Source organism: Anopheles merus, chromosome X, assembly GCF_017562075.2.
Source record: "Anopheles merus strain MAF chromosome X, AmerM5.1, whole genome shotgun sequence".
NCBI lineage: Eukaryota > Metazoa > Arthropoda > Insecta > Diptera > Culicidae > Anopheles > Anopheles merus.
Genome location: NC_054081.1, coordinates 12,943,258 through 13,087,436, shown reverse-complemented (window position 1 = coordinate 13,087,436; position 144,179 = coordinate 12,943,258). Strand labels below are relative to the sequence as shown.

The 144,179-nt window shown below is 44.6% G+C and overlaps 2 protein-coding genes and 2 non-coding genes across 13 annotated transcripts; 1 reads left to right on the top strand and 3 right to left on the bottom strand.

Moving 5' to 3' along the window:
• Window positions 1-6,195: 6,195 nt before the first annotated feature.
• Window positions 6,196-6,267, bottom strand: Trnae-cuc. The gene has a single exon. It is a non-coding gene; the product is annotated as a tRNA-Glu (tRNA).
• Window positions 6,268-6,572: 305 nt separating this feature from the next.
• On the top strand, window positions 6,573-6,645 carry Trnam-cau. The gene has a single exon. It is a non-coding gene; the product is annotated as a tRNA-Met (tRNA).
• Window positions 6,646-64,722: 58,077 nt separating this feature from the next.
• LOC121593071 (tumor necrosis factor receptor superfamily member wengen) lies at window positions 64,723-78,674 on the bottom strand. 3 transcript variants are annotated; one of them, XM_041915141.1, is made up of 5 exons: window positions 77,647-78,674; window positions 71,489-71,926; window positions 71,196-71,397; window positions 68,263-68,421; window positions 64,723-66,051 (listed from the first exon to the last, which is right to left on the bottom strand). In XM_041915141.1, the coding sequence occupies exons 2-5, from the start codon at window positions 71,903-71,905 to the stop codon at window positions 65,852-65,854; spliced, it is 978 nt and encodes a 325-aa protein (XP_041771075.1). In that variant the 5' UTR covers window positions 71,906-71,926; window positions 77,647-78,674; the 3' UTR covers window positions 64,723-65,851. The 3 variants fall into 3 exon arrangements, with proteins under 3 accessions (XP_041771075.1, XP_041771065.1, XP_041771056.1); XM_041915131.1 differs by having other exon boundaries at window positions 77,654-78,673; XM_041915122.1 differs by having other exon boundaries at window positions 78,201-78,672.
• A 3,710-nt stretch (window positions 78,675-82,384) lies between these two features.
• On the bottom strand, window positions 82,385-140,506 carry LOC121590606 (Ca(2+)/calmodulin-responsive adenylate cyclase). 8 transcript variants are annotated; one of them, XM_041910531.1, is made up of 16 exons: window positions 140,151-140,506; window positions 133,988-134,792; window positions 133,668-133,848; window positions 99,782-100,173; window positions 96,617-96,970; window positions 95,724-96,536; window positions 95,360-95,653; window positions 94,632-94,637; window positions 92,656-92,838; window positions 89,961-90,227; window positions 89,693-89,890; window positions 89,277-89,539; window positions 88,826-89,180; window positions 84,664-87,488; window positions 83,864-84,579; window positions 82,385-83,776 (listed from the first exon to the last, which is right to left on the bottom strand). In XM_041910531.1, exons 4-16 carry the CDS (start codon window positions 99,980-99,982, stop codon window positions 83,490-83,492), a joined length of 6,762 nt encoding a protein of 2,253 aa, XP_041766465.1. In that variant the 5' UTR covers window positions 99,983-100,173; window positions 133,668-133,848; window positions 133,988-134,792; window positions 140,151-140,506; the 3' UTR covers window positions 82,385-83,489. The 8 variants fall into 8 exon arrangements, with proteins under 8 accessions (XP_041766465.1, XP_041766386.1, XP_041766903.1 ...); XM_041910452.1 differs by having other exon boundaries at window positions 133,668-134,792; XM_041910969.1 differs by having other exon boundaries at window positions 84,664-87,473; window positions 133,668-134,792.
• Window positions 140,507-144,179: the final 3,673 nt, after the last annotated feature.

Below are 144,179 nucleotides of genomic sequence, written 5' to 3'. Positions count from 1 at the left end.
AGAATAGGACCAACTAAAAAAATGTTCGGAAAGTTGAGAAAAACAAAACAAGCGCAATCAAAATAAACCTCTCTATTCCCAGTCTGTTTGGGGCGTGTTGTCGGTTTCACGAATGATAGGGAGTAACAGCAAGGACAGTGGAGTGTCAATTGTCATATTTTGCGGTATCAATATTACATAAGAGGAGGTAATTGAATGTCCCTTCCTTGCGTGAGATAGGTAGCCGAGGTACGTAGCGTCTGGCACGGGACGTTTGTGAGTGCCCGTCCCGGGGACGGTCCGTTTAGCATCCGGTTTCTTGTTTTTATTTCTCTTTCTCTATCTCTCTCTCTCTGCTCCGATTTTGTTTCCCGAAGCACGTTGAAATTAGTCGTTGACTGTGTAGGCAGAACTCTATTTGCTCCATTTTCTCCGATACCGTCACTCGAGCTTGTTTTGGCAGGCTAGTAGAGGGACGAGTAGCAATAAAAAAAAACAAGACCCATCAGCTCCATCATTTCAGCGACCGATGATGGTACCAAGAACAAGACGATAAAGTACCATCATTTCCGGCAGGAACCGGCGTGTACGATCTTGTTGTCTTTTTTGTTTTGATTTTTGCTCTCCTCTTGTCAGAGGAAAAACAAAAATTACGGAGCAACCGGAAATCGTTCGCAACCGTGCCGGCAAAAGGAAATGAGTCGCGGCGAAGCAGAACCGAGCTGGCGGTGCTTTCCCGCAGGCAAGACCCGGGGCCAAACGCCAACAGGTTTTAGGTCAGCCTGCGTCCAATTCCGGGCCGAAGCAACAACCAAAACAAAAAAAGGCCCGACGAGTGCAGCAAATAGAAGTGAAAGTGTGTTGTGTTTGTGTCCCAGCCGACGGAAGTAGAAATGACAGCGCGCAGACTACCTGTCACTTTGCTGGCATCCATAGTTGTGTATGTGTTTGTGCTTGAAGACATATAAAGAAGAGAAAAAAAATCTCTAAAGAGTAGTAGTAGTCGTAGTGCGGGGCAAGATGACAACACCTGGCACACACAGTTGACAGCGTGCTCTATCGGTCGCTTGCGGGACGCAGCGCGTTACTCTCGCCAGTTCGTCCAGTCGTTCGGCTTCGTTGCATTGTTGTTTTTTTCTACTGGCAGGGATGTCATTCGCTCGCTCACTCCTTTCAGGTTTTACTAATGATTTAATAGGCACTTTCGCTATCTGTAGCATTGTCGGTTGTGCTTTTTTTGCTGGTTTGAGCTCTCAAACTGAGCCGATGTAGGAATCGGTTTGAAGCAGAAGCCGCACAGATAGTGGACGTGAACAACGGTGTGGGTAATTATATGGTTCTGAGGTTTTGAGTTCTGTGAATTTTAAATCCTACTCCAAGCGGGTTGTGATACAAGTCTTTAGGTTGGTAGGATTCAAACTCCATTGTAGCCTTAAAGTGCGAATCATTTGGTCGCCACATTCTTAGTGCGGATATTCGTTACAGGTTCAAACACGTGCAACAGTTTGAGCGTAAAGGAAAAGCAGTTGTTCGGACAATTTAAAGATGCGCTTTCTTCCGTTTCGACAGGTCTCCCTGACTGTTGTCCAGTAGTGATTGAGGTAACGTCAATACCCAAATAGCCAGCTCAAACTTTATAGCTGATTTGAGGCTTTTTAACGAAAAGTCGTTCGACATCTACTGACATACTTTGTGGGTGATTAAGAGATGAAGCGGTACTTTGCGGAACTATAGAGCTTTTTAAGAAGCACGCCGTACTTTCTGGAACCTTGCAGCTGTTTAGCCTGATTGTATAGTTAACGATGGATCTTGAAGGCTTGTTAAGAAAATGTGCCGAACTTGGAGGAACTTTATAGCTTTTTAATGTATGACATCGGTACGAGGTGGCCCTGGTCCAAGTGTCCAAGACTTGTGCCTTGACGCCTTGTTTGAAAATAAAACGCATAGAAAAATAATCCCAGGCACCGTGGCATAAGGAAGCTGCTTAGGCGCTATTTGAAAGACCTACCTGGAACTTAGATCCTGTTTATCTATTGCAAAAGGCAAATTAAAGCAGCGATCTTTAGCTTGCCGAAATTAGCTACTTTACCAATTTTGGCTGTTTGGGTATATCCATGGAACTGGGAATCTCGCATTAAGCACGACACGACCTAATATTGAGGATCGTTTTTGAAACATCTCGCAATGGGATGTTTGGATTTTTTATCAATTTCCTAACCTCTCCACTTTATTCTTGTTCAACGTTACCGGAGCTTCAAAAAGTGTCACAAAACTTGCACCTCCATGAGCTGTCCCCGAGGGATTGGCAAGCAAATCTCGGCAGCTCTCGAAAACTGTGCGTAACGTCTAGTTTTGAAATCAACTCCTACGAGGTAACCCCTCGCGTTTAGCGTTCGGTTGGCCCGGTTCGCTAATGCCAGCTGTGACAACCTACCCCTTTACTAATGTGCTCCACAAATGGAAACGTCATTGCGCCAGTGATAAGGGTTATTTGATGAGCTCTCGGTGCCTCGTTTGTCCCTTCTGTGACACACACACACACACACTCTCTCTCTCTCCAGAGCACAAGAACAGAAATAAAACAAATTCATCGCTTTAAAACTTCATCTTCGCAAAACAAATCCCCTTTCGCACTCCCGATGGCGCAGGGTGGAATGGGCAAGGGTTTAAGTGGTACTTTCACCCTGCATGCCAATGTTTTTGAAATGGAGATTGTGTCTCTCCCACACACACACACGCGCGCGCAGTGATTGCTCGCTACCGTGTTTTTGTGGCCCGTTTAGCTTCTTTAGCATTTTTACCGCCTCTTTCCTCTCGCGAACGTTACCCCTTTTTTTCTTCCTCCCAAAAGCAATGAAGCGAGCCTGGGGAGGAAATGGAAAACACAATTACAACAAAACAAAAAACACACACAAACCTCATGCCCCCGAAGCGCAGCCTTCGCGACGCAGCGCCGAGCGAAACGAAGCGACACAAGTGCGAACGACTCCCTTCGCAGCTATAAAATATAATTAAAATTACAACTAGATAATTTGAATTCAAAACGAGCGCCAGGAAAATTTTCGGCCCGGCCCCCGCCTCCACCCGTTATCGTTTTGTCCTCGGCGGGGCTGCTGCCGAGCGTGCTGCTTTCCCGGTTTTGACTTTTTTTTATATCAATGCCCATTCTGCTGGAGGAAAGGCGATTGCGGGGGAAGGAAACAACAACATTCTTTCATTGGAGAATGTTTGGCCTGGAATCACGGAATGGGTGTTATCTTTTCTTGGAAGCGGGCGGGTTTTAGCGTTTTTCCGTTCACTGTTCCACGCTGGTAGCTAATCCTTTCGCAGCCCGGTGGGTGACATTGCACTATAGGTGGGATGGCTCTTTTTAAAAAGTGTTTTTGTAATAATTTAAAATGAACATTCCATAATCCAAATATTACAGTGACATTTAAAAAAGATTAAATATCGTTGGTGAAAATTTTTTGGTCCACTTCGTTAACCCAATCTGCCCACAGTGCGTCCACAGCTCAATGGAGACACTGCGGTGGGCGGCGCAGTCTTTTTCCGTTGCGTCCTACTCAATTTAATCTTCCCGCTACGAACGCCTGCCAGCGATGAGCGAGCGATCGCGAACGAACAACTTTCTTCCTGGTTCTACCCATGCGGAACAGCAACTTACAAGCCACTCATCAGACACCATAAATGAGAGGAAAAAGGGAGAAGAAATTAACCAGAAAAAAGGGACGAATGGGAAGCGGGAAGCTGGTGATGAGGGGAAGAAATAAAATAAAAATTAAATAGATTAAGATAATATTGTGTGATTGCGTCTTTGCGCGGCACGCTGCGGGGAAAAATTCAACCCGCCGTCGCTCATCTCCATTTGGAATCCTGGTCACGGCACCAACCATGCTCGCTGCTTGTTGTCTTCTTGCAGCACGAGAGCGCACCCGCTCAAAAGCGATGCAGCCGGCCATAATTAGGTTCGGTGGCTTTGTTTTTTGTTGTTGTTGTGTTCACTGTGAGTCAAATTGAAGATTGTTCCACCCCATTCCCGCTGCTTGCTGGGGTAGAGAGCAAGCGTGGCAGCGATGGGACAAGGGTGCGAAAAGTTTCTCCGTTTTTTAAGACACCCGTCTTCGTTGCTGTCGTCGTGCTGGGTGGGAAGGGTGATTTTAAAATCCAACCGAGGCCCACGGCATTGTCTTCTGGAACTGGAAGCATCAACCCCCCCACTGAGAGCTAGAAGGGGTAGCTTTTTTAGCAAATTAACCAAAATAAAGGTAAACATTCTTCTTTCGGCGGAAAAAGTCTCCACGCTTCCCCAATCGCCTGTATTGCTGTAAAATCCTCGAGCACGAACGAACGGGCCTGTTTGCTGGACGCGGATGGCAATGGCGGGCAGGAAAATCGCAATAATGAAGATAACCGCCAACCGAACATCTTTAATTGACTTGTTTTGGGGGCGACACTCCTTCCGAAAGCACCGCTTGGGCCGGAAATTAGTGCCAGAGTTGCTTTTGGACTTTGTTGAGCCAAAGAGGCAGGGGATAAGTGGGACTTGATACCGGTCTTCCGGGCGCGACTGCGACGGATTTGCTAAGGAAGGTAATCAAATCAGATGCACAACAATGGTTAAGTGCTTCAATCGGTATCTCGCCAGGTCGTGTCTTTCAGTGTCTGCCGATAAGGGTCATTTGCTTGTTAATCCCTGGCTTAAACAATGGTAAGTGTTCTGGAAGGATAATAAAAACTTGTAAAATGAGGTGCTTTAAAAGAAAAGATTCAGCATGCAATTCATAAACTAGATGGAAAAAATGTCACTTTTAAAGGTAGAATATCCATTACTTTCTATAACGTACTCAACACTAAGAACTTGCACTATTTAATATCACTTCCCAGAAAAACATTCCAAATACAAATATTAGTACAAAAATGTCAAATTGACACGTGACAGTCCACTAGCCAGTACATTTAAAGTACGCTCAGTTTTAGTACATGCACACGAAGGCTTAATAAGCTGGTTGAAATTGTTGAATGTTATGATCTATAAAAACCAATCCAAGCTAAGAACACAAACCTGAAATTGCCAGATAACAGTCAATTTAACACATTTTTTAAAGGCGAATCAATTCAACACATTAATGTAGGTCGATTGGAAGATTTTGAAACGTACGGCTGATTATCCTGCCATGGGCACACCAATAAGTCACAGTTAGCCAAGCTATTAGTGGCTAAGGCAGACCGATACCAAAAACGTTTTTAACGCTTTTGCGTCATCCGCACCGCAACAACCGCCAAAGTCATACAAGAATTTCGACCATATATGACCATTAACTGAACGTCTCATACGAAGAGATTATAAGGGGGTTATGAGACCTAAATGGGCTTTTAGGGAAATTATACGATTCCCTATCACAGGCACTGGGGCTTCGGATGAGCTTCAGAAAGGCGTCTTACTAGGTGGAAGTTCAGAATACAAGAGAGCGTTTATTCATTTTTGTCACATCGAGGCGCATAAGGACAAGTTTCTTATGCGCCTTGTTTACGCCAACGAGCTGGGCGATTATATTCCAATGCTGCTAACGAGCAGTTTCCTTACAATGTCATCGAGCAGTTTGCTAGCATAGCTTCCTTCAGGCCTAATTTCTAAAATGTAGTCTGATATTACTAGATATTAACTTTTATCCAAAACTCTGAGTGACATTACCCAGTAGGACCCAGGACTGACTATCCAGTCCTTTGCTACTAACAAGTATAGAGAACTTGTGTAATGGAAGCCAGTAGAATAAGAAAATAATGAACAATTAGGACTGTCAGCATGTTTGTAGACATGACCCGGAACTCATACACAAAGCCATCAATAAATAACAGGTATCAATAATCATCTATTATTTGGTATGGTATATAAAAAACAAGTTCTACTGCGTAAAATATAGAGGCTATAACCGAATCTAAGACTAAAAAAATGGCTAAATTATTAGACATTATTTGAAATTTTATACAAAAGGAAAGCCCAACGAAAAAAATGCTTGTGTCATATTTAGTAAGCTATGTTACATAGTTAAGGTCTGGAGAAACAAAAATAAATAACAAAATGAGAAAGTATTTACGGATTGCTCTATGTATATATTTACATTCACCTTGCCCTTTCTTCCACGTGTTGTACATTTTAAATCCTCATCCTGTTGATAAATTTAATTCTTCCTAAATTCTTCTTAAAAAAAGTAATGTTTCCCGTACCGGGAATCGAACCCGGGCCTTCCGGGTGAGAGCCGGATATCCTAACCACTAGACAATACGGGATGTTGCTGATGATATTAATAGAACTTATGTGAATCGTTTAATTTAACGTCTCTAGAAGCTATTATTAAATCAGAACAGTGAGTAGAAAGTATAGCCTACAGATTCTTTAGACTTTAGCTATATGCATATGAAATATTGGTCGACGAGTACGAGATCTTGATCACCATCATGTAACGCATTCTATTTATACAAACGAACTGTTAAACATACCACCTTGTGCGTTTTAAAGTTAATTAGCGCAGTGGAAATGATGCGTGACGTATAGTTTTGCGACTCGATGTAACGTAGCATCATAATCAGACATCGCCTCGATAGCGCAGTAGGTAGCGCGTAAGTCTCATAATCTTAAGGTCGTGAGTTCGATCCTCACTCGGGGCAAATGTGTATGTAAAGTACTCATATGATGATTTGTATTTTAATTCCATGTATTACGCTCCGCTACTTTTCGATACTTGAATGAAGTATTAGCTTTATTAAATTTAAAACGTAGTGAGGCAAAAACGTATACAACATAACATGAACAAATATGCTCTTTAATTCTAGTAAGATAAAACAATGAGAAGGGGATAGCGCTAATCGAGGAGTTTTGACAACTACCAGTAATACTATCCTCCCCATCTGTCAAATATCTAATTGACAGGAGCAAAACCTGTATGCGTTTTTTCTACCATATAATTAGACAGTTACAAATTTACTCAAAAATAATGTTTATATAAAAAATAATCGCTGTGAATCCACCAATACCAGCAATTTCGTGTAACAAAAACCATTTTATTGGTTGGACTAACGTGGTATACTAATATTAACACACACAAAAAAACAGACAAACAAACAAATGCCAACATGACAGATGAAAACTGCAGCTTCCTTGCATCTTTGCCAATAAATTCATTGCAAGTGTTTTCCTTTTTTTTAATAACTCTGATCAATTTGAAGCCATTTAAATTTAAGAATAAGAAGAAAAAGAAGAAGAAAAAGAGGAAGAAAAAAGTCCCCAAAAGCAAACAAACTACAAACGAAGCAGCAACAACATCCACAAACACAAACAGAAAGCCGCACAGGGCGGCGTGGACGAACCACGGGCTGTTGTATGTGCCGAGATTGCTAATCTGGAGATTTTTAATTACAACGTTAATCCTTTTCACGAGCTAACCCTGCGGGCGTTCCCCGGCCTGGACGGAATGGCTCACACCAACGCCACCAGCCTCGTCCTTATCGGCAAACGGCAAACCTCGCACCAGGACCCATCCGTTAGAACATTATCGCGGTACGGTTGCTTCGGTACGGTTCGCTCGTCGCACCGTTTTCCCATTTTTTTCTTGCTCACCTCCGTTAACGTATGTGTGACTCGTTTTTCCCTTTTTATTCCCTCTGTACCCCTGTACGTTTCATCTCTCACTCGCCGCCCGCTTGCTGTTTGTTTATCTCCCTTCGGTCTCGGTGTTGCTCGCTGTCCGGCAAAACGGGCATATATCATCCCAGCCGGTCACTTGTACCCGCATCCGTGTGCGGGTACCCGACCGGAACCCTATTTGATTCAATTTTTACCGTAAATTTGTTGTCAATTTCGATTACACAACATTCCCCCCCCGTGTGCCTGCCAGCCGGACGAATGGGGCGAGCAGGGGGAGAGGCGGACCAGCCGGTCATATATCTTCACCGGGCGCTGTGGCCACCGGTCATTTTACGTATCCGCGTCTGCCTGGGCTCGGTGGATGGTGGGTGCGCGCGGGTGCTTTAATTTATTTTCGCTACCGGGCAATGGCCACGCTTCGGCTAGGGAAAAGTATATTTAAAATTTAAATGATCCGTTCCGGAGCTTCCTGGCGGTGCCGTGTGCACCTGAGAATCATGTCCTGCAGGTTCGCCGCTCGGAGGATTGAATTTCCCAACCTTGCGCTGAACGCCCGAACACTGGCCCCGGCCCCGGTCAGCGCTAATGACTTTACGCCACTGGTCGGTGATTTTTGCCACTCTTTATTACGCCGGTTCACTCCTCTCCCCTGTCATGCCGGTTTGTCGTGTTTTTTTTTTTTTTGTAAGTGGTTACTTTTATTTTATTTTCCCTTGAATTGCAGCTTGGAACTGAGTTTGGTAGAGGAAGCAAAAGGTGCAACGATTGGTAGACATTTGCTGATGGTAGCAAGTTAAGCGTTGCGGTTTTTTTTTGCCCTGCCTGGTTGTGTTGCGCTGCGAAATGTTCTGCCGGGGATTTTCGTTTTTTAGTTTTAGCACTCAATTAAATTTGCATGTGCATAATGCAATTATGCGTGATTCGTGTGTCGTCGAAAACTCATCACATAAATTCCGCAAGAGACTATCAAACAACGTTCGGACCGTGAAAAAGTGGGAAGGCAATCTGTCAGTACAACGACATTTAGCATATCAGAGTTTGTCAATTCAACTGACTCAAAAAGTCCTAAGTTTCTTATTTTTAATCTAAAGATATGTGTATTTGATTCTAAAACGACTAAAAACTATGCAATTTACAGGACACAAATTTGATACACCTGATTTTATTATAAGAGCTAAGGGCTTTTCTTCTTCTTCTTCTTCTTCTTTGAGTGCTGGAGTTGGTCCGCCTATGGTGTTGTGAGACACCATAATCAGAGGTTGACGATCCTGGTTGGTAGAGAGACCTCGCAGTCTATTTCTCTTTATTTGTTCTTGTTTTTTTTTTCTTCTTTCAGTCTTTGGCTGTCACATCGTTTGTATCACAGGGTTTAATACTAAGATTGTTTTTGTGTTTTTTGTGCTAAGGCCTTTTAACACGTTTTGTTTTAATTCGCTTTTGACGTTTTGGATATAAAAATGTAATGCTCGGCCTATCGTCGCATTTGGAGAGCAACTCTTTTTTATCCAGTTTACGCTCTCCCATGTTGCTTTTTGTTGCTAGGATGAATCGTGGCTTCGTTCTATAGTGCTGTTTGTCTTTTTCTCTCCGCGTTGGCTTTGGCGCTATGTTCTCAAAATGATCCAAGTAAGCATGTTCAGGACACCCTTAATGGCCCCTTTTATATGTTAAGCCAGAAAGATGACATTTTCTGCCTGTCAGTGGAACAGTATTCATCATTCGGGTTGCATCCATGTTACGGTCCGCCATGTTGAATTTCATGGAAATGTTGACAAACATGGATGCACGAAGTTTAAGTGATTGCAGTAGAACATATCATAAATGTAGAACATACAAAAACATCACTGCTAGAACTTCCAACAGAAAGCGCTAAAGAGCTTGTACTAGTGTTGCTCGGGTCATCTCAAACCTACCGTACCGCAGCCATCTGTAAGCGACCCGCAGTCGTACCGGCCGACCTGAAAAGTACAAGTAGGTTCAGTTGGTGCAATGATTCCGGTAGGTACAAGACACCATAAACGACTCCAACCCGTTGGCGAGTTCGAATCGGGTCGGGCCAAGGTAGGATCAGTCCGACCTGTGGTTGTAGCGAGATCTGGTCGATCCGAATGATCAGCAGATGTGAGAAAGCGAGTTATGGTAGGGTCGGGTCAAAGTAGGTACAATACTTGACCCGAACTCGCACCAACTGGTCGGAATCACGTATGCTTTCTCGCACCTCCTTATGAACGTCGGGTTGTGAAATGAATTGTATGCAGAGGCGGATTTATCCATCTCGAGGCCCTAAACTGGGAAGAGCATTGAGGCTCCTAGTTTCCTTAAAAGTCTAAAAAACTATATCGCATTTTCTACGAATATATTTTTACAAATACCAAATACACTATCCCCAATACGCTAGGGATTAATTTTATTCTGTCGTGGTATATGGCAGTTAGTGCATTATTTTAATAGCAGCTATAGTCTTCGTTTTATCAAGCTTACATATTTTGCATTTTAAGATGCTTATTTTAGGTAAAAAAATCTAATCTATACTCATTTATACTTTAGTATTTTTACAGCAGTGTTTGCAATACATTTGTGTTAATAGTTGTCTATTCCTTTTTTACAGCTATGTAAAGTATAAACTGGATTATGTCTTTTTTATCAAACCTAGTTGTCTACCTTCTATTAGATGTACTTTGGAGGATGCCAAATGTACAGGCTAAAACGTTATGATTTATCTCATTTCAACTTATTGTTAAAAATTGTTCTTCATTAGAAGAAAACATATTTTCTCTTGTTGATGGAGTTGTTAAAATCTGTAAGAAGTATCAGATCATCCTTTTGAAACCATTGAACAAATCGTTTACAAACCAAGAGATATGTACACGTGCTAGACAAACACACGGTTTCAAGCGAGCCCGGAGTCATGTTCAAACCGGCGAAGATCGCGAACGGAACCTCCACGTGCGGTGTCATATTGATGGGATAGACCGTCCAGTATGCAGACGACACCATGCGGACGGGATGAAAATGATCACATCAGGGGGTTGGCAACGTGTCCGGCAGACGGAACAACACCTACTAGCACTGAGACTCCAATCTAGCAAATTAGTTTTAGTGCAGGCTTTCATCAATAAAGATCCCCAGTTTAGTTTATCTTTTTTTAACAACTTACTCTGGGCAACCATGCACATAATTCAAGATCTAATTGCAGCACATCTTCAATGGAACAAAGATGTTGAATGATAGTAGCGAAAGAAATGGCATAACATTACTTACATATTTAGATAAAGAGACCATGTATTTTTCATAAACTGCAATAATATGGTCTATTTAAGTCTTTTTATATAAACTTTGGAGAAATATTTCTATTATAAGTGATAAAAAGCGCTAAAAATTCCACTTGGGTAAAAACAAAAAAGGTAAAATTCCAATCAAAAACCCAAAAACTAAATACCGTGTGAAATGGTATTTACCCCACCAAACAACACTGCTGCTTATACGTGTAGTAGGATGAGCCTGGATTAACGAAATTTCAAACATTTTATAAAAAAAAATAATAAATCAAACAAGTTTTTATTGCACTTCAAACAAAAAACCCTTTAAAACGTTACTCACATTTTTGTGGTTATTTCGAGATGAGGAAAAAGGCTCCCGTAAAATAAATTACCGATAAAATGGTTTTACTTGCAACATTATCTACCTTTCATAACGTTTGGAGGAGATATTAAGCATTCAACTATATTATTCAAAGTGGTGCAGCTGCTAAAAAATAAAGAAATAAAAACAACACATTTATTAAGCACATGTTAGAGACACCGCTAGTTCCCACATGGCACGAGGCTTGCCTACATTTAGGCTCTAAACAACATTATCAATGTAACGGAAAGGAAAAAAGGAACATCACGTAACGCAAACAAATATAAAAACATACACGGATTTGCCCGGAGGCTTTCGGTAAACCCTTTATCTAGGTTGTTCTTTCCCAGCATTCCTTGTTTTTTTTTTTTTGTCAGCAATTGTTGGCCACACATCCCCGACTCCCAGTCCTCCTCTAGTTGCCAAATTCCTCTGTCGTCGGATGTCAGTTTTACTTTGCCTTTCCCTATCTGCTGTTGCTGCTGCGTTCCGCGCGCTACGTGACACTCACGATCGCATGACGTGTATTAAGCAATTGCTCATTTTTCCACCCGGACAAACATATACACACACATATCTTCTCACCCGTTTGATGTGACGCTCGACGGGTAGCCGTGTAGTTTTATTTTCACTCGCTTTGCTCCCCCGCTCCGCTGCTTTGGTTGGGAAAGGTGAAGAGGACGTAATTAAATCACGCCACTGCAAAATCCTGCAGCTTCACTCCACATGAAAGCGAAACGAGTGCGCGTGTGTGTGTGTGTTTGCAGGCACGAAATGGAGGAATGTTTGAGCACCGAAAGGAATGTCACCCTGTGCGCTATCGCCGTACCCTGTACGTTTGCCACCAAGGAAACCCTTTCCCTTCGCAAAACGGTGGAAAGCTGGAGAAATTCCTCTGAACCCGAGCGTTGGGTTGTTGAAGGGAGGAGGGGAGATGGGTGGAGAGGGTGTCCAGAGGTCATCCAAAATCGTCTCACGAGCAGAAACACACACACACACACAAACACTCGGATACTAAACGCTTTCAGTCCAACAAGGCCGTGGTGCGCTAGGTTTGACCGGAAGGCGCGCTGGCGGCTAGGATAGCGGAGGGCGTGCGGGGCGCTGCCTGCTTAAGCACACAACATAAATTACACTAATTACGGTGATAAATTTCCACCACAAAGCAGGACCGACGCTCTCTTCCGTCGCAGCGCATCCACCCGAGCGAAAAGGTGTGCAGGGAAAAAGAACGTGCTTGTGGCTTGGGGCGCAGGGCGTAGGGAGTGCGGAGTGTCGGAAAATCTAGCTATCGCTTATCCGCACTGGCCCGTGCACGGTTTTGCACCCGGCAGCAAAGTAAACACATGCACACACAGAGAGAAAGAGAGAGAGAGAGAGAGGGAGAGCGCTTTGCTGCGGAAAAGCGGATGGGTCATCATTTTCCCAATTTGTACTACCCCGTTGCACGACTTTCCCGCATCGCTCAAGATCGCTCGTGTGAGTGGGAGAGAGGGAGAGAGAAAGAGAGAGAGAGAGAGAGAGAGAGAGAGAGAAAGGAGAGAGATCGGATTCTAAGCCTATAAATTCCACACCATCGAAGGCAATTTTACAGCCTCGCCCGTTTAAACCCCGTTGTAACGATGCCGTTGCAATTGCCTAACTCTAGGCGCAACATGGGCCATTTCGAGTGCCACCGTTGCTGCTGCTACTGTGAGAAGATTTCGTTTGCGATAATTAAAGATAATCGATTGCACGATTTACTGCCACCCCTTTTCTCGCCCGCTTGCCGCACCCTTTGCCATCCCTTCGGTCTTAGAAGCGAGGCGGTAAATTCATTGCCCAAACGCATTGCACAATTTCGAAACATACACACCGTGTGTGTGTGTGTGTGTGCATAAAACGATGTATGTGTGCCGTTCGATACCATGTTGCACTGGTTGCGGCAGATTGTGAGTTCCGAATTGGTAATGCGAAGCTTCGCTCTCGGTGGGAAAGTGGCCGGGCCGGGTTGCCGCCGTTCGCAAAATACAATTTGATTTCATTGAAACAGTTTAAACGCATCGGACTGCCGGTTGCGGCACGGAGAGAGAGAGAGAGAGGGGGGGGGGTGGTTGCGGAGCGGAGTGATGAGTAAATATTTGTCCAGCGAACCGGGCCACAACACTGGTTCGGGGCCAGTAAGTGCCCATTTGCATCGGCACTAGCGCTGCGTGCTGCAATGCTGGATGCTGACATTTAGGCGCGCATTATTTTACTGCCGCTCGGGAAAGGGACACACACAGTGTGCAGCGGGAGGTAGGATTTATTTTCCGGTAAAAGGCTTCAGCAAATCGATCGCAAATCAGGGACAACAGGGTGCTTTTTTGTGTGTGTATGTGTGTGTGTGTGCATTCCTTCCCTCCATCATGTCCTCCTTGGCAACGAGCAGTTCGAGCGAGGGTGTTTAAGAGCCGGCTAGGTAAGATGGCTCGGCTAATACGATAGGCAATAGTGTAAGGGATCTGGTCCATTTTATAACACGTGAGCGTCACCCGCAACACAGCTACCCCGCTCCTCTGCGAGTGGGCTGAAACTTAGCCAGCAAGAAGGAAACCTCTGAGGGCGCCCCGGCCAAGCGACGAACTTCGGTAGAGGTGAAATTTACGATTTTAATTAAAAAACTTTCCGAAAACCCCTTTTTCACGTGGCCCTGCTTGGAAAGGTGTGCTCCGGTAAGGTTTGTGTGTGTATGTGTGTGTGTGTGTGTTTTATGCCCAGTGAGGTGCATCGGTTTCTTATCCTTCCCTCACCGCCGTTGCTATGGGCTGCACAAGAGAGAATTTCACCAACAATTTGAACTTTTCCCAAAGAACTTGCCCCTGTGTGAGGGAGGGGAGAAGGGGGATGAAGTGATTCAGGTAAATCTTTCATCGTGACCGGCCATGGTCAGAACGGGCACGGGGAGGATTGGAATGGTTTAAGCTGGCATTCTTGGAATGATTTCTTCAAGATGAAGAAAAAAGAAGCTGTTGCTTGTTGTGCACGTCTTGGAGTTTTGCGTTTGAAGGACAGATATTGAGTGGAAATGGACACACACACACACACACGATGCCACACGCCTTTCTTGACCATAGTGACACCAATGTAATCGAGCGTATAGACATACACATGCAGCGAGACACGTGTCCCTTGCGTCCCTGCTAGCAATGCGAGAACGTCTTTGCCATATCCGCCCTCCGGCCGCCCGAATGGAATGGGACAATGGCAACGGAATTATGTATGTTTATTGTCCCGGTGACAGCCCGAAATGGACTCAATCAAATTAAATATTAACCGTCCTCAATTTGTCGCTTCCTGTGCCCGCCCCACACGCGCACTCACTCCCCCCGACCGGACATTGGGATTTAGACATTTTGGGATTTTATTTTCCGTAACCCACACCCCGTAGGCCCTGGGGAGAGGAGACGGAGGCTGGCATCTTGTTTTTTTTATCTCGCTTCCGACACTGGGCTCTGACCGGAAAACGGATCATGCGGATCCGAGTGGCATGTCTTGCAATTTTATTACACATTCAAATATTGTCATCCCGGTTTGAGGGGAGGGGGAAGGAGGAGAAGAGGAAGAATGATACATATTTTATTCCATTCCGGTAGGCGGACACATACACGGAAGTTATTAGTTTTACCCGATGGTGCAGCAAAAAAAAAAGGGAAATTGGTTTCTAAGCGGGCGCCTAAAGGTATGCAATGTGCGATGCGGAGCAAGCGTCTTAAGTCGCATAAAAGGTCCGCCTGCTGAAGGGCATTGGGTGGCTGTGAGAAGATGCTTCTCCAAAAACAAGGATGTATATTTGGGTGCCTGTATGTATGTGTGTGTGAGTGTGTGTTTTTAAAGTGATACGCACCCGCGGTTGGTATTCGCTGCAATTAGCAATGCAAATTAGTTTGTAAGCCACGATTAATAGTACCTCTTTTGCTATCTCGCACGCCTTTTCCTGTGGGGGTCGTTTACCCGACCTCCGAAATTGGTGTTTGCCATTAAAAACAGCCTAAAACATGCCGCTCGGCTCATATCTTCATCGCGCTCCGTACGCAATACTTCGCCGCCAGTGAAAAAATAATCCCCTGAGCAGTTGGAAAAAGAAAATTTCCATCAGCTTCTTTTGCTCCCGGTTTTTTGCTTCTACAAAAGCACGCGCTGCTAGTCGCACGCGTAAAGCGTTCAGGCAAAAGAAAAAGGGTTTAACCGACCCGCAACGCCCGCAGAACGCTGGAAAGCGCATTATCATAATTTTATAATTGGAAGCCAGCAAAGGAATGGGGTGGTGCAAAACGCTCCCCTCCTTGCCATGCTGTGCACGCTGCTTGGGCTTGGGAAAACTGCCGCAATTCGATGTGCTTTGGTGCTGCACATCTTGATCGTTCGAAGCAAGCAAGCAATAAATCAAGATTAGGGAAGTTATCGCGAAGGAAAGGTGGTGCAAGAAGGTAGGCATTTTGATTCGAACCATCTTTGTGACCGACCCCAGGATACTGACAGAAAACGAGGGGGAGGGAAGTGTGAAACCTGTTCCATCAGTAACATATGAATGTAAATCGCATTTTTCCCGGATGGTAAAGGGTACAAAGCAGTGCTGCAAAATATCTGTCAATGTCTCCACTGTCAAAGTCATAAAAAAATCTGACTGAAACAAAATCCATATCTGCGTCACGTACTCAATTGTGATAATCAGAGGTGATACTAAAAACAATTGGTGTGATCGATGCATGCTTCGTAACATTTTTGCAACGATCGCTTAGTCAGTCACTATGTCATGACTTTTTTACTGTGATCAGTTCTGCAAAATTTCATTGACACAGTTAAGAGAAATTGCGGCTGGAACAAAATTCTTCAATTTAATTTAATTTCATTTTATTTCAATTGTTTGCCAGCACAGGCTATACAATATTGATTAAACTTAAACATTAAACTATCCTACTAACTAACTTTACTAATCTGCGGGTTGGTGCGGAACTTATACAATATAACTCATTGGAAAGGAAACAAAAGTGTAGGTAAAAGTACTGGAAGGATTCGAAAAGGATAACAGAGAAGAAGCAGATAGGAAAGAGGAAAGAGAGAGGTTAAAATCAAACGAGTCATGACATACATTAAAACAACGCAAACAGCTTACCAAAGGATCATTGTGGGCATAGCGCGTACGTCGGAAGGTGGCAACAATAGGATTACGAGTGCGAAGGGTGCGGACAGGGATATAAAAGGTAATGCAGGACAGTAATGATGGCGCATCGATGCTGTCCAACAGTAAACCAGCAATGAATGTTGCCTGTGCACTATAACGACGTTGTTCAAGAGTTTGTAAATTTAGTACCTGACAACGTTCCAGATAACTCGGAAGTGATGCAGTAGTGTACCCAAAAGAGTGCAAAAAATTTACACACGTTCCAGAATGGATATCCACACTCTCTGAGATGGACACCAAACTATGCATCCAAATTCCAGGATAGGACCGACCAGACTACAATAGAGAGACTTAATATAAGAAACATCTCTACACACCCGTAGATCTCTACACATTCTGCGTATGAGACCAACAGTCATCATCAAGATCTCGTACAACAGTGACGCGATTGATCACACATGAATCGAAATGATAATTGAACGAGAGCGAGTAAACGAAATCAGTGAACATTTATCAGGACATAGTTCTAAAAAGTTACAATTACACCATATACGGAAAGCACTGAGAAAATTCTGCAGGATCAGACAGTCGGCCATACTGGTGACAGGAAGAAAAATCTTCATATCGTTAGCATACAGTTGATGTCCTTCCAGGGGAATTAACAGATTAGAAACATCATTAACAAACATTGTAAATAGCAATGGACTGAGCACGCTACCTTGAGGTACTCCCGACGAGCTAACAAAATCATTCGGCAAACAAGAATCTAATTTGACCTGATACAGGGTTTTCCAAGAGTTCTCATAGCTGTGGGACACTTTATTGACTTTTTCTTAAGTGAAATGAACATAATGCAACGGGAATTGGACTTTATAGCACCCTTGTTGGACAAATCCAACAGGAATTTACAAGAAGCCTGTTTAAAAAGGGTGCCATAGAGTCCAATTTCCATCATATGAAGTTCACTTCCCATTACAAAGAGTTGAGGAAGTGTCTCAAAACTATGAGAACCCCTGGGAAACCCTATAACAGCGACCAACTAAATACGATTCGAGCCATTTAGTGAGATCAGAAGATAATCCCAATTTTCTTAGTTTAGCGAGATGAAGGGAAAAAACATGTCAGCGTCACTGTGATGATCAGAGATGAGACTCAAATAGCTCGTGGATCAATCACATACTTGGTGACATTGTGTGCAACCAATACTTGGTCAGTCACTAGGTCGCGACAATTTCAGTTGGTGATCATCGCGAAGGTCATGGGAGATATACAGTGCTTGCGAGTGGTTCCAAGCAACATAATGAGCATGTTTTCTCGCCCTGTTTGACCCGGCAGATAATCAAAATAGAGGAAGAAAGCATGCTCATTTTGTTGCTTGAGCCCAGTACGCCAAGTACATTCCAAGAATGTTGTGACAAAAAAGTTGTGACCAAGTGACTGATCAAGAGTTGGGTGCTGATCAAAATGTCACCAAGCATGTGATTGAGCTTCCCACTGTTTGAGTCTCATCACTGTCGTCATTTCAGTTGTGCACGTGAGTTGATTTAAGCTTCGTTTCAGTCATGAGTGTTGGTGGGTGAAACAGTGGCATTTGTCAACACTGTTCACAGCATGTCATGACGCACTTTTATTGAGTATCAGCAATGAGCATCAAGCTACCACGGATGTGTTCATTGTTTTCGTTGGTGAATTTCTCGTGATGCTCATGACATTTTGCAGCACTGGTACAAAGTCTTTTCGTTTGCAGTAAGAATATGTGATTAGTTTAGAGGCGAGTGAATAATACCACAGCATTTTCCCCGTGAAAAATGAGCAAAATTAAATGTATGGTTTGCATCCTCACTTGGACGGGGCACTCAGCCCACTCGGTGGTGTGGGAATAGAAATGTATCAACCTTTTCAATCCACGTTGGAGAAATAAACGTAAACCATATTTTTTTTCCAACTGAAAAGACACTCACAATAAAAGCAAACACCTCTCCTGAATGTGGAAGCACTTCCTCCTCGCCCACCCATCTCCTTCCCTCCTCTCGATGACCTTTTGATGCGCGAAGGAAATAAACGATATTACGGTTCGGTAGAATAGGAAATTAGTGTGTAGCCATTTTTGCGCGCTCCTGCATTCCCCTGAGCCACCGTGTTTCCCACAGGTTCACGGTGCGTTTTCGGTTACTGTGTGTGTGTGTGTGTTTGTTCCCCGCGAGATGTAGCCAACCCGCCACGGCGGAGGCAATGATGAAGTGTCGATATGGGAAAAATCGCGAAAGGAAATTATGGCCCTCCGGTTGCGGCTTCTTTTGCGTTAATGTTTTCCAGATAAGGCGAAAATAAAAATGAAAAAAAAACCGCCACCGGCAACTAATGTTGCCATATTTTTTGCTGTTTACCTCTCTTTCACCCTTGCCAGGTACCTTGCCTTGTCTTGCTAACCACAACCAAACTCTCCCTCTCACCCACACGCACACACACTTACAGTTTGATGTTCTGCTTCCGGTTGGTGCTGCTTTTTTTCCTTCTTCGATTTTTCCGTACTGCGCTCATTTGAGGTAAACGGTTGCCCATTTTTTTATACACATTTTCTTGCACCATTAGCGCGCACCCCCGGCGGTAGATAAGTTGATAGAAAAATAAACAACTCCTTCTCCGGCGCCCTGTTCCCGTCTGGCTTGTGTCAAGTGTGCCCCGTGCTAATGTTTGTGGCGGGAATGATGATGACACTGGCAAGCCCCCCCCCCCCCTCCCGATTGGGAGGTAGTGCTTTCTTCCTTTTCCCACCCCATTTACTTGCTAGCAAAAGGGAAGAGAAAAGAGAAGGCACGGGATAAAAATTGATGAGGCTGCTGTACCCGCAAACTCTCCATCGCGATCGAAAACCTCGACAAACATTTTAATCCAGCCAGGGCGAGATAACTAAAATAAGATCACAAAAGGAAAAGGAAAACAAGGGTTTATACAGCGTGTGTGTGTGTGTGTGTGTGTGTGTGTGTGTGTCTGTGTGGAGTTTGTTTAGTTTTATGTTTTTTAATGTCTCCTCCCCCTCCACTGATCGCTGATTATTTATTGATTATCACATTAGCATATTTTACACCAGCACCACAGTCTCCGGGAGTCGTTAGTGTGTTTCTCTTTTTATATTTTTTTTCTCTCTTCCCCGCATCCTTCATAGTGGCATACGCTTCAAAGCTGCCTCGGGACGAACGGTACAGCGAAGCCTCGTCAGCCTATGCTTATTTTTACGGGCATCATTATTTTGAAATTCAATCGATTAAATCATTATCAAAACGGTATGTTTATTTTCCATCCTTGCGACACACATTGGTTTAAGTGTTGGCGAGGGGAGGGTGGGGTGGGGGGTAGGGTAGAGTAGGAAAAGGATGCCGCAAGATTAAAGGACACGCTCAAGCACTCACACACACACACACTAATCACTAGTGTTGGAAGGGTTTGAGGTTGTCCCCCCAGTAGGGAAGCAACAGCAAGGCGTGTTCATTGCAGCTCGAGTGCAACTTGACACTCCTGCTTTCGTACGCCAGAGAGAAAGAGACAAGAGAAACGAAACGAATCACTACCCAGCTGATGGTGCTTGTTAACAAGGGGTGTATTAAGCCGTTAGAGAGCTGCTTTTGTAATGCAGATTGCATAGTATTTTGAGAGAGTATTTGCTATGTTTGTTTTGATTCAAGAAAGCTTATGAACTTGTTTTTGTAGAAGAATATAAAATAATGTTGAATGATTTCTCGTTTAGCTTTCAAAGCCTAAAGGTATGAGTATTTTTTGAATTCTTTTAATAGAAGCTTAACTCGAATAAACACATACAACAAACAATTTATTTTGCATACTTTTAGGCGAGTCAAGATGCCGTTTGAAACTTACAGTCGATGCCGCCAAACTTCGACTCTAAGGCATACCTTTTTGCCCATAAAATTTTACCTTATTTGACATTTTAAAAACAAAACAAAAAACTTGCCATTTGATTGTTTCTTTTTGTGAAAAACCAATCGAATTTAAAAAAATTATCAAGACATTGTTCACACCTGGAAATAATACATGCCAACTGTTTTCGTTGCTTTAAAACATTCAAAACTGTTATTTTGTCAATTATTTGAGTGATTTTTTTTATTAATTCCATAACTTAAATTCAAAATTTTTGAAACACACTTTCAGACATTATGTTAAATTTTGTAAATCAGCCGAAAATTGAAGCTAACTGTCAAAATTTGATGCCTTAGAGCTGAAAATTGTGACACAGTGTCAAATATTGGTGCCTTGGAGACAAAAATAGGTGAGTTAGGGCCAAAATTTATTGACAACGTTTGCAATATTGGTTCAAGGCAAGAATGGACCGTCTCTCCGTAGCAAAGTCTGTCTTTAAGTAATCGGCTCCGCGTAGGTTTTACGGCCAATAAAACAAATCTGCTGAAAGCCACATACCAAAAATCACTACACAAATTATGTAACTGTTTTCGAAATTGAAACAATAAACCAAAAAAAAAAAATTAAATAGCGCCTAAATGCATGCTACATGCCAAACAGGACATACCTTTTAGCCCACTCGATGGTACGTTTTTTTTTCCATCCACCCCGGAAAACCACTCCAGTGCGTTGTCGGTTGGGTTAATCTTTTGTTAATTCTACTCCTTTCCTTTTTTCCTCTCACTCTCTCCTTCCCTCTTTCCTTCCCCTCCAAGCCGTTTCATCTTAATGGGTGAATGAAATTTATCTGCATGAAATCCTGCATCCTGCACGCACGCAAAGCGTTACCGCCGCGCTTCGTTCGACCGGGCGTCGCGCCAGTGCCGGAAACGGAGTGGGGGAGGGGGGGGGGGGGGTGCAGGGGTACACCATGTTTTCACTCCATTTAATTTCCAACATCTCAACCTGGCCCAAGCCCTGGGCTGCCAGCGCCAGCCAACGGTGGCGGCCCTTCGCAACGATGACGAAAGGCGTTGCCACTGAAGGCTAACTTCAAACTCATTACGGCGGTGGAGTGGATTTCAAGGCGAAGGGTGTGTGTGTGTGTGTGTGTGTGAAGAGTGGTATGCCACATGCAGTAGAGGAAGGATGTGGGCTCTCGTTAAGGGTCCCGTCCTTTTCTTCCACTGCGCATAGACACACTCCATCGCAGCTCGGAGAGCGGGCGAACCGAACCACGGATGGCTAAGTAAGTTAAGCCTTTCGCTTTGATATTATTGAATTATGAACGTGCGAGTGATCACAGTGTGTGGGCGTGTGTGTGTGTGTGTGTTTCTTCTTCTTCTTGCTGTATATTTTGTAGCCAGGCCAGTGGTGTACCGTCTGGGCCACACCATGGGTCGGCCAGAAAATTGGGCAGAAAAGGCGAAAAGCCCACCCGTACACCCGAGCCATCGGAAAAAGCCGACGCAAACGGACATCCTTTCGGTAAGGACGACCGTGCGATGCCTGGACGGGCAGTGCACGTTGCACACGAGAAGCAAGGGAACCGGGCCGGCCTGGGTGCATCTCTTCGAATGCACCGATGCACTTGGCTGCAATCGAATGCATGGGGCCTTGTGTGTCAACCCGTCTACATTGTGCAAGTGACCGGCACTTGTGTCGATGCGTATGTGTTGTTTGTAGTCTGGAAAATAGCGGAAAGGCGAGGTGAAAATGAAAGCTTCACGCTCGATTAGCGCTCAATAGACTGGCCGCCGGTGTTTAAACGTCCACTAACTAGTTGATTTGCTCCGCTCGTGCATGATGCCGCTGCAACCAAGACGTATAATTTAATAAATAAACGACCCTGTGTGTGTGCGTGTAGAAAGGGGCTAATTTTCCATTTTCCCTCCACTCGGCAGCAGCAGCAGCGTAACATTTGCGTAAGATCAAAAGCGGATCGCCGGATAACGCGGGCTGCGCCCGTTACGGTTGCGTTACGCTCTGCGTTACGGTCGCTCTGTCTTGAACAGTTACCGGGTAGACATGGGGATGAAATTAGCATGCTTCACAGTGAATCAACAAGCGCACAGATTCGCGCAATCCTCGTTGGTAAAGTGTAAAATACACACAGACACACGCAAACACAAAATAGGAAAACTAAATCGCAGTAAAAACTTCGCCTGTGTGCTTGTCGCTCAACTCGCGAGGGCGAGGCTGTCTTTTTACTCCTTGGAAACTGCACTTGCACTGCACGAAACCCCCTCCGCATTTTGCAGCAGCAGCAGCCATTGCGATTGTTAGCGGGTTTCGCTGTTTGCGGAAGGTTCCATACCGATCCAGACTTTTCCAACCCATTTCCACCGTTTAACAGTTTGCATGCGGAGAATAGGAGGAGGGAGAGAGAGAGAGAGTTTTCGAGAGTTTGTACGATTGAAATCAAACAATCGGCACCGGCGGTTGTCTCGATTGTGTTGCGTTGTTTGCTGACTTTGCCTGTTCATTCATTCCGCCTCCCAAACCCCACCCTTACTCAGCCATTTGCAGTAGTGTGTGGGGATGTTTGCTTTTGACTTTTTTTTGTTTTTGCTCCTTTTCTATTTCATGTCTTTTTCTCCTCCGTGGCTCTATTCAATCTCAAACCCGTGGTAAGGTTTCGAGCAGTTGGTTTTATTTTTTGTTTGAGAAATTTACAGTTTTTCTTCCAGCTAGCCAGCCCCCCCCCCCCCCCCCTGCACGGTGTACGGTGAAAAGCTGGTGGAAAATCGTTACTTCCTCTGTGCCGGGATTGGAACAATGCGGCAATACCACACAATACCAAAGCAAAAACAAACAAACACAAAAAACCTAACCACAAAAGCAGCACTTGGGCAATCTCGAACCGAGCGCGCAGCAAGCGGAACGAACCGGTTTGGCAAATTCTCGCACACTCCTCACGGACCTGTGTGCGCTTTAAGGCAAGCATATTGGGGTTTTGTGCCGGAATGTGCCCAGCACTGTGGGCCCAGCTACTTGAGCAAACTTTCGGCACTTTAAACTGCACTGCCAGCGCCAAACCACCGGCCAAAGTTTGGCGTAGTTTGGTTTTTACATTTTTGCTTTTGTTTAACTCTTTTTGCAGCCCCCGCTCCCGGGTGGTTTGCATATTTTGTTAGGCGGAGTGCTTAACATTGAGGGGCCACTTTTCTTTCCACCCAAAGGGTAGGATGCTGCGCCTGTTTGGTGGGGGAAATTGTGATAATACAATCGATTGTGATATTTCAGTAAAAGTTATTTCTTTGGTTTGGTTGTTTATACATAAAAAAGAAACGTGTTTTTTTCTCTCGTACGCCTTCTATTACCACATTCAGGTGATTAATTTACGTGCGTAATTCATTTGCATTAAAATTGCTTGTTGTTACTTCATTACCGCTGCCAGTTGGAGCGAAGAATCATCCACTTTAATGACCGTAGAAATTAAGGATGTGTTTTTTTTTTTTTTTGTTTAGGGTTCATTCTCATCAATTTCTAACTTTTTCTTCGTTAGCCACCAAAGAGGCGGGTAAAGTAAAGAAGCATATTCCCACAATTTTCTTAACGGCACTATCCGGTTGACCCGCGGCTTCATTTGCTGTGTCGAATATTTAAATTAATGGCATTTTTAACCCCTTTTTTGTCGCTTCTTTCCAAGGGACGATGAAATAAATTTAAGAAGAATAAAAAAAAAACCTAACGCAATGCTGCACCTCTTTTTTGGGTGGACATTTTTGGGTAAGAAAAGTACCCCAGTACCTCGGGGAGAGATTATGAAGAATGATGAGCATGGGATTATGGGTAAGAAATGAGGATTTTTTTTGGTCATGTTTCTCGGCTATTCGTACGGCTTATTTTTAAAATGGACTTCACTTGTTCATTAATTAGTTTGCTGAAAAGGCACCAACGAATACTTACATTGAGATTGGAAAAAAACTATTTCCAAAGATATCAGTTAGCTTCGTAGTAATTGAAGAGGCATCAAACAGGCTAAACTGTATTAAATAATCACGTTCATCGTTTTGTGCAACTCAAGAGCCTTCTATTGCATTTAAATTCGGAACATAACAAGCAATACGGCCTTTTTGGACCGTTCCTCTTGATTACAAAAAATCGAAACATAAGCATTATGATCGAAGCCATAGCTTTTTCATAAAATAAAATTGGAAATTGGGACATATTTGTTTTTTAAATTTTGATAAAGTAAAGTGTAAAAGTATAAAAAATATGTTTTCTAAAATATTGGACACTTCTTTTGGGGGGTTGTTATACACTATCAAATACGGTACTATGAAACTTGTTTCTGTCCCATGTTAACGAGATAACTGGAGACGAAACGATGGCATATTTCAGCAGATTTGATATTAGCCATAAGATTTAGTACGCAAATATAATGACAACAACTGAAAGTGACTATTTAAGTGGGTTGGTTTATTCATGACAGAATATTCAATTTAATGATGATATTGGTGTGATCTTGATTATCAATATGATTTATCTGGTATTGATTGTGAACAGCATTTACGTAGCCATTTCCTTGTTATGGCAACCAAAGTCACAGCTATCAGCACACCTGTAGTCTAGTATCTAGTAACCTTGGTGCTGTCTGATGGATGATTGTGCTCGCGTGATCACGTAATTGTGCTGACATCTGATTTCCGCTGATTTCTAACCGTTTTGCAGAAGTATAATGTTCTAAGCTGCAACCTTGCCTAAAGAGGTGTTCGACCTTTCCCAAAAAATAGGCAAAAAAGTAATAAGCTAGTAGCGTTTTTAATTCCTGTTGGTTGAGTAATTTTGTTAATTTTCCCAAGACTTTTGCTTTTGCTGCTTTTTTTGTTTGATCACCAAGTACCCTTTTTGATTGTTTAAAATGTTCTTTTATGTGTCTCTAATATTCCACATAAAGATGGGTAAGATACTTCCTGGCATACACAATGTTGTATGAGTTTTGTAAAGCCAAAAAGCGAGTTGTTTCTATAACGAATTATTTTTCGAATATTTGCTACTAACAACTAACTTATAACAACTACTAACAACTTATTCATTGAAAGGGGTAAAATAGAATTGTCATTATTTTTTTCACCATTTTACTAATGCTTGAATGCTCATCTCCCTATACAAAATTAAGTGAGAAGTGACACTCATATTTTATACTCACCTCACCTGAACCGATATGACGCTGTCTAAGACACTAATCGGGTTGGACATCCATGACCTGGCCATCCATCCAGACTTGCACAAAGTGGGACTCGGATCAATAGCAATCCATGACAGACCAGTAGATGGCAGACTCGGACCCATATATTATACGTCATGAAATTTAATAGAAGCTTTTCCAAAACTTCAGAACGACCAAATTTAAATTTCGTACGTCGTAAGTGTTTTTTTAAACGATCCATGAATGCGAAATAGCCAAACATACTCGAGAAAGAAATTGGACCACGATTGATAATTTTATGGAAACATTTACAATATTGATGAATTATCTTTTTCTTCTGTGGCACAACAACCGTGGCCGGTCAAGGCCTGCCTGTACCACTAGTGGGCTCGGCTTTCAGTGACTTAGTTATTACCATAGCAGGATATTCAGTCATACGTATGGGGGCACGTTCCATTCGGGGCTTAAATCCATTACGGGAATGTGGTTAAGTCGTACGAGTTGAAGACTGTACCACCGGACCGGCTCCAATTTAATAAATATACATACTGATAACATGATAATATAATATACATGATAATATAGAAATATGATTGATAAATGGTACTAAGACAAAACGATGGAGAGGCTATGAAGCGAGATAAGAATTTGATAGAATCCTGTACCAAGATAGCAACACGGTCATATAGGATAATAGTAAAAGGACATCAAAAGAGAGCAGAATTGCTTATCTACATGTTTGCATGAAAATCTTTAAATGTGCCATGCAGTCAGTATAGACATCTGAGGTTCTGTTGCGAACCTTTGTAACCAGGCCAAATTAGCTAGTTTTGATCAAAATAAATGTGTTTGGTTTTTCTTCTTTAACTCGTACAGTTTTTGGAATTCTGATCTTTTTTGTGCATACATGCATAGAGAGAAAATAGAGAATAACATTGAGATGGTATTATGACTGGTCTGACTGGTCTGCAACTTGCATGATCTGACTACTACTAAGACACCTTCAAAACTACTAGGACACCTCTTTATACATTCAATGATCGTCTTCTATCCTGTATCAGGTTGTTTAGTCACTTTTACTATCTCTTTGATTTCGACTCCGCTCTTAACTCTTTCCGTAACAGTCTTCTTTCTTCTAATTTTCTTTAATGCTTCTTCTTAGTTTTCTTTTACTCATTTTTTTATCTAAGTTTATGATAGTCTCTACCTGTGTTTTTTCTTCTTTTTTTGTAGGCCAGGACTAGTTTAGTAAGGCTTAGTTTATCCTGAATGATTATGTTTGTTTGTTATTTATAAATTAGTTTTAAGTCTGCGTTAATAGTGGATATTGAATTTAATAAATGAAATAAATATATAAATGAAATTTTAGAATATCTTCATTTTCCAGGTATCCGGAACTGACAGACATATACTGTAGAAACAGAAATGTTTCTACAAATAAATAAACAATTGAAATTTTGAAATAAATTGTTTCAAACAAATAAATTTTGGCTCTAGCAGCCGCAGGCCACATTGAAAGACCACGCGGGCCACCAGTTTAACATCTCTGCTGTATACGCTTAACATACATCCTGAGCGGCAAAGAAGTTCATAGACGAGCATCGAAATTAATAGTAACAGATCTGTAAAAATACAACTGTTGCAGAAACTGAATAGCTAAACTTGTTTTTGTATTTTGTTTGTTACGTGAAAATTAAAGTTGAAAGTAATTTAAAACAAATAAAAAATATAAGTTTGTCCATTGTAACAACCACAAAATCTATCTTAAAAATTGTAGTAAATTTATTTTATTTTTCTGAGTAAAAGCGCACTTTTACAACAGGCATCAATAAATATACTATAGCTCGTTCACTTGATGTATAATTCCTACATGATACAAATATGCATTTAAATTATAATTTCAACAATAATTTCAGGAATATGTCTACAAAATAGTTTGAATCGGTCGGTGATGCTATACATAAAAGCCATATTCTTTAATAATGCATCAACAAAGTATGAAATAAGTATGGCTAAAGCTTGAACAGCAAGAAAAGCTCGCCCAACATTACCGAAGCCTCTTAAACTAGCCAGAGGGCGTTACAGACCTTATCCGGCTCGTTTCGGCACTGTATGCCAACGTTAGCTCCAACCCAAAAAACGATGAACCTAAAGCAATGACATCGTCCATTTTTTCGTACATCCCACCACTCGCCACTGCACACACACCAACCCAATAAACGGTACCGCGCGTGCTGCATTTCAAGACCTTCCGAGCAGGACCACGAACCCAACCGAGGCTCCTCCTTTTGCGAGTTCAAATATTTGTTGTTGTGCTTTTTTTTTTGTTGTTAGTTGTTTTGTTCCATCCTTTCCAAGCCCGAAAGCCACTGTCTTGGACGACGATGCGTGGCATTTTTTCCGCCCTTTTCGGCGAACCTGCGGTGGGACTGTGGCCGGAGGTTCGGCCGAAGAAGATCGGAAGCAGTTGTTGGTGTGCCTTTTCTTTCCGTCGGTGCTGCCGGTCCGTTCCGCGAAAGAGCAAACAGCATTGCGCCGGGACGATTCGCTCCAACACAGCCCAATGGTGGAGATGCTCGAACGATTTCCCTCCCACGGGCAGAAGCAAGCCGTCGGAACGAGGGAGCGGGGTTAATGTTTTGGTTGCTGTGGGGCACTTTGTTGCCACAGCTGCCCATCGGGTTGGCCGTAGAGCAGCGCACACCGCACCGAACTGCAGTGTACTCGCTCACGCCAAAACCGAAAAGCCACCGAATTTCCCCTCCATCAAAAAGTGGACACGAGCGGGAGGGAGAGAAGTGGGTGGCTACTATTGGGAAAAAGTGAAAAACACGCGTTTGCGCACGCGAACATTCCATGCCGAACATCGGATTGCCAGTATTGCTAGCAACACAACACGACACGATGTTTCGAATTCTGCACTGCACAGGCTCGGATGTCAATGTTTTGACATTTGCTAGTGCACGTGTTCGAATAAGAGGACAGGGGCTGATGGGCTGGTGGAGAGTGTGAGGAGGCCAGAAATGTGAACCAGTGACATTTGAAAAACGATTTCCACTTGAGGCTGTTTAAGTTAAACGGAACAGTTGCACCTTTCCCGCCACCGTCCACGGCTCTGCGCTGAGCACGCTGTTTGGTCCTTCGAGCCGGATTTACCTTACACTGCTCTGACAGCTCCGGTACGTGCTTGAGCGAACATTGTTCGGCTAGCGGGACGTCATGCTTTTTTGCCTGCACTGCCCGACTCGTCCCGGCTTCCTATTGTTTGAAAAGGTGAGCTGCCGTGTCTTAAAATGAAGTGAAGTGAAGCATAAATGTCAAAACTAATGATGCTCAGCGACCGAACAGAGTACCGCCCGGGTCCTGAGCTACGATAACTGTTGCTGCGCCAGTGCTGGCCGAAATGTGTTATGGTTTTGACTTGCGAACCTTCACAGCTTACAAAGTGTCCAAACAAGGCACGACGGTCGGCTCGGTGCAACAGACCGCAAAAACCAATCAACACAGACATCAACCGCAGGCAACGCACGCTAGCAGGAGCACAGCAGAGGGCACTGGCGTAGCCGGCACATCATCGCACCGTAGTGTCAAGATCAAACGCCTTCGGTGCATCTCGAGTTGGGTTTGAAGCGATGTGCGAGGGCATGCGAGGGGCGAGTGAAGATGCTACATACCTTAAGAAGATTCCACTCCGGAATGTAGACACCGGTCTTATGCACACCGACTCCTGGTACAATAGGAAAGCACTAGCTGCCGCATTCCGATGCAATCGTAGCGTATGGCCGAACGGCATAATTAACCTACTTCGAGATGTTGAAATCCTCTCTGAATGTGTTTGAGTTGTACTGGAAGCTCAACGTTAAGCCGTTACCTTCAGAGCCATTACGAATAGAGTTAATGACGTTACATTACGCATATTATCAATAAGCTTTTATAAAATGGCATTAAGTTAATTTGGACCCGTAAGTTGCATACATTTAGGCGTTTAGATATGTATATTTTATCATTTATTTACTCCCAATTTATTATGGAGATTATTACCATTTTTGGTTTGCTTTTTAGACCTAAATGAAAAAATGCATTAAATTTGCATAACTTCAGGCGCTTATTTTCAAGACAAAGCAAAATTGTGACGAAAATGATGAAATCAATTCCATCAATCTGGGTGTACAACAAACGCCAAAAATTGCTTCATCACACCGGGTGTGGTCCTCGTTCTGCTAGTGTGACCGTGTCAATTGCAAAGCCGGCTTGATTTACGATTGCATCAACAAGCCAACATGCGGGTAAACAAACATAACCCGATCGCAAACAAAACCAGGAATCGAAACCGTTTCGACACATTTGAACGTGGAGTTTTTTTTATTCTCGTTCAAGTTGCAACGACAACTTGCGATGCATTCCCAATCCATCTCATAAATATTTGGTTGTGCTCTTTCCCGACTCGGCGGCTTGGAAAAATGGGGTCTTTTTTTCGCATCTCACTCGACTCGACACACACCCAGGGACACACAGGACAAACATACTGTTCGAGCATGACACTGTTTGCCAACTGGCTTCCGTTTGTTTTACGTACAGTGTACAGTGAAAAAAGGGATTTCGGTTGTTTTTTATTACTTCTTTTGTCTTATCTCCACACTCGAAAGAATGCAAAAAAAACCTTTTGGTCTGGACATAACAGAGCTCCTTCCATTGTTTGGCTGTGTGTGAGTGTTGCGCTTGTTAAAGGGATAAAAAGGACGGGATGGGATGTTTTCCCCGTTTTACAGGACGGTTTGAAATACACAGAACGTCAAAAGAAGAAGCCAAAAGTTAATATTGATACCGGTGCGGCTTATAGACGACACAAAAAATCCCTAATGAGTGAGTTTTGCTACGAACATTGCATATCTCTCAGGCACTTTCGTCGAACTATTTACAGAACGATGTGTGCAAAATAACGTTCAGATGTAAAAATTAAACTCTTTTTTCTTCCTGCTCCAATCGAGCTTGGCCTGTGCACTGGTGATGGTGTGTGAAACAATTTATGACCCTTCAGCTGATCCTTGATCCTCAAAGGACAGTTCAATCGGGAGCATGGCTACCCGAACTGCCAGCGTCAACCACCTCCGCTGTCCACCGACTCACCGACAACACGCCATATCCTTTCTGGCATGTTTCGCTCGTGTTCTCGGGTCTGAAGAAATTTACCCGCCCAGCCAACGCGCTCGAAGTGCAGTCGTTTTTCACCGGATTTGTCACGGATGGAGCGCGGGCCATGGTACGCCGGGCTAAAGCAAACAAGTGAAGCGATGTCCGGTGATCATATCGTCCGCTCGCTTCCAGCCAGAACAAACAACAAATCAACACACACGCACAGGCACCGGACAGAAGGGGTGGTCGCCAGGAGCGGCCAGCCCGGCTAATGCGTCCCCGTAGACGTATCACTATTAGCATTTGTGTTTCCCATCCTTCCAGCCTTGCTGGGAGTTTCCATCGGGAGCAAAAAAGGAGTCAACAACCGATGCGAAGGATCCCGGGATATGCTCGGTGCACAATCAATGATCAACGGTTAATTTGTGCTTACAATAGTGGTCGGGAGAGGGGTAAAGAAAACAAGTTGTGATGTTACGATTCCAGCGAGCTGCATAGAGTATGAAGGGGCAAATGTGTGACAAGTTTGATTTGGGATGTATGAAGTTTGATTGATGTGGCATTAAAGTAAAACAATGGGTCTGGGATTATCGGAAGAATCTAAAGCATATAAGTTTTTTTTGTACTGCTCGAAATCTGCACGAAAACTACTCGATTTACACAGAGAAGCAGAAAAACTAGAATTGCATCTGCTTACAATGTCTTCAAATTTTAGCCGACATTAAACATACAAATTTAAAAACTGCCCGAAAACTACTCGGTTTTTGCGAAGGTTGCAAAATAACCAAAGTCGTGAGTGTCTACAATGATTTTAATGTTTGTCCATGTTATAAAACAATGTTGATACTGCTCGAAAACTGCTCGAAACTTCTTGTCTTCTCGAATACATTATAATAGCCTAATTTAATACTTTACCATATATGCCTCGTGATGAAACTCCTACCAGGATTTCATTGGACTATACAATTCAACTTAACTTAATAAATCGGGATAAATAATTTCTTAGCCAAATAAAAGGCATTGGCGTAGCTCTCATTTTAATGTCAGTTGAAATTCTATTGACTATTGATTTAAAGTTTACTGTTGGCGTAATTTCGCCCCAACCTACTTACTGTTCAGTGTTGATGGAAGCAGGACGAATTTCGCACAGATCCCTTCGATCCCCACTCTCAAAAAGCCTTGGAGATAGGAAACAGTCTCGCATGTAAATGACCGACCATTCAACATTACCTCAACTTCACAAACAAACTGACCGTTTCCCAGCCTCGGGAGTCTTTTTTGCTCTCCATATCTCAATCTCTCCTTCTCGCTCTCTCGACAGAGAGATAGTTTCCGTCCGTCCCTGTGCCAAACCACCTTCATCGTTACCGAGGGCACCGAAGAGGGAATATTGAAGAGTGTGAGGGTGAATCTGAGTGAGAGAGCGTTTGTCACCATATGGTGTAACAGAGTTTTAAGTATTAAGTGATGATTTATTTCCCGTTTTGCATCCCCTCGCTGCACTTACTCTGCCAGCCGATCTTCTGCGGTGCTTACATTGCTCACTCCCCTTTCCAACTCCCAATTCCGCTCCTCTCAAGAGGATATGGAGCAGCACACCCGACCTTCAGCACGCTTGGGTGGCAAAGCTTAGCCCACCCAAACCGAAAGCCCCAAAAAGGTCCTCTCGCCCAACCGGAACCGGAAATCAATGAGCCAACGCGTTCTACTTCGGCTCCTGTGCTCATTCGGCACCTTGTTATGCATAAAGACAGGACATAAGGTTCCGTCCGGAACGGATTGGTAATTAGTTTCCACGCGACTTTCCAAACACGCTCACACACTCGGAGGAGACTCTAAGTATGGGTACGGGTATGGGAAGTGCATCCGTGCCGAGAGCATGCTTCAGCTGTCATGCAACATAAAAGACCGGGAGGAGGGTGGTGCGGCACGAAAGCAAACGGGAAGTGCAAAAAGGAAGCGCATGCATTCGACACCAATTTATTGTCAACATGTTGCTCATTAATCATATTAAAATTAGTGTTTTCAAGCCCGTCAACCTGCCTTCTTCAGTTTGCGCCCCCCCCTTTTGCCAGGCATGCGTGCCCACTGCATACGTGCCAGCAACCGTTGGAAGCGGCGTCATCATAAACTCGGCGGAAAGGCGAACCGCGATGATGGCGCACCGGCCGTCAGATGGAATTTACGTTCAACTCTATCCATTTCCCCCCGCCAGCCTATCTACCGCCGAAGCCGTTGCGGAAGTGTTATTATCCACGCGGAAAAGCCGCTTTACCATACAGACTCACTCACACACACACACGTATACGGTGCGGGAAAATAAAGCGCAATTAAAACCATAAGCGACACCGATTTATTATCATTCTCGGCGCGTTCCGCACGGGCTTTAGGCGAAATTGGTGCACTAACACATATACACTGCAGCACACAACCCCTTTAACTTACTCACATACAAACAAACACACACGCACGCGCTCCGCTGCAGTGGTGCAATTGGGCCGTAATGCAGCGGAAACGTAAATGGAGTGCAAATGCAAGTCCGCGAAAAGAGGAAAAACACAACACATGGCGGGAGTAAAACGATACCGCACACGAAAACAGGCAATCGGGCGCGAGGGATGCAGAAATAATGGGCGCTTCATCATCATCATCATCATTATCATCATCATCGTTGCTATCAAACGTCGAAAAAAGGGCGAAAAAGACACCCCGAAAGTGGGGAAAAGGATTGTTTTTAAAAAAGAAAAAAGGAGAGCAGGCATTTGTGCACCTCATTTCAAAAAAAGTTTCCGGGATTTAGCGTTGTCTATTATTCTTCGGCGTACTGTGCACAAATTTCTGCTTGACACAGGATCTACAACCAGCTACAAAACATGTTTGTGTTGAGGTAAGGAAAAAGCTGTGTAATGACTCATAAGCGCTTACGGCATTTTTTATTTTATTGTCCGCACTGAAACTGAACTTCCTAGAAGCAATTTTATTCGAGACGTGTTAAGACGACTGCACACGTGATGCGATAAACTTACTACTGATTTAGTGTTATCTCACAATTCGATCCGTGCGCGTCCTATAACTTAGAGCATCCAAAAGTAAAGGAAATATTGTTGGGGGGAGGGGGGGGGGGGTTGTTACTTGTTACAGGATATTAAAAGGCGTTTCTTCAATCTGAAATCATATCTGACACCAAATCTAGATTGGTTCAACCTATATCCAGTAAGCTGTACCAGCTGTGCTAATATAAAGCATGCATTTATTATCTAGCATTTTTTAAACTTTTTAGATGCGACGACCATTTTCGGTCAAAGCCTTCCTGTACCACTAATAGGCTTGGCTATCAGTAACTTATTAATTGCCCATAGCGGGATAATCATCCCAGCGTATGGGGGCACGATCCATTCGAGGCTTTTACCCATGCCGATGTTATTGAGTGGTTGACGATTGTATCACGAGATTGACTAATTATTTGAATTTCACTTACTATTTAAAACAAATAGTTTTTTTTTTCACATAAATCGTTTACAACATCACGGCACTCAAATGGTTGTCGAATGGAACAGAATGCTTCGAATCGAATGGCCAAATATTGGAATCATGCTGAGTGCCAAGATCAAGTGGATATCGTGGCATAAAAAATAAATACATTTTATTTTTCGTTGTTCATACAGGCGTCCCCCGAGTTACGACCCCCTCGAGTTGCGACGATTCGCAGATACGACGATTTTGATTTTGACAGTGAAAAGTTGTCATCGAGAAGAAATTGATGTATATTTTTGAATTTCTGAGCTGATAACCGATACACACACATTTCCAAAGATTCCACTACTACCCGTCATTGAATATCTATATCGTGTAAACGACTTTTTGTGTAAAATTAATACATTATCGAACATTGTTTCAAATAAAAAACATGATATGATAGATTTCGACTATTCAACTTCGGTTATAAACTTTACATTGACAGATATTCGACATACGACTTTTTCGACTTACGCCTTGCGTTGGGACTTTTTTCCGTCCCAAATACAGTCGTATCTCGGGGGACACCTATACTCACATATTATAATACATCTTTTCCAACCCGTTCTGTCATATGAGTACAGATTTAAATTTTATAATAATTATTTGTCTAGTTGAGATAAGCTAAATTATAACAAAAAGTATAATAGATGTTACAAATTGCACCATAATACCAAATGCAGCACCATTTTTGGTTTCGCTTATCACGATTTTGATAAACGATACGCGACGAAGTGCGATGAATATTCCTGTGAGCATGGGAGAGTGCACAGTAGTGTTGGCCGTTCCGGTCCGAACCTAGTAAAAAAGTTCCGTTCTTTATATAGGCCGTTCCGTTCCGATCCTTTATACAACATCGTTCCGTTCCGTTCATTCCGTTCATTCCGTTCTTTCCGTTCATTCCGTTCCGTTCATTCCGTTCATTCCGTTCATCCCGTTCCGTTCCGTTCATTTCGTTCTTTCCGTTCATTCCGTTCCGTTCAATTCGTTCTTTCCGTTCACTCCGTTCCGTTCCAGTCTTTGCCGCTTCAATATTGTTAGCAAGGTGCTATCGTTCGTGCGTTCTGTTCTTTGAAAAAACCCGGTTTTGTCCGGCTGTTGCTTGCCGCGTGCAAGATAACTGTTCACTTTTTCTCGCACACAGTATGTGTTGCCTGTGCACTCTCCCATGCTCACAGGAATATTCATCGCACTTCGTCGCGTATCGTTTATAAAAATCGTGATAAGCGAAACCAAAAATGGTGCTGCATTTGGTATTATGGTGCAATTCGTAACATCTATTATACTTTTTGTTATAATTTAGCTTATCTCAACTAGACAAATAATTATTATAAAATTTAAATCTGTACTCATATGACAGAACGGGTTGGAAAAGATGTATTATAATATGTGAGTATGAGCAACGAAAAATAAAATGTATTAATTTTTTATGCCACGATATCCACTTGATCTTGGCACTCGGCATGATTCCAATATTTGGCCATTCGATTCGATGCATTCTGTTCCATTCGACAACCGTTGGAGTGCCGTGATTTTGTAAACGATTTATGTGAAGAAAAAAACTATTTGTTTTAAATAGTAAGTGAAATTCAAATAATAAGTCAATCTCGTTATACAATCTTCAACTCGTACCACTCAATAACATCGGCATGGGTAAAAGCCTCGAATGGATCGTGCCCCCATACGCTGGGATGATTATCCTGCTATGGGCATTTAATAAGTTACTGACAGCCAAGCCTATTAGTGGTACGGGAAGGCTTTGATGCTTTATATTAGCACAGCTGGTACAGCTTATTGGGCATAGGTTGAACCCATCTAGATTTGGTGTCAGATATGATTTCAGATTGAAGAAACGCCTTTTCATATCTTGTAACAAGTAACAAAATCTCCCCCACCCCCCTCTGGATGACAGTTTGGCTTCTAAGCTCTGGGTCGGTTCTTTTGCACCCCAGGTTCACGTTCCGTTCTTTTTGAAAAATGAACTAGTTCCGTTCCGTTCCTTTTTTTAACAAAATTCCCAACACTAGTGCACAGGCAACACATATTGTGTGCGAGAAAGAGTGAACAGTTATCTTGCATGCAGCAAGCAACAGCCGGACAAAGCCGGTTTTTTCAAAGAACGGAACGCACGAACGATAGCACCTTGCTAACAATATTGAAGCGGCAAAGACCGGAACGGAGTGAACGGAAAGAACGAATTGAACGGAACGGAATGAACGGAAAGAACGAAATGAACGGAACGGAACGGAATGAACGGAATGAACGGAATGAACGGAACGGAAAGAACGGAAAGAACGGAATGAACGGAATGAACGGAACGGAACGATTTTGTATAAAGGATCGGAACGGAACGGCCTACATAAAGAACGGAACTTTTTTACTAGGTTCGGACCGGAACGGCCAGCACTAGTCAAAACACAAAGCTCAACAAAATTGGGTGCATGTAAATAGAATGTGTACTAACTAACGAGATGTTGAGTGTTAAAATAGTCATGTGCTAGCGGAATCTACTTTTGCATGAAGTATATTGTTTGACAACGGATAATTTTTATACGTCTCCTAGGCTTGCTAATATCGTGATAGGTACTGAATCTAAGGATCAACAAAAAATGGAATTACTAACAAAGAAAACTGAAACGCAGCGAAACTGTTCACATTATGCAAATGGAATGGAAAAATATGCATTATGAAACCGACAGAAGAAATGTCCTGAATGAAAGACGATTCCTGAATTAGTAAAAGAATATAATGGTTCAATGAGCAGAGTAGACTCAGTGGCCCAGATAGCTTCTGTTGTTATAAAAACAAGCAGAATTCAATATGATTTGAAATTATTTTGCCACATGTTAGAAATAATATGGAATTCTTTGTAATTTACACAATAAAATCAAGAGTTAATTAGTATCTTAGTATCTTAGTATCTGGTATCGTATTTAGAAGGGAATTAGCGAACAAATTCTAAATAATTATGCAAGGTGCCAAACACAATTAACATGAACGACGATTATACGAAACGAAACAATTAAGGTGGAAAAAAATTGAAGCGAAACTACACTCTACTGTCCAGATTTTAACGTCGGATTATGTATTGGATGTTTTGAAGTTTACCATACAAAAGCGAATCACTCTAATCTCTATGTAATCTAGCTTAACAATTCTTAATACATGAAGATGTTTTTTTTTTATATTCTGAATAAACATCTTATGACATGCTCCTTAATTTTACAAACTATGGTATATAAAAAGTCCGGGATAACGGACAGGCAGACGAAGGCGCGACCCCGTGAGCGGTTTAGGACACTCCTGAGGCAGGCCAAGACCGTAAAGCGGTTGTAGTGCCGGATAAGTAAGTAAGTATATAAAAAAGTAGTTTGTCCTTCGTTCGATGAAATTGTGAATATTACTGCGTTTAAGGTTGGTATGGGGAAGGGGTGGCAGCAGAGATGCGATGGTAATGTGTTATTAAAATATGGAAAGCAAAATTTAAAATATATTCAGGTACATAAACATTCACAGCGCTACTGAAAGCTTTTTAAACAAACCTATACCCACATAATAATCATAATAGTGAACTAAATAGGACGACATTTTTGGAAGCTGCCCGCCTGTATAAAATTATCAATCGACGAGCTTGCGCCAACCATGTTAGGAAGATCAAAAACAGATTTAAAAAAAATCCTAAGATTTTTTTGAGTTTTGTTGAACACAAACGCAATAGCAATAGCTTGCCTTCAACAATGTTTTTGAACGATAAATCTTACTCTGACAACGACGAAGTTAGTCAAGCTTTCGCAGAATATTTTTCGTCCATTTACTTACAAAATTTACCCTCAGATAATAACTTCATAACAGTGATTGACCCAATACCTGTTCCTGTCCTATGCGAGGAGGATATTGCATCTGCTATAAACGAGCTGAAACTTTCCCATGCGGCTAGGCGTGACGAAATTCCTAGCGCAATTTTTAAACGTTGCCGTTGTTACGCTTGATAACAATCTGTTTATTTGAGTAGCATTTTAGATCTTCTTAGAACTGGCGCTCGCGTATTATAAGTTTTCGCCGCACAGTTTACAAATTGGTCTGTTTTCTCTCGTAGATAATTCGCAACTAACTTCCTCAATGGCGCCTATTCTTCGTCAGCTGATCAGTCTAGACCCCGTTTGACCCTGTTTTGTGACCGCTGCCGAACTTGTTTCTAATTGGCCCTATTTTTGGATCTGCTAGTTGTTTTGCCTGGGGCCGGTCTGGTAGTACAGTCGTCAACTCGTACGACGTAACAACATGCCCGTCATGGGTTCAAGTCCCGAATAGATCGTGCTCCCATACGTAGGACTGACTATCCTGCTACGGTAACAAAAAGTCACTGAAAGCCAAGCTCACTTCACTAGTGGGTACAGGCAGGCCTTGACCTGACCGACAGCGGTTGTTGTGCCAAAGAAGAAGTTGTTTTGCCTTAAGGGTTATCTTTTCATCCTTTTCTCCTTTCCTAGTGCCATCTGGTGTTATTTGCTACATCTATTCGAGCAGTCCTTGACAGCTCGTTGTTTTGATAATGATTGGTGCATCTAATATGCACGAGGATGATATAGTGCCAACAGTAGCAACGATGCTTTAATACCAATTTTAACAGTACTATTCAACAAACCTTTGCAACAGAAAAGCTTCCATGTAGCCTGGAAATCCTCTTTCATGTTCCTAGTGTAAAAAACAGCGGACAAAAATTATGCGAGGAACTATCGTGGCATATTTATGCTCTGTGCCGCAAGCAAAATCTTTGACATTATTATTTCACGTCATCTATTGAATGGATTCAAACATGTAATCTCAAATGAACAACATAGTTAAAAAACCCATCTAACCCAACCGGGGTAAAAACCCAACCGATCAATTAAGACAAATCTTCTGTCGTTGCTGAGCATCTGTTATACTTCAATGGACAAAGGAAAACAGGTCGATGTAGTTTATACGAATTTCTGTGCTTTTTTCGACTCCGTACATCATCCATTGCTAGCTGCCAAATTGAAAAAAAAAATGGAGTCAATGGGTTGTTGGTTGATTGGCTCTCTAGTTATTTATGTGACATACACATCATTGTGAACAAATCTTCATCTTTATCGGCTCCGTTCAAAAACGTTGCAGGTGTACCACAAGGCAGCATCCTAGGCCCTATGTTGTTCACTATCTTCATCAACAACATTATTTACTCAATCCCAGATTGTCGTGAACTATTTTATGCAGACGACCTGAAGATTTTTGTTCCAGTTTCTGATCCTATGTATTGTCAAAGGCTTCACTCCTGTATGTACCAGTTTAACTCGTGGCGTACTTCAAACTTCGTGCGTGTTAACATTAACAAATGCTCCATTATTTCTTTCCCGAAAAAAGCTCCTATTATATTACACTATAAAATCGCGGACTCCTCAGTACCTCGAACTAAATTAGTTAAAGACCTATCCGTTCTATTAGATAGCAGGTTAACTTTTAACGACCACCTAGAAAATACCCTATCAAAACCACTCCATATGCTAGGCTTTATTTTACGTGTTGCTAATGACTCTGGAGATCCGTATAGTGTGAAATCCTTGTACTGTGCAATTGTTCGTCCAATTTTTGAGTTGATCAAAATGTTGTGGAATCCTTCGCAACAATATAAAATAAACAGGATTGAATCAGTTCAGCGTAAGCTTAGCGTTCTTTGTTTTATCGTCTCTCATGGTCCTATGTCTCTGAAGGCCTTTAAGGCCGGGCTACATTGATCGTACTCCATAGTGTAATTTCGATTTTCACTAGCGCATCTGGCGGCGGCTGACCGAAGCATTTTGCCAAACAATTTGGGACTGCTCGAGAAAATATGTTATTTTTTCCATGTTTTTCACTTTAACTAGACTGGGAAACCGTTGTAATTGATACATAAATATGTTGTGCAAGTATTTCGCATCAAAAAACGGTTAAAAACTACTTAAATTTGAGATCCGGCACGACCATTCTCCCGACAACCAAAAAAGCTTCCACCAGCCGCCGCCAGATGCGCTAGTGAAAATCGAAATTACACTTGCGAGTACGATCAATGTAGCCCGGCTTTTAGAGTCAAAAATGACTGAAAATACATTAACGCCTAAAATGTATGAAATTTGCATGATTCCCAATTACGAAAAAAATCAGTGTCATCGAGAGGAGGTGAGTAAAAGAGGTAAGAGGTGTGAAATAAAAATTAACATGCAGCATAACGAGCACTTTTATCACGATTTGACACCTGTTCTTCAATGAACATAAACAAAAAATGGAAAATTTTTGATGATTGAGGATGAGCGTTTGCTAGAGTGGCCACTTCAGCCGCCCGGAAAGGTTGCTTGTTATGCCTTTCTCTCACAACCACATAACAATTAATGAAGCGAATATTTCCTTCCATGTTGCTTCCGCACGGTGTGATACTTGTCGCCTCTGGCAAAGACGGTTAATTGCTTACGATATGATAATTTGTGCGAATAAAATGTTTATTCAGCCAAACTACTAGACTTCATTTAAAATATGAAGATTTGGAGCCGGTTTGTTATGTACTGTTCATCATTTATTCGTTCTTCACACAATTATTTATTTATTCGTAATGGATTTGGCCTGAAAAAAATACAAAATCATATTGCATATCTTTAGGCGCTGATGTTATATTTGCTATTACAGAAACAAAACAAACCAACAATGATCATGCGTATGTGTGCGTGTGATAAAAATAACTCTTCCATAGCTAGCAGCTCGCTGGCGGCAGCGGTAGCGGTGTATTGCTACCAGTGGGAAGTTTCGAGCAGAAAAAAAAAGTTTCCCCCATAAATCAGTTGCGACTACTGGCAAACGGTACGATGGTACGAAAGCATCTATTATTTTCTTGCCGTTTCTATTTGCCGCCTTCCTCGACGAGTTCCGGTGAGCGGCGATGATTTAGGCGTGCGCGTAACATTTGTTTGTAATTTCCTTTCGCTGACTCGCGATTCAACTGCTCGCTCCCACCCATGCACCCACCACCAGCACTCAAAGGGAGGGGGAAGAAATGGAAAGAAACAGACACTCGGCGGTAGTCGAAAAAGCGAAAAAGCGAAAGTGCCAGCTTCCGGGGCCAATCTAAAGTGCTGTGAATTCGCCGAGCTTTGCCGAGTGTGGCGTGTTTTGCATGAGTAACTAGATGAAGAGAGTGTGTGAGAGAGAGAGAGAGAGAGAGAGAGAGAGAGAGGGAGGATGAAGGAGAAGCAGGGATCTGTGGGTTGAGTTGTTCAAACAGAAAACAGTTGCTGCCTGCCTTATCGCCGGCCCAGAGACCGTGTTTGCCGACCAAATCACTCGTCCCGAGGTGTTAACCGGCAAAGGAAAACAGTCCTACCACAAAGCCCCCTTTCGCTAGTTTTGCATAGTTTGATAGTTCTTAAGAGAGAAAGAGAGAGGGAGCTTATCGCCAAAAAAAGCAGGTTCCTTCACTTCTACACCAGCCGCTGTTCGCTTGCTTGGGGCCGGGACGAAATTATTACATACATCATGGACTGTGGTTTGTCTCCGTTGCGTTGGAGCAGGGAGCCCGGGGAGCACAAAAGACAGTGCCGGTAGCATGCTGACGGGAGGGAAAAAGGCCGGAAGGATTATCAAAAGGCATAAAATGTAACTTTCCACTTTCCGGGTGACTGCTGTGTCCAACGGCGCCAGATTTGCCCCTTTAATTAAGTTATACTTACCGATTGTGATACTGTGCCCGAAACCTTGAGATGGGGATGGGGAAGGGTTAGAAAGTGGTCCTTTTCCGTGGTCCAGTGGAAACCCCCGGTGGAAATGGGGGAAGGATGTCAGTGATAACACCCCCGGACACTTTACCCCGCTCGGCACTTCACTCGGCTTCGCTCGAATCCTTATAAAACACATACTTAAAAACTACTTTTCACCCCTTTTGCACGAGCCGCGGTACACGCACGCGGGTGCGAGCGGTAGCCAAGGATTTGCTGCTCGCTCGGTGCGGCTCCGGCACTAATAATGATAATATATGAGGCCGAAGGAACGGGTAGTTTGTTTAAACACAAATTACCCTTCGGAAGCGCGCTAAATGGAGCTAGGAGAGGAGAGGGCAGGATCGGGGGATTGTTTTAAGGAGCCACAATGGGATAGTCGGGGTAGTTCGGTCATTTGTTTTCGCCTACCACCACTCCCACCCCACCCCCTCCTTCAGGTTGCCTCATCGTGCAGGCCACTTTTTGACAAGAAAAAGGGTTCTCGCCCGGCAGTGTCCGCCGCAGTGAATATCTTGCCAGAAACGATTGCCGCTGCTACAGCTCTCCTTTTACCCAAGATGTGTGCGCGAGCAGTGAAGGAGGTAAGCGGAGGTACGATGAGAAGGGACGAACGTTCATGCGCAGGCCATAAAGATTAAGATAAATTACTTTAACAAACTAATTATTAAGCTGTTATCAGAATTATATTATTCCACTCGGACTGTTTTAGTGCTGCTCTTCAAGGAGCAAAGAAGAGGTAAGATGGACAGAAGTGGGAGAGAGGGCAACAAAAGGCTGAACATTTTCGGACGAGTTGTGTTAGGACTGGTTTTCCATGTATGGGAAATACATTTTACAATTATGAGTTGTTGGTAAAAAATAGATTTTATTCACCAATATCTGCATTACAGTGCTTATTGCCTTTCTACTGCACTGCTGGGCCATACATAACATGCATGTAATACATACAATACATGCTGGAGCATAACATAACATGCGATTGAAAATTGCAGAGCACAAACTCCTGAAACATAACTTAAACTTAAAATTTTCGACTCTTGCTAGCCTGTAAAAACTGAATAACTTGCTGTTGTTTTACTTTGGGTTCTGCTACGAAGTTTTGTTGTGTGTTTTGGTTTGTAATTCCTGTTTTATTGCTCTTATTTATTGAATCGATTAATACTGATTTTCTACTGCACTGAATGGTGAACAGGAAGAGTTTCTGCAACTATCGTTATTGTGGGTCAACCTAATTACGCAGTGCTATCCGCACCTGGGTGCGTCACTTTCCGTGAGCAGTCGATGGCTGTCGTATGATGTGTACATGGAAGGACGTGCGTGGGTTCCCGAGTCGCTGACCGAGGAAACAGGAGGAAGAATAAGAGAGCGCATGCAGGGAACAGACACTATGATTCTTATACATAATTTCTATGGTAGTCTCCCAAAAGCTCAAGCAATATATTGAAACAGATATCTAACTTGTATTTTTTTTGTTCTTGGTAAAATAGTGAACACTGCTATGAGATTTTTTTTGCTGAACATTATTAAAGAAAACTTATTTACGCAAACATTACCATAAACTTACCCTACGCAAAACCGTAGACGTTTATTTCAAACAGAGTACGTCTCTCTCAACTTTTATCGTTTTTTTATACATGTCAAAAATTGTGATTTGACATGAATAAATACATGAACTGCGTGCGTTATCGACAACAGTTCCAAAAATCAAAATGCTCGTAGACAATATTCAAGCCTAATAATGGAGTTGAGCCTTTTAAGGGCCTGCTTGAAAAAACTGTATATAAAACATAAACCACCAAGAAACAGTACATGAGGATTGCTGCAGTAACACATATCCATAAAATCATATTGGTCTCAACGAGAACGAAAGAACGGAAAGAAATAAGGTTTTATGCAAAAACGCGTAAAATATTATCAACGTTAATACTGGAAGGCAATTGAGTTTGTTTCTCTTCAATTGATTTAAAAATCATTTAGTAATTAAAAAGATCAATTTTTTAGTAAAATAAGTCAGCAAGTTCGTAGGCTGAAATGTCAGCTTGTCACCTGTTTGCATTGTATTGCAGTTTTCAAGCAGTTATCAAAGTTGGTATAATATAGAGGTGGATTCGCCCAAGGTGTATGTATTTAGAAAGCTGATGTAACTCATTTCACTATTTTCCCTCCATACGCACCTTGCATTATTTTCCCACCTTTCACTCCTTTCACTTTTCGTCGTACATCTCGTATAGATGCTTCTGAGTATGAATCCTTCTGAAAGCGGCAAAGAGGATTTTGTCATATTTTGGCAGTATCCATGTCTCTATGTCTCCATAGCTCAGATGTGAGTGCCGGTACTATATAGGTGCGATATAGTCCTAGCTTCGACCGTCGCGACAGAATGAACGGGTCACGCTGTAGAATGATCAGTTGGCAGCTAGCAGTTGTTGCTAACCTTTGATGCAAGATATGTAAATGCTAGGACGACTTCAAAAGTGCACTCACCTATCAGTACGTCGCGTCTACGTATGTTTGGATTTGTTATTGGTAGGGTCGCTGTTGTTGCCACCATCAGTTTGGTCTTTGCCTCGTTTATCTGCAGTCCTAGGTGCTCTGTCGACAGGCTTCTGTCACATAGGAGAGCCGCAAACCAATGATGTCTATAACCATCAGCGTATGCCAGGATCTGGGTTGACTTACATAAGATTGTTCCCGTAGTCTAAACCCTCTAGTCGCGGATGGCCCTCAAAGTTCGATCATAAAATGAACGACGAACCAGTTGAGAGCATATCTTTCTTTTTTTTTTTGTCAAATTTGTAAATCACGATAATTCTGTAAATCACGATAATTCTGTAAATCACGCAGAGTAAAGCAAATTCCGATACGGGGGCCCTTCACGATTCTAGTCAGTTTGTTGTATGGAGTTTGACAGTTGGAGGCTGAAATCATGGAAACACCCCATACAAAACCCCACACAAAACTAGCCTGCAATTTTCAGTCTAAATTATTCTAGCCTCAAAGTTAGAATTAGATTCGAGTATCTGCTCGAAAAATGGCAAAACAAGGTGATGATTACATTTAACCCAAGGTGCATTAAAGAGATCTGGTGATGGAATCCAGAATCAAAGTGTATGTAGGCTAGGTGGTCTCATAGCATGTTTTTTATAATCAAATTTGAATATCACTTTTTGACAGGATGGGTGAAAATTTTTGTTCAAACAAGCTTTCTGGAGGCTTGACGAATACTCAAAACACTCTTTAAATCTCTTTAGCGCATTCTTTCGATTTCGTTTTTGGCGTAATTATTGAAGCACGGTTTGTTCTGAATACCAGACTAGAATGAGAGCGATCTCTCCGTTTATTTTATCGTAAGTCCTAGATGATCGTTATCATCGCTTCGCTTCGTTAGATGTTCGGTATCCTTCGGTTTTCTTCGTGTTAGCTTAGCGTTAGTGTTAGTGTGATAGCACGGACTACCACTGGAAGCGTTAGCGCGGGACAGTGCTGTACAAGAAAAGGCTATGCTGCCACAGTACTCCCCTCCTAGACTAGATTTCCCTTTTCTAGTATCTCGAAGGGATTATAACTCGTCGACCGGAACGAGTGACTCTAGTCGAAGAAAGCTTATCAGAAGTTGTGGCTGCAGGTTCCCTGTTACTTGCGTTTTCCTGATCTCCTATCACATATGCTGGCTTCAAGCGATCGACCGAAACGTTTACTTGGCGACCACGCATGTTCAACTTGAAGAACTTTTCGGCTCGCTTTACCACCTTAAATGGTCCTTCGTACGGTGGTGATAGCGAGGGTCGAACCGAATCATTGCGTACAAAGACGTTCTCGCACGTTTGTAAGTCCTGATTAACGAAAACACTGCGATTTCCATGCCTGGCAGTCTCTTGGGGACGGATTTTTCGCATAGCTCTTCGAAGCTTGTCGACAAATTCGGCTTCGTTCGGGTTTTCGGTGTCGTTTACGAAAAACTCAGACGGTATTCGGAGAGTTGTGCCATATACCATCTCAGCAGGTGATGACTTAAGGTCTTCCTTATAGGCTGAACGCAGCCCGAGTAAAATCATAGGCAAATGCTCGCTCCAGTGCTCGGGGTCATGGCACAGAATAGATGCCTTAAGGGTCCTATGCCACCGTTCGATAATCCCATTTGACTGTGGGTGGTATGCAGTCGTGCGCAGGTGGCTGGATCCGAGCAAGCGAGTCAGTTCCCCGAAAAGCGTTGATTCGAATTGGCGTCCTTGGTCAGACGTAATGAAAGATGGGACACCAAACCGGGCTATCCATCCACAAACTAGAGCTTCGGCAACTGTTACCGCGGTCATATCAGGAATTGGAAACGCTTCAGGCCAACGCGTGAACCTGTCGATGACCGTTAAACAATAACGGTTGCCCTTACTTGGAGGGAAGGGCCCCACGATGTCGATGTTTACATGTGCAAATCGGCTGTCCGGAGCCGAATATCGGGATATAGGTGATTGTGTGTGTCGCGTCACCTTCGAACGTTGGCATGGCAAGCAGCTCCTAGCGAAAACATACTATCCTTGCGGATGCCTGGCCAAACAAATCGCTCCGTCATTAATTTGGCCGTTGTACGGGTGCCAGGATGAGATAATTGGTGCGTTGCCTGCAACGCAGCGTTCCGAAAGCGTTCCGTTATGAACGGGCGAATGCGATTCCCAGTGCAGTCACATAAAAGTTGTTTGGTGCTGCCTGGAATGGTAAAATACTTTAGATTTAGCGAACTTTCGATTTTACCTTGTGCGATGTTCTGGAGCTGCTGATCGTCTTTTTGGTCTTCCGCAAGTGCTTCATAATTCAGTGATGGCGCTGGATGTATAGCATTAATGCGAGAGAGCAAGTCAGCCACGATGTTATCCTTTCCTACAATGTGACGGATGTCCGTTGTGATCTGTCCAATCACATCCAATTGGCGAGCTTGACGGTCCGAGGCTTTGTCAAGTTTCTGCTGGAAGGCAAAGGTGATGGGTTTGTGGTCGGTATAGATGTGGCAGCTACGTCCTTCGAGCATGTATTTAAAATGCCGCACCGCTAGGTAGATTGCAGTGAGTTCGCGATCGTAGGTGCTGTATCGCAGCTGGGCCTTGTCGAATTTTTTTGAGAAAAACCCGAGTGGTTGAGGGTGTCCATCAACAATTTGATGTAGGACCGCCCCTGCGGCAGTATCAGATGCGTCGACCCAAAGGGAAAGTTCTGCAATTTTAGCGGGATGCGATAAAAGCGTTGCTTCTGCGAGTTGATGTTTGCAGCGTTCGAAACTCGCGATGGTTGCGTCATTCCATGTCAGCGGGGAGCGATCGTTGCGTTTGTTGCCAGGAATCATGGCAAGGAGTGGAATCTGGTGCTCGATCGCGTTTGGCAAAAACCTACGGTAAAAATTGAGCATTGCCAAAAAACTTTTTAATTCCTTCACCGTAGCAGGAACCTTGAACTCCACGATAGCTCGAACGCGGTCAGGTAAGGGACGGATACCGTCGGCAGAGACGGAATGACCCAGAAAATCCATCTTGTCTCGGCCGAATTCGCACTTAGCAATGTTTATCGCCAAGTTATATTGTTTGAGCCTTTCAAACAATTGTCGCAGATGATCACGATGTTCTTCGGGTGATGATGATGCGATGAATAGGTCGTCGATGTAAGGAAATACAAATTCCAGTCCTCTGACCACTTCGTGGATCATCCGTTGAAACGTTTGCGCTGCGTTTCGCAATCCGAAGGTCATAAACACGAACTCGAACAGTCCGAACGGTGTCGTGATGGCCGTTTTAGCGATGTCCTCGTGATGGATTGGTACCTGATGGAAGGCTTTTTGCAAGTCAATTTTAGAGAAAATAATTTTACCTTGCAATATAGTCGAAAAGTCCTGCAGGTACGGTATGGGATAGCGATCCGGGATGGTTTGTGCGTTGAGCGCCCGATAGTCCCCACATGGCCGCCAAGAACCGTCTGCTTTCTTCACCATATGGAGCGGGCTCGCCCAACTGCTGCTGGATGGTCGGCATATACCAAGCTTCAGTAGATGTTCAAATTCGGCCCTCGCTGCTTGAAGTTTGTCGGGCGAGAGACGTCGTGGGCGTGCGTAAACAGGTTGCCCTGTTGTTTCGATTCGATGGTAAATCGAAGCATCGCTAATCGTACCCGGTGGCGCTAGACGAGTGATGTTAGGAAACTCGGCTAATAGGTCAGCGTAAGGCGACACTGAACTGAAGGTCTTAACCGAACACTGCTCACTCTTCGCTAGCAAGCCAACCGACTCAAGATGAGTGGTATTATCGATGAGGCGCTTCCGTTTCATATCCACCAGCAGATCAAAATTGCCTAAAAAATCCGCGCCAATTATCCCCGAAGTGACGTCAGCTATCAGGAACGACCACAGGAACTCGCGACGAAGACCGAGGTTGATCTTCAACAACACTTCACCGTATACATTAATCGGCGATCCGTTCGCGGCGAACAGTTTAATCGGTGATGGTTTTACTCTGGCTGTTAGCATATCTTTCGGAACCACAGACACATCGGCGCCGGTGTCGATTAAAAATTGCGTTGACGTCGTTTTATCAGCAATTCGTAGACGAAAGATTGCGGCTGTAGTGGTGAGTTCGCCAATCTCCACCGCAGCATCAGCAGAGCGACACTATTGTGCCGATGGTGCACTTTGAACGGTGCAGGGTTTTCGGCATTTCCGTGCATCACTACCGAATTTGCGATGGTACCAGCACGGGCCGGTCGAAAAATCGCTTCCGCGACTTAAACTGCGATTACGTGCTGAGCCGGTGCGGGAATTCGATCGTCCTCGGTACCTTCGGTTAGGCAGCACGTTTTCAAGGCGCCTTGACAATTCGGCAATCTCTTTCCGTAGGTCGGATATGGGGTCGTTGGCCGTATATGCGATCGTTGACATTGTGGCATCAGCCACGTGGCCAGGCGCCATCGCTGCGTTGCTACGTTCGACGGCGTTAATGCTTCTCAGGCTCATTGAATCCACAATGGCGTCAGCGATGGTGGTTTTGTCCGCGGCGTCACCGCGAGAAGCGATCACTGCAGCTTGGGCGTGTGGTGGCAGCCTTGATGCCCACAAATCGATAAGAACCGGTTCACTAAGGGAATTGCCAGCAACGCGCTTCATTTCGTTGAGAAGCTGGCTCGGCTTTTTATCACCAAGCGGCATATCGGACAATACACGCTGCAGGCGCCGCTGCTGACTGTCGGCAAAATATCCGATCAGTTTTGCCTTAATGTACGCGTACTTTTCTACTGCCGGTGTACCGTCAATAATTGACCTCAACTCGGTCAATTTGTTCGGGGGCACTTGCGCCATCACTATATTATATTTTCGCGTATCGTGTAATGCGCTGATACCCGAAGCAGCGAACCAAAATTCTAAAGACAAAAAATACGTCTCGATATTCGTATCCACCATATTTGGTGGGTTCAGTCGCGGCGCATGGATTGCTTCTACGGCAGCGGGTGAGGAGCATGGCTGGATACACTAGGGATAGGCGCACTAGGGTTGGGCACTGCTGTACTAGGCCCACTGGGGGTCGGCACCAAAGAACCAGCCCGAAAATGGCCAGGTAAAATGGGATTAGGCGCAACCTTATCCTCTTCCATTACTGCGATGTACACCAAAATTCGTAAAAAAAGAAACTGAACTGAACGATCACGTCGGGGTCACCACTTTAGCGCATTCTTTCGATTTCGTTTTTGGCGTAATTATTGAAGCACGGTTTGTTCTGAATACCAGACTAGAATGAGAGCGATCTCTCCGTTTATTTTATCGTAAGTCCTAGATGATCGTTATCATCGCTTCGCTTCGTTAGATGTTCGGTATCCTTCGGTTTTCTTCGTGTTAGCTTAGCGTTAGTGTTAGTGTGATAGCACGGACTACCACTGGAAGCGTTAGCGCGGGACAGTGCTGTACAAGAAAAGGCTATGCTGCCACATCTCCATTCAGAAACAGAAGCGATAAAAAACAGCCTGCTAAAATCATACACCTTGGGATATACCCACCTGTATATTATATGGACTTAAATAACTGCTCGAAAACTGCTATACAATGCAAACAGCTGACAGGCTGAAATTTCCGCCTACGAACTTAAAACGGAAAGGGCCCCACGATCAGATAAAGGGCTGATTATCGCTTCCCCAACTAAGGGTAAAGCTTGAGCAAAAGGAATGAGGGACGTACGTGTGCGTGTGGTTCCATCTAATGATGTGCTCTTTGGAGCGCACCCACGACTACGATCCGACTCCGGTGAAATCCGAACCACTAGTTCCACCCAGAGCCGTTCGGAGTCGTTGGTAATCGTCCAGAGTCGGAGTCATTTGAAATTGTCCAGAGTCGATCGGAGTAAAGTCCGGATTTTTGACAACTTTATCCATCACTAGTCCCATTACATTCTCCCTTTTTCATTTTTTCACATTTTTTTCATCATGCTTGAATCTAAAGCTGTATGTTTGGTTTCGTTCCATAAGCATTGAAGGCGGACTAGTAGTAAAGCACCAACCGTCAGACACTGGGCAAGTTCAAGCCAGCATCAGAAAACTGTAGCCACCGTAACCGATTCGCTTCAGTTCGGTACGATTTGCAGGGACAAGGGAAGTTTAAAAATAAATTCTCACTGCTTTGGACCTAAAACCAACTATCTAAACGGACACAAAAAAAAACAAACATTTCTGCCGCTCGTTCCTGTTTAGCTCGAAGCGCTCTTACTCGGCCAATCCTACAAAACCCTCCTCTTCATGCGGCGTAAACCAAAATCAAGTCTCAAACATAATGTCCCTCGCCCGCCGGCGCTAATCATAACTGTTTACCACCCCCCCCCCCCCTCCAGGCAAAAAAGCCCCCAAATGCAAGGCGCCCAAATCCACGGCAGATAGGCCCGCCTAATGGGAACAAATAATACATCCCCATTCCCTGATTTATGTCGTCCATCACCCGTTTACCACACCGTCTCCCTTTGTCACCCACATTGGCAAGCCCGGACGGCGACGCAAACTGAGACAGAAAGCGAGGAGGCCTGCTCTAAGTAAGTGCACAGTAAGCGAAGTAAATAAACACTCTTCCCATGCCCACCCTTCTGGGCCCCAGTTGGGCCGGTTGTAGCCGGTGCCGTGACCAGGAAAAATTGTCGCTTTCGGGGCAGATTAGTGTCATTTTTTATCACCTTTGGTGGTCGGCGAGAGAGAGAGAGAGAGAGAGAGATAGAGAGTGTGTAGGAGGGAAAAACGAAAAAAAAAGATGACAAAGATTAACCCCGGGATAAGGAAAATAAATACACAAGACAAGGGGAAAAAAATGTATATAAATTTGCCCGAGGCAGGAAATCGATCTTAATTTTCTTACCTCCTTTTTAACCCATCCCCTTGTCCTGCTGGCTGCCGGCAACGGCGGGTGGCAAAGAAAATAATGTTTTGTCATCATTTTCATTATGTGATTTGGTGAGCTTAGCCGAGCGAAACAGTAGCGGGATGGGAAAAAGATGGGAAAATGATCAGCACAATGATTTGTTTTCTACCGCTACCGTTGCACCGCGGTGGGCAAATAAAGGCGGAAGATTATGTTTTGCGAGAAGGAGCGAGAAGGAGGAGAATTTGAAGAGGCTAGGAGGGTGGAAGGGAGATCCCGTTTGTGTAAAATGACGCAACCACATGTTTTTGTGTATGGTTGTGGTAAGGAAAAATTAAATCTTACTTTGAATGTTCCAGGAAACGTTTGAAAAATGCCAACACTCGCCTAAAGCTATGCAATTGGCACATCAAAATGGGATTTTAACTGCTTTGTGATATTTCTTCGAAGCAAAATTAATAGACTGATACGTACGATCGATACTGCGTACCGACCAGACCCTTACTAATTGCAACAATACAAAACAAATCGTTTAATTAATCGCCGTAACCATCAATGGGAAGCGAACGGGAAAGATTAAGCCACCGAATGCCACAGCTGCTGCACAAGAAAAATGTTTCCCTAACCAAAGGGAAGCTTCCACTTTCATCTTTCCTGCTCTTCTCTTTTCCCCTAATTTACACAAACAGACACCGAAACAGATTAGCCTCAGCACGATAGATTAGAAAGAAATTAGCCTTTCTCGGCCAGAAATGTTAGTTTTTCACCTTCTGTTCCACATTTCCGTTGCCTTCGTGCTGTTCGAGTTTCCACTCCCGGAGGGATGCGGAACCGGAAAAGGACAAGGCTAGCAAAACACAGCTGAATCCTTCTCGTGTCTCGTGTATATGTGCGCCCCGTTTCCCCTGGAGTTTTGCATCGGAATCGGCAGCCCGACGATTGCAATTAGCAATTAATCACCTACGGTTCACCGTTTTTTTTTCGTGTGTGCAAGCATGTGATTGAACTCATCCCCACTCGAAACCCCGGATGCCCTTTCACTTCCCCCCTAGGGGAGGGTTCGATCAGTACCGTTTTCGGCGCACCACAAAAAAAAAACAAAAAAAAAGGAATCGAGTTCCCGGGATCGAGTTCAGAGGATGTGTTTTCAAGTGTATCTATTTTCAGGCTAAATAAACATGTAAATCGATTACCATTAATTACGATCGTTTGACCAGCAAACCGGGCATTTCGGGAAGCAACGTGTGTGTGTATGTGTAGAATGGGGTGGGAAGAAAAATCACCCCCGGCGCGATGAGGTACAACCAAGCGGGGGGCAAAAGGCTCATTCTCGACTCGTCGCCCCGGTTCGATGTTCGGGTTTGATGGGTTTTGGGAAAACCACGCGGCGCGGCGAAAGCGGCAGCGCAAGAGCGAAGAGAAGGAAAATTAATTGCCCATACGATAACTCAATTTACCGTGCCCCGGTGCCGTGTTTTGGGTTGCGCCCAAGCGTTTTTGCACCGTTACACCGGTCACCGGTCAGTCCGCGACGGTTGCGCTAGATTGTTGCACGCTTGTGTGCGATGCTTCACCTTTGCAGCCTCCCACCTGAAAGTGCAAGAGAGAGAGAGAGAGAGAGAGAGAGAGAGAGAGAGAGAGAGACGAACACATTTGGTCTCTCTCTTGGAAAGGAAATTTGTGGGTTTTCACATTCTTCACCAGCCTGCTTCAACTGGTCCGCCATGGGTGTATTTGCTGCTATCGGGATGATTTGTGTGATGGCATTTCTCGCATTTCCCTTGCGGCTTACGAAGCTTCTTTTTTTTTGCTTTGTAGCGAAATGTGATCGTGAGCTGCTGAGCCCCGGAAGAGCGGCTTGAGGGAATAAAAAGTTTATATTGGTCATCAATTTGCTTCGATTTTACCAAATACCAAATTCGATTTTTTAAACTATTATTTATTTACAATAAATGCGACCTTAACAAGCCGATATAAGAATAGCGTAGCAAAAATATAAGAAACGCATCTAAAGATCTTATATTTTAACCTGCAAACTCTCAAACTTGCACTCACTTCATATTTCCTGCTGTAAATTTCGATCGTTTACCGGTAATAAATTTTTTTTCGCATTTTCATCATTTTACGTCCTTTTTCGACACCATCCGATGTGAGATGGCAGTATCTGCTTAAATGAACTCGGAACACCTTTTGTTGAAACGTTTTGAGTTCCACAGGTTTGATTATTTTATTTTTGCATAATAACACTTAGCCGGTCTCATGGTACAGTCGTCAACTCGTACGACTTAATAACATGCCCGTCATGGGTTCAAGCCCTAAATAGACCGTGCCGCCATACGTAGGACTGACTATCCTGCTATGGGGGGAAATCAATAAGTCACTGAAAGCCAACCCCACAAGTGGGTTGGTAGGCCTTGACCGGCATCGGTTGTTGAGCCAAAGAAGAAGAAGAAGAATAACACTTCTATGTTTTATGTCCAAAGTTTATGTCCGTCTATTTTTGTCTCGAATCCATGCCACGAATTATGTTATGTCGACTGCAAAGCACTGTTCATTTGAAATCCGGTTACCTAGTCATTAGTGATGCCATATGGCACTTATTAAAAGTTATTTGAAGGTATTGGAGCACAATATCCAATGGTGCAACAGTTTTTACATGTGCGTGCTTCTTGAAAGAAGAATGAAGAAAGTGAAGAATTATCACTGTACGGCAGATCCTCCAGAAGTGCCGAGAGCGCCAGACCCCTACGCACCGTCTGTTCATCGACTTCATCAAGGCTTATGACACCATAGACTGTAATGAGCAAGAGAACATCATGCTGCAGTATCACTTCCTTGAGAAGCTGATCCGGCTGGCTATTAGAGGCCACCATGAACGGGTGCTGTGTTGAGAGTATCGAACTTGATTTCGGAATCGTTTGAATCTCATAAGGGTCAGGGCGCAAGGCGACGGACTCTCCTGTCTGCTCTTCAACATCGTCCTGGATGGTGTTATTCGAAGCTTCCATTCGATGGCTGGAACAGGCCAAGCGAGACCTGTCCATCGACCTTCTGTACGAAGACCTTAGAATTTTGGTTAATTATTATATTATTCAGTGCTAGGGCAAGGTAGGTAAAAACGGACACTGCGGGTAAGATGGACACTTCTCATAAATGCATAAAAAAGTTAATTTAAAAAAAAAACAACAATTCAGGCTCCTAACTTAAAGTTAAACAACACATTTGAGAACAGTTTTGACATAATAAATGCAAAATTGGTTAAATCCACAAACAATATAAATTTTAAATCGTGTGCACCCTTGTGGATCTAATTTGAATAATGCGGATCTTAAGCTCTACAACTTATATTATGTATATTTCCGGAAGTTTTATTTCATGAATGAGTTCATTAATCATTAATGAAAAAATTGGCGAAAGAACGATAATGAAAGCAATAAAAATCTGTGGTTTAAACATCCTGACACCAAAGCAGGAAATACGGACACATTGTCATAGGGAAAGATGGACACCGAATTTACTGATTTATTTTACTTCTTATATCAATTGGTGATTAATAGATTTCTTCCAATGCCTTAAATAAGGGTATTCCGAAGCTATAAACCAATCAGCAACTAGAGAAAGTATTGAAATAAGCGAGAAATGAAATACCGGTCAAAATAGTAGCCATTCGTTATGGTATTACTTGCTCGACGCTGATGAGGCGCTTCACGAAATCCAATATCTTGGACTCGTCTTGGACAAATTCAGAAATAGATGAGAAATTGTATGGAATTACAAATATTAATTGTTGAATGGAAAATGACTTTAACTATTAACAAGTCCCTCAAAAAACACTGGGATCGTGGACTTTTCGTGGATTAATCCCCTTAAATGAAATTCTAGACTGTTGTTTTGTAAGCTGGAGCAACGCCAGAGATTAGTGCGCGGCATTTCAAAAATGCTTTAGATGCTACAATTCCAAAATTCATGTTTCTGAATAAACCGTCGTTGCAATTGGCCTAGAATTGGTTTATGTACGTACCAGGATGTGGAAATCAATAGGATATGTTAAAATACTATAAATCTCTCCAATTTCCAATGTTTTTATAGGTGTCTATCTTACCCTTCATGGTGTTCATCTTTCCCATATCAGGTGTCCTTCATACTCGAATTTAAATGGAAACTTAAAATTTTCAACACATTTTCTGATAAAACATGAGTGTAAGATAATGTATGCACATTTCCTTGGTCGTTGCACTTATACTTCCCTAGATTTTTACCATTTTCCTAAACGTGTCCGTTTTTACCTACCTTCTCCAAATTTCTGGAAATTTCCATAGCTCTACCTTCGCTACTTTAGTTCATTCGTTCTTCATTTTTCGGAATTAGGATACGAAGTTTCTTACATATGAACTATCATTCGCACGCTATGCACGTTACGTTCAATCCCTAGCGCGCTAAGAACCTTACAGCACAGATTTTTCAAAGTAGAATTTCTTTTTCGATGCTCTTTTGCGATGTTCGTCAGCAAACTCCTTTACCATCAATGCATATTTACAGCCCAAAGCTATGCAACATACACTGTCAACCTCTGTTTTTCAACCAGTGACGGTGTAAACTTTGTGAACATACATGAACCATTTCAGAAGAAAATGTCCTTGCGAATTAAAACTCTCTCCAGCGCTCCTTCCATCAGCGACACCTAATGGGACAGCGCGTATGAATTATGCTGACAGACGGGTTCTCTCTCGCACACAACCGACCGAGCAGCAGCAGCAACGGCGGCGGCTAATGTATTGATGGCGAATGGTAAATGTCATCTGACAGCGACCCCTTTCTCCCGGCGCTAAAGTGCCCAGCAGGATGAAGATGTCAACCCCGGCATTGTTCATAAGAAGGTTCATTCCGCCCAGGAATATGAGGTACGACTTTTCTTATTTCCCTCCGCTCCTTCTTCTGCGCGCGCTGATCGGTTTCGGTAAAATGGTGGGAAATCCATCCGGTGTGTTTAGAGCAAAAACAGGTCGGAGTGTGTGTGTGTGTGTGTGTGTGTGTGTGTGTGTGAAGAAAGCCAGAGCCCTCTATCGGTACCGTACTTCCCATTTTCCATAGTCCCCCTCAACGCTAGCTCACACCTACACGGCCATAAAACACTTTTAATGTCATTATAAATCTTCTCAAGATTTACTTCCTTCCCAGGAAACGGCTTCTTTGCTGTCCCGCTTTTTCCACCCAGGCGAAAGGGTTACAGATGATGGAGGTGCCGGTTTGCGAGTGCGTTATCCTTATCCCGTGGATCCTTTCCTCTCGGGTGGTTTTCTTGTCGGGCATTAGTCGAATGCGGGGAGCGAAGGCAGAAAGCCAGTGCCAGATGGCGTTTTTCCCTGCCGAAACCTGCCTCACCCTCTTGTGTGTGTGTTTTTGCCCGAGTTAATGCCTGTGAGTGGTGTGGGGTGAAAAGTTTGGTGTAAAATCTTGCTCCAGTTGCCCGGGAACGTGCGAGCTGGGGAAGGAAGCGGTCAAGAAGTCGCGAAGCCCATCGTGTTCGGCCGGAAATACACGGGAACACGCACGGCAAAAGGTATCGGTTTGCATTAAAATAACCTACTTTTTAGACTTTTTCGATTTTTCCTCTCCCAACCTGCTGCTCTTTTTACCCTTCCAAGAGGGTTTTCCGCCATCCTTGGTAATTACTCCCGCCCTTTAGCCCCGGCCGAACGGACCCTCCAGGGATCAATTTATTATTTGACCAAACAGGCGCCGGAACTTGCCCGCGCCCCGGGGTAACGGTCAAACTTTTGCAGCTTCCGACGCATCCCCCTTTCACGGTCGTGCTTCACTTGGTCCCTCTCCACCGCAAACGGGAGGCCATAATGGTTGCTCACCTTGTTGGCACCCACGGGAACAAACATGAGCTAGCAACTACAACAAAAAAACGCCAGTCGTACCTTTGCTGCAACGGTGTGCCACACACAACAGAAACATTCTTGGAGGTAATTTATTCAAAAATAGACCTGTAATCGAAATAGTGAAATAATTTAATTCCGTAACCGCAACAGAGAGCGCTGCAGGGTGGAAGGGAAAAAGAGGCTGTGTGAATACAACAACAACAAAAAAAGGATCCCACTTTCCCATGAGAGGTCAACCCTCCCCGCAGCACACTCATCCGACTGCCTTTGCCGACTCGAAGTCACGGGGCCGGGAGTTTCCTTGTCCCGGCAATCAAGATAAATGGCACGAGTTGGGTCGAGGAGGGCCGCCCAGGCCCGCCTGGTCGCAATGAAACTTTGCCACCGAATCGGTCCCCCCCCACACCCAAACTCATTGACGGGCACCACGCCACATGGAACACGCACGTCACAGCAGCAAAAGTTTGTTCGTTGATGCAGCCGTTTATCTTGTCGACGGGTGATTGCCTCGAGATCGTTTGCCTCCCCACCCAGCGTAACGATAGGATTGAGGTCGTGTTTTTTTGTTTGTTTGCTTGTTTTTGGCTCTGAATCGTACTTGAAGGACGAACCGTTGGACAGGCAGGACAGCAGGAAATGGGAGCGAAAACTCGATCAGTATAACAATCTTATTTGCTGCGATACTTATCATATGGTTTGTCCTTTCGTGGTTAATTCAACTTTAAAGATTATTCATTCAGAAGCATTGAGAGGCTGGATTGAGCGTCGACCAGAGTTGGAAATTAGTTGAGACCATGAAACATGAACCATATCACGAATCACACTTCTTCAAAAAGTTTTGCGAAAATTGTTCTTTTCCCCAGATTCAAGAAATTCAGTCAATTATTATCATTTTATTCTTTATTTGCTAAATCTTCATCGCTTGTTTCCTAAATTGAAATTTTCCCTTTCTTTATTGTTTCCTAAACAGTCTGAACAGTATGAACTGAGGCCTGAGAAATGGGAAGTTTTCTCCTTCCCGCTCTATTGCATTGATTCTTTTGCCATTGCCATTGATTCCTAAATACGATACATTACATAGGATAAATTATAAGTAATGTATAGGTATTCCCTGATATATGCGATTTCGTTACACGCTACTTTCTAAATTTGACATTTCTTGGATCAAATTGTACTAATTTGACACATCAAATGTCAAATTCAAAATAAATTCCCTTTTGTGCAATTTTACGAACCGTACGAAAAGTACAAATTTGTAATCTTCAGTTGAAATCAGATCGAATAACTAATTTAGTGGCTAAAAACCTACAGCTTCAAGCAAAATTATACGAAAAATAAATATAATTTGACTGAAATTCTCGAATTTAGACTTACGCTAATATTCGAGACCCGCTATTGCCACCGGTCCCCATCAATAGCGTATATCGGGGAGTACCTGTAGTTATTTATCCTGGTATTTTTTGCTCTAAACCATTAAATGGTCGTCACATTTTCCCAATTTGTTAGTATTTTTACCATTTTTAATCAGCCCAGAAAACAGATATGTTTCTATAGTAATTTTAGTCGTAAAAGCAGGAATGACGCTCGTTCATTCTGCAAACATGTTCAAGTTGTGTATGACCACAAACGCATCATTTTCGCAAAACAGCAAAGGCAATAGAATTTATGGAAACATTTGAAAGTATTTTAATATGAAATATAAACTATATTCTGAACATTGTTTCCAAAAATATCGTAGAGGAACTATATATTTTATTAATTATTCCAGTTTAAAAATGAGTCCACACAAGAGCTGACATTGCTTAGTGTTTTGCGAAGACCATTGCGGTTGAATATTGGTGACTTTGAAAGCTTTTAATCACATGTTCTACTCTATAACTTAATTTTGACAATTATTATCACATACTTCACGAATTGATGTTAAAATATGTATATTTTTTATAATTTCACCTCTGTATGAATAGGCACAACTATACTTCTATTTGGTGTAACGTTTACGCGAGTATGCCGGCCTATACAGACACTTTTGATATTTAGCCGAATAGTCAATCCTTGCTACAGGGGAAAGGTCCATTCTTAGCTTGAACCCATTGCGGGCATGTTATTGATTCGTACGACGACTGTACTATGAAACTGCTCCTATATTATAGGGCAGTGCTGTTCAACCTTTTTTGGATCGTGGGCTTAGAAAATACATTTGCCGCGGCCCACTTCTAATAGAGGGCTTGCATTGTATAGACTTAGTTCAAAGTTTTCAATGAAAAAATATGTTTCCTAAAAATAACAAAATAAGCATTTCTTTCAAAAAATCTAACTTTTCACGGAGTTTTTGGTTCTGAATTATTTTTAATAAATTTATTTTAAATTCATCTCATGACGCGATTTTTTGCATCTAAAATACACGATTTTAAATAAATGGCCATAATAGGAACCCTGCTATAACCATCATAGGAAGACTAGGACCAAAATTGATAAATTTTCAAGCCGCAGTTATTAGAATTTTTCAGTGGTTATTGATTAAAACCAATAAAATTAAAAAATGTGTGCAGGTTTTACACATTTCAGGCTTCTAAAATTAATATAGATACAGAAGATTGTGTAAAAAACGAATTTATACAGCCTTCAAAAGTGCGAATTGATGACAAACTATTTGCATAATTGGTACACTTACCCTTTTTTTCTTGTTTTTATAGAGACTTTGAGGTCTAGCTCATTCGCCTCTTACACTTACCCTACTAGCTTCTTGACAGCCTCAATTCGATGCAACATACATGTACCACTGCATATTTCACCACTATAGGAGACATTTACCATTATCTATCTGTTCCGTTAGATGAAATATGATCTGGCTGACCAGCATTTAGCTAATAAAGGAGAATAAAAAAAAGATCGATGTCTAGATAACAACCAAATAAAAGCGGGTTTTGATGCGGGCTTCAAAGTGAACCTTACAGATGGGAAAACGACGGAAAACATTTAAAGTCATGAGTGCATGAGAAAATAGAAGCAAAACAAAAATGCCACATTTTGATTTAAAAAAATGCCACGATTTGAAACTCTTTTTATTGGGAACTATGACATCCGGTGCAAAATTTGTGTAGAAAATTTAATTTTAACTGACTTCGGTGCTTCAACACAGGAGGTTAACATATGAAATGTTGGTCCGATTTTTAGTTGCTGATTATATTTTGGATATTCACGTTATGGTTTACGGTTTTTTACGGGATTATATTTTTATATTTTAATTGCTATGGGCGAATGAGACCAGTAGGCTCAAAGTATCTATAAAAATAACTAATAATTCTTTAATGACTTTACATCATTTTCCTTAGGCAGCGCAACAAAAAATCTCTTATCAGTGGTTGTCTTTTGGTTTTTTTTTTACATTTCTCGGCATCCCCACAAAAGCTTACAGAACATCCTTTGACATCCAAACGACACTGTACCTGATGCACCTGAGCTCCCGAGAAAGATCGACCTTTTTTATATTCTTTTAGCAGCCATTTCTAAAAATCGTATGGTCGTGTCATATAAAATCAACTCTTTCATACCTCGTAATTAATAGTAAACTCCTACTGTCAAAATTGCAAAATTCCACTTTTATCATCCGTTTCAGAATCCAAAAGTCTCTACAAAAAATCTGCTTCACATTCGCTACATCCAATGAGTACGATTGCATGCAATTTTGAACGCGTAGGATGTACAGTGAAACCTCTCATAACAAGTATCTCTTATTAGAAGTATTTCACAAAACGATTAAATCTAAATGATCCATAAATACCTCTCTTAAAGAGCAAAATTTCGCATAACGAGCAATATCTTTTTTGTTTGGGATATATTTTTTGGGAGCAGATCTGTAATAAAGGTCACGTTCGGTTAACATTGAGCATTTTTTCTAAGTTTTGACTATCACTTACGTAACACACTTACGTGTGTCATATAATTGAATTTTGGTAGATTTGATACCAATGATTTTATCATAATCTTTGAAAGTTTAGTTCGTGCTGAAGAATATTCACCACAAAACGTCAATTGATATGAAAAAATTCCTTAAAAGGCTAGCAGGAAATGTCTAAGAGCTCTTTCACACGCGCGAATTTTTGTCAAACGCGCGAATTGTCACATTCGTCCGGTGTGAAAGAGCTCTTAGTAACAAACTGTTCCTAGACATAAGCCGATAAAAAATCGTTTGACGTTGTAATTGTTTGGCAAATCAAGTGGTGTTTTTTTCTCTTTTATTTCCGTAAGCATTAGTAGTGGGAGCTAAAGTAATACGGCCTAAGCCGTTCTTTCGGAAAAAAAGTAGTGGGAGCTCGGAAACGGATCTACCCCGATTTCGATTCCGTGTTCGGAATCAATTCCGGAGTTGATTCCGGAGCTGATTCCGGAGTCGATTCCGGAGTGGATTCATGAGCCGATTACGGAGCCGATTTCGGAATCAGAATTGGCTCCGAAATCGGAATCGAGCTGGGAATCGCAATTTGATCCACTAACGGAATCAGAATTGACTCCAGAATTGGAGTTAGCTCCGGAATGAGAATTAGTTCGTGAAATAAGAGTGGAATGTTTTAACGTAAATTTTGATTCTTTGCGGCTATCAATACGTAGTAGCATTGGATCCAAACATCTATTCTTATGGAGATGCCGAAACCGACTGCGATTTCGAAGATAATTCTGATTTTGGAACCAATTCCGATTCTGGAGCCGATTTAGATTCCGGAACCGTTTCCGGAACCAAATCCGAAGCCGATTCCGCAAACGATTCTGGAAACTGATTCCGGACCTACTATCCAAAATCTATTCCAGAAAACTTCGGAACTAGCTGAAATCGATTCCGACGAAAACTTCATTTTTCCCATCGCTAGTGAGCATCATCCAGAGGAAAATATGGGGTTACAAACAACTCACTTGTGCAAACCAATGTAAATTGTCATTTTCGGGTTTTTTTTTATTAAACGAAAAAATCGGATTTTTTTTTTCATTTTTTCGGATGCATAAATGCGCTTTACACCAGCACTTGAACCTGCTAAACCTGTGCTAGAACCAATTACCATATTTAAGCGTGTACAACGATCCCCGTGACGAATATCTCAAAAGTTTTGAAAAAGAAGTACTTTTGTTTTCTAGTTTGCACATTAAAAAAATGTATTTTTTTGTTTTGCTTTTGTTTTGTTTTTCGTAATTGTAGTACATATGAATGGAAGGCCGTACAGAGAATGTTTAGTTTTGAACTCATGCTCATACTCCCTTTTTATGAATTTAAATGACCAATTTAAGGATCCACTGAGATCAATCAGATCCACTTTTATCAAAAAGGGAGTTCTATACGCTGAAATATGGTTTTTGACTTCTCACACCGACTATATGGAAAAGAGCCTCCCGCTCCCGCATAACATGTTGGTCACTGCAAATAGGATTTAACTCGTCATGCGAGGCTCCACTGTATATTGCATACAATTTACATGCAACTTGCACCTATCTTGCATTGAACCTGCGTTCAGCTTGCATTAAACTTTACACCGCCTTGCATGCAACACTCGCCTGCGGGCGACTACGGTTCGGCCGTTTTCCTTCCATTCCCATCTGTTGCTCTGCGGGCGTTCTGTTCTTCTCAAGCGGTGAACTGAGGTTCAATCTCGGCAAATCCCGGGCAGATGATTTACATTCCCGGAAACCAGATGCTCCGCACTTTAACCGTTCTGAAGGGCGGGTTGCGCACGTGTGTATGCGTATGATGAATGGTGAAATACATCACCGCACACATGTGTGGAGATAAAAAAAAATGGAAAGAACCGCAACCATACCCAACGAAGACGGTCGTCGTCCGTGCTCATCGGTTCTCTTTCTAGCTCTCTTTCTTTCACACTCTTACTTTAGCCCTCCCCAACAGCACAGCCCAGCGGGAAAGATAAACAGTGCGCCGTGTTTATTCGTTCGGAACTGTGATGTGCTGAGGCCGAGGTTTGAAATTGATGCAAAGATGCGTGCCGACACAAAAATAAACCGCCCTACCGCGCGCTCTTCTCCGCCCAGCTCAGGGCTGGCAGTTGTTGCAGTCGCAATGTGCAGCTGCTGCCACGTTGTCGCGTTGGCGGGAATGATGGACGACTCACGACAACGATTCGCGCCCGGCTGCCACTGCGCTGCACTGTGCTATGTATTTCACGCACCGATCGTTCGATTCTTGGCAGAGCCGCGACGTGTGATGGGCTGTCCTAATGGCTACCAGTGTTGACCGCTTGCCAACAAGCGCATCGCTTAGCACGGACCCACACACACACAGGCTGACCCTGACCCATGGGCGAACGACACCTGGCTCGATGCCGGTGGTGTCACTTTGCCACTGTCCGCTGTTTGCTGTCAGAACCCTCAGAACTACCAAGACGGCGGCCAAAAACAAGAACAGGCAAGTTCAGTCTCCCTCCTCCAAAGATCGTCACACGGTAGGGAGTCTTGCCGTCTAGTCTGCGCTCAACATCTATGTTTTGTTGTTTTTTTTATTTATTTTGATAGATGCTACCATTTTTTTTTTTTTTTTTTTTTTTTTGGAGGATCTTCATCCCCGAAATATATGATGCATCTCCTAGGCCGAAATTTGAACTTCAAAGCAAACCTGGCTGAGCTCTTCTACAGAATTTTCAAACTTTTGATGTTTGTATTCGAGGTCGGCAAACCGCTCTGTGATCTCAGTCGATCCAGGCACCAAGATCCAAGTTTGATGTCCCGACATCTTCGTTTGGGGTGACACCTGGTGCTTGAAGTAAACCCGGAGCAAACATTCCAAGTGTCCGAAAGTGCCAGTAAACGATTCCGTATGCTTGAACAGGTATCAAAAACACCTCGGATACTTCCTTCTCCAACTTCTCAACCACCAAGTGAGGTGGAGTTTTTTTTTCTTGGTTTTTTGTTTTTGGTGACAAGTGTCACCTCCAGAGGTCTACGCGGCAGCCCACTCAAACAGTCCACTCACGTACGAGGTACGACGCGTATGGCGGCCGGGAACGCGCTACACCAAGCGCATGTCATTGACGAACCGGGACGACGCGCTGGTCCAATTTGGTTGCAACATCGAAACCGCAACCCGCACCGCACTAGGACCGGGTGCGTCCGGCAGATGGCACTTTGGTGGAACTGCAACCGCCTATCTGTTGCCAACGCACCTCCCCACCCACTCACCCTCATCACGCAGCGTACTGCGGGCAACAGCGGCACCGAGCGCGCCGCACAAGCTGCGCGATTCAGGCAATGTGCAAACCCCATGACCAAATCTAGATTAAGGACCGATTCGTCGTCCGTCCGCTTCGCTCCGCGGGCCACGGCACATTCCGATGCGTTTGCGAGCTCGCAACCCCTCCCCCTCCTTCCCCTTCGGGAACATGCGGTGCGTGTCCCCTAGCTCTCCCTGTGTGTGTCTCTCTCTCTCTCACTCTCTTTGTGTATACGCTTAGTTTACAATGTGAAAATGATAATGATGAGCGATAGGGTCGGGTTTTGCGCGCAGAAGACGGTTGTGGTTTACCCTTTTCTAACGATCGATACGCAATTTCGGGAACATGCTAGCAATATGCAAACAACAAGTATAAGAACACAAATAAAAAAACAAAAGAAAGACTTGAACGTGACCATAATGTTTGGTGGTGCGTCGTGTTTTCTGGGCCTTGTGTTTTTCTTTTCTTCTCTTTCTTTTACCATTGCCGTTGCCATTCCTATTCTCTTCTCTCTTTCTCTCTCTCTCTCTCTCCCTCTCTCTCTCTCTATTTCTCTCTGTATGTTTCTCCTTGTTTTTTCGATTTCGTAAACCTTTTCGGTTTCTCCGCCCAGCGCAACTTCCCAGTTGGAAGCGAATCCAGCGACGAACAGACGCAGTAACAGACAGGTTAGGTTGTGCGGATAGTTTACTGGCTTAACTACAACTACTAACAAGCAAGCAAATAAGGGTTAGGGGGCACACGTACGGCATACCGTCCTTATACAACGCTGCTATCGTTTTTTGTTTTGTTTTAAGCATGTTTGGTTCGACATTTTGCACTCGCTAAAAACACTAATACATAAACACGCACACACATACATATATACACATCCTACTACAGATTACAGGGTGTAGCTGAGACTGTGCGCTGTGTGTGTGCGCGGCAAAGGGTTAAGGGATATGTATAGGTATATGTACACTAACACTTAAAGGCACATCTTTGCTTATTAGGTTTATCTTACTGCATTTTTCCTTATCTTTCTTTCATTATTTTCGCTTCCTCTCTTTCCTCTATCGCTCTTACTCTTTCTTCTTTCTTCTTTTTTTCTCTTCTTCTCTTAATCTCTCTCTCTGTATGCGTTTCGACATTCCCATTATGGGCTAACTTGCTTAAAACGTTCCTTTTCTTAAACACATTCCTCGACTCCCCGAATAATCGACAGCTTGGATTAGCGGAAAGGATAAGGATATAAATTGAGGAAGGGGGGGGGAGCGGAAAGGTAAGCTAAATATGTAACTCTTTGCGGGTGATTTTGTACAGATTTAAATAATTGTTAGTCTAAGCCTGACCCGCCCTTTTTGCCCGCATTCACTTCCCGTGCGCCCCAAAATCTTCGCATAATAAACGTTTCGTTTCCCTCCCACTGAGTTCCCACTTTTCTTAGGAGAGCGCCAACGGCTAGTTACATTACGCCGCTGCTCGATTTGTCGACTTCCTGCCGGTCCAGTGCACTTCTCCCCTCCGTGGTGCTGCACACTGGCCTAGTACGCCCTAGTAGTGGCGGATGAGAGTGAGCGGCGGTGGAGTGGTGCTGTTGGTGGCAGCGGCCCCCGTCGGTGGGCGTGATGCCGGCGATCGGGGCTGGCGGGACGGGGCCTGTGACTGGACGCGGGACGTGTCGATCGTCTCCTCGATGTACAGGTTGCCCGCCTTGGGCGGGACGTTGTGCGCCTTCTGGGCACATTTCTCATCTGCGATCGCGAAAGAAAGGAAGCAGGGGGGATCTGTTAGAAAATGTGAGAAAATTCGCAAGATGACATGTTGGAGGAAGGGTGCAGGGTGTGTAGGACCGAGGACAGGCAACAGAATTCCCGTCCGTGGTGTGACCGCGCCGAGAATTGCAAGGTCCTCTCGTGCCTCACCCTCGCTATCTTGAGAATTGAGACAAAACAAGCATCCTATCCAGTGCTGCATCACGTGATCGTGACAATCGCAAAAAAAGACCATCTCATTTTTCAGTGATAATCATTGCTGATAATCATTAAAAGCGCTTGATGACATGCCGAAGATGACATTTCCATGTCATTCAACAAAATCCATGTCTCCGTAGCGTACTCAACTGTGATGATCGGAGGTGATACTCACACAGCTTGTGTGGTCGGATTGATGACATTTTGTCTGGCGGTGATAATCGCGATGGTGATGACCACACTTGCGACTGGTCCCATGCAATGAAATCAGCATGCCCTCGCTTTGTCTGCTTTGTTGGGCAGAACGGGAAAGCATGTTGATTTTGATAGTTGGAATGATCCGAAGCCGTCCGGAGTCGTCCGAAGTCGTTCGGGTTTCATTTCCCCTTTATCAACATGCTTTATCATTCTACCCAACAGACCATCAAAGTAGACAGAGCGTGACAACATGCTCATTTTGTTGCTTGGGACCACTCGCATGCCCTGCACATCTTCCATGACTATCGTAATGATCACCGACAGAAAATGTCACAACCAAGTCTTGGTCAGTTAGATGGTTGCACCAACTGTTTGAGTCTCAACTCTGATCGTCAAAAAAGAGCTCGTGACCCTCACATGATTCTGTTTCAGTCGGAATTTGTCATGACTACGATAGTTACATTTTGAAGTACCGATAGCAGATAAAAAAAAATCTAACTTTTGGTCAGTCGCTTTGACCAAGTTGCCTAAAATGTCAAATGGTTTTCATGTTGTGGTCACTGTTTGAGTATCATTTCTGATTATCACAATTGAGCACGTGACGCTAACAAGGATTTTGCTTCAGTCAGAATTAGATATGACATTGACAGTGACATTTTGCAGCACTGATTTATCAGATCGCCGCGATCTCCGACATACAGGCCCGCACGCAAAGGCTCTTCTTTTCAGAGAAACCACTATTATACATTCAACACCCCCTTATTTCCCCCGTATTCCTCCATACCACCAACTACCTCCTTCCAGCTTATTAATGCAACTCAACAATTCAGCTGGCGTACGCTGTCAAAAAATAGCATGTCGAAAATGCAAACAATGTTCCCGACACCGTCCTTCCCTGGCATGAATTATAATGTGCACCATGCACACTTGCACCGCCCACACACACACATAACCTCGTCGAGAGAGTTGCACAACCGTAGAGTGTATGCGTGTGTGTGTCGGTGTGGTTTTGCTTTCCCAAAACTCATCGCCATTGGGGAATTGCATACATTGCGCACAAAAGGGACGACGACGACGAAGATGGCCGCAGCTCCAAATCGCCCCCATCAAGATTCCAACGGCAGCAACGGAACGAAATAACAAAACACCGAAAATATTCTACTCCAGGGCCCATGTACCCATGTCTCCCCCCCTCGTCCGTCTGAGCCCACCGTACCTCAGCGCGTTTGGTGGTTGGTGCTTTATTTATAAAACCCTAGCGCGTGCAACCAAACACACAAATGAGCACAACAATACCGCAGCAATGGCGGTGGGGTGGGGAAGGGACTAAACAAATAGAATCCCCCGTGCGCGTGGTTGACACGACACGCCGAACCGCAGCGCGGAGTTGACCGCATTGCGGGAATTTGCGGACCTCCAGCCCGCCAAGACACCCGGCGTGGCAAGAAATTATGCAAGACCGCACCGGTCGGCGACAATGTGTGTTCCACTACGCGGTGGGTGCCCAAAAACCTTCGCCTTTAGCATATCGTTGCTCCACCTCCCCAGGCTTAATGAGCTATGAATCCCCAGGCCCTCAAGAGGGTACGGTAGAGTCGCCGGGGGAATTTACCGAAGTTGCATAAACACAACAAACCCTTGCCGCCACGTCCAGACGAAATGGTTGCTGCTCCTGCAAACACCCAGGTAAGCCAGATTTCGGATCTAGATCAGGAAGCGGCGCGTGCTATATTTAGCCCGCTTCCTTCCAATATCGCCGCGAACGCTCATTCCCAGCAGCGGACGTGTACTTACCAAGCAGCTGGTCGAGATAGACGCACCGGACCTCGATCGGATGGTGGCCGGTACTGCGCAGCCGGCCGTGATCGAAGTTCTCCAGCAGGATCGGACCACTCTCGAGATGCTGCATGCTGGCCAGATGGCTCACGAGCTGGGCCGATAATGCTTCCATATCTGTCGAGTAGAAGAGACAAGAGTACACGAATGAGTACACGCGTGTATGCGCGTCAATGCGTTAACGAGCGGGAATAGAGAGATAGACTGAGATATTAGAACACACGCTACCGGAAGCGTAGCGGGCAGCAATGGTTCGAAGCAGAAAGGGGAAGCGAAAAATGGATGAAAACTGCGAACGACTTTTCCCTTTTCGGTGGTTGCTCTACACTGTGGCAGCTCGCGTTGAACATATTATTATTTTTAACCCAAAGCACCTCTGCACCCAGCTGCAACGATTGCTGCCGCTGAGGATCTGGTAACCGGAAGCAAAGACATCGTACCCGCTCCATCCTACCCTCTTAGAGCAGGCACCAATCGACTGTTTGGTAAGCGTACTGGCGACACGACCACAAGAAGATAGTCCTATAGAGAACAAGAGAGAGAGAGGGGTTGAAGGGAGAAAAAATCGACCCCAATATCCATCTGCAAAACCCGCCACACTTTCCTCAGTAGCCGAAGCGAAAAAAAAACACGCACACGCATCACTCCATAACCGTCAAACACGGCTTCTGTTTTGCTCTCGCAGCTACCAACGACCACGACAGGGGGTACACACCATAGCACCCCAAACGAACCAGAAACAGGAATCGTTTCCATTTTTTGGGGTGCTAATGGTTCCGAGCTAAAATTAAAAATCCCAAAAAGATGGTTCCGGCGCAAGATAGAAACAGAACGAGCGAGAGAGAGAGATGGGGAATGTTCTCAACGTGGTATAGCTCCAACTACGCCATCATCATTACTTTGCAACCGACTTCTTGACAACGGGTGTTCACTTGCTGATTTTTTTTTTTAATTCTTGGTTGTTATATTAGTATGTGTTAGTGTGTTTATGCATCCGGTGTACGTCTTAGATGGGTGCAGATGGGCAAACGTTTGGCAAAAAAAACCCCTACGCCCTCCTCCTCTTCCTCCTACATACGCACAACGACCGCTGGTTCTTCTCTCGCTTGGCGCTGCTGGCACACGCCTGTCATCACTAATCTGTTCACACCTAACCCTATTTATGGCACACGGACGTATTGCGATGTGTTCCGGCGCTCCCCGAACAAAGCAATCATTTTGGAATACTGGAAAAGTCACTACGACAAACAACAACAAAACTGATCGGTGGATCGTGTATCGGAGGTCGAATGCCCTCTCGTTCGGGTTCAATCTATTTTGGGGCACTCCCGGAGCAGTTCTCGATGCGATACATTCGGTAAAGACGTCAAACCTGCACGTTGCTCTGCTGGGTGTATGTTTCGGTCTGTTCAGATATTGTAGCCGGGAGATAGATGTTATGGTTCAATCAGCAATAACTTCCCATGGTATAAAACCAGTCGGGAGATATTTAGGACACAAACACTGAACTAAACATTGAACAAGGATGTTGCATAGAGTTGAAGCGAATTGACATGACCGCAATGTCCTTAAGATTTTGATACTTTGCTAGTCTTGTATACTTAATTGTAAGGCTAACAATGTTTCACACTGCACGTGTAGGGTTCTGTGTCAGGTCACAATTCTTGCAATCTAACAAATTTATATGTATTCTAGATTCTAAAGCAATATAGAAGTTAGCACTAATTATTCTGCGCATTTGTAAATCTATCATCTAATATCACTATCACAATGCCTTCAGAATGTAAAGGATATTGAAGAAAGGGTTTCTACTCATAATTCTGGGAAATAATTCTAGATAAATAATTTATCAACTTCATGTCGGATGCTGTTTTCATCATCTCTTAGTTAAGATTCTGATGTCGTCATTGACTAGAATTCGTTGTAGGAGATTTGTGTCCAATACAAACTCCCCCAAAATATCAATTTCCTAGTGCAGACATGTCAATTATACGGCCACATGCGGCCCGCGAAGGCTCCTAATCCGGCCAGGGAAGAACTTTGACAGTTATTTGAATGAAGCAGAAATAGATTGTAAATTATAAGATAAGAAAAACGGGTAAATTAATGTTGATTCACTGGGGAAGAAGCTTTCAACATTCGGTTTTAATAGTTCGATTATCGAAGAGTGAAATAAGTAACACATAGTTACTTGTTTGGGAAGGTATCCGCGAAGATGGTATGTAGCAAGTGTTTTAGTAGTTGTTTCCTGAGAGCACTCTAAAGTCGGACTATCAATATTTTCACTTATTTCCCGACATTGAGTTCGGAATGTTCTGAAATCATGTATTGGAATACCACTTTCTACTCTGAAAGTTAGCAAATATCCAAAGCAATTGAATATGAATTATTAAATTTCCGAGTAGGCACGACCGCCACTGAAGTAAAGCATGAGTAGATTAATGAATTTCATGAACTGTTTATTGGAGGCTACGAAAAAAAAATGTAAATAAGATTCTAGGTCCAAAAATAAGTCCTTAAGATTTTTGTCGATAGAAAGCACTCCCATCCCACCGTCACCCTACTGCGGCCCGCGAGAATATTTTGAACCGTAATCCGGCCCGCGACCCAAAACGAGTTTGACATCACTGTCCTAGTGCCATTCTAATGTGAGGACCGTTTTGATATGAGATCCCAGACACATTCAGAATAGGGACATGGTCCAGAGACGGCAAATTAGATAATATACCCAAGATTGGAGTTATTGCCAACATTGCAGTTATTGGAGGTCCTGTGGTTCAATAGTATGGTGATCTCATAGTATTTCAAATTTGACAGTTGCTGTCAGTTGGGATCTATCTGGGAGTTAATAATAAATTACGAGGTTAAGTAGCGTTGCCGCTTCTACCTACCGGCGTCAAAGTGCTTCTCGATGCGGCGCCACTGACGGCTCTGGTTGAGGGCGACGCAGGCGGCAGCGAGCAGGAACAGCAAGCAGCCGATGATGGCGAGCAGCAACGATGCCACCTGCCAGTCCCACAGGATCTCCTCGGTGCTGGCGGCCGGCACGACCCGCCGGTAGCCCTCCACTCCGTCCCCCTCTTTCCGGCGCTCCTGCAAACCACAAACCGAGACAGACAGAACCGTCATCAGCATCCAAATCTCCAACTCCTCCGTATCACTCCATAACCACCACTATCCTTACCTCTTTCCAGTGATGATCTCGGGTGCGACCGACCGATACGATCCCGTTCCCGTTCCCCTCGGGCAGATGGGGGTACGGGCGATGAGCGGACGCCGTCAGGTCCTTCATCGTGCCGCACACCGTGTTCATGTAGTCCTGGCACGGGCGCAGCACGACCTGATGGTCGGCACAGACCCGGCACGGGACGCAATCGTCCACGGTCGGGTCCCACCAGCTGGCCCGCGGCTCACAGGCCGCCGCCACCAGCATCGTGCCGCCACCGCCGCCCGGCCCATCCCCCAGATCCATCAGTTGCAGCAGGATCGCGAGCAGCACCAGCGTCGTCGTCGGCACCCTGCCCCGGCGCCCCCCTGTCGTCCGTCCGTCCGGGCGTCGACGCCCCGCCAGTTGTGACATTCCACCCGTCCCGTGCGGCATCTGGTCGTGCTGTGTGGGGAGCTGTGGGGCGACGAAGAAAACGAAAAAGAAGAAAAAGAAGAAAAAGCAGAAAAGCAAGAGAACGATTGAGTAAGGCAGCAAACGGGACGGCGGCTTGAATTAAAAATGCGACAAGATGGCGGCACACCGGAAGCGTGGCAGAGTGGCGGTCCATGTTCGGGAGAGCGTTCCGGGGGCGTTGCAAAGAAATTCATTCATTAACTCAACCGAAATAGGCACACACACACATCACACATCACACATCGCACATCGTAAAATGAGCAGGAAGGGGGAGCTTGCCTCCCCTCTCTCCAGTATCCCCAAATGTGGCACGAGAGCTAGTGTCCACTTCCGGTTGGTTTTCAACGAAATCCATGCCCCATCCCACTGATAGGCATCGATCACGCACCGTTTTCAATGTTTCCGAGGGATATGTTGTGGAGGTTTTGGGAGGGGGGGGGGGGGAGGTGGGATGATCGGTATGGGCAGGTGAATATTAAATGCCACCCTTCCCTTCAATCTAATCTTACTCCCTTCTTTGTCGCGGTTTTTTTAAAGCGAGAGAGAGACCTAAAATTTAACGTTTTCTTGGAGCTCAGTAGGGGGAACGAAACAAACTGAAGGGCTACGATGATTGAAAGGGCTAAGTGAGCGCAGAAAAGAGGACGGGGGTGTAAAGCTGCAGCAGCAAAATGCAATACATTGGAGCTCTTAAAGCTCCAAAGCAGCAAAGAGGAAGAGAAGTTTAATAGAAGGAGCAAAGTACGATTCAATTAATTTGTTCCGCCTTTCTCGTCCAGGTCTCATCAAAATCAATCAATGAAAAAGAGCGATACATTCAGAAGTAAAAGAGACAGAGAGAGAGAGAGAGATAGAGAGAAAGAGAAGGAAAAAATGGTCTCTTATGTAACAACCGTCACACTGCCGCTGGAATACATAATTTCTACTTCCTTCAACTTCAACGTTTGAGTGACTCCAAACAGACGCATCGGAGCAGAAGGGATTACGGGAGGGTGGTGGTGGGGAGGGGAGTTGTTTGTGTTGGACTCCACTTCCTGCACCGGTAACGCACTGCAGCGTGACTGACGTGCCGCGTTTGGTTCCGGTGAAGCGGGTGGTCAAAGTTCGCTGCAAGCAAAACGGGGGTTCTCCCCTACTACCGACCCTTGCGCACCCCACAAAGGGTGTTATTGCATGCTTTGCAACGTGCAGCGCGTTACAAACTAGGAGTTTTCCCTTCCCGAGTCAATCACACGAGCGAGCGAAATGGAAATGGCCGCGAAATGTATTGTTGTTTTGTCAGCATTTCAAACCCACGGCTCCCCACTGCCCATCACGTGCAAGTGTTTACAAATAATGCTCCTTTGCAAATGGAAGGGAGGGGGAGGTTTCAACCCATTTGCAATATCTTACATCCGTTAAACTTCAACCCAACTATGATTGTTTTTTTGGAGAATGTCTAACAATGTCGAATTAAACCTTTGCAGTTATGAAGTATTGCTTATGATGTTCCGTTCCTGTTCCGTTGTATGCAAAGTAGCAACGTATGCACACACCTTCCCAAGACGGGCGCATGCATCGCCCAGGACCACCCCCGAAAGCCGACCGGAAACAGGGGGAGCAGCAGGGAATGCCGCTGAGATATACAGCCGCGCATTTGTTTACTGGCGCAACTACTGCGGCCAGTGCACGTCCGAAACACATGTCATCGTGGTGGCTGTAAAAAGCAAGGGCCAAGGATGCCTCGCTCCTCCCCCGGGGTGTTGCCGCGCTCGCGTGTGAGATTGCTTCGATTAAATAAATCCCCCGCAGGCGCTGGGACCCCTATCTCGCCTCCCAGAGCCGCTCACAGAACAGATTTTATTGCCCATCAAAACCTCGCCTGCCTAGGGCGATCTAGATCTGGTGTGCGTAACCTTCCGTTTTTCTCCGTACCTTTACGCGAGAAAACAGAAAACCGACGACCAAATGACGTCAATGCGCACCATGCACAGCACCATGCGCACCGAACGGCTTATAGGTGGAGGGGCGCAAAATTAGTCCTAGATATTGTTGTGCACGAGTGCAGCTAAACCAGCCTCTGCCTCGAACCTCGGAAGTGTGTGCGTTGCTCTGCGCAAGATGCCTAGTGTCCTCGCGCACCCCAATCCCCCACGGGATGACCAACCAAAGCAAGTAGCTGCCCCCCCATCGGAATGCCTTCGAACCGTAAATTCGCAAACAACGCACAGAGAAGAAGACTGCACACATGTGGTAGCCATCTTTTCTGCGTTAGCGTTTGTTTACAACGCAGAGCAGCAGAGTTTATATTGCTGAGAGACGTGTTAATGATGTGCAGCTTCACCTCTACACCACGGCAAATCTCGTACGTGAATGAAAAAAAACAAAACAAATCCGCCATATCCTCTTTTTCACTTCCCGGAATTTTGCTATTTCGGTGCCCAGAAACTGTGGTACGACCTGGAGAGAGAGAAATGGCGGAGAAGCATACATTACTGTATTGCCAACTCCTACGAAGAGTAGAAAAAACCTACTATTTGTTCCGTGATGAGGTTGATGTAAAGCAGTGATTCTAAAAGTGGTCCCAAACCGCCCGCTAGTGCCCAGGCGCCTTTTTTAGAGGGCGATAAGACTGAAACAGTTTACAGATTTGTGGTGCTGACTGATCGGTAATGGCAAATCTTACTTTTCTTTTTACCAAAACCGTCTGACCGATCATATCGGTAGTTAGGCACTTTTTATATGTACTGGATTGATTACTTGACGGCATTATTTGAGATAAATATATCGATAGAGATAGATAGATTTGAGATATTATCATCGGAAGACTACATCCTGCATCCTGTCGGTTTCAATAAATCGATTTCGAATTCGAATTCCACGAATTCAGCAAATTCTTATTGTGCTTTTTTGCTTTCATATGTCCAATTGGACGGTAGAATGGCCTAGATCTCAAGTTATGCAGGAAGAGGTGAGATATTTGCGATTTTATAGAGTACTAAAAAAATAGTATCCAATACTTTTTGAGGAATCAGCAGGACACAGTATCTCATAAATTATACACCTTTTTGTCTCTGAAGCTCTGAAAACTCTTTTTGTTGCAAATCTGTTTTTCCCTATTCATAGTAATTGAAATTTGAACAAAACATACTATAAAACAGCCGTGGAATATCACAAAACGTGTATGAACTAAGTGGAGAGAGATTGTCACTATCATTACACCATGTTTTTATCAAGTAAGGTACAGGTGTTCTGCTGTAGGAAATATTGCATGATTGGTACGAAATTAATGATAAAACGATATACTAGAAGGGGACATTTATCCTTAGCCTGATTCTCCTTGTCTAAGACCTAAGGAGATTAAGGAGACTAAGTATAAAATCTAAAAGCTACTGAAGAATTTAGATCTACTGGAGAATGACGACAAAAAATAAAATTAATAAATTAAAAACATATAAAATGAAAGAAAAAAATAATACAAATAGTTTTTGTAGATTGTCCAATATGATCAATGTTTGTTTCAATGATAAACAGAATAAGCATTCACTTTAGACCTTGAGGATTGATAATTCTTGAAGTCTGAGAGTAGCAGCAGTAGGTTGATAGAACCCTGCTCCTCGTTAGCTATTTTATCGGAAAGTAGGCAGTCCAACTCAATGATAATTCACGCTCAGACCGAATCTAGCAGTGCTGCATTCCACGCTTCTCGCGCCCATCAACAGCTACAGAAGGTATACATTTAACGTTTAGAATACAATCCCTATAACCGAGGATTTGATTAACCCGAATCATATCGAGCATTTGGTACAGTCCTTACAACCCTTAGGAATGAAATAAAGCATTTTATATTATCTTCTTCTTTTTTTTTCTTCAAACCAGTTGCCTATTTCTACGCTTTAGTTACTTACGAATCTCCAATAGACAACTAATCCCACAAAAGCAATTCCATATAATCTATGCCCCTCTTATTTAAGCACAAAATTCACACAAAGACTGAACAAGTTTCTCTTCCCTCATGCGTTTTTAAATCTAGCTAAATGAGGAACTGAACTACTCTCCCTGTGGAACACTATTCTGGTTCATACGAGCTGGAACTACTACTGGATGACCTTTTTTGTTTTTAAATAGGCTCAGCACTGATATTAATTGTATTTATGCTTCATTATCATCCTTCAGTAAATAAATCTAAAATCTCCTAACTACCCCCGTCTCTCTTTCCACATCGAGAATCGATCTCATTTACTAACTTACACGTGTGCGCGTCATTGCTGCTACATACGCTATAGCGACGTTCGTGCGCTTACCGATTACACCGCGCGAGCACCCGACCGAACGTACGCTTATAGAGCGTTTTATCGTGCCCCAATCCGGTTGTGCTGCAGCACCGTATCGATTTCACATTTCCGCACGGCTACTACGATGATATCCTACCCACCTTTTCTGTCACCTTTGTTTGGGCAGCGCTTTTAGGCAGCACAGTGTAACTTCCTTTTCCTCTTCTCCACCACCACCCGCTCTCCCCGTTCCCCCCTGATTTGTCCCATTCCAGTGACATTCTGGACACGCGACACGGCCACCACACACACGCGCCCGAAGTGAGCCAAAAGCCTTACGGGCGGCACACGCGTGCCCGGTGGTGCGTTTTTTTAAAGTTCAACCGCCCTTCCCCACACCTCCGTCTTCCGGTTGAGCGTGTGCCCTTCTGACCGACTTCCGGATGGCCAAATGCGGCATTTCTTTTGTAGTTTCTCTTCCCGTGTCTTCCCAACGCTTCCGCTCCTGCTTTCTTTCGACCATTTTTTTTTTTTTTGCTTGAATTAAGGTGCGTTTTTTACGACGCTGCGTGTGTGGAATGAGAAATTTCACCGGAACACCGCGACGGTTTGCCAAATGCGGGCAGCGCTTTGCTCACCCCGCTGCAACAAGCTTACATGTACGGTTCTGTAACGAGCGATCGAGTGCGGGCGTAATGAGAATGCAATTTGAAACGTTTCTGGCAAGCAGCAGAGAAGAAAAGGACATTTTGTTGTAGTTTTTTTTAACATCTGAAGTGAAAAGGGACAATAAAAACGAAGCCCTTGTTCTTGTTGCAGCGATGATGCCCGCTCAAATAAGGCGCGTTTCATCTTGTGCCGAGTTTCGCTTGCTCTATTCTCGCCCGAGGGCGACAACTTCCGGGGGCTTCGAACCCTTTTAAGGGAGCAAACCCACACGCACACGCATCTGGTCCAAAAACACACAATGGCGGCACTGCTACGGTGCTACAACAGCCGGAAGCGACCGTTACTCCACTCTCTCTCTCTCTCTCTCTCTATCCTCTCTCCCGCTGTCTTGTTGCCGCCGCCAACCCAAAGCCTGGACGCCTGGTAGTGAGGGCGTATGCCGTTTGCTGTACTTCCCGTACGTGCCGCTTTCTTTTGCCCGCACGTGCGTACCCTCCTCCTTCTTGAAGCCCTTCGCCCTTACTCCTGTTTCCTTCTCATGTCTTCCGGTCCCCTACAGAAACAAATCCCCTGCGAGCACGATCAGGTCTCACAAGGCTCGGTATAGAGCGGCACAAAACAAACGAAAACAAAAAAATCAGGGCCCAAGAAAGCTTCTCGATCTTGCGATCAAGTGCCGCGCCCGCGCTTCCCTTTTTCTGGCCCAACGACAACTGTCCAAACTCGACACACACACACACAAACAAACGCATGCATTCGGGGTAGCAGCAACAGATACACACAGTCGCCACAACTCACAACTCACAAGTAGACTTCAGTCCGGAAAGTGCGGAGCCGGGCGGGCGGGCGGCCGTTTCGCTCGATGCTTGATGGATGGGCTTGATGGATGGACGCGTTATCTGCGACGTCTGTGTGCTGTTGATCTGTTCTGTTCTGCTCTTATGCTTGATTGACGGATGAAGGTCCTCCAGATCCAGTGGCTTTTCTGCCTCCAGAGCAAATCCGCTCGTACGCACACTCGCCAACACACACACACACGCACGCACACTTACGATCGCCCACTCACTCACTTGCTTACTCTGGTCGCTTTCTCTCGACTCGTTTGTGCGGGTCGAGTCCACCCAACTAAGAAACAGCGACAGCGAGATGAAGACCGCGTTAAGGGTTGATTGGGGGTAAGAGCAAATGGTGATTCTTGCCTGGGCTCAATTTTCTTTACCACTTTCCTGTTTGTGTATGTTTGCGTCTTGGTCACTAACTCTTGTCGCTTTCACCCCTCCCTCCTCTCCCGCCCAGCCCCAAACAGAGAAGCAATCAAATAGCAAGCCCAATTCCAAACCGTTCACACTTACATCGCGCATCACCCGCATCAATTGCTGTTGCTACTGCTGCTGGTGCACCGGCGGCAATAGGGTTCGTTACTGTTTCGTACACTCTTTTACTAGCTCTACACACTATCTCTTTTTTGAGATATGCACTACACACCCACTCTCAGGCACACCGTAGTAGTTTGGGGGTTTTGCTCACCGCCGCAGAACAAATGTAACATTTACACATCAAACTGGGTGCAGCATTTACGCGCACACACGCCACAACAACGCACTGGAGTGCGTTCACAGCGTTCGTTTCTCCGTTCTCGTTCTTTTCCTTATTTTTGCTTGTTTCCCTTTTCTTTTGTTTGTTTCTTGCTTGCCTTAACCCGATTGTCGTTGTGCGTTACACGCTGCGGGTCCGTGCGACCCGGCAGAGGGTGTTTTTGTTTTCGATCCGTTCGGTTTGGTTGCTCTCGTCTGTTTGACCGTACCGCACACACGGCAGCAAGCACCGAGTCGCAGCCCGACCCCGCAGGAACCGAACGGGAACCGAAGGCAAGCCCCCGGCCCCGGACGCGGCTTGAGCAGTGCACGCATGCATGAACCGAACCGCGGTGGCGGTTCGTGCGCTTCGGGCGCTTGTTCTCGGGGCTGGCAAGGAAAAGGTATTGGGATGACAAAATCGTTAGATTGCATAAAAACAATAAATTTTATAATGTTAAAGGCAATTTTTGGGCACGGCTTGTGTAAAGCGATAGTAATGCATAATTTCAGTAAAAATAATCGATAAAATAACGAATCGTTTTATATTTTGTAGTTCAATCTAGGACATATCGTTTGCAAAACGTAATATTACGGCTGTTTTGCATAGTATAAATATATAAGTATTAATATTATGAATATTGTGTGTCACTAGTAGTTCCAACAGCATTGATGGAACGATTTTGTTTTTTCAAAACGAAAGTCTCCCCAATATGAATTTCCCTTTTTTGCATAAACATAAGATTCAGTTTGATAAAGAGCCTAAGATGAATTTTTGAATGACAGTTCACAAAAATATATTATTTAGACGGCAAAGCCGAATTGGATTGAATATTTGAGAATTGCTGTGCTTTTGTACAGGTTTAGATTGCTCTCAAACTGGTCTTACGGCTTGGATACTCCATAGCAAAATGTTGATTTATTTTCCCTAAAATAAATAACTCTCCAAGCTGTAGATCCTGAAGTCCTGAGCTGAAGTCTCGAAAGCCTTTATAGGCCGGCATGTCCGCATAGGACGTTACGCCAAATAGAAGAAGAAAAAGCTGTAGATCCCTTGAAAATTCACTTTCGAGAGCCAGAACTGTTTTTCCTTGGAACAACTGCAAGCAATATGTTAATTCTTCTTCTTATACTTGAAGACCTTGTTACGTGCAGACGGTCTATTCTAGACTTGAACCCATGACGGACATGTTATTGAGCAACACGAGTAGATGACAGTATCACAGGACCGTTCCCGTTGACTATTATTTGTACACAGTCGTTTGTTACAGTCGTTGCCACCAAATTTTGGCTCTAAGGCATCATTTTCTGACAGAGCGCATCAATTTTTGAGTCTAACGCACCTATTTTTGTCTGTAAGTCATCAATTTTTGACTTTTGTAGGCAACGTGATATTTTTACACGGTTTTTTATGTTGATTTTTACATTACATAAACAAAAGCCGTGTAAATTGATCGTTTTTTGGGGTAAAAATAATGATTTTGTAGAAATTATAAAGCCATTGTTAACGCCTGAAAATATACGCCAACATGTTTTACTCTATGAATAAATAAATAAACATTATTTTGGCACAGTTTTAGAAATTACATTTTTTTTGTAAATGAAGTGATTGACTAACAGGCAAAAATTGATGCCTTAGAGACAAAATTTGATGCGCACTGTCAAAAATTGATGCTTTAGTGGCTAAATTTGTGAAACACTGCTAAAATGGGTGCCTTAGAGATAAAAATAGGAGAGTTAGAGTTCAAATTTAGCGAAAACGACTATTTGTAAAGCAAGATATATGTTTATACAAGAACAAAAAAATCCAATATGAATTATAGGAAACAGTACATTTAGATGTTTTATTTCATATTTTAAATGTTACAAATTGAACAAATACGATCTAGGTGTTTTATATATATATATATGTTTATAGTCTCAGCAAAACAAAAATATTAAACGTCTCACTTAAAGTTTTCAAATTCCTTGCAGGAGAATTCACGCTTTGCTGCGTATGCTTCATATCTTAATGGTAAATAAATATGTGTGCCAATTGTACATGCTAACCGTTCCTTTCCCCTTGGAAATAAAATAATCAACAAGAGTCTTGAATTTGATAAAAATTCAGATTTTCGTTGCATTCTTATGCAGTGCTAACACTGATCGAGCTTTTACAACTATTAATAATTGTTATTATGTATTCAGAATATTTCCATTATCGCACCATTCACAACGATTTTATCATGTTCTTGTTGCTTATTTAATTGAAAAGACGTAGAAATAAACAAAAGACAAATTGCTGGTACATTATGTTGTGATTAATCGAAACCTTCTGTTTCTCCATATTTGAGATATAAAACTAAAAAATAAAATTAAAAAATAAACTCCACTCCGGGCTACCCCCGGCTCTAGGAGGATTCGGCTTGGATGTGTACAAAAATACTTCTGTTTGTATGCGCCACTACTAAAAGCCGAAGCGAATAGATTAGGAATGGCTTCTCATAACAAAACGGGACAGAACGGGCCGCCCCCGGGCCAAGCGTTCTCCGCGCCGTTCTTCCTACGAAAACGCATCCGCACTTACTTCTGGCCTTTGGCGGGACCGTGCGGCGGCTTCTAACCAGCTGTTTCTGTTTCGCTCATCGAGTACGCACGCTTCCCGCTCGCTCTCCAGTGCAATCTTGCGCGTAACCGACCCGCCAAGCTGACATGCAACATTGTGTGCTACCCCTTTTCGTGTCGTATACAATCGTAAATTGCATAGAAAACATCGCATACAAAGTTCCGTAGAAATGGGGACGCTGTGTCGTCTTCGCCCAGTAACGATCTCGGGTCTAATTTGATGTACTACCAGTATATCTCAACTCGCTTCCACTTTACCACGCACACGCACAACAGAGCATTTCACCGTACGGTCTTATTACGATTATTATTGACAGTTTTATTCGTTATTCCAGTGAAGTATATAAATAATAGTTACAAAAACAAAAACTGCGCTTTTTTTTCCAACGATCTGTGGTGTTTAGCGTTTTGGTATGCTACAACAATCGTCCACTCCCCTGTCGCCAACCTCGCACAGTAAATGAAACATTATTCTTTCTCGTGCTGCCGGTTTCAAGTGAAATCTATGGAGCCGCAGCCACCCCTAAAAGTCAGCATCCCCATATCCCCTTCATCATGAGCAAAAAATAGGGACGCGCGCCGTGGCGTTGGGTGTGTTTGAGAAGTGCTGTGCTAGTGCACAGGCGGCTTGCTCTTAAACCGAGAAAGGGAGGTTGGGATTGAATTTGAAACCGAATCGGGAAAAAGGCAATCAGTCTGCTTCCAAGCGACACATCTCAAAACATGCGTGCATGTGTATGTGTGTGTGTTTGTGGTGGGAAATCTGTGCGTGTGAGTTTTACATTCCTATTAAGTAGTCTAATTCTAGTAGTCCAAAGCTTGCATGAGATTTTAGTAGTTCCGCGTGTTTGCGCGCGCTCGAAGGCGAGCCGTAATACGCACCATAGCTGACGCACTAATATAGCAACATATAAATATATATATATATATATATAAGTATTTATACATACTACACTGCATTAGTCTCTTAGTGACGCTCGCACCAGCATAGTTTGCTTAGTTGATTTATCAACACTTCTAAGAAGGGAGATAATTTACAACAAACCACCCTCCCCGCTACACCGAGAAGAGCGTTTGTAATCCTGGGAGCGTCCTGTTCAATGTACACCGAGAAAAGGTAAGACAAATGAGAGGAGCAGAGTGTTTGCATACAGAGAGAAAGAGAGAGAGTGGAGAAGGAGTATACGCATATACAAACGGAATTTCAAAAGTTCGCCAAAAATTCATGTTCAATAGCAAGATAACAATAGAAAAAAAGAGAAATGCACGGTGTGTACATAACGCTAAACATTAGAGACTATCTCTCTCTCTGCATCTCGTTTTTTGTCTCTTACGGGTTAGTTTGTACAACTGTACCGCTACTACCTAACTGCTAATACCACCACCACCTCCTCCTCCTTCCCCACTGCAGAACTCACGTATCACACTGAATCATCCTAACGTTTGTGTTTGGTAAGGAAAGGAGAATCTCATCATTGTCAGAAAGGGAGCGCCAATGTCCATATGATCACTGAGATTACACGTCATATGCCGCTTTGCAGCCACCACTTACTACTACTACCTCCTCCTCCTCCTCCTCCGTGGAGTTCGCCATCATCCCACCGAAGCGCGCTGCATCCCCGGGTGCCCAGATACGTAAGGCATATCTCTCTGATAGCTTTGTGCATCGAAAACACTCCATCCCATCATCACCATCATCCAGCGCTTAACCATCACGAAGGGAAAAAGACAACCAGCAAACGATTGGAAGAAATCAGTTAGGCCACAACGGTACAAGGCTACTAGTAGCAGGGAAAGGTTGAGATTCATTTCTTTGTTGTAAGCATTTTGTAAGCGCTAAAAACAGACGGAGCTGAAAGATGGAATGTGTGTTCCAAAAATTAAAAAAAAAGTCTATGGCACAACAAATCAACTCGGGAGTGTAGGAAATACATTCAAAAAAGGATTCCTACGAGGTGCAGCACCAACCAGTTAAGGTTCTAATAAGGCAAGCAAGTGTGTGTATGTGTTTGGAGTTGAGGATCCGGAAAGCGCAGCAGGAAGCAACCAAACAGTGGGATGATGACAAAAACCTCGCAGTGGAAGAGTTTACACGACTCACTCACTGTTCTTGGTTAGTTCAATTCCAAATCCATATCCGAAGAAGAAAAAAAAAGGAAAAAATCCTTCCCTTCGTGAGCTCACAACTTAGCGCTAAACAGTTCCCCAAAAACCGGCTCCTCTAGAATTAATGTACAACAGTTTGCACTCTTCGCGCTTCAACTCCCCCTCGCAATATCTATGCCATCCCTTCTACGATGCACTTGATGGCGTTTTAGGTGACGCAAGCGTTTCGCCCAACGGTGAACCGGACTGTGGCGGCGGCGGCGGCGGCGGCGGCGGCGGTGGTGGTGGCGGCGGTGTCGGTGGCGGCGGCGGCGGCTGCCGGGAACCGTGCCGCGACGGGACGCGCTCCAGCTGCTCTCATCCGACCGGGCCGAACTTGTTGGTGATTTTGTGCGACGCGCTCACGATCGCCATCTCGTGGCGCGAGTCCAGATCACAGTCGTACAGCCCGCTCAGCGAGTCGAGGCTGAGCAGCCGGCTGCTGGCGCGGGACGAGATCGAGGTGTCGTCCACGTCCGGCGCGTTGTACAGCGAGTTCACGTCGGACAGGGCGCCTTCCGCGTCGGTCAGCCCGGCCTCATTGAGCAGGGAGATGTTTTCCAGCCCCGGCTCGTCCGTGATGTAGCCGGTACTTTCGGCGCCACCTGCGGGAGAGGGAGAGAGAGAAAGAGAAACCAGAAGTGAGAGCGAATGTGTATCCCGGCTGCACATAGATAGAGAGCGCATCCTACCAGTGGCCTCCTCCCGGCACTCGTCGTCGCTCCACTCGGACTGGCTTTCGACCGGGTTCGAGTCGAGCGATTGGTGGTTGTGGTGCGATGAGCCATTGTTGTCCCGCCCGCCACCGGCAGCAGTCCCTGCAGCGACACCGCCGCTGCCAGCACCACCGTCCCGTTCCAGCTGGGCACCGTACTTCAGCTCGTCGGTGATGTAGTTCCGGTTGGCGGACCCGGTGCCCTCCGAGTTGCTCAGACATCGTTCGCGCCGCTCGTGCGCACGCTGCTGACGGTTTGCGCGCAACCGACGCTGACCCCCGCTCCGCTGCCCGGTCTCTTCATCGTCCTCGTCGTCCTCTTCGTCCTCGTCGTCATCATCCTCCTCCTCCTCCTCCTCATCCTCCTGCTCCTCATCCACGTCATCTTCCTCTTCCTCCTCCTCGTCATCCTCCTCGTCGTCGCGATCTCGAGCGATCGCCCGGTCTAGTTCGCGCTCCCGCCGGCTGTAGTGGTGGCGCTCGCCCACACTGCGCATATCCTCGTCCGCCTCAATGTTGGACGACGTCTCGTTGGTCGACTTGGTCGCGTGATAGTTGCGATGGCGATGGTGCTGCATTTGGTTAAGCTGTTGCTGCTGTTGTTGCTGCTGCTGCTGGTGTTGCATTCGGCCCTTCAGCTCGCTCTTGCGATAATCGTGGATGATCTCACACGACTCGGTATCAGATGTTTGACTGCAAAACGAAAAAAAAGAAGAAACATTATTTAACATAAAAGAACTGCCAGGACACGCTAAACAAATCGCGCCGATCACTTACAGGTGGCTCGATTCGGAGGGATTCTTGTTGCGCGTTGCCTCCTTGATCGCCTCCAGCGTGCCCGGGTGCTTGGCGACGAGCAGATTGTTCACGTTCCGCACCCGTTCCAGCGAGCCGTCGTGAGCAGTCTGCTGCTGCTGCTGTTGCTGCTGCTGCTCGAACGCAGCGCCTCCACCCTTGAGCTGATCCTCCGTATTCGGTCCGTCGCCTCCGCCACTAACCACCGACAACTGCGCAAGCAGCGGGCGCGACTGGGACTCGTTCATGCGGCGCTGCAGCTCCCGCTCAAACGGCGATTTCGGATACGCCGCCGCCGCCGCCGTTGGTGCCGCCATCATCCCGGGGCCACCGCCACCCTTCTCGTGGTACTCGAAGCTGTTGCACGATTCGCCCTTGTTGTGGGCGGACGACGACTTCGTCTCCGCCGTCGTGCTCGTCACCTCGAAGTCGCGCAGGTTGCCGAAATCGATCGGGCTCAGCTTCGGGGGCGAGGTCGGATCGACCTGTATGTCGCACGGGTAGAGATACTGCAGGGCTGGATTGCCGCCACCGCCGGCAGCATTGGCGTGCGCACCGCCGGCCGTGCCGAACACCGGCAGCGGTGACTGCGGCTCACCGTCAAAGTCCTCTCCCTCGGTCGTCTTCGAGTAGCTCTCGTCGGACGAGCTGACCGACGGGGAGTGGGGCCGCGAGCTCAGATCGTCGGTCGAGGACAGCTCGCGGCATTCGTCGTACTCGGTCGGCAGCTTGGGCAGCGGTTTGATGTACTGCTTCAGCACGGAAGCCGATTGTTGGCGCTGCTGCTGCTGCTGCTGGTGATGATGGTGGTTGTGATGATGATGGTTCGGATGACTGTACTGTTGCTGCTGCTGCTGATGAATGTAAGCCGGCTGCTGTTGCTTGCTGTGGTGATGGTGCTGCTGCTGTTGCTGCTGCTGCATGTGCTGATGACGCACCAGGGCGGGCTGCGACATGCCGTAAGCGTATCCTTGTCCACTGATCGCATGCGGAAACACGGAGGACGTCGTCGCGTACCTCGGTGGCTCGTACATCGGTATCTGGTGCTGTTGCTGCTGCTGCTGCTGCTGCTGCTGCTGTATTTGCTGTATCGGTTTGATGATTGCATTCCCAATAATACCGCTCCCACCGGAAGCACCGCCGAGCAGCGGTTCGTTTTCGGACGCGGTTGCATATAGGCCCCGATTGTTCGAGTTGTGGTGTTCCTGCTGCTGCTGCTGGTGGTGATGGTTGCGTATTTTGTGCCCATTGTTAAGATGGTCGCGCCCGAGCGGCAACAGCTGCTGATGGTGGTTGAAGTTGTTCTCGTCCAGATCGGTCACGTTCGGGTTTTCGATGATGTTGAAGTTCTCGCGTATGTTGTAGCTCGTCGCGGGCAGCTGCACACCGTGCGACGACGTCGGCTGCTCCTGCTGCTTGTGTGCTACTGCTGCCGTCCCCGGCTGCCCGTGATGGTGGTAGTCGTAGTTGCGCTTGCCGTAGTTCTCCAGCCCGTGGTGGAAGCCACTGCTGCTCAGGATGTGATTGTTGTTGATGTTGTTGTGCTGCTTGTACACGCCGCCCTTCACCTGCTGTTGCGGTTGTGCTGCTTGAGCGGGGTTTGAGTACGACTGGGGGTAGTGGAAGGATTGCATCGAGTTTTTCGACGCCTGTCCCTGATTGTGCAGATGTTTCATCTGGAGCTGCTGATTTTGCACCATTTGTTGTTGCTGTTGCTGCTGCTGCTGCTGGTGTAGCAGATTGGGGCTTTCGAGAAAGTTGTAGCTTTCCTTCTTGCTGCTGTAGCTGCCGCCATCGTGCTGCCAGCGACCGTTCTTGCCCGTTGCCGCTTCCATCTCCATGCGTTGCTTCATGTGAAAGTTTGATCCGAGCTGTTGTTGCTGCTGCTGCTGTTGTTGTACTAATCCTGCCATGTTTCCGTTCGGCGCCATCATGTACTGATGGTGTAGCGCTGCTGCACCAGCTCGATCGCGCCCCAACGATGCATTACCGGATGCTCCCATCGCTCCACCCGTCTCGCCCGTACCCGTACCGCCGACCATCGCCAGCACGGCCGTCGACCCGACCGCATCCACCGACTGCTGCTGCTGCTGCTGCTGCACGACACTACTAGCCCCTCCGCCGCCTCCACCACCGCCAGCAAGGCCGTTCGTCACCATGCCGCCCGCGAACAGATGCTGCTCGTTCTGCTCGCACAGGAAGTACGTCACCATGTCGCCCTTGCCCTTCACCTTGATCTGCCCGCGGCACCGAAACTCAAAGTGCGACCCCTGCAAGCTGTCCACCACCTCCTGCGTCACCTGCGTGTAGCCCGGTATGCCGGTCGAGTCCATGCGCGACGCCACATTGACCGTATTGCCCCAGATGTCGTACTGCGGTTTCCGGGCGCCGATCACACCCGCCACCACCGGGCCCACATTGACGCCCACGCGCAGCATAAAGTTGTTGTACGAGTTTTCGTTGATGTTTTTCAGCGTGACGCGCATCGCCTTCACAAAGTCGACCAGCGCCGTCATGAGCCGCCGCATCGAGCCCGGCTCGGACGGCAGCATCTTGTGCTCGGGGATCAGCCCGACCGCCGCCATGTACGTGCTGCCGACCGTTTTGATCTTGTCGATCGCGTGGAACCGCTCCTCGCACAGCAGCTCGTCGAAGTCGGCAATGATTTCGTTCAGCAGCCGCAAACACTCCACGCCCTGGTTCGACCCGTCCAGCTCGGTGTAGAACTCGTGGAAGTTCGGCACGCTCGCGAAGATGACGCCCACCTTGCTGTAGCTCTGGTGGTACAGGTCCTGTCGCATGGTCGCCTGCCGGAATGAGAAGAGCACCGTTCTTAAAAGGGTTAACACATATTGCGCGCGCGCGTCACGCACACAACAACCTTGCCCGCTCGGTGTGTATCACACAAACGATTTCCAGAGCTGTTACAGAAGGCTCGATTTTAAAAATCGCGAAATCCGCCATTTAGGCTCCGAAACAGATTTACAAATACGCGACTATACGAAAGCAACTTATATTTGATGTTTGAATAACTGCTTTGCCTTAAGTGCAATACAGGATTTTTCCAAGGGTTTTTTTTTTAAATAGTTGGGGGACACTTCCTTGACTCTTTCCTATTTGAAGTCAACTTTATATGTTGAAAAATGGACTCTTTTTGGACAGGCTTCTTTGAAATTCCTGTTGGATTTTTTCAACAAGGCTGCAATAGAGTCAAATTCCTATTACATTAAGTTCATTTCACGTAAAGGTCGCTTTAGACGACGTTGCGTGAAAGTGAACGTGAATTTTTGCTATATTTCATTGAATGTTTATCAGAATATGACTTATCGTACACCAAAAGAAAGGATATCCAATTCTCTAGCTATTGAGATTATAAAACGAGATAAAATAATTAATCAAATGCATTTCCTTGTAATTCCCCGCTGACCATTATTTCTTCACCGTGAACAAATCGGGGAATCACAAAGAATTGCATTTAATTTATTAGTTAAATATTCCTCATAGTCTAGATAGTTGGGATATTGCATATCCTTTTTTTGGTGTGCGATAAGCCATATTCTGAAAAACAAAAATTATTGAAATATAGCAGAAAACCCCAAAATTTCACGTTCAATTTCACTGGGACTCTAACGCGGGCTTAAGCAAGAGTTAATAAAGTGTCCCACAGCTACAAGAACTTCTAGAATACCCTGTAAATTGTGTGTTTTGATTTTGAATTCCTAAAACGATCTATCCTGCTAATGTCTCGTATCCACAATTTTTTTCCTCACAACCGTTTTTAAATTCTTTCCACCTTTCCACATTAAAGTGTGGAACGCCTCATAACGATCAACCCGTCCCAGTGTCTTACTCTTTGTAAGGAAAACACGTTATGCGGGAGGCTGTTTTCCATACGATTTGTATGAAAAGTGAAATAATTGGTTCCAGGACCGCAAATGTTCTGATAAAAAGGGCATAGCATATACGAACAATTTTGTCATTATTAATATACATTTTATCAATTCCGCAAAATCTGTGCCAATTAAGAGTGAAAATGCGCGGAATCCGCCGCGCCAAACGCAAATTCCGCGCAAAATCTGCTGCTAGCTGTAACATCTCTGGATTTCAAAAACCATAAACATCCCCCGCTCGCTGACTGGCTTACCATGTTGCTGCGGGCGAACTGGTTGTCCAGGAAGTGGGCGGCCACGTGCGACGGCAGCAGGTTGTACAGGATGCGCCGGTTCGACTGCTGCAGCACGGACATTTCCTTCTTTTCCTGCGACGCCTGCAGCTGCCAGAGGAAGTCGAGCCGGGCCGTCCACTCGACCTGCCGGCCGTGCGCCAGGATCGCGATCATGAAGATCAGTATCCGGGCGACCGAGATCGTGTGCAGCGGGATGGCCGACTCGACCCGCTGGTCGTAACAGTCGAAGATGTTGGCGTGCGACAGCTCGATAAACAGACAGTAGACGAGCGCCATCAGCGTTACCAGCACCGTTTTGATCAGTATCGGCAATCTACGTAGAGCGAAAATGGATGGAAATGGAAAAATATTCATTAAGTGAACGATGTAAGTGAAATTAAAAATAAAATGACGCTTCCCCCCTTCCTACCTCAAAAAGATCGAAACGGAGAGAAAGGAATAGGCCGCCGAAAGGGCAATGTACTGTGGCAGGGCGCACTTCCGGTGGCTGTAGTTGTTGAGCGGTTGGTGGTGCTGTTGACCAGCCGTCCAGAGGTTCGGCTCGTTTCGGTGCAGCTCGCCCGCACTCATCAGAATATCACTGGAGGAACCGACCGAGCCGAGCGACTCCACGCTCGGGATGCTTTTGGTGGTAAAGTTGGTCGTGCACGGATGGTCTGACAGGCAGGTGAACTAGCCAGGGGATGATGGGAAAGATAAACAGTTTCAGTAGTCGTTTTTTTTCTCTCTCTCTCTCTCTCTCTCTCTCTCTCTCTCTCTCTCTCTCTCTCTCTCTCTCTCTCTCTCTCTCTCTCTCTCTCTTTCTCTCTCATAATTTCTACTTACCACGTTCACCTGTCCGACGGAGTACAGCAGCACGATGGTGAAGATGGTAATAGCCAGCCGCAGCGAGAAGCTCTGCGACAGGTCCCAGAAGATCCACTTGAGCCGCACCGCTAGCAGCAGCATCAGGATGGCGCTAATCCACACGAACGCCGTTAGGAACAACAGTAGAAGAATAAGCGTTCGCGGTAGGGCCGATATCTGCGGAACGAGAGGGAATAAATTATGCGCGCTCGAAAGTCTTTCCCTCATCGGTCGGCTGAAGCCTTACCTGCAGGCCAGCACTCAGTATCAGCAGCAGCAGGCTGCAGCCCATCGCGGTGGTGAAGCCGAGATCAAAGTCCTGATGGTACTGCCGCTCCTTCTCCTTCTCGCGGAACTGCAGCGAGATGCGCTTCACGTGCACCGACTTCTCCCGGTCGACGCTCCGGGCCTCGATCGCCTGCGACAGGAACTTGTTGACGCGGTTCGTCGGCTGATGGTATACGCTTGAGTGGCGCTTCTTGAACGGTCGCTTAAACTTGTCCGTCACCTTGTTCTGGAGAGGAAGAGTGTGTCGAGTAACCAAAAAGAAGAAGAAGAAGAAGAGGAAGAAAACAAAAACGACACCAAAATGTTAGCTACACGGTGCTGGATATATTGGGGAATGGTGTACTGTGCGCGAAAACACTTGGAGCGCACTGTTTCTCTCTGCCTCGCGCTCTGTGTTTGTTGTTACCCCTGGTTCAAAATAATGGCCCCCCAAAAATCAAACACAAAAACCAAAATGTCCCCACAATCGTCCAGGAGGGGTGTGCGCGGGCGTGTGGGCAGGTGACACAACACGTCATTTTGCGATGGCATTTGCGGTGGTTTTTGATTTGCGGAATCAGAATTAGTTTACAAGACACAGCGTCTCCTAGTTCTTCAGCTCTCGGCTAGGTGCACTAAAACGGTTTTAATTAATTACACATACACACACACACACACACACACACACCACACACACACACACACACACACACACACACACACACACTCACACGTGTATTACACTCTTTCCTGGGATGCATGCGCCCAATGTCCCGTGCAATGACTAGTTGTCGCTAAATGTCTAGGGGCTCTACGGAAAGCATCGTCGCCTTTGGAAAACTAACGAACTCATTAACACATGCCCGAACACACGATCAACGTTTCTAGTAACACAGCTAACATGCAGCGTATGTATCCCGGACGGATGGACCCAGCCGACCCAACTGTTTGAATGTGAGAGGTTTTTGAGCATGAGATATGGTTAGGATATTGGTGCTTGCAGTGTTTTTCATGTCATTTTGCAATGTGTGCTGCATATTTTGTCGTGCACGAAATTTACTTAGACTCCTTCGACTAGTCCAATGTTGATTTTATCCCATCCAAGTTTAATTTTGACAGCTCTATACATTATTTTACACATTTTGACACATTTCAGATAAAATTAACATTGGACCAGTCCAAGTACGCACTGGGAGTCAAAGTAATTTTCGTGCTCGACACAATATGTAGCACACATTGGAAAATGGCTTGTAAAACCCTGTAATACTTAATATACCTAAATGAGACATTAACAAACTCATTAACGAACCTGAAACACGAATAAGGATATTCGTTACTTCTTCAAAATTCATGAATATTCAAGATTCGCTCATGTAAGTCCTGATGGAACGATAATGAGTTATATCTTGCACCTGGAAAGAGTCATGCATCTTTGAAGATTCATGATTGCTCAACTGTTTCTGATCCTATAATTATTCTTCAAGGATTAGTGAATGCAATGATTTACTACGTCGTCTTCTTCTAGACATAGTCAAGCACTATTAAGTCCAATATATGCTAATGTTACCACCTAACTGTTCTTGTTACGGAACAAAAACAGATATCGGTGAGAATCAAACTTCTTGCAACCTGGTGGACTACTAGTATACATCCTCGAAATTCCCATACGTCAATTCAAAAATTAGTAATTCTCTCAAATTCTGAGATATATGAAAACATTATATTAAATGCTTGTTAGGTACATAAAATTTAGACAGATTTAGCCACTCGAGCATCTTCAAGGTACCGTGAATCTTCGGGATCTTCAAGGATTCGTGAATCTTAAATCTTCGTGACGATTATGAGTAAATACGAATGATTGAATCTTAAAAGATTAATGACACTAGTAAACAACGAGGGGAGACATATCTTCCAGCAATCCCATGGTTAGACACATACCATCGATAATTCCGAACAAAACACCAGCACGACCCGTTTAGATGACGATGACTTACGTAATAGATTCCAACATGGAGATGACACAGAAACACACAAACGAACTGTATACCGAAGGACAACTATGGGGGGGAAAATTCGAGCACGGTGGATATGACTGGGAGAGCATTAGTGACTTCACGGGCAATAACCGGCAGCGAAGGATGAACGTGAAACGATATCGAATAACAGACATGAGTAAGGGCGAAAAGAAGGGAAAACACTATCTATCAGCTCAACTACACGCTAGACTTCATGAGTTGTCTATACGCAAGCCAGGCATTGGATTGGGCGACTTGCACTCTACGACTCTACTACTATTTAAGCGATGCGCGCACATTGCTTGTTGCCTTAAGTTTGGAGCGCGAAAATGAAGCACAAAAACAAAACAGAAAAACAAAAAAAAACCAAACCAGAGCAGAAAATAATGCATGAAAACCAAACACATGAAAGGTTTGCAACACATCAGTTGCATTGGTTGGAGAGCTAGATTTAACTTAATCTACATACAAAATCAAAATCCGCATGAAAGTGGGGTGGAGCTTCGGGTGGTGTGTCAAAGCAAGGGGAAGAGGACATGAGGTGGTTAGGAAAATAACAGTAGAAGGAAAGAATATATTTAAAAAAAACACGAGAGAAGGAAATAGAAAGAAGAAGTAAAAGAAACAAAATGAACATAATAGTAAGCAGTAGGTCCTCACGTTTGATCCACTCAATTCCGAGTCGTAGAGCGAAACCCTGGTTTCCGCGGTACCGGTTTTACCTCCTGCGATGCCGCCGCCGCCGCCGCCACCACCACCGGCACTGCCAGCGCCACCGCCTGGCCCCCGGAGACCGACGGCAGGGTACGGGCTAGCGTGAAGGATGCGCTGCAAGTGGAGCACCTGCCGATTGGACCGTGGACGGACGAATTACGAGAATCGTGTAGAGAGAGAGAGGTCGCTTGTGTACACAATTGAGACATTGGCGAGCACTCAGGGGAAGAAGGGAGTGAAGAGGAGGGAGTGGGGGTAGAGTGCGACTAAAAAGCGGATTGCGGATGCAGTTAGCTCGTGTCCTGTTGGTGCCGTACGGGGCACTAATGCATTATGTGCTGAGTGGAAAAGAGTGCGACATGGAAGTTTTGTGCGCAGGATGCATGTGGAAATGGCAAATTTGGCAGTGGAGTGTCCCCAGCGAAACCCGAACGAAACAACACTTCCCCCACAATGATACGGCCAATCGGTTTTGGTTAGAGTGAAATAAGTCCGCCCAGCAGCTCTGTTTTGTTCGCGTGAAGCATTCCACGTGGCTTGATGTACCCCAACAGTGTTCCCCAGGCTATTTCTTACTCCCAATGATGTACTACATACTACGGCGAGGCGTAACGGGGGAAATTTTTAGAAGAAAGTGCAATTATACCGACGTACTTAGGATGAGCAGTTTCAGAGCTGCAAAATGTCATGAGCATTACGAGATATTCACCAATGGAAACAATGAACATATTCGTGGTAGCTTGATGCTCATTGCTGATGCTCACTGAAAGTGTGTCATGACATGCTGTGAACAGTGCTACTAAATGCCACTGTTTCAGTCACCAAAACTCATGACTGAAACGAAGTTCAAGTCAGCTCACATACACAACTGTTGGTGCGACCAATCACAAGCTTGGTGACATTTTTCGTAGCACACAACTCTTGATCAATCACTTGGTCATGACATTTTCTGTCGGTGATAATCGCGACATTCTTGGAATATTATTGGCGCGTGGTCCTGAACATCAGAGTGAGCATTCTTTCTTGCTTTGTCGGCTTTGATTGATTGTCTGGTCAAACCGAGCGAGGAATCATGCTCATTTTGTTTCATGGAACCACTCGCACGTTCCGCATACCTCCCATGACTATCAGGAAGATAACCGACTCAAACTGTCACGACCAAGTGACTGACCAAGAGGTTGGTTGCACAAAATGTCACCAGGCATGTGATGATCGCACCAACTGTTTGAATCTCACCTCTGATCATCACAGTACAGCTCGTGACGCTGACATGATTTGGATTCTGCCGAAATTTGTCATGAATATGTCAGTGACATTTTGCAGAACTGATCACAGTAAAGCCGGTCTCATGGTACAGTCGTCAACTCGTACGACTTAACAACATGCCCGTCATGGGTTCAAGCCCCAAATAGACCGTGCCGCCATATGTAGGACTGACTATCCTGCTATGGGGGGAAATCAATAAGTCACTGAAAGCCAACCCCACAAGTGTGTTGGCAGGCCTTGACCGGCATCGGTTGTTGAGCCAAAGAAGAAGAAGAAGAGATCACAGTAAAAAAAAGTCATTACTTTGTGACTGCCCAAGCGATGGTCAAAAAATTTAAAAAAAACTGTTTTGTCACGCCAAACGTTTTGAGTATCGCCTCTAGTCATCCTTATTGAGTACGTGACGCAGAAATGGATGTTGTTTCAGCCAGATTTTTGTATGATATTGACAGTGACATTTTGCAGCACTGAGCAGTTTCATGAAAAACCCCGCGCATGTTGTGTGTGTGTGTTTTATGTTGCTTTTTTTCTATTACCAGCAATGATGGGAGAGGAGGAAACTTGGGGGAGGAGTGTATCGATGAAAGCAATCGAAAAGAATGACGCTTTGCTACGATTTACAGAGTGTGTGACAAACAAAATTTGCCGGAACTTACCGGATCCTAAAATTAAAGAGAAGAGAAAGAAAAAGCAATAAACATAATACAATATTTACAATCAGGGAGCAGTGTCGGAGAGATAGAGGAGAGCGAGGAATAAGGAGAGGAGGGAGCTTTTTGGTGAGCAGAAATCAAATTCGGAGCATTCGGGTTACAATTGTAAGTGTGTGTATTGCACCAAACGGAAACGGAACGACGGACGCCACGGTACAACATCGAATACGGGAGTGGCGCACAAGGACGGTTCAACACAAACAGCGATCTCGATACCACTAAAGACACACAAACACACAAACGGACACATACACAGAGACGGACAGATACAAACACATACAAAACACACGTTCGAAACAAACATGCGAACTGAATTGCCATGTACAACGGACGGAAAACGGGAAGATTTTGTATGGCGAGATTTTGAGCTATTCCGAAGTGGCGAAGCGCTCTTCGCTCTTTATCATCTCGCCAGCCAGAGTGGGGTTTGATTTTCGGGTGGCGATTTTGTTGGGACCGAGAGTAAAGGTAAACCACGTGTCCGGGAGTGCCAAATGAACATGTACACCGGAGGGAAGAAACGAAACGGGTACCACAAAGGTACCAGGACATTACTGAAAACTCCGGAACACGCAACACGGTTACACATGGCTGTGCAGAACGCTAAAATGGAAGAACGTTTGAAACGACAAAAACAACATACCGAACACTGCCGCACAACTCTGCCTTACCTTTCGCGCATTCTTGTCGAGAAATAGTCCACCACCGCCGGCGCTGCTCGAGCCGGCGCCGCCACCACCGCTGCAACCGGCCCCGCCAGCACCGGGGCCGCCGGCGCCACCGCTCGTGCTAGGGTAGGGCGAACCGGGACCGCCGGTGGCCATGTGCGAGAACGGCACCGGCACGGAGTATTTGATTGTGTGCAGCAGCTGCACCACCACGTTGGACACGTTGCGGAAGGACAGCTTGCGCCGGTTGGCCGCTCCCAGTGCCGACCGTACGCCGAGCGTGTTGAGCATGAGGGGCTGGAAAAAAACAAATCTCGCATTAGTTAGAACCGGACCGCCCTGCTCGCCCTAATGCCTCCCCGCTTACCTTGCGCCGGTGCGCAGGCGGTACGATGAAGTACGTATCGATCTCGTTGTCCCGCAGGTACGAGTCGCGCGTGTCGCCGTGGCCCGCCTCCACCTCGTACTCGCCGCCGAGCGCGTCGAGCGTGGCGCGCGTCACGTGCACCCGGCCCGGCTCGCCGCCACTCTCCATGTGGTTCGCGAGCGTCACATCGTTCGACCAGACGTCGAACTGCCACTTGCGCAGCCCGAGCACCCCGCACAGGACGCGCCCGGAATGGATGCCGACGCGCATGTTCAGTATCACGTCCGTCTGCTCCACCACCGACGCGATCGCGTCGATCATGTCCAGCCCCATCTCGACCGCGCACCGTGCGTGGTCGGCCCGCGGGTCCGGTATGCCCGACACGCAGTAGTAGCAGTCGCCCAGTATCTTGATCCGCAGACAGTGGTTGTCGTGCGCCAGCTGGTCGAACCGGCCGAACAGCTCGTTCAGCAGCCGCACCAGCTCCTGGGCGCTGCACTGGGACGCCAGCACGGTGAAGCCGACGATGTCCGCGAACAGGATGCTCACGTTCTCGTGCTTCTGGATGTAGATCTTGTGGAACTGGCCCTCGACCGGCGACAGGATGTCGTTCTTCATCTCCATCGCGACGTGCTGCGGCAGCACGGACAGCAGCAGCCGCTCGAGCTTCTCGTTCTCGTCCTCCATCTCGAGCCGGGCCGCGATGCAGTTGCGCGTGTCGAGGAAGGCGCGCCGCTGGGCCCGCTCCATCATCACGTTCACCACGAACCCGGCCACATTGACGCCCACAAAGATGACCATGTTTGCAGCCAGCTGGAGAAGAAAAAAACACAGAATGGCAGAACGGTGGTTAGTACTCGATCGCAATTGCAAGGGAGCGCCAAAGCACAAACCTGCTGGTAGGCGAGATACTGGAAGTTGCCGGTGTAGATGTTGTACCCGGTCAGGCCGACGTGGATCGACGGCAGGATCAGCCCGAACAGGGCGGCCTCCCAGATCTGCAGCGGCATCATCGCGTACGACAGGAAGATGACGAACACGATCTGCCAGACGCCCTCGGCCATTACCTCGCGCGTGTCCACCGGGAACACGATGCCGACCGTCGGCATCGAGATGAAGCAGAAGGCGGCAGTAAAGAACAGGATGCCGTAGCACAGGTACGGCAGGTGGGAGTCGCGGATCAGCCGGAACTGCAGCAGACCCAGCACCACGGTGAACAGCAGGCACATGAACGTGTTAAATACATTCTGTAACGAGAAAGACCCAGAAAGAAAGGGAGAGAGAGAGAGATAGGGCATTAGATGGGCAACTTTAATGTGTTTTTTTTTAATTTCATAGTTTCTTCTCTTAACCACAACACGCCACTATATTCGAGTGTTTGTTTTTGCCAGTACAATGGCCGCGTCCGTAATGTTGTTTGCACGCGGTAGACAGTGCGCGATTCAAATAACAAAAAACGGCTACCTTGTTTGCGAAACCTCCACCAAGAGGATGTCAACAAAGAACAAACACCTGTGTGGCGTCATCACAGTCGCCTCCCTCCGCTCAAGTTGGCGCGGGGAGTAGAGGATATCGCATCTAAAAAAAAAAACCTTCCCAAGTAGAGATGGGCAACAACTGATTCACATTCAGACGAAATGAATCTTTGAATCAAAAACTCAAATATTAAGAGTGCACTTTCGTTTAATAAGGTCTTGCAAGTTGCAAAAGAAAGATCTGTTTCGTCTTTTCAATTACCTAAAGATATTCTTCAACAATAGTAGCTCTTCTTACTCGCCATCATCAATGGCAAATTGAATATAATTCATTTATAATTTGTTTGGAGTGGTAAAATCACACAAAACGAAACACAATCTGGCAACTTTTGCAACAACAAATACATTAATGACATAACAATCCAAAAGATGGATCGCGGCGAACGAGTTCATCGGTACGACTGATTAATCTCTAAGGATTCTGGAATCTCTGAAGATCCATCAAGAACTGTCCAAAGATTTTCCCTATTTTTGTGGCGTTTTTCAGACTATAAAGGTGATTTGAATTCATTCTTAAATATTCCTTAACATATATTTGTTTCGCCATGATACTGGTTCCTTTCATAGCGATTTTGAGCACTACGTACTAGGGTAACTGTACCAGTTTTCGGCACGCTAATGCAGCAGTTTCACAAAAACTGCTCACAAATAAACATTTTTATTATTTTTCATGAAAGTGATGTTATTCTGGTTGATAAACTATCATAATATGTTACACTATTTTTTATTTGCCGGTTCAAAGCCCTTTTCATAAATATTCGTAAAAATGCAAACATTGCTTTTGCTCCTATTTTCGGCAGTTTGTTCCTATTTTCGGCAGGTTGTGTTCCTATTTTCGGCAGCGCGAATACGGATCAGAAAATGTTATTTTCTATGTAAATATGTACAAAAAAATGTTTCAATCAATTTTACACTCTTACTTTCCTAATACTGATGTTAAAAAGCACTTTAATTAATAATTTTATGTTGCTTATTTTGGCCCGTTTTGACAGCCATTTTGATGCGACGTTTAAACAGAGCAGCCATTGACAGTTTGATGGTCATAGCGTACGGTGCGAATTGGCTTACAAATATTTATTTTTCTCTTAAGTTAGTGCATTGTTTGTCGTAAAATTGGTGATATTTGGTACAAGAAAGGTCATATTATGTGTCGATATACGCATTGTAGTGTTCTGATCAATTTTTAAAGAAATATTCAGCCAAATCCAAGGTGTGTTATTGTTCCGAGTTTCGGCAGGAGCCCACAACATTGAGCTGTCAAAAATGAACATTTACTGTGTACCTATTTTCGGCAGCATTTAAAGTGAAAAATAACCTGTTTATCGTGATTTTAAAATTCCGAACAAGTTAGAATAAATTAAATAAGCATAAAATCTTTAATATACACCACTTTTTCATTGTTTTACTGTTCTGATTCTCTTTATCACAAAACCTGCCGAACCATTGGCTGACAGCAAAGCTGCCGAAAAAAAGCACAATTTATTTGATATTTTGAAAAATACGTAATGAAATGGTGTGAAACTTCGTATGTGAATATCAAATAATTACACTTTCACTACAAAATTGTGTTTTGTGAAATTTTTTACCACATTTGTGCAGAATTTCACGTTTTTAGCTACCCTGCCGAAAATAGGTACACTGCCGAAAACTGGTACAGTTACCCTACGGCAGTTTTTTATTCCTGAATATCACATTACAGGGTGTTCCATGTCACTTTCGAATGTGCACATCATTATACACCAATTCAAAGATGATTTACAACAGCTGCCAAATGGTGTATTGGCCTCAAAATAAAATTTCAATTCTTACACATAATGTTCAACACACCATAAAAAACTGTCAAACTCAATCCAGCTTGAGACGTGTTGAAAATCATGTGGATGAAGTGAAACATTATTGTGATGCTAATGAAACATTTGGCAAAACATTTGTTGAAAAACATCTCGCAATCAATGAGAAATATTGTAGACATTGGAAATTTACTCGGAAAACTCTGTATAGGTGACCAATGGTTCACATCTAAATATATGCAGCAATCGTTATAATTATGGATATTCATGAATCTCTTGAGATTCATAAATCTTCTATCTTGCGAGAAATTATGTATCCTGCTTGAACGATTTTTAAAACTCGTATTTGAATTTCCATACTCAGACGCTAACTTTGTCTTATTCAAACTTCGACTATCTAGGGCGTCATTTTGACGCCACCTTTAACTAATGAGTGGATGTTTGAATCTTGTTGCTATACTATAATACTAACTAAATAAATACACCTTGTGCAGCTTTGAACTAATACTTGATATTTATGAAGATGCATGCTACAATGGCTAGAATCATGAATCTTTAAAGATTCGTGAATCTGGACAATCTTAAATCATAAACAATAAATCCTCATAAATTCATGATTCTTTGAATATTCGATTCAAGATTCAAATCACATTACTCATACCTGAAGATTCATATGAACGAATCGTTACGACAGATTCATGAAGCACAACACTACTCGCTAGGTACTACTTACATGTAGGGTCGGTGCTTGATTGTAGCCTAAACTAAGTCCACCCATGACGCCGCACAGGATGACCACTAGCGCCACCACGCCGGTGACGGAGAAGCGCTGCAGCTTGAGCGTGTAGCGCTGGTACAGACTCTCCAGTTCGTTGTTCTCGAAGCGCAGCTTGTTCCACGGCCGGCCGCGGGCCGCATGCACCGCGTGATCCATCCTGACGGAACGGAATTCTGACCGGTATTACACGCCCAGAGAAAGTGCTGCGTCGTGCTTTAGTGACGTCACGCGCGCACACAACACACACTGGTGGATCGCTTCTCGCTAGAGCACGTTGTCGTCGTGGCGATGAGCAGGTTTTGTTTTCTTAGGAACGAATCCTTGGGCAAACAACTCCCTCGTCAAGCCTGTGAAATGGAAAAGAGCAAAGGTCAAAATGGTATAAGTAAACTGAATGACGGCAGAGGAAATAGAAAAACCTGAATAGTAACACACTCCAACAAGAACGCGCCACACACCTCAGAACAGCCCGAGACCTGGCGGGAAATGAGACGGTCGAGTTCGACTCAACAGTACTCATTGGGTGCAATGGAAAGCGTATCCAACGCAACTACTACTTGACCCGCGCGCTTCACCCGCTCCAGAATTGCACTCTCCTAACGCGTGCGTGTGTGTGTGTTTTATGCGAAACATCATTTCCTCCACATCCGGGGTTCAGGGCCTTTTCCAAGACTTTTCAAGGATCAAGTCGTACACAAACACACACCGCGGGTGCTACTGAGATATTTGTTTGTTTCAATTTGTTCTCAAGTGTTCGGGAGGGAGGGGGACGGCGATGATGATGGTTTCAAGTGTTGTTTTTCTAAGCTTTCGGTGAAGAAACGCCCACAGATGCACACTCTCACACACACACACACACACGCTACGCCTCTTATCGACAGGCGTAGGACATTGGTGCCGACGAGGTCGCCGAGCAGTTTCCGCCAAGGAAAAGAACACAACGCACACTGAATATTTACTTTCGGCTAACGATGCTCTAACCACCACCAGAGCAACCGCCACAGACGGGCTTGCTGGTAGGCTTGAGCAGTCGTCGACGTCAAGTGTAACAAACGCGCTGCTTTCCCAATACCGAAAAGGATCAATTAAGCACAGCTCGTACAATCCCCGCCGACAGTCTGGTGGGCAGGTAGGTTATCGCTCCGGCTTTATCCCGGGTGCCGCGTGAACACACTGCGCGGAAGGGCGCGTAAAGAGCAAGACTGGATGACGATGGCAGATCGTCCGGGGCACACCGTATCACCTACCATCATTACCATGCGTTCTTCTGTGGGGGGCTTACAACCGGTTCTGCCGGTGGAAACTCTCTCGCACTAGAGCACGTTGTATGGGAGTGTGGGGCACAACTGGCACAACCGTAGAATGAATCTCTTTTATTTCAAACTTCCAAAATACAAAGCTTTATTACCACGAACACCTTTTGCTTCATTTTGTAACTCCCGAAACGCTGCGGTAACTGTTTTATTCGCAGTGAAAAATAAAAACAACACTTCCCGCAAATGATGAATGTTTGGCACGTAATTTGACATTTTCCAAAAAATTTAGTAAATTGTGCAAAAATAAAATCACTAATGTAACGAATACAGTAATACCTGCTAGATGTCATAGACTACTGTATGACGTTACAGGTACGTCACAGAAACAGCCCGCTGTCATTACAAGAGATATATTTTTTGAACAAACAGAGAGAACTTAGTTGCGGGCATGATAGTAATACCACCATCAACAAAAGAAGAATTGGTATAATTGCTATTCTCTTATAAAGTCGTGAATTTTGTTGACGAATCGCTCGATCCGTTGCAGCTCCCAGTTAGAGAATTACAGGGGTTTCCAAGTCAGTTTCGAATGTAAACGTTGTTATTCATCGCTTGCAAGATGTTTATGTTTATGTTTATGTTTATGTTTATTTGTCTATCGATGGACAATAATGCCCTCTCGAACCATTTTAGCAATGTTTTACAATGAGTGTTTTACAATGGATTACAATAACATAGAACATAAAAATGTGCACTATGAAACCAAATTTAACACAGAAACACGATCATTAAACTCAGTTGGCGAAATCCTCGGCTCAAAAGCGTCGCTGACGGCGTTGAAAACACGGCGCATGAGTAGGAACGGGTCAGAGGAGCCAAATTGCGTTCTACGGTCGTCGAGGGCCAATGTTAATCCACATCAATGTAATGTTCCATTTCCATCATCATAATTTTTTATTTCTTCAGCATGATTTTCAACACGACTCAAGATGGATCGAGTTTGAGAGTTCTTTTATTATGTGTTGAAAATCATGTTTTGAAACTGAAATTTCATTTTGAAGCACAAATACACCATGTGATACACCATGTGCACAGGTTTTAGGTGGGATGGTCCGCTGCAATTAGTAACTACGATTCAACTATCTTTTTTTTCTGCAAGTAGAACATTCTATGTCAATCAACTTCGACACGACAGTCAACTCTCATCATCATTACACAATGCTCGCATCATTACACAATGCGCAAAACCAAAAACCTTATCAAAACTCATACAGGAGTCCAATTTGCCCCGAAATGTACCACCGTATACATATTACTCCATAAAAATCTGTAAACAGTCAGTAGCTTCTTCTATTTGGCGTAACGTCCTACGCGGACATGCCGACCTTTACAGGCTTTCAAGACTTAATCCATTACCACGCAGCCGGATAGTCAATCCTTGCTACGGGGGACGATTCATTCTAGGCTTGAACCCATGACGGGCATGTTATTTAGTCGTTCGAGTTGACGACTGTACAATGGGACCGGCCCAACAGTCAGTAGCACAATTGTTTTATTTTTATTTTTTGAGAAGCAGAACTGTAAAATTCTGAAGGTTTTTTTTTCTACAACTGCCAAACCGTATCATTCTGGGATTAGTATTAGTGAAAGTATATTTTACACAATGTTGGCGAATCCTTATCTGCGATGTAGATTGTATGTCTTTTAATGCAATGTAGATTGAACTGGAAATTTTTAATGCGCAGTGTGGTACAGTTATCAAGCGGTCCCCATAGCACCCCAGGCTCCCGTACCACTCCGGTTCTTTTTCCCCCCGTAAACAACATTTGCATACGTAATCTTTCCTTGTCCCTTTGGCGTCCACCGTGGATCTGATTTTGGGTTTTGATCACTGTCAAAGATTGGTGTGAATTCTCCAACGATCGAAATTGGAGCTGCCCACAGTTTCAGGTAATAGGAGCGCTGGAGAGCTTGAGGCATTCCATGACGAGGGGCACTTGAGCAGGTTGTGTGCGTCGTGCAACAGGAATTAAAATATGGAAATCAATTACATCAATCGCTGGTAACGAGAGTACCTCTCCCCCCGCGCCATGGTAACCACGGGGTTGGGTGGGCAAAGGCATGTTAAAAGGTAATTTCCATTTCCCCTCCCACTCGCTTGCTGAGCCTGTTTTAAATTGCACAGCTTTGACGCAAAACTGGCACCAGACCTCCGGCAATTCTGATACTGAATCGCACCTGAAAAATCAATATTGAACGCAAACTTTGGCACTTTCATGACCTGCGGGTGGCTGGGCCAGAGGATGGGCAGATCTCCTGCGACAGGAACACGGCACTTGCCACCCCCGACAACATGACAACAGCACATCCACCAGGGCGCGTATCCACACACAATAACAAAATTCCTTCTCGAAACCGAGCATGCCGGGCGCGCCACTCGTGGCACGCGTGTGCTGTGTGTGTGTGCGTTTGTGTCTCGCCCGATCTAGAAGAAGGTTTTGACGTGTTCGGGTCAACGCTGTCATCGATCTTTGACGCAGCAGCAGCAGCAGCGGTAGCAACCCCGCGGCTCGATTAGCGTCATACGAGACGCGTGCGAAACTGGTTTCTTTTTCCACTGTGTGTCGGTTTTAACGGGAGCGGTGGGCCACACCGGAAAGGCGGAAGATGACGCCGTCTGGCGAGGCGCGGAGACACACCACACACAACCAACAATAATCATAAAGACGGGGGATGAAGATGGAATCACTTTCAGTTTCTGTTTACGAGTTGGGTCCGGGCGTGTATGCGCGCGATATGGTTGGCTTCTTTTTTCCCTCTCTCTCTCTCTCTTTCGCTCTCAAAAGACGCAACTTCCTAATGTCGCAACTACTGTTGGGCGAGGAAGGTAGTTATGTGTGGTATCGAAATTGGTAAATGAATGAAGACGCACCACACAGCGCAAACACCAATTGACATTGGACCGGTTGGTGGTGCCGGAGTGCCCGTACAACAATCCACCCATCATCATTGAAGAAATGGGCATCGTTTGACATTTGACCTCGAAACTTCTTCGTGCGTGCGTGTGTCACGTCTTTCCTCCCGATCTCCAACCCGAGGGCAACGAAGACAATTGGTTTCGATATTGAGCGGCCGATATAGCTCTCCAATAAAATTCGCCTGTGATTGCGACTTCCCAGACCGCATCCCACTACCAGACCTCCCTCCTCCAGGTGTTGCTGCCGTTATGGCTATTTTCGGGTGGGTCAACTTCCTTCACAGAAGGTGCAATATAGTGCAAACTTCGTGCGCGGGTAATTGCTACCGTGCGCTGTCTCCCTTGTGCTGCAATCTGTGCGGAGAGAATCGGCGCACTGTTGTTCCAGGGCGGACATTAGGCTTAAAATGTTGTACATCGATATTTAAAAACATAAATGGTTTTACTGAAGTCAGGGTAGCAGCTTAGACTAAATCCGACATTTCAATTATTTTCATCCATAACTTTGAGAGATAAGACGATTATCTGGAGAATTGTGTCAAATTATTATTGCAGATGTTATCGTAGACCAGCTAGTCAACAATTATGGTTCCAAGCAGAATTCAACGACAAGAGGAATCCACTATGGACATCGAAAATTAGGCTAAAAGAACACTTAATAAGAATACAGAATACCCACAGATAAAAAAGTGATACTAACAAAACTTAGAGTACTCACAGTTACCGATTAGCTCAATTTGATTCTGAAAAATGCAGCTACTATGGTAATAGAATAACGATAAGATATATCTTAGCAGTGTTTAAGCTACGACAATGAAAGAAAATAGTACAAAAAATAAAGGAAATAATATTGATGAGATATTAGCAAATAACGTAGAAAAAGGAAACAACGTAATGAATTTCTTTACAGTGATAAATATCTACAACAAAATTTAACGTAATTATATTTGTCGACAATAATAGTACAAGGAGCCGGTCTCGTAGTACAGTCGTCAACTCGTACGACTTAACAACATGCCCGTCATGGGTTCAAGCCCCAAATGGACCGTGCCGCCATACGTAGGTCTGACTATCCTGCTATGTGGGGGGGGGGATCAATAAGTCACTGAAAGCCAAACCCACAAGTTGTGTGGTACAGGCAGGCCTTAACCGGCAACGGTTGTTGAGCCAAAAAGAAGAAGAAGAATAGTACAACATTATAACGAAAAGAGGCATCTATAGGCCAAAACATCTATAGAAAAAATACAGATGAAAGAATTGAGAGTTTTGGTTACAATTAAAATTTTATCAAAACACAAAATTTGATGGATTTCTAATGATGTTATTGGCATGTTTAGTACTCTCTTTCAGCGACTCTTTCAGCGAGATATTGAATTGTTCGGGAGCAGTTGAAACTTCGGGATTAGCTTAGCTTAGTTGAAACTAGTTATGTATTATGTCAACATGTTATTAATATTTCCTGAAACTATAAGCCATAAAAACTGTTTTTCCTCATTGTGTAACCCTTTTTTGTTTGCAATGAATGTCTGGGAAATTAAAAATAATTCAATGAAATAGGTTTTTACCACGAATCTCATTTATTCACACTTATTTTGCTCATTGGCGCAAACATTTTGATGTAAACTATTAATAAATATTTTTCCACATTATTCGTTTTGAACTGTCTGTACAGTGGCGCCATCTGGATACCTCCAACAGCGCCAGAGCACGCTGAAAGATCATCCGGATAATGAAAACAGGCAAACGATACATGCAAATCGAGTCAAGCGAAACCCAAAACACCAATGTCCGCCCCATTGCGCTGAGAGGAGCCACCGTGCAAGCGCGCACTGGCGCAAACAACTCACGCGGAGCTCACTCAGATTTGTTGCTTTGTTGTGGCTGTCGGATAATTCTACCAACCGGCCGCCGGGGCCCGTCGATAATGTAAACTGACATGCCCTCCCCGCCGGCCATCTCTAGGTCCCTCTAGCTCTCGTCAAGAGGCGAAAACGATCGATTTGGAAGATGTGCACCCAAAGTTCGCCAGCGCTCGCGAGCGGCAGGTTCGTCAGCAGCATGAAGTTGACACACCAAAACCGCCGCAACGGTCCGCACTGTCACGCGCAGCGCACCACCCCCTGTGGGAAAGGTTTTGGAGCAGGAATAGATTTAAAAGGACAGCGCGCGCGCCACCAACAGCGGGCGTGGGTGTTGCGTCAGCAGCTTCTCTCTCGTTGTGCCTCTGACTCTGTATTACCCCGCTGGAATTTCAGTACATCTTCGTACGCGCACTTGCAGAAGAGCGGAAGGAGGTTATATATGGCCGAGGTCTCAGGTGCAGTAGTCGTGGACTATATGCAGTGCAATTAACCGAAACGGCGCACACACACACACCTGTTCTGTGTGGACATCCGCTGACGTGGAAAAGAAGCGGCGTAAAAGACCCACCACACCTCCTCTACTTCCGTCTATTTCCTCAAGCAACGAAATGGCCTCAGTGCTTGAACCTCGAAACAGGTGTGATTGGAATGGCGGAACTCGAAATCAGCCGTCCGTGAGATATCGTTCATAAAAATAGCCAGGCCGGAAAAGAGCGTCAACAAACCTGAGCTGGGGTGATTGCACAGTGGAATTGCGTTAAACTTCGGATGATTTTACACCGCATGAGGAAGATGACAACATCAAGAACAACGCCATGGAATGATTTAAAACCCGATGGCGTTTTGGCCTGAATTTCGGGGACATCTTCCTGGTCTGTGTGCGTCCGAGACCGTTTCGAAATTATCAACCAAGCGCACCGGGCGCGTTGTAGTACACAGCTGCGGACCCGCACTATTAATTAACACTTTAGCGCCCCAAAGGGAAAGGAGGTTCAGCGTTAACAGCGTTGGGAACCCTTCGTGAAGTGACAATTGTCAATAAGTGTCGCGTCATTCAGATACTACACGGATCTTCCGCCCGGGGGAGAGCGGGTGCGATATGTAATACCAAACCTCCCCATTCTCTCTGTTGCGCTCTACGCACGAACTAGCGCGCACGACACCCAAGAGCGGCGAGCCGGGTTGAATGTTAATTGAGTGTTTTTTTTCCTCTCAAATGAAAGCAGAGGCACAGCAAAAGACATAAAAAAATAGACACGCATCTAATCCCGCATCTGCTGTTAACTGCCTCCTCCCTTGGCACTATCTTTGAGTAGGATTGGGGATTTTCGTTTCTAGAAATCTTGAGACACTTAATTCCCCGGCGCTGCTTCTTCGTCGAACGGGCGTTTTGGAGTTGGTTTAGAGTTTCCCCCCCGTTAAAATCGATACAATTTGTGAGTATCACAGTCCCCACACAGCCAGGACGACGACACATCGCCGCACTGGACGGAACCACAGACGAAAATAGCTCCACTGCACACGCACGCACGTCAAACTACTGCACCGTGCAGAAAAGATGCGAAAATGCGGCGCCATAGTTACGTGAAGTTAAGTCCCTCAACAGCAGGGGATAGAGTCCACCGGAACAGGCTGAAGAAACACATTGGAGCAGCGGGCGCACTCTTGTTTGTTTTGTACAGCTCTTATCCAACCTTCAGAATCTATATTTCCCTAACCTGACCCCGGCGGGCTAGAAAACAAATTCGTGATCGGTCGCGATTGGGCGAGAAGGTCACGGCAGGTATTGCGTGAGCTGCATTTGCCTTAAGGGGATGAGAGGTGGGAGAGGAGAGCAATCCTAACAGAAATTGAGTGATTCTTGGCTCGCAGGCAGCACAGACCCTAGAGAAGACGCCGCACAGACGGTTCTCGGCCACGGAATCGATCGAACAGATTCGGACGGGATTGACGGACAGCGGTGATGTCTCGAACATACAGAGACATCGCTGGCAAGACACGCATTCCAACAACGCACGGCAGAGAAGGTTTTTCGGTGATCGCAACAACAACCACATAACCGTTGTGTCCCGTTGTCTGTTTTAAAGCTGGGGACTTCATTGGCCGGGGGTAGAGAAAAATATCCAAACTTCGCCCAAAAGAGGCCCCCGGACATCCCGCCCGCACACCCTCTCCAGCTGAGTGTCGGTGTTTGTGCATTGCCCCCAATTCCTGGGGACGTCTAGGGGCGGGAGTTAGAGGGAGGACAAACAAAGCCGACGCGACCTATCCGAGTCGCGCGCTCTGCCGAGTGGTGATATATTTGGATTCGATGTGCGTCTCTCCTTCACGTTGTTGTTGCTGTTGTTGCTGTGTGTGTGTGTGGACGGAGGGCATCGAAGGAAGAAAAAAAAGCAACTCAAAATTGTGTGTGTATATAAATATATGAGACCATTAGTATGCGAGGCAACACCCCAAAACACCAGCCGCCGCCACCGCCAGCACACATCAACCGAAAGTCTTTGGACCGACCTCCCTCGGCGTCTTGACGCTGCCGCACACACAGACCCGGTGTACAGTGTTACTTCGTTAGTTAACATCCTTAATATTACGCGCTCAAGTCCAAGCCGGGACTCCCACCCTAATGGTGGCTGACCAGTGGGGATGGGAGGGGGCTTAATGGACAATATGCCCGGTTTTATTCATAATTATTCTTCAACGTGGTCTCGCTTTTGCGAAGGGTTTTGGGATGGAGTACGGATGGAAGTTGGAAGTGGAGACACTTTTCGATGCGTTGCCATGCCGAATGGACGGAGTGAGCTGACAACCCCCGCACAACTGCCCGTTCAACCGGCCCAAGATATTAAACCGAAACAAAACCAAGTAACGTTCCCGCGCACCAACCCGCGACCCATTAATTGCATCACAACTGCAGAGAGAATGGGCGCGCTCTGCTGCGCGCTGGTTGTTGTTGTTCTCGTCATTTCATCCGCAAATTTATGGATCAACCTAAAACTGCCACTGCAAAAGTGTTTTTTTGTTGCTTCAAATTCGTTGCGGAGTTCACGCACGATTTTCGCACGCGATTTATTGCAATACACACACACCCGTCTGCGATGTGTGTCGCCGTTTCGTATCTTTTTGCGATTGTTTATGTCGTTTTTTCTTGTTTTTGAGCAGAATTTTCACACAAGTGGACACAGCGGACGCCCACACTGATAAATAAGCGCACTTGAGAGTTTGCTGCCACCTAGCTCCTCCCTGCTGTTCCAATTTCTGCGCGATAAGCAAAACTGGACGGGAGGACACTGGACGGCCCAGATCGGCCAGTCAAGAGGAGACCGTAAATCTAGTGCATCTAGAAGAGGGCCCCCGGTGCGACTTACAGCAACGATTGAAACCACACTCGAGCAGAATGGATAGGCAAAAACCGGGAACAGTGGCAAACGTAAATTATGAAATTGCAAGATAGCTAACAGCTAATGGCGGCACACGTCTCAAGGCTAGGATGCCGCACCGATCGGTCGAACCTAACGAATCCGCGATGATTGCCGCCGCCGTAGTTTTGGGGGCGCTGGCATTGCTGGTGTTTTGCTGGAGAACGACAAACTTTCCATCCAGCACCATTTCCATTCCTTCCTTTTCATTTTTCTCTTTCGCCTCCCATTCAGGATGCTCCCTTTGGGACCTAAAAAAGCGTCAAAACCCAAGACCCACCGAAGGCAACAGCAGTGTTTGTTTGGCCCAGTGTAAATACACTTTTTTCCTCAATATTCTCTTTTTTGTCTCCAGAATGGTCGTTGGTATTTTTTTTTTTTTTTTTTCAACATTTTCCTTACACTTTCCCAAAAACAACAACTCTGCTGTTGCTCTCTTTCTATTCCCTTCCTTTGTCATTTCACTCTTGAATGGCGATTCTATGTGCGTCAGAGCACAAATGGTTGGGGACTCGAAAATTGGGAAAAACATCTCCCACACTCTTCCACCGACACACAACTAGCACGGACGAAAGCCAGCCGGACGGCGCTCTTCCCGTTGTGGCATTGCTTCTAGTGGTGTGCTCTCTACGGCGCACACACGACTCCGATCCGACTCCGACAAAATCGGAATCATTACTTCTACCAGGAATCGAAATCCCAGGACGACTTCATCCGGACGACTTGATCCGGACGACTTCGGACGACTCTGGACGACTCCGGAAGACTCCGGTAGACACCGGACGACTCCGAATTGCTATGGACGACTCCATACTACTCTGGACGATTCGTAACGACTTCAGATGACTCCAGCCGACTTCGACTCCGAACTACTCCGGATGATTACGTACGACTCTGGACGACTTCCGACGACTACGGTCGACTTAAACTTTGGACTATTCCGGATGGTTCCAGATGACTCCAGATGATTCCGGATGGTTCCAGATGACTCCAGATGACTCCAGATGACTCCAGATGACCCCAGATGACTTCAGACAATTCCGGACGACTCCGACTCCAGACTCCTTTAGATGACTACGGACGACTCTGGACGACTCTGGATAACTCTGGACATTTCTGGACGACTCTGGACAACTTCGGACGACTCCGGCCGACTTCAATTCCGGCCGACATCAACTCCAGACCTCCTGATGATTACGGACGACTCTGGACGACTCTGGGTGACTCTGGACGACTCTGGACGACTCTGGACGACTCTGGACGACTCTGGACGACTTCGAACAACTCCGGCCGACTTCGACTTTGGACTACTCCGGATGACTATGGACGACTCTGAACAACTCGGAACAACTCTGGACGACTCTGGACGACTCTGGACGACTATGGACGACTATGGACGTCTCCGGACGACTCCGGACGACTCTGGACGACCCCGGCCGACTTCAACTCCAGACTCCTCCAGATGACTTCGGACGATTCTGGACGACTCTGGACGACTTTTCACGATTCCAAAAGGCTCCGCACAATGCTGGGCGAATCTACCTTGCGGATCCGGTTCGAACATGTTCGGCGTCGGATCGGAGTCGGCTCCGGGAGTTTGCCAACTTTACCCATCACTAATTGCTTCGAGTCGCACTCCCCAACAACAAACTTCAGACCGATATATCTCGAGCTCCCCCGAGTGCAAGAACTTAAGCCCCGATAAGTCTTCCCACGACCACACCCCACGCACACGGCTCCTCTCCCTTGCACCAAACCGAAGAGGAAGCTTTCCCCAAATCACGCTGGTGTGGTGTGTTATTTTCTTTAAGCCGTCCGCGATTGAGTCGAGAAGAGCGAAAGAATATTTAGACGACAAAAAGTGAATCGCTGATAATGCTTTAGTTTTTTTTTTTTACTTTTGGATGTCCTTATCGATACTTTTTCATTCCTCTTTTATTACATTCTTCTCTCTCTTTCTCTCTCAGTCTCGAACTGTTTTAGTAGTCTCTCTTAAAAGCGGTAGCACAAAAACCACAAAAGCGAGGGCACGGACCACAAACCGGCAAAGTACGGGCGAGCGCGCGAAGGGGCCTGCGGTGGGAAGGGAAGGTCGAGCCACTCGTCAACGTCAAAACCTTCGTGCGCCAATCGACGTGCCGCGATCAACCTTCCACCCACGTAGAGAGGGGAAATAGCGGCTGTAGCCGCCCCACAGGTCGTCGCCAACCAGCCGCCGCCCAGTGGTACATGACACACACTCTCCTCTGTTAACACTGTTTACAGTTGATCATATTATTGCAACCCTCCTCCCGGGGTACCAGTGGATGAAAAGAGGGAAAGGGGAAGGGGCAGAGGGGGTGAAACGGGAGCACGATGATGTCAAGGGAATGCACTCAATCCAAGCCGTTGGGATTCGTAGGCTGCCCCTGTGCTGCTACCGTCGCCCGCCGTCAACCGATAAGCTAATGAGACACACGCACCCCATCATATCGCTCTCTCTCTCTCTCTTTCTCTGTGTCTTTCTATCTCACAACGGAAGCTAATTAATACATTACACATTACATAAGCGGTCGGTTCTCCGCTCGCGTTTCTGCCATATCTCGCTGCTAACAAGCGTTTCCACAGTTTGGTGCGATTGAGCATCAGCTTTTTTGTTTTGTTTTCGTAGTTCCTTTGCAGGGCTTCTCTCCCTGTTTCTCTCTACGCCAGATCCTTTGCAACCCAACCCAAACGAACCACATTCGATCATGAACTGGGCGTTAAAATGGGAAAAATTTTGCGACGCAAAGAGAGTGCGATGTAATAAAAACAAAGTTGCTGTCTTTCTCGCTCCAGCCCCAGCACAGCACAATGATTGATGAGCTGATCGCAATCATAAAAAAAACAAACAAAAACACACACATACACACACAAACAAGATCGTTCTGTGTTTTAAAATGCACAAGCTTGCCTAATTTGCTCGTTATTTTTGTAACACGCTGCTTCTCCTCATCGCGGTTCAGGCAACGCGAGCAGCAAATGTCAAACGTGATGTGTGTGTGTGTGTGCTGAGGGGAGCCGATACAACCGGGGTGGGTCGTCTCAAAGGCTAGGCAAAACCAACAAAATATCCATAAAACGATACTCGGATGCTCGTTCGAGTGATTTAAAAAAGAAACACAAGATGATTCAAATAAATATTTCTCCATCGCATAAATCTCCGCTGCTTACGCAGCATACAGGTGTAATCACACACACACACAGGAACGAGGGCACATAAAATTTAGCAAAAGTCGTTCTTTTTGCTGTCTTTCAACACCCCGGAGACTCTCGCTCTTCCTCGCTGCCCCTGACGCACCGTTGTCACTCGGCGAAAGAGACGACGGCGAATGACGCAACCTGGGTCGCCGCCGCGTTCTAACGGACAGATTTTGGTTTTTTAACTTTTCCAACCAAACTTCGGCAGGCAAGCAGGGGAGGAAAAAAGTATTGGGGCGACACTCAAACGCCTTCCCAAAAAAAACTTTGCGCAAGCAAAATCGGAAAGCAAAAATGCGAGCAAAACCCGGTTCATCCGGCATTCGGCTCTCGGTTTGACTAGCCTGGAAGCAGGAAGGATTCGCTTTTCAGGTGGGAAAAACGAACAGTGCGGAGGGGAATAGCATGTTAAAATGTTCCAACATTTTCTTACACTTGAAATGATGATCATCACCTGAAGGCCGCACACTCCCGCAACGGATGATGGATGGATTTGATTTTACGAGCGCAGGCGGCCTGTGCGAGAGCTAACGAAAATTGTGCATTTACATTTCCTGCGGCTTTGGGAAGAGTAGCTAGCAGGCGCACGGGATATGTGTGGCGAAAGAAAAATTTAATTTTCCGTCTGCGGTAATTGTGTTTAGAAGAAGGAAATAATCCCCCACCCCAGGAAGCTGTCGGAGCAAATCGTAAAAGTGCAGGAACTTTCACTTAACGGCGCGTTTACAGCGGGCGACCTGCACTACTGAGTGTTTTGAGGGCGGGCGGCTGGCTTCGGGGTTGAATTTGATTTAGAAGTTTTCATTACCATTTTTATCTCTGCAAATGGTGTGTGCGAACTGTGCAGTGTGCCGTCGCGTAGCCGCCATGCGCCAAGTTTGGTCGTGCGATTTATGCTAGAATGCGTTTATGCATCTTCGCCGGAAGCGACGTTATTGGCAATAAAAGTGTTGTGCGCCGCAGTCCAAAGCCGAACACACTTTCTTTTCTGCATTTCCTAGTAGAAAGCCCTCCGCCGGAAGAGGTTAATGTGATTTTATGGTTCTTGTTGCTGGTGGAATTTGCATGACAGCTACGCACGCAATCCGATCGCATCAAATGCGTCAATCTCAAAAACTAGATATTCTTAATATTATTAGGCGCACGTAATGACCGCATGTATTCCCGGGTGTATTGAGGCGAAAGAACTCCGCAGGAGCCAAAGCCTCGCTAAACTATTCTTACAACATTCCCGGGTGTATGCGATATTTTATGGCGCAGAGCGAAGCTTTCCACTTGAATGATATCAAGATTTTATTGGGTCTCAAAAACACTTCAAACGCTCATTTCTTACGCTTTGAGAAATTACAACTGCATTTATGCAAAATGCGCGAATGGTAGAGGAGACGCCCGCTAATATTGAACGAAATCGTAGCCTTTTACATTTCATTAGACCGACCCCCAACACATTTTAACTCCGGTTTGGAGCTAGATACATGAAAATTTAAAGGATTTTAATTTAAGATTAAATATAAGATTAAATAGCGGACAAAAACAGCTGCCACAGTCCTCGATTTCAACAGCCAGCTCGTCTCTCAAGAAGATTTTATTTACTATCATTATTATTCAATGGCTAATCTTGCATGAACCATACCCAAGGAACATTTTAAATCTTATCATAGTTTTAACGATGTTGCTACGGAAATTTCATTAAGCCTTCTTTTTTCATTTGAAAGTCGTGTATGGCCTCATAAGACTAAAATAAAACTAACTTAAGACTGAAAGGGCCCATCTACAGAACTCTGTTAAGACTACTAGTTAAAACCATTTATAGACCTTTAAAACGTGAGGCGCTAATAAACTATCAAAATTACAACATATTGCTATGGATATGTTCTTGAGATGGCAATGAAGCATTGAATATGAAGTCATAATAATGGTTGAGAATTATTTGCGTATTTTTATGTTGTATTGATATTTTTTCTGATGATCTCGCTCGCGTACGAGCAGAAATCCATGCCAAGAAAATTTCATTGTTGAAATACATTATAATAATTTGAAAAATATCGAAGCGCCTCAAATAATATGCAGCTTTTTATTTTGAAAATAGATTATTAAAAAATACAGATTCGTTTTAAACGACATCAATTTGCACCAAAAGGAGTGTCGTATTAAAAATGAGGTGAAGGTCGTTTTGGAAATTGCCATTTTTTTCTATTTGTCATGTAAACTATGATTTTGTTTATCAAAATATCAACATGGCTGACACATATTGGCATGGCTTACACAAATGAAAAATCATATTAATAAAAATTGATTCCATTGGCTTAAGATCAGAAGGACTTTCCGGATCACAAGTTTAGTTGATTTGTAATGCAATATGTGCTAAGATCTAAGACAGCACATAGCTATATGAACCGCTTGTGCAGATTAATCAGTTTTAAGAATCTCCTCGTACAGGCAGTGTCAGAGATACGCGGAATCTGGTATACGCATATTTACATAATCGTGATTTTCTCAGTTTTATCCATTTTTATTTATTAATTAAATTAAAAATACATCGAATAATCTTTGCAGGGGATAAAACCACCCACTACAAGCAAAAGGAAAATAAAATTAAATATTGTTTGGCTGAAAATCCAGAATACAATTTACGAAGAAGTTAAGAATACTCGGCTTATCAACATTTTTCGTTAATAGCGTATTTCAAGTACAACCTGTATAGCCTGTTTCAAGTTCCCTTCGTCCAAGACTTAATATGCATTTAATAAGATCAATTGATATTGATGCTTTAGTCTTAAATAACAAGTTTTGACACGTGCTTAAGAATACATTTACAGGTTGATTAAAGCCAGCCATCAAAACTCCAATTTTAGTTTGAACAGACAGTCTTATTAGCTACTTCAGCACGTTTTAAAGGTTTAACAACTTTAAAGACTGTTAAGCATCTTCAAAAGACATGTTAAAACTATGTGGCTCTGTAAACTCATATTAAAAAATGCTTTAAGACATGTTTAAGTGTAAAAGGTATGGGAAATGTTTCTTGGGTACAGCCCAATAAAGATAAGTTTAGAGTCAGGGATGTATCCAATCGGGTATTTTAAATGTTGACTAGGTAAGAAATGGATTTTCAAGGGTAATTGAGATTTTACAATGATAGTATTGAAATATACATTGACATCGGAAAAAATGTAGAAATTGCTCTCGATATTTGCCAATGATACATATATTCAAAGGTTTTTTTGGGGTTTTCGATTCGTGAAATAACATTACCATTAGGGTAAATGTACCTATAGTGGTATTGGTACTACTACTATTACACTATCAGTGGTGGTATTACACTAAAAAGCGGTTCATACGGCAAATAAAAAGTATTTAAGTTATTTATGTTAGTGTGAAATGTTCTTTAGCCTTTTACAAAGGATTGAAAAGATAAATGGGACCATTCTGTTACTTAGTGGCCAAAAAATCCATTATTTTGTGAAATGTGTCAAGATTTTTCCAAAATCCTTAGGATTTCATAACGAAACTCATATTTCTGTTAACGTTCTAAATGACCACATACCCACGCAATTACTACTTTTTCAACATAACTGTTATGAAATGTTATTGTTTTACAAAAATTATTTGCCTTTTGATCATATTTACGTATTTTTAAGTGTTTCTTACGATAGTGCCATTATAGGGACACAAAACAGGCATGTTCCTATAATGGTTATGGTAATAAAATCAATAAAAAAAAACAGGTCATTTTACATTTTTTTGAGGATATTTTTGACATGTCGTACTGTTTTCACTGAAATAAGCAACAGAAATGAGTTTTCAGTGGGTAATTTACCAAAAACAGGCCAAAATTCGCTTATATGGCCGAATGAAAAATTTGTTCATTAAGTTCAATAAGTTTCATTGATATTATACAATGTTTTTGATGCATCTTTGTTTACCACCACTATAGGAACACAATACGATGACTATAGCAACCATACCACCATTATTGGTACAACGAAGCAGTCACAAAAATATTTATTATTTTTGTAAATTTGATATGTTTCATGGTAAAAAATGGTTGTGATTGCGGAGATAAAACATATTAAAATTGCTATGTGTTGAAATATTCAGAAATTGTCCTTCCTGACACATCGGTATCACTACAAATTGCACCACCATTGGTACATTTACCCTGTGTTATTTCTTCAAAACTACACAACCAAATTATATTAAAACTACCAATGCAATAATTGTTTAATGAAACGCATGAGTAGCATTGAAGCCTGCAAGATCAAAGGCGGCCGCAAGCTTCTTCCAATGCTAATAGTGTTGAAATTCACAAAACAACAACTCAAACGTTTGTAATTATTTCATCGAATCAGAGTTTTCTATGGTTATTGGTGGCAACAATTATATTTAATCTAAGTCCTACCTTAACGACTACTCTTTGGAGTACTAAACTAAACAAACAATGACCCAATTGCCCTTTTCGTTTAAAATTACGATCGAAGAAACTTTGAAATGTCTCAGAATGATTGATTTGAACATTACGATTTTAGAACGCATGCATAAAAAGTATTTATCTTCATCATAGCATGGGTACTACCGATTCTAAACAGGTTAGTTTTGATTTGACGGAGAAAAAAAAACCCACAGCAAGAATATTGTTCAACCAAAGATTATTCGAGGGCGCACAACAGCGAAAGTCAGTTATTGGGTGTTGGATGTAATGGAGTAAATGGAGCGTTAGTGCAATGAATTACGAGCTATTTAAGCAACAGGCGCGTCACGGTGAACATTGCCTTTATCCTTATCTACACCGTTCACGAATGTCTCTCGAGTACCTCAAGGCAGCATCCTAGTTCCCATACTTTTTACCATTTTCATTAACGACATTGTTGACGTTTCTCCTGATTGTGATAAATGAATAACACGACGATTACTTAGAGCTCTTTTTGTCAGTCTCTTCCTACGATGATTGCCATAAACTTCAAGATTGTCTTGAACAGATGCAATTGCAATCTAATGCCGGTCAATATGGAGAAATGCACAGTAATAACGTTGACGAGAAAATGTTTCCCAAAACATCTTTGATTATAAAGTTTCATTTGAGATTTAGCCGTTTCACATTGACAGCAAGCCTACATTTAGGAAGCATTGTGCGCCTGTGATATCAAAAGCACATATCGCATGGTAGGATCTATGTAACGTGTTGCGAATAATTTTAAAGACCCGTTTATTGTAACGCTATTGTATTGTGTCCGACCTATATCAGAATTTACTGGCATAGTAATATGTTGTTGTTATAATATTTAAAGATGTTTTGGACCTCTTAGGCTCTCTTTCGTCTCTGTTAAGTTGTAACTTAAAACTTTCTGCCACAGGTACGTCACACTTTACTGGTTAGTCAAATCTGCCCTGTGGTGAGTTGTGCGATAACTCAGCCCTTTGTATCATGTCAGATTTTTCTGAAATATTCGAATTTACAACGTGATTATCTTATAAATGGGACTTTTTTTATAAAGATTATTATTTTTTTTTTTTGTGGTTCTCGGATAGAATTTCATCAATATTAATGTTCAGATTACAGGTTTCCTTTAACATTTTGTATCCGTTGCTGTTAGTATATGTCGGACTGGGATGTGTGTTCTACAGTATTTGCAGAGTGCTGGGTATTCGTTTGGAATTCTGTGACTTGGAGTTAGTTTGCTAAGACCAATTGGCAGTCTTGATATTACTTGCGGATATTTATCGCTATGAAGATCTGGCCATGGCTTGATGATTAATTTGATGGAACGCAATTTTTTAGATAATTCTTTTGGCCATGTTTTGCCAAGAGCGTTCTGATATAATTTTTTGCATGTTTTTATTATATCTCGTCTGAAGATTACATGTTCATATTTTTTTCCGTTTAAGGTACTACCACCGATTGCAAGTTAATCAGCTCGTTCGTTTCTTGAGATTCGTATATACAGGCTTGGAATCCAGCATATAAAGCAACATTGGACCTAATGCAGATTTCTTCTACTGAAATAATGTGTGGGTCTTTTGTACGTCCATGTTCCAACGCTGAGTATTGTAATAGGTTTTAGATCATCATATGGAGCAAACATTCAAAAATCCATTTATTTTATCCTGGACAGCCTGCTTGATTTGATAAATATTTAGGGCATGGCTTTGGGTCCTGATTTATTTTCGATCTAGGCTGATGTTGGCTTTATAAAATGATTTTAAACGAATCGCATATTTTTTAGAGTACAATACAAACAATTTTGTTGTATCCTTTTAAAGGAACAGTTTTCTTTTCAACGACGGCTATAGTTGAAACATGATTCGTCATTGAAAATTACACATAAGGAATGGAAAAATCAGTCCAACTAACATCCGGGCATGAGATATTGCTCAACAAATAAGATATTGCTAAGTCCTGATGATATGACGTTGTCGCGATAGCTAAACCGAAAATGCAGGAATTGAATTACAGGAATTTAAATTAAATTCATTCCACAGAGTTTTAAAATTTGAAATTGCCTTCACGGTACAAGCCGTTGGTGTTTGGGGCGAAAACATCAAATGTCATCAGTCCCAAAGAAAAGTTGTCCAATTTTAAGATGGATGGACGACGCTAGAGGTAGGGCAGAAAACGAAAACAACTTTTGACCGGGAAGATCTACATTTGCTTACCAAAAATGTCTACACTTCCCAGAAAATGCTCATTTCCTACAGGCGTCGCGCATCCACACACACATACACACAGACGGAGCTTAAGATAAGGGGCAAGGGAAACGGCGGCATCTTTTTACGGCTGACTGCGCGCCCGCTGGACACTGCGCGCGAAAAGGCAAATCGAAAATAAACTTAATTTTTCGGACACCTCTTCTCGCGGTGCTGCTATTTTTTTTTTTATTTCTCTTCTTGTGTGTGATGTTTAGATTTTGCTTTAAAAAATCGTACCACCTACAAGCAGCAGGTGACCCTTTTAGCAATACAAAAACACACACACACACACACACACACACACACAAAGGCAAACGAGCACACCTGTCCCCCGGTGCGTTGCCAATTCCTTCTGCCTCTTCATTTTCCACGCCACCGGACGGAGCGGCCAGCGCGTCTCGGATCGATTCTTTCCGCCGGCAACAACCGATTTAACAGTTATGCGACACACACCCACCCACCCACACAACCAGTGAGGTGTACGCGGCAGCTGAGGCAGGTCAAAAACATTCCATTTCTCCGATTTTTCAGTCCTTTCACCACAAACGCGGCCGCCTCCCTCTGACCGTTGCGGCATTCTCGGGACCGACGCCATTGAAGGAAAAGGATGCTTCTCTTCTGGGTGGCCAGGGAGAGTGAGAGAGAGAGAGAGAGAGAGGTCAGAGGAAATACCAAAGTTTTCCGCTCGATCAAAACCACCCGCTTTTCTCGTCTCCCCCCACCACAATCTTTCCGCTCCGGCCGTGCTGGCCGCCCGTTCGGTGTCATGCTATAAAGCACCAATTTGTTCGCCTTTCACAAATAAAAATGTGCCGATTTAGAGATATACACGCCGTTCTAAAAATATTGGCTTCCCCGCACCCGCCGGCCACACCCACACACCACTCGCCCTTCTCTTCCCTACTATGTTCCTTTTTTTTAAAGCGAGAAACAGTTGAAGCAAATCGAGGGGTGGAGAATGGAAAACATTTCCATTCGCTTTGCCGATGGAAAGGAGAAAGGGTTAGATTTCCCACCGACGTGGAGAAAGACGGGGAGGGGGGAGAGATGCCGCACACACCAGGGAACGTATAGAATGGCGCCCCATCAGCATGAAAAGGAGGTCATTTAAAGGAAATGATATGAAATGCCGCCAGATGCCTCGATGGCGCGCACAAAAGCAAACCACTTTTAAGATTATAATTATTCCGATAGCATCAACGTTTACACACGTTCTTTTTTTTTTTTTGCACCATTTCCACCATCAAAATTTGCACCATTTCCACCAGCGATCTACAAAATTGATTGCAAGCGTAAAGAATTGCTAATTATCGGCGCCGAAATGCAGCAGCAGCAGCAGCAGAATCAGTACCATGTTCAACGCTTCGTTGCGGTGGAGCGTTCGTGGTTCAGTGCAAGCGTCGCTGTACAGGTAATCGCAAGGTCGTGAGATCAAATCTCTCTGTTGACGTAACAAAAACGTTGGCTTGTTCTCGCTGGGTTTTAGTCAATAAGAAAATTGATCGTATGATGAATAACATCATGAATGAATTGCGTGCATGAAAAAAGTAGAAAGCCAGCCATCTTATAACAGTAAATATTAAAAAAAAAACACACAATCTAGACATGAATTCCAATCTTCTTCTCTAGGCCTCCTCTCTTAATGTCTGGCATGATAAATAAATGACGCTATTTTGTGACTCCTCTACAGCACGGAGAGGCGGGCGAGCTCTCTCAAGAGCTCTCCAAATTCTTTGCACGTCCGTCCCAATGACGCTACTGCTACCACGTGTGCCCGGGCAAGACAGTAAAACCGCAGCTGTTGGTGCCCTTCGCGTGGCGAAATTCCAGTGCACACACGTCGGTTTCGCAATCATGTGGTGTGACTGTCTATATTATCTGCCAACAAAGTGCATCTCTCCCATTCCCTGAAAATCAAAAGGCACACTGACAGAACAGACACACGCCACAAATGCAGCGACCAAAGCCGGTCGGTCATCGCCGCTTTAACCGAAAAGCGTTTACAGTTGTTGGGAGGAATGGGGGGGGGGTAGCCCTTGAGCGTCTGCAAAACAGTTTAGCCTCCATAAAAAAAAATCGTTTGTTTCTCTGTCTCTCTCTGTCCATTTCTCTCTCTATCTCTTTTTCATTTCCATTTCCACTCAAGCGCTCCACCGATAGTTAGCTTTTTTTACGACCCGAACGTGAATCGTCATCCGGACAATTGGTTGGGCTGTGTGCTGTGCCACGGTGCCACATTATCTCTCACTCTCTCACACTCAGCCCGTCCGGAAACGCTTCCCCGCCACAAAGCACCATCCCACCCAACCCTGCGGCTGCGAAAACGTTATTACGCGAATGCACATATATCCATCACTTTGCACGCTTTGTCGCGTCATTTAGCTTCCTCACACTGAACCTCAGCTCCGTCCAGCAGCCACCCCACCCACTTGCCCGCTGTTCATCACGAAAGCTTTTCAAAAGGCGCTCTCAGGGCAGGGATAGTACATATTTCAACGCGCGAAGATAATGCACCGCTCCTCGAACGAGCGAACATAAGCCATACTTCGCTGCGTTACTGTTTGCATTGCACACATGGAGGAGGGGAGGTGAGGAAAGTGTAAGTTAGTATACACACAAAAAACGGCTGGACATGGAAAAGCCAGAAAAAAAAACACCGAGAGGGCGAGAATCTGGAAAGCATTCCATCATCGACCCAAGGAGAGCCGAAAATTCCCTTCAACCTAACCGTCCCGCACTTGCCGCGCCTCAGGAGTGAAACATTTCATAATAGTTTACTGAAGACACACACACACATCCACAGCAAACAGTGAAACCTTAGCACCGTCTTCATCCGAGAGGCACACAGATTATGCAGTTCAACTGTCAACACTGTGCAGTATTGCCTCCCTTACCACAAAACCCATTCACACTCACACCTTGCTCCACTCATGGGAAAGAAAAACGGAAACAGATTTTAACCGGCAATATCAAACACAGACACACACACACATGGAAATGCATTAGTAGCATGTTTGCCACAGTAAGTCGTCCCGAGATTTCGCCTTCCTTCGTTAAACTCAAAGAAGCGACGAATGCACGAGGCGCCCCCTCTTTATGTTTGCTGTTGCATTTAAAAAGCATTGCCTCTCTCTGTGCGTGAGAAAGAGAGAGAGAGAAAGAGAGTGTGTTTCGTTTTTTGTTGTGTTATAAAAAGAAAAATATTGTGAAAAAAAAAAACAAAATTAAAAGCGCCAGAGAGGACAGAGAAACGCAACGTAACACATCTTAATGGCGAAATGTGTTTCCTTCCCTTCACTATCGGCTCGGAAATGTGTCTCCCTGCCCCGTAACAGTACAGAACTTTACACCCCGTAGTAAACAATTGACTACAAACGATTTGCACATTGGTTACGCAGTGGACATTAAATCATAAAGCCAAGATGATGAGTTGCATGTTTTTTTTTTATGGATGACGGTTAGTTGTCATAGATGATTGCTTTAATAGAAATGTTTTCGTGCAGAGATTGGATATTTTAAATGCTTTAAACACACTGAAGATGGCCTCGGTTTTAATGGGTTAAATTAGAAAGCTGAGCTTTAACCCTTTGGCTTACTGGGAATATTGGACAACTTGGGAAGTGTTTTCCTTTTTTAGTTGAGTGTAACTATTTGTTCAATCATATTCAATCTCTAATTCGTGTATATCTCCGGGTTTTCAACTTGGTTCGTTCGTTTTTTAAGCAAATGTTCACAAAATATTTATACTAATTTTTAAAACACAATCTTGAGGGAAACTGAATTAACTCTATCGTTATTGTCTTGGCTAAGCTCTTATCTGGTAAATAGCTAATACAGAGCTAAAATTAATAGTAACGAGTCTCAAAAACGTTCAAGAGCACTTCAAAAGTTGCGCAAAGCAGTCATCTCCACCTAAATCGTTCCTATTTTTATATTCATGATCTTACGAGTATCCTAAAGTCCTTCAACATGTCGTTTGTTGTTGTTCTTGAGTATTGTTTAATTATACGGTGTCCCTAATTCGACTGTTTGGGTGAATAAGGTTGAGTAAGTAAAAAGAAAATGTACTCGCTTGCTGTATAAAACAACAAGCCCTGGTGCAATCCTTGGTCCGTACCACACACGGTGCCTGATGTTGAGAATTCTATCTTTAAAATATCGACTAAGGTTTGCCCAAAGTGTATGTGTGACGGAAATACTCTCAAACCCAATTGACTCCCCAGATCTGCTAGTCTGAATTAATTACAATATACCAACTACAACACTAAGACTTAAGGACTCAGGAGTTCTTAAGTATTGACTTTAGGAGGCAAAATTACAGCTCTGATGAACCATTGGTGTCCATGTATCGAAGATTCAATAATTGGATTTCTTTTAAAAATCACCTATTAGGTCTTATAATCGTCTTGACACCAGCATTTGATAAGAAACAATAGTATGTAATAGAATAGGATAGTTGTTTAGTTGGTTAGGCCACATAAGAGGCCATGCAGGTTATTTAAATAGGAAAATTCATATATTTCACAAAATTGCAACAGCAAAAATGTGTGGATTTGTATAGAGTTTGAATGTACTAGTTAATATGGTCCAGATGCAGGGTTATGCAAGATGATTTCAGAGATATTTAATAACTTTAGGATACGTGCAACGGATTTTTGAAAAAAAAAAATCAAATTCCATGTGACTTTTAACTGCAAGAGACACGTTAAAAAAACTAATTCAGAACCCACATCGATCCTGGGACTGATTCCAATCCCAGACAGGTGTTTGAATTGGTCAAAACCCTGGAACTGATCCTTACATAATATCGATCGTGGAATTGATTCCGATCCCATACCAGGACCTTGATTTGAACAGTCTTGGGACTGCTCCAAAAGCCGTATAGGTCCTGGATCTGATTCCTGACCCCAAAGAGGTCCTGTAACATATACCTACCGATAGTGGAATCCAAACGTATACTGTTCATAAAGGTCCTGATTAAGATTCCATTTCCGTCCTGGAACATATCCTGACACCATTCCAGTTCCTGATACTGCACTCTTTATAATTCGTCTCCAAAAATTAATACCTGAATCTGTCTAAGTCAAGGAACTATCGTTCCAAAATAGGTTTCTTATTTGTTTCTTTTTGTTATGGCATTGGAGAGTTACGATATTATCGGCACCCGGATAACTTGACAACATGCTCGTTTAAGGTTCAAGTCTCGTATGGGTCGTCGTCCTAAGCAAGAATTTAGTATCTACTGCGTACTACTTAGTAAGTCTGGAAAGCCTGTATAGGTCGTCATGACCCGTTACTCCTAAAATAAGGATATTTGTTGCAGTTACATTTTTATAGAAATGTTGTCAAGATATTTTCATATATATGGACCTAAAGTAGGACACTTCTGACTTTGAAACCTACTAGACAGTTCTTTGGACTACTTATTGGAAAACTTTCCTCACACGTCGTAGTTTAACATTCTTTAACAATTCTTCAGCCAAAAAATCTGTCGAAACCCTACTTAAACGCTCTGATCGCTTCTCATTGTTATTTGCATCGCCCAATCCTTACTTCACAAAATACTCAAAAAAAAGTAGGCTTTGCGTTTCCCATAGCCTAAGCGATTGCCATTGCATGGATGTAAACGCAGCAAAAACCATCCAAGGAATCGTTGGAAAGTAACGCTCTCTACTGACTAATAAATAATAGCAAAAAAAACTCTGGACATTGATAATGTAAATGCATGACGGCAAATTACACTATTGGTGCCGTGACTAGGATGTGCCTATTACATGGTACATTAAGTCGCATTAGTCAACATCCATGGTGGTTGAAGCGTGGTTTTGGATGCAATAACTTGTAATTGATAGTACCATAACAGACAATATGTTCACAATTTCACATCAAACTTGTCTCTTACTAACGGCATTTTAGCTCCGACACGATAATAAAACAAAATTCAAATTTGCTGCGCTTACATCTGTTGTTCGGGAAGGTTGTGGCGAATTGCCTTTTTACAGCAGCGCTAAATGCTAATGCAGGAGTCCCGTTTCGTCCGACAGGCGAATAATTATAAATTGTAACCCCGTGACAGTGGTGCCGGCCCCTCGGACGCTCGGACGCTTTTGATCAATCACGTTTGAAGGAAAAAAATAAACAAAGCTCCCCCTTACCCCGTCTCCAACCATTTCCTCAATCATTGCAACCATCAACCCGTAAAGGTATTATTCAATTAAAGTGGGAATGATGAGGAGGCGCAGGGTTTCTCTTTTATCGCAATGTCCCTCGCAATGCCGCGCGCCAAGCGCACTTCAATGCAGCGAACCTGAACGCGCGCACAATACCAAAACATCCTATCGGCCCCGACGGGGATGCGTGTAAACAAAAAAAGAAAAGGTTGCAGCAACAGCTCCGCGCGAAAGGAGTAAGATACGCGCAAACACACCCCGACACACACAAATGCACACAACAATCAACAATAGACCGGCAACAGTGCAATCAAATAGCGCAAAAAACAAACCGTACATCTGTCCAATACCTTCCGCCGTCCATCGGCCAGGTTGAAAATACACAGCAGAATCAATCAAATCAAATTAGCTAACGCTGCTCTCATCCCTCGCTCTCTCTCTCACCCGTTGCTACAGCGGGTCACACCGGTAAAGGTGGTAACGCTGAAACGAAGACACGTGGACTGTGTGTGTTCCACTGCAAACATTTTTATATCCTCGCCATCGAGCCAGGACCACACACCAAATGGAACGGAGAAATTGAATTGACACAGCGCGCGGCGTTGGTTGGTCACGCGAAAAGCGCGGCCTTGCGCCGGACGCGTATCTGTTGCGAACAACAGTCTCATCTTCTGGTTCGTTGGCTGGTTGGTTGGGGTTTTTATTCTTATGTTTACGTTGCTACCCCCCGCCCGAAGGTGCCACACACTAACGACAGAGAGAGAGCGCGCGTGGAATCGATCGGGGTTTTCCTCTACCAAACGAGATGCATTTTCCGCCTCGAGATGCAGCGAACGGTGTATAGCACACACAACAGCGTGTACTGGAGGATTTCATGCACGTCTCACACACACAATTTTCCCCGATTGATCGAAACCGATCGAAACCAGAGCAAACAGAGGCGCGCGGCGGCAAGAAGACGACAGCAGGGCCCGGGGGTTTTTATTTTTATATACCACCGGCTACAAAACACTGGATGGAAAAAGAATGTGCTTTTTTTTCTTTCACCCCGACGACATCACAACACAACGAGGCTCTTCGCTAGAGCAAGCATTCTTCGCCACAAGCAACGGGGTTTGATTGCAAACTTAATTTTATTCCGAAACCCCGAAAATACTGTGAGTGTGTGTTCTCTTTCTCCGCAACAGTCGTGCCTTTCCCAAAACTGCACTGGAGCGAAAAATGGTGGCATCTTTAGAACTGTGAGGAAAAAACACACTAGTGATGGGTAAAGTTGGCAAAAATACGGAGACTAATACAATCCGACTACGATGAATTCGGATTTGATTCCGGAAGGTAGATCCATCCTGCATTATTCGGAGTCGTTCAGGAATCAGTCGGAGTCGAAGTCGTCCGGAGCCGTGCGAAGTTATTGGGAGTCGGAGTCATCCGGAGTCGTTCAGAGTCGTCCGGAGTCGCCAGGAATCTTTCGGAGTCATTCGAAGACGGTATCGTCTGGAGTCGTCCAGAGTCGTTGGGAGTCGGCCTTCGAAACAAAAGCCTGTATACGAAGTGCAAGCGCAAAGTGAAAGACAAAAAACACAACGAAATGAAATGCCTGATCACAAGCACGACTCCGGACAACTCTAAACGACTCTGGACAACTCTGGACGACTCCGGACGACTCTGGACAACTCCGGACAGCTCCGGACAACTCTGGACGACTCTGGACGACTCTGGACGACTCTAAACGACTCTGGACGACTCTGGACGACTCTGGACGACTCTGGACGACTCTGGACGACTCTGGACGACTCTGAACGACTCTGGACAACTCCGGACAACTCTGGACGACTCTGAACGACTCTGGACAACTCTGGACGACTCTGGACAACTCTGGACGACTCTGGACGACACTGAACAACTCCGGACGACTCTGGACAACTCCAGACGACTCTGGACAACTCCGGTCGACTTTGGACGACTCCGGACGACTCTGGGCGGATTTGAAAGACTCCAGACGACTCTGAACGACTCCGGACGACTCCGGGCGACTTCGGCCGGCTCTGGACAACTCCAGACAACTCCGGACGACTCTGACTCCGGGCGGATCCAGTGGTTCCATTTTTTTCGGAGTCAGAATCTGACTAGCAACAGTCGGAGTCGGATCGGAGTCGTGGATACGCTCTAGAGCGCACATCACTAGAACACACATCTACTAATCAGCTGCTCCTTTCCTTCTGTATCGTAGCAAGTACAGCTCTTCCCGTGTTTGAAACGTTACTGTGTGCGCTGTGCGTAACGCTTCACGAATTTAACACCCTGCAACTGTGCTCCACTTGCTTTCTCAGCAGCCCCGTCTGGTTAATTGTGCGAAAGAGGATAAGCCTGTAGCTTGTCAGGGATGTCCACATGCCATGTGAATATAGGAGCCTCCACAATTAAGCGCACGCTGCTCCCGGAGATGGTTCTATTTCCGTCCTAGAGTCAAGGCGCAAGGTCGCCCGGAAAACTCGATTAAACTCACAATCAAACACACACACACACACACACACACACACACACACACACACACAAACGCGCGTAGGCGTGAAAAAATCCTCTATCCATCGCTCAAATCGCTCGCTACAAAGTAGCCTTGCCACAACAGCTTCGCTCCATTCCCTCAGGAAGTTCTAGAGCTGTCGGGAGGAATCGTCAAAGTGGAAGAGTAATGTGGCAGTTGAGAGGTGCGGCGGTGTGGAATCGATCACCTTACCAAGCGACACACACACACACACATGAGTGACAATCCAGACGCTTAATCGGGCATGGAAAATTGGAGCAATAAGGCAGAAAACCGGGACGACGACGGCGACAGCAGCAGAAGACGGTCTTGTTCCGCTTTTTCTTTCTTTTTTTTTCACCATTGCGGATCCTCTCTACGTCCTCATCGTCCGCACGTCCACCGAGCAGTGTGTGTGTGTGTCTCGGCATCTCGGTCAATTCAGCTCCGTTCGCCATACTCCTTTTTTCTCCTTTACTCGACCCGCTAAAAATAGTTCCATCCGGAATGCCAGAGCAAACAAAACAGGGGAAAAGGGAATGGGAAAGGCAGAGAAAATGATAGATCGTGTGTCGAAGACATTTAGCAAACCAGAGCAGGCACAGGCGCTGCTCCGATTTTGGAGCATTAAAATTCTGCAACAGGAAGAAGCAGGCTTTCGGATCAAAGGGAATTTCGGCTGCTGAGTTGCTGATACTGCTTCTAGTGAACCTCCAGATCTTGGGGTTTGAGTTTTTCTTGGACCTTAAAAAAGCGCTCCTTCTTGAAGGCCAGTTTTTGCATTGAGGGTCGCACCGTTGTTGAAGTATGCAAAAGCTTCCAGAGCCCGTTAGTTACTAATGTCCCCGACCGGTGTAGTAACTGCCGGCGAGATGCAGGATTAGCAGATACGAGTGACGAGAGTAGCAGAGAGGTCATTATCAGCAATAATACCACCATCATCACCATCATCGTTAGAAGAGTTACTCATTCCACCCAACAACTCCAGCACAAAACCTGCCGGACCGAGACACCGAGAACCTCACGACACACCTGAGAGCTCGGTGATGATGCAACCAATGCACGCTCACATTGGAATGGGGAACGCAAAAGGTTACAGCAGCAGTTTCGATTTAGGCGCCACTTTTCATGGAGTGTGTGTTCGTTGCCTTCATCCACACGTGCGGAAGTGTCTTGCGAGCTGCAATTCTGACGTATTCAAACCGACACGATGAGCGGAGAATGCTCTTTTCCCTCCCGAATTGACCTTTTCGGGCAGGCGGGCATATACTGGTAGGGAATGGGGGGAAAGCAGCTCCTCTGCGACCAAAGCAACCACCTAATGGATCGATGTAAACATTTTTAATTAGCTGCTGGTGCATAGCTGGGTTCGCGCTCTGCCGCGTGTTCGTTCGGGAGTTCTCCCGTGAGGAATTCTCGCAATAATGGATACCAACACATCACCCGCAACACTCGATAAAGAGAGGTCCGGAGGTCCAACTTTCCTCGGCTGGGCACCGCAGGATGCGCACCGATCCGCGGCACAGCTCCAGAGGCGCGCGCTGCTGGGTGTATTCAGGAAAACATTTAATGAGTTAATTTTGCATCGGAGCGACGACTTCGGGCGCCTCATTATCGATGGCCACCGTGGCTCGTTATCGCCGACCTCGCGGACACTCGCACGGAGGGCAAAGCCGGTGCCGTGTTGTGTTGATGTGCGCCAGCGACCCACCCATGGCCGTGCGGAAAAACAAAACAAAAACCGGAACCAGGAAATAAAACACAATTCATCTTCATGGCTTTGTTGTTGCTGCTCTCTCCCTAATTAACGCGCGCGAACAAATGGCCAACTATTTGCTAACGCGCGGCGCCGGAACTGACTTCTTCTCCGGGTTCCGCTCCGCCTGGTGCTGGGAAGGTGGCAGGTTTCAGGTGCGAGGTGGAGGCGGCGCGATAAACTAATAATTGGATCGGACATACATCTCGGCCCACTCGGGGCAAGGGGGCGCAATTCCGGGCCGCCCAACAGGTTGCCCAACGATGAGGGAAAGACGAGATACGCTCTGGGCAGAATAATAACAGTAAAAAAAAGAGTTTCGACTAGCATCAGCTCTCGGTGCCTTCGCTCAGATTTATCATTATCGTGCAGGACAGAACAATAGGTCATACCCTGGGGCGGGGGAGGTATAGGCCGCCCACACAACCTAACCTCCTCGGCTCCCATTGTGTCATTGGAAGATGATGAATTTGCGTCACAACAAAATTGCATCCATTTGCGATGCTCCACAGCCAAGGGGGACGGCGCGGGATGCATCTCTCTATACCTACCATGTCCTACTCGCCACTCAATTGTTTGTTGTATGGAGCTCTTCTTGAGCTGGGAAGGGCTTGGTGTCAAGACAAGAGTTGATGAATTTTGTAGCTTACACTTGCAAGTCGAGTACATTCGAGAGAGAGAAAGAGCGAGAGGGAGCATCTTTCCCGCGCTGCTATTTGATAAGGCAGGTCCGGGAGGGCACATTTTACGACACCTACGCAGCAACAACAGAACGCAGAAGGACGGTAGAACGAATCCTATCTGGGATGACATTTAGAGCGCTCCATCAAGGGCCCCGTTTGAATTGTATTCTATTGAGCACTCCTTCAACGACGATTGTGTCCGATTCTATGCTCCTTATCGTATATTTCATTCTCTCTCTCTCCCAGAAGTGCCTACACAAGCGACGGTTCGTTTTTCAAAGAACACATTTGGCATTTCGTTTTTTTTTGTTTTCTGTAACACACAAGCGCGTAATCTCTAATTGATGCCTCATGTTACGACCGTTGGAAGAACGTACGAATTGCATGGAACAGTTTCGTGCCTTCTCATTTTCTTGTAAAACATCTTCCAATGTTCGACGGAATTTTGAAAACTTCTTTCTTCTTGAAATCTTCGACAGGGATCTGTCATTTTTCACATTCAATGCTTTATATTAGGAATTGGAATGAGCCAGAAATGAGCCGTCCCGTGGTACAATCGTCAGCTCACACGACTTAACAGCAAGCTCATCGTGGGTTCACGCCTCGTATGGACTGACTTGTGACTATACGGCTATGCAGTATCTCTAGTATGTACTGGTATTTTCGATCGCTTTAGCAGACCGACATTGACTGCAAGGATTGTTACGCCAAACAGAAGAAGAAGAAGAAGAAGAAGAAGAAGAATGCCCAATAGGCCGGTAGTACTAAACTGCTGCTAGCTCATTTAACCGCATCTCTAATTTTCATGTTTTTCCTATACTTTGAAAAGATATGATATCGGTCAGAATGGGGTGTTTGTTTATGGTGGTGAAAAAGCAATTGAGCACATCTTTAAATATTTTTACCATACATGAAGCTCTTGCAATAACTAATTTACGTTATTTTTACCATCTAATTTCTATCACCGCAATGGAATAAATTACGATAGAAGGTAGATTTTACTTAAATCTCATAATTTTTGTTCATTTATTTAAATTTTGTTGCATTTTCTGCACCTTTCCATTACATCGAAAATCCTATTTGACATACTAATGTCCAAATTGTCCAATAGTTTTTGACGTACCTCTCTCTAGCTTTCAAAAAAGCGACTTAAAATGTATTTACATCGGAAAACTGGTAATATTTTTGCGTACTTATGACAATTATTCTTTCAATATTTTATACCATGCAATGTAAAGATTGAAATCTATGATTTCCTTTCATCTTTCTAGAATAACTCTAGATATAAAAAAAAAGTATTTACTCTTAGTTGAAAACAACTCGTTCGAGAGTTTTCGTTTCGCTAGTGAAGATGAAAGATGTTGTTATTGCTGAAAATACAAAATATGTAGACAGCAGCAACAGTTTTTTTACGAACGCGGAAATACCGGGCAAGTATCAAGCAATGAAAACATGCCGCTGTGCACTTTGAACGTTTAAAACTTCAAATGGTAGTCAAACTATTCTATGTTGTGCAAAAAGGATTTTGTTTTCCCATTTTTTGTTTTATTTGTCCACAACTTTGATGCTGCGAAAATCAAATGCGATCTGTTATCGATTTCGACTATCCACACCGTCTGTTGGCCAAAATATTGGCCAGACGCTTCGAAGCATGGGATCTGTAACAGATATGTATGTTTCGGGTGCATTCTTCCGCATTGCTAACGCATCTGGAAGTGTTACAGGCACGATTCTCGAAGGGTAGGATGTAATAGAAAGGGTATTGCACTGAGCTTTGTAGCGAGCTAAAAGACGCAACAGCTGATTTGCGTCGTTAGATTACAGCCTGTCCAGAATAAACAATTTTAATGCGTTGCATCCAAAGGACTGCATAGTTATTAGTGATGCGTAAATACCAAACTTTTCCGAAGTCGGATCGACTTGGGGTTTTGGTAGTAATAAAGCCCGAATTCATTCGGACTCATCCGGACTGATCCAGACATGACCGAAGTCATCCGGATATGATCCGAATCTGTAAATATTATTGCAAGAAAGAAATATTTCATACATAAAGAAATTATTCTATACTACGACTGTTATACTGAATCGTACATATTCGATGCTTTCTTTGATATGGAACACACTCATCTAGAATTGTCAGAACGCTAACGGACAGCCATTTCTGGAATTTTGAATTTGCATCGCCAAACTAAACTACTCGATCGGACTCATCCGGACTGATCTGGAATTGCGGAGTCGAATCCGATTATGCTCCGGAGTCGGATTCATATTTTGAGCACCGGAGTCGGTGTGGATTCACGACTCCACTCAGGATGTACCCATCAAGAATAATTAGGTCCAGTGAAGAGGACAGTAATTAAGAGATAGGCTCACTTTGGACGACTAAAAGCAACAAGATATCCAAGAACCAATGTCTGAAGTGTCTACATTAGCTGAATTGACAATAATCAAACTACGACATCTCGCAGGTCCAATACTACAGGGCCGAGTAGAATATCTCATCTAATATCATCGATTTTGATATCTCAGTTGAATATCATCGAGATGAGTATCGGAGCAACTAATTTCCCTTTAGGTTGCGTTTAGGTTTCGATGTGGCGAAGAATTTTACGAGCTGTGTTGCGCTCTCTACATCTGGCTCCACACCTTATCCGCGCGTCCGCTGGACCACAACATTCCTGGAACACTGGAACTCTACACGCCAGCAAAATCTTCCAGAAGCAATACTCCCCGCCCCACAGTACAGAGTACGTACGCGTTTGATCCCAAAACCTGCCCAGGCGTTCCTACTCTATTCCACAGTTCTATTCGCCGCCTGCCTTCTTCGACTGCAGGCATGTTTTGTGTCGTTCTCTTCCGCGAAGCATAAACAAAACCGGTCGCATCCCGGGCCAGGCGCAGAACGAAGCGGAGGAAGCAAATACCGGCGCATCTGTTGCCGGGTGTTGCTAGTGCTGCTGCTACTGCTGCTGCTGGCACATAACAACAAAATCTATATTCCATCAAAAAGCCCTCAGGTTGGCCGGCAGACACCGGCAGCATGGGGCAAAAGCGCATTTATTTACGTTAACCGGCGCGCATTTTGGTGCACGGAATTTGTTGTGGTTGTTTTGTTGGACCTGTTTTTGGAAAGCGAACAAGAAGAGAATTTCCTGAACTTGTGTGTCATTCTCGTTCGACATCTTGCACCATCTTGAAATCAATACAATGTCTTCTGCATCAATTTCCCAACGAACTCAAACTCAAAACTCGGAAAATTCAAAACGCACCACAGTTGTCTCAACGAACACTTACCGGGGAAATGAGTGGCCCCCCCAGCGATGATTGTTATTTGTTGTCGTTTGTCCTCGGCACCCGTTGGGCTAGCGCCGGACAGCTTCCGTTGATTGAGAAGACATCCGCGCCACCGAGACACGACGACCCTGCCCGGGGCCGGCAGCAGCACTGAACGGTTGATAGGAGACGGAGATCTGTCCTGCAGACGGAGTGTAGCGGTGGGGAAAGGACATTTGATGATGAAAATATATTGCACCGAGTAGCGCCGCGGTGACACGACCCGGATAGGTCACGAGCTGTTTTTCCCCCACTTTGGCGAACAATTCGATGCTACTCACCACGGGGTACTTTGGATAGTGGCGGTGGCGCCGCCGTCCGCCCGGTAGTAGTTGTTTTCCGGTTCACGAACGAACTTTCTTAACTTTGCTTGTCTTTTTTTATTGGTTTCAAACCTTCTCCTTCTTTCTTCAGACCCCTCTCACGGTCATTTGTTTTCGGTTACAGTTGATTGAAGAGTGTTGGTTGAGTCGCGACGCAGAAGGTTCACACCAGTGTGAAGGATGATGATATCACATACACAGCCGACTGGCCCACACACTCCCACACCAAAACACACACACACAACAACACACACACACACAAATATACACTTGCAGATGCACTGCACTCGGGGGGTTTGCTGCACTTTAAGCTTCCCACACCACCACCGCTTTGCACGTTGCTCTCCAGCCGCCTCCGTCGACGGGCAGGTGCGGCACGGCCGGTTCAGGTGCAACCGTGGCACGTGTCGTTGCAGTTGCAGCAGTTCCGCTCGCTACCTCTACTACCGGTGGCAGACGGCGACGAAGACGTTCGGTCAACCGTGCCCGGTTGCACATTCTGTCCAGCAGGACGGCGCGATCGACGGCACTGGCAGCACGCGCGCCACCCCCGTTACACATCGGGCGGAAGGGACATTACACCGAACAGGAACGGTTGTAGAATGTGCACACCTGGATCACACTGAAACCCACCCACACACACACACACACGGGCGTAATGCACGCACTAAGTCTTGGCCCGTGCAAAGAGTTTACGGCTTAGCGGCTGGGCTGCACCGGAAAGGAGAGATCGATGTTGTTCGTGTCACTCGTGGACGCTCGGCTGCAAAACAAAAAGGGAAATGGTATTCTTCAGAACCTTGAACTAGATTACGATTTCAGTGCACGACACTTGGCTAATTCATTGCCACGCACTTCTTAGAGTAGGTCCAATGGAATTTCGTCGCCCTATACGCGCTACAAATACGTTCGTTTTAATGAGTTTCCTGTGCTGTGGCGGTGGAGGTGCAGGAGCGCGACCCCGATTTACCCGGATGTGTACACCATGAAGGCTTGCAAATCCGATTTCCCGGAGTTGCCTCTCCTCAGCGGTAAAGGGGAAACAACACACACACACACACACACACATACACACAGATACATGCTCATACAAGAAATAACCCTCCGAAAACCGTCGCCTAGCCTACAAGGACAACACAACAGCAAGCATGGGTGTTTGGGGCGTCTTTGACGTTTCTCACGTGCGGGAAAGAAAACTCAACTTCCCCACAAAACAAGGAGCCGCCACACACACACACACGGACACACCAAAGCATGCTAACAAGGATACGGAACACGGCGTACAAGGACACCCATCCCAACCCCGGCAGAACAGGGCAATGATTGCGAAAAGGTTGTGGTGGCGGCCGAATATTATTTTTTTCTTTTCTTTTTTTTTTTTTGGCTGGAGGTCAAAAAATCCTTCCGAGCTATGTGGAGTTGTGTGTGTGTGTGTGTTTGGGAGGGTGTTGAATTTCTCCTCCATTTTACACTCCAACCGGGTGGGCACATCAACAAACAATTCTAGCCTTTTGTATCGATTTCGTGTGTACGGGTTGAACGGGCATCAGAAACAAAAGGGAAAGAAGAAAAGGCCTCATACAGACATACGTACACCACACATACACCACATCCCGCGCCAGTCGGTTTCATCGGGTGTGCTCAGACGAAAAATTCGCCCTTTTTGCAGTCAACCCTTGTGGAGTGCGCGATTCATCCAGGGAAAGTGGAAAGCAGAAGGAAAAAATCATTCCAATCCATTCATCCATTCATTTTGTCTAACAGGAAATTCAAGAAAATGAACAGCCAGACAATCAACAATCACTGGGACACCATAATGTCTGCTACCAACATGAAGAGATCGAATCACAATCGTACTTTCGAGGCCCTAATTTTGAGGTTTTCTGCTATATTTCATTAAATATTAATCAGAACATAGCTTATCGCACACCAAAAGAAAGGATATTCAATTATCCAACTTTATAGACTGTAAAACTTATTGAAGCAATGCGAGTAATCACAAGGAAATGTATTTAATTTATTAATTGAATCTGTTTTACAGTCTAAAAAGTTGAGGAATTGAATATTATTTCTCTTGGTGTACGATAAGCCATATTCTGATTAATATTTAATGAAATATAGCAGAAAATCCCTAAATGAATGAATGAAACGTTCAATTCCACTGGAACTGTAGTCCGCGCTTTAAAAAGGACGACCAATGAAAGATCTGGAAGTTTTTGTTTGGAGATTTTTACATTCGAAAAACAACAACAATCAATTCCTGCTACATTACTTCTTGGAGCAATGTTAGGAGAAGAATTTTCCCTTCTTTTGTTGTGTTTCGTTTCAGGATTGAGTTTGATTTCAACGTTGTCGCCTGAACAGCTATATGGACAGCTATTTTATCAAATATCATTTATAAAAACCATAATTCCACAACTTGGTATTCAAAACTGTGCTTTGGCCATAACGTTCATCATTCATATCGAGTGGCTAAGTGAAGTATTGGAATTATTTGGGGAGAGTTCGCAAGAAGCATAGTAGCGAAATTTAGGCCAAGAGTACCATGTTAAACAATTGTGCCTGTAACTTACAAGAAGCGTGTTTGATAAAAGCCGATTTTGCTGTCTTTGCCATATTACACCTATCTTTTCACTTACACCGTTTTGCGAGCCCAAATAATCAATGTTTAGGTACTTTTAAAAATTCTTCAACAGGAAGTAAACACTTGAGGCCAACTGAAAGTCTGATGCATTTCTGAACATTGATAAATCGCAACTGAACATTTGCTTTCTCCAATATTAACGTACGTTTATATTACCCGGGTTCGTTCCTTCGATGTTCGATTTGTTTAAATTAAATTATTTGGGGCTTGATTTTTATTGATTCTGTACTTATTTATTTGTCGATGATAAATCTTGTCGCTACCGGAGATGAATTACTGGCAAATAAATTCAAACTATTTTTTTAATGAAGGCAAAAACAAAAGTCAAACCTCCAAAATAGTTATGGGAAAAATGAAGTTTTCGTCGGAATTTATTCCGGATAGATTCGAAGTTAGCTAGAATCGATTCCGGATAGTAGGTCCGGAATCAGTTTCCGAAATCGATTCCGGAATCGGCTCCGGAATTGGCTCCAGAATCATATCGCCTGATCACCGAACTGCAAAATATTGGAATCATGCCAAACAATACGAATAAATGAAGGTTTATTGACGTTTAGAAGCTTTTTAACAATCTTATTTGCATCCAAATGTAAAAAAAAAAATCAAATCAGATTCGACAGATAATCGGTGCCGAAATCGGAATCCGATCCGGAATCGAAATCGGCCCCGAAATCGAAATCGGCCCCGAAATCGAAATTGGCTCCGAAATCAGAATTGACCTCGAAATCGGAGTCAGTTTTGACACCTCCTTTTCTTTCCAGGGAGATATGATAGAAATATCATGGAAATTGGACTCAACAGCACTCTTTTTAGACAAATCTAATAGGAATTTCCAAGGAGCCTGTCCAAAACGGGTCCAATTTCCATCATATAAAGTTCACTTCCCATAAGAAAGAGTCAATAATATGTCCCACAGCTATGAGAACTCCTGGAAAACCCTGTATTTGAGATTTAGTTGAAACACTATCATATTTTGCTCAATTTGGCTACACAATATAACATAGTAGTCGAAAACAACACTGACAAACCATCAACTATTTTATACGAAATTCGGCACAGAAATAAAACCCTTCAGGTAGGTGATGCTGGTGCAATAAAACCAAACGTGAAGCCCCATAAAAATTTCACAGCATTTCACATTTCGCTACGGGAGCGGGTTAACTGTAAGCTGGCAGTAAAAATGTAAAAAAAAAAACGGGCGACCGCCCAGACAGAAGAAAGGGCTCTAATCGCCAGAACAAAAGTCGGCCCTTCTCCGCCTCCGGGGCAAAGGGCAGCACAAAACACCACCCCAACGCACCTGCGATAGGGCGTGGGGTGACGTGAGAGTGTGGAGTGCAACAGCCAAAACTCCGCTGGATATTTTCTGCGGTGGCACAAGTGCATCGTCGCACGTGTGCCACACACAGCGATAGACCCGATGGCGATGCGTGAAACAACAGTAAACGGTGGAAGAATGGGGGGAAGGAAAGTACGAAGGCGCCTAAGGGCGATTATTCACAGGGTCGCAAATCGATTCGGCAAGGAATATTCGCGCACGGAGATCCATCCAAACCGTCGACAGCGCTGCTTCGCCCCAAACACCGGGCTCGGTCCCCACACACACTCACACAGGACAGAATAGAGCCATTTCTTGGAGGAGTGTGTGCCATTTCGCACGTCCGAACCCGTGGTCGAAGATGCAAGATATTAAGTCAAACCCTCCGAACATTCCGCTTCCTATCTCGATCTCGCCATCGCGTGCCGCGGTGCTCGGCTTCACTCTATCGGAACGCGCACGGAGCCAGATTACAGATTGGAAATCGTAAGACTGAACCAGAAATCTAACCTAAACAACGCCAAACAATTTTGGCTCGAAACGAGACGAACGCAACCGCAAACCGAATCAAATAAGCAACCAAAACAAGGAACGTTTGCCGGACATTTGAAACTATTTGGAGCCACTACGACACACACACGATTGGAATGTATGTGTTTTTTTATAGTTTTTTTGGGAGACAGAGACGAGCATCATCAGCATGTTTTCTTTTTTGGACGAAATCGAAAGCGCGCACGTGGTTCCCTCTTCCCAGTTCCTGTTTTCCCATAAGATTCGGGGACACGCGTGTCTGCTGCTGCTGTTGCGATTCTGCGAATTCTAATTCTATTCTATTAATTCCTGCTACAAAGGGGTGAGCTTAAGATGTGTGTGTGTCTGTAAAGGCACTTTAAAACTCCCGGTGTCTGGAGCGTGTTCAAAGACGTCAATGCTGGAGCGAAGTTTTGCCAAAGCCGGGAGGAGTTGAAAGATGGGATTCATTTTTTTTTTTGTAATTCTGTTGTTGGTTGCTTGTTTTGTTCTAACGCCACACATCCGGTTCTCTCTACCGGTAGCAAAACACACACAGTCACACAGCCACAGACAAGAGACATTCACAGGCTAACAACACCCAAGATGCAGGAGCCAGACATTCGGCGGAGAGGTGGCGGAAGGAGATTGGCTAAAGCAACACACACAAAAAAAAAGTACAATGGTTCCCTTTCTGTGACTCTCTCTAGCGCGGGCCAGAGTGATAATGCTTGGGGAAGGAGGTTTTGTGTACAACACGCAGCGTTTCTTCTTCACCACACAAAAACGGTCTCTCATAATCAAACTGACGCACACAACACACACACACACAACCGATGGGGGAGCAATACACTGTGTTTTTTTTTGCGGGGGGGACGGGCAGAGAAGAAAAAGGAGTTGTTTTTTCCCTTCTCACTCTCTGCTGGAGGATCTGCTTTTTTTTGTTGGGGAGTGTGCTGCAAGAAGTGTGGATATGCGCGAACAGTCTCGTTGGAGCAAAAACAGCACACACCATTATCTCCAGCACTCCTTGCATAGAGTGAGGGGCAAGGATCTTTTAAGAGCACGCACACACACACGCACACACACAAGCACACTTACATAAAAGAGGCACACACACACACAGAGTTGGAAGTGTTTTGTCCGCGGATTTGCTTGTTGTGCTGAACGGGCAGCGACGGGCGCGCGCGTCTCGGAAGGAGTTTCGATGCCTGCGAAGTCCCGATGCAAAGTGACAGCAGCCACAGCACACGAACCACAGCCTGCTGCTGCTGCTGCTGGGTCCGGCGAACCTGATCGATCGAAGAGAAGGGGGGGGGGCAGCACGCTCTTGCTGGATGCTGGTAGTGAGGCAGTGTGTGTGTGTGTTGATGATCCACAACTCCTTTCCGTCGTTCATCCCCAATCAACAACAACAACAACAAAAGGAACCGCGACCACACCTCTCGCTCTTTCCCTCTCTCTCTCTCTCTCACTCTCTCTCACATGGGGGGAAAAGTAACGAACTGCTCCTTCGTCCTGTACACCAGCAACTCCACTGCACTCCACCCTACACACAGAAAAAAAGGACCACCACCACACCACTGCCCGGCAGAATGGGCAGAAACAACGCACACACGCACACACGCCACACGCTTTCCCGCACTTACCCAGTTCGACTACGACGGTGTTACTGCTGCTGCATGCTGCTTGCTGCTGGTTCGGGCCGCGCGGATGGCTTCAACTGTGTACGTACGCGCGAAACGGTTGCGTCCGTCTCGCTCGCCGTGTATACAAATTTTGGCGAGAACGGGCGAACCGAACCGATGGGAGCACGCACACGCGACGGTTCTACGGCGCCGTGCGTGCGCATGTACACAGCAGAAAGGGACAGCGCGACAGGCGACAGAGTGCAGCGGGTCCAGGCGTTCCGCTAGACGCACACAATGAGAAACAGAAAAAAAACAACATGCTGCCATCCATCCCCGGAGCGTGAGTGCAATGGCAGCGGTGGTTGCGATGGTTCTCTCGCTTGCGCGCTTGCGTTTACACTGCTTCGCGGCGGCACGCAATCTTCCCTGGTGTCCCTGTGCCGTCCCGCACCTGTTCGTTCGTTGGCACGTTTCGCGTACAAACACGTGCGCCAGAATGGGTTTGAAACCGCGATCGGTTTCTTTCTCTTTCCTGCACCAGTGGTTTGCCCTTCCATTTCACGCTCCCGGTAACGGTACGAGAAAACGAGATAGACTGTGTCGATTCGTTTTCGGTGGAACTTTGACAGCGTTTACAGGCGGGCAGGTTCAGGTGTTCGTTTCTTGGAAGCAAAATCCTAGCCAGTCTGGCATGCGTGCATGCGGTCGTTAGGAAGAATCAATTCAAATAACAAAGCGTTCTTCTCTGCCTTTTCGTTAACTAGAATAAGCTTTGAATCTTTCTTTCATATGCTTGTCTCGTGGAAAGGAAAAACAAACAAACACTGCCCACCGGACCACTTGGACTGGACATTGCTTGACAGATACGGGAGTACGGAGCACAAAGAGCCGTTTTAGGCCGTTATTTTGAAATCATGCACAATAACATACTGTCATTGCCATCTAGTTTTGGTTCTAAGGCATCAATTTTTGACTCTAACGCACCTGTAAGTCATCAATTTTTTGGCTCTTGGGGGAATCATGATAATTTTTTAAGGTATTTCAGCAGATTTTCGAGGATTGTAATTTTAAATCACATAAACAATACAAAAACCGTGTGAATACATTCTTTTTTTTTAAGAAAATAACGAAATTTTCAACGAGAAAATAACGAAAGAAAATAACAAAAAGTGCTTTTTTTTATTCATAAATTATGTTTTGCTATTTGTAGGAATCGTCCCATCATTTTTGGCACAAATGACTCAAAAAACATTGGGAGACAGCGCAATAATGGTGGGAATTACACAAACACAAAAATTCAATACAAGGTTTACCAGCATAATAAACAACTGTTCACATGTTTATAACAATAGTCGTTTTGAATAGACACCGCTATCTATTACTTGCTCACACGTCAGATGGCGTAAGCTACTCTGTTCAATTCAATAACACAATTTTCGCCTTCGATTGCACAACGGTCGGAACCCAGCTATTGAGGCGCCAAATAGTAAACAAACCTAAGTAAAAAGAGCCAACCAATGAGGTTATACTGTAGATGTATGTTTCTGCTGTAGATTGTAATGTTGTATGTAATGTATGTAATGTTTCTCTATGTTCTTGTTAGAAGAGTTACCTTCAAATTGAAGTAGGCTTTGTAAATGTTCATTCTGTGTTACACTTCCAAGTTACTAATAGTTACTGGTAGTCACTGCTATAGCAATTCCGGAAAATCTCACTGGACTACAGGGAAATAAATTCTTCGATATCTTAAAAGAGACGAGCACTATGAAGCTTAACAGAAGAAGCGTCTGAAATTTCAAAGGTTGTTGTTGTGTTGATCGAGGGACAATGAAACTGATAACCACCATTTCATCGTTGGTTGTGTGAAGAAACGATCTGCATATCTAGTTGCCAGGAATTGCTAATAGCAATCAACAGTTGCATGCTTGATGACGCAATCCAAAGGTAACACATGGCAGTTTTAGCTGTCACACAGCAAGCTATTTGGTGGAGAGGTATTCGGCAATAACTGTTGGGATGTGCATAGTCAAAGACGATTTCTTGTGATAATCAGATTGCTATCTATCTGACGGAGAGACATTATTGGCTATTCTTTCATAAGCAAGCAAGCCTATCCAATAATCAATAAGAAGTCTTGCTCACTACGGTACTTCATATCAGTAGTTTGAAGATGAACGTGGCGCTCTTGACATTATATCAATTCTCGATAATTGATCTATTTGAAGTACGCCTTGGTTATGAGTTAGTAAATGTTCATTCTGTGTTACACTTTGAAACCTATCAGACGTAATATTCAGTAGTTCCCTCGCTCCCTTGAATATTTAAAAACAATCATAACTTTTATTATTACACTTTTTATTGAAGTCGCTTACTTTTGGCTATGAAAATGTACTACTCGTCAAATCGCCGTATTTTAGCACCATTATTCGCACCAACTTTCTCAAATGCACCTTTTGCTCTAGCCCAAATAGCCAGAATTGCTTAAGCAGCTCATTTTGGCACGCTAAAGATCGCCGCTCTAATTCGCCTTTTGCAGTAGATAAACAGCATCAAAGTTCTATGTGGGTCTTTCAAACAGCGCCTAAGCAGCTTCCTTATGCCACGATGCCAGGGATTATTTTTCTTTGTGTTTTATTTTAAAGCAAGCGTCATCGATGAAATAAACAACAAGATTTGTTTCGTTGTTGCGGGTACGCGGTACACGGAGATGGAAATTGGATCTAAGAATCCGACAGGGAGCGAATAAATTAATGCTGGCTAGTAATGCCGGGGAATCGATCTCTCCATTAAGGAGCCGGAATATGAAAAGGCATTGAGCGATTTTACGTCGAGAGCAGAGTGGTTCAAGTCCAAGAAGCAGACACCGCTGATGGTAGGAGGGCCGAGCGTGGTGGGATTGCCATGGAAGGAGTCGAGCCGCGTACCTGGTGAGTCTCCGTTGATGGCTTCGAGGCGATTGATGTGTTATGAGTTAGTAATTAGTTCATTCTGTTAGTAGTTAGTTCATTCTGTGTTACATTTTCAAACCTATCAGACGTAATATTCAGTAGTTCCCTCGCTCCCTTGAATAGATAAAAACAATCATAAGTTTTATTATTACAGTTTTTTTATCGCTTTTAGTTTTTTTAGTCGCCTACTTTTGGCTATGAAAATATAATGCTCGTCACATCGCCGTATTTTGCGAGCATTATTCGCACCAACTTTCTCAAATGCACCTTTTGCTCTAGATTACGCTCTCCCCTCCCTACCCGCAAATTTCCGTTAAATGCCTTCTAATCGCCTTGTAATCGCCGGCGAATTGAAGGCGATCAGCAGTGCATTTAGCAGTAATTAAATGCCTTTGAAATATGTCAATGAAAAATTTCGCTTTTAATTTGAAATTTGAAATTGCAACTGTCAAAAGAAAACCTTACAAGCGTCTTCAGCACTGCACTGTTGTAGTGTTCCCAGATATGAGCGTGAGATTCGATAGCACGATTTACGTGTTATGTTCTCTTGCGTTAAGCTCTGAGCTATTTCACTTTATTAAAGATGGTCTACATTATTCGGTTGTTAAAGACCAACTCATTGAAAGGTGATAATATATCAAACTCATTTCGATAACTAAAATAAAAGGAAAAATGAGATACATATTTCTCCCATCCTGATAATGAACGGTGAACATAGTGTAATTATTATTTTTTTTAAAAAGGTATTATTTTAATTTCGCTTCACATAAATTTTGTTTAAAGTAATTATAGTAAGAAAAATTAATTTAAAAAGAAATAAACGCAGAAAAAAGATCATAAAAATCTGGATTTGAACACACGCTTTCTCGATTCGGAACCAAAAGCGTTATTACTGCTCTATTTGGCAGTTAAATTGGTACAGGTGCAAATTCAGTACATAAACAAGCTAAGATGGCGGCAAGCTATCTGTTCTCCTTGAATCAAAAAGTTGAAAGATTTCGAAAAGAACCCGTTACAGCCGTGAAAGTTTCGGTTGAAATCTTTATTCGCCTTCTAAGGCGACTAAGGCCTTAAATGCCTTCTGAATGCCTTCAAAGCC

What these genes read in the sequence shown, in the direction of transcription:
- LOC121593071 (XM_041915122.1), bottom strand. An exon ending in GAGATCATCACTGGAAAGAG is followed by an intron (nt 71,398 to 71,488) that starts GTAAGGATAGTG and finishes TGTGGTTTGCAG; the next exon opens with GAGCGCCGGAAAGAGGGGGA. An exon ending in CGAGAAGCACTTTGACGCCG is followed by an intron (nt 68,422 to 71,195) that starts GTAGGTAGAAGC and finishes TCTACTCGACAG; the next exon opens with ATATGGAAGCATTATCGGCC.
- LOC121590606 (XM_041910452.1), bottom strand. Translation starts at nt 99,982, where the DNA reads ATGGATCACGCGGTGCATGCGGCCCGCGGCCGGCCGTGGAACAAGCTG. An exon ending in CCGTCGGACAGGTGAACGTG is followed by an intron (nt 89,540 to 89,692) that starts GTAAGTAGAAAT and finishes TCCCCTGGCTAG; the next exon opens with TTCACCTGCCTGTCAGACCA. An exon ending in CCCTCCGAATCGAGCCACCT is followed by an intron (nt 84,580 to 84,663) that starts GTAAGTGATCGG and finishes TTCGTTTTGCAG; the next exon opens with TCAAACATCTGATACCGAGT.